This window comes from Misgurnus anguillicaudatus, chromosome 4, assembly GCF_027580225.2.
Source record: "Misgurnus anguillicaudatus chromosome 4, ASM2758022v2, whole genome shotgun sequence".
NCBI lineage: Eukaryota > Metazoa > Chordata > Actinopteri > Cypriniformes > Cobitidae > Misgurnus > Misgurnus anguillicaudatus.
The window spans coordinates 6,533,520-6,641,826 of record NC_073340.2 but is presented as its reverse complement, the minus strand read 5'-3'; the positions used below and the strand labels follow the sequence as shown (position 1 = coordinate 6,641,826).

At 37.2% G+C, this 108,307-nt stretch overlaps 1 protein-coding gene and 1 long non-coding RNA gene across 2 annotated transcripts; both read right to left on the bottom strand.

Annotated features, from left to right (window-relative positions):
* Positions 1-26,618: 26,618 nt before the first annotated feature.
* On the bottom strand, positions 26,619-104,462 carry LOC141363626 (uncharacterized). Its single transcript, XR_012369104.1, has 3 exons — positions 103,892-104,462; positions 103,604-103,805; positions 26,619-27,339 (listed from the first exon to the last, which is right to left on the bottom strand). It is a non-coding gene; the product is annotated as an uncharacterized lncRNA (long non-coding RNA).
* Positions 38,533-42,083, bottom strand: tob1b (transducer of ERBB2, 1b). The gene is made up of 2 exons (XM_055175780.2): positions 41,857-42,083; positions 38,533-40,612 (listed from the first exon to the last, which is right to left on the bottom strand). Exon 2 carries the CDS (start codon positions 40,483-40,485, stop codon positions 39,511-39,513), a length of 975 nt encoding a protein of 324 aa, XP_055031755.1. The 5' UTR covers positions 40,486-40,612; positions 41,857-42,083; the 3' UTR covers positions 38,533-39,510.
* Positions 104,463-108,307: the final 3,845 nt, after the last annotated feature.

Here is a 108,307-nt window from a genome sequence, read left to right as displayed (position 1 = left end):
ATGATGTTTGACATGACATGTATCTCAGATTGCTTGAGAATGAGTAAATCATGCAGTCATTTTGATATTTGGCTGGAGTTTGCATTCAATACTAAAATCTCTGAATCTGGTTGCATTCGTTGGGTTCATGGCAAATCTGACCACATATAGATCTCTTCTGAAAATTTTACTTCTTTAACTCTGGGACCCTGTACCTGGTCCAGAATTATCTTATTTTGACTTAATATAAAATATTCCTTTAATTTTTAATGCTTTCTGCAGATATGCATCACTTTGACATATCTTTTACTGTAAGAGAGTTATTTACACTTAATTTACACTATCACCCCTCCACACAAAACTTTTTATGATTTAATATTCACATATTTCATATTTTTCAAGTATGACAAACATGGGCAAGTCTTATATCAAATGAAAGCTCTCACTCTCTCACTCTATTTTTGTTCTATTGTCATCACATATCCAACAATCGTCGAATGAATAATGAGGTAAAAAAAGCTCTTTTGTAAATTTACGTGAAACTTGAGTGTGAACTGCCTCAGATAGCACAGATAGCCACAAATGATACACCATCTTTTATTTTAGGTCCTACTCTAAAAAATGAGTCCATTCACAGCATTTTCTTTGGTTGTGTGCATAATTAATCCTTTGCTATTTATTATATGTGCAAAACAAAAATTGATATTTATATGAAAAATGTATTTTCACACCCTTTAGTAAAATGAGAATAACTTTTGAATGCGACATGCTAAAGAGATCATTCTTTTTTAGGTGTTTACTGTCTGAAGCTGCTAACAACCAGGGCCGGGTTTCCCAAAAGCATCGTAAGGCTAAGTAGATCGTACAAACGATCGTACGAATCATCTTAGAATTACGGGCTGTTTCCCAAAAGCTTCGTAACTTAAGTTGCACTTGAAAATCATCGTAGATCTACGAGTGGTCTGGAGTAATCGTTCATTCATAAGTGCATCGTAAGACAACAGAGTTACAAGGTCACCTACAGGACAACCAGCAAATTGCACTCCTGCAATAACGATAATGTAATGTTTTAAATGTTTATTTATTTATTGGGTTCTTCTTTGTTTATTTTATATTAAATATATAATATAATATATTTAAAATTCAAATGAGAAATCAAATTTAAATGACTAAACATAAATTAATAAAGAAGGAAAACGTATTTTGTACAAGTTGGTAAAAGTTTTTTGTATTTTGGTAAAAGTTGGTATAGCAAATTGATAAATGGTTCATATACCGATTGCCGCTATAATTCATCTAAACATTGTTTTGAAGGGAAATGGCATCTAATTAAAGAAACCAAAAAATATTTATGGTACAATGCAATAATCCATAATAATAAATAAACATAGATAATAAACAACAACAAATAATAATAATATAAACTATAATAGAAACGCAGAAGGCATTTCGCAGTGGGACGAGTCCTAACTAAATACGGAAAATAATATTTTATAAATTATTAAAACATTTAAAAAGTCATTGAACAATAATGAAAATATGTTATTAAAAATATTAGTGCACATCGGCTGAAAATCATTAGCCTAAACAAGCTTCTGCTACAAATTCGAGTCATTCTATTGGTGACATTTCAGCACTTGACAAATGGATAGCGACTCGTAAGTAGCACTTAAAACCCAGCTGCGAGCGATCGTTTCACGTGCATCTATGGGAAACGCACGTAAATGAACAACGAATGTTCGTTAAGTAGCTCGTAGAAAGCGCTCTTAAGTGCTAAGTTCAATTGTTATCAGGAAACCCAGCCCAGAACTGTCTGCAGTCTGCTAGAGCACCCAGAACCAGAGTTATTCACTTTCAAAGACAGTGTTTATAACATAAAAAAGAAAATTTGGTGTTTCATCATATGAAAAACAACATAAATAACAATATTTGTCACAAACAGCAGCTTTTTGTGTAGCTTCAAAGGGTTTTCTGCAAAATGATATAAAGATATTGCATGTGGTTATGGGAGCACTTTAAATACAATAAGGGTATTATTCCTCCCATGGAGTAAAATAACTTTTGCATTTATTATGATTTATAGCCGGAAATGTGACGCTCCTTACCATGTTTGAAAGATTCGCTCACAATGCAGTGCTTACAGGAGTTAACTTACAGACTGAGTCGAAACGGGAGGAATTATGATAATGTTTGTCTTGTCTACCCCTACTGAAAAATCCAGCTAAGACCAGCATAAGCTGGTGAGCTGGGTTTAGCTGGTCTCCCAGCTTGGTTTTAGCTGGTATTGCTGGTGTAGCAAGCTGGTCTTGCTGTGTTTTGGTCACTTTTTAAGCTGGTCTAGCTGGACTTTGCTGGTCAGGCTGGAAGACCAGCTGACCCACCAGCTTGAGCTTTGCCAGGCTGGGAGGACCAGCTTAGACCAGCTACTGCCACCTTAAACCAGCTAAAACCAGCTACAAGCTTATGCTGGTCTTTGCTGGATTTTTCAGTATCACCAATCCCAGGAAGTAAACTGTTGCCTACAATCTGTGTGTTTGTTTACATGTTTACATTGGAGACGATAACTTGCATCATCGTTTACTTTGGGGTTTGTACCTTTTGCATATCATTAACATGTACTAATACACACTTACACACTGAAGGAAATGTAAAATCGTGAATCAGAGGATAGGTGCTGTTTAAAATCATAAAAATCAATAAATAAAATGGAAGTTTATAAAATAACTTCTTGTTCTTAGGAAACAATTTACTTCTACTTTAGATGTCATTGTTATCAATTGCTCTTTCTATTAATTTTCAAAACCACAGGCATATGTGGGATATCTTTAAAAAAATCAGTAAACAGAATGTTACACAAACACTGAATTACATACTGCCTGTGCCTGAGAAGGCACATTTTTTAGCTTTTGAATTCAGCTTTGTTCAAAACACCATCAGGAGATTCAGGCATATTTTTACGAATGACCCATTTCTGCAACCAACCATTGTAAATTTGCTCATCATGCATATTTGTCAACAGATGCTTTTACTCACCTGGAAGAAAATAACAGAAATGACCAAACATTGTTCATCAGTTAAAGCTCAGCTTTCAACACGCACTGTACTCTCCAAATTTTTGTCAGAAACATTTTTCAAAAATGGCCCCTAGAGCTATTAAGACGGTACCCTTTCGAAAAATACACATTTGCACCCAGAGAGTTCAGATTAGTTCATCAAAGGTACATATTGTTACCAAATGTATCATATCCATGTAACCTACCTTAATATTATTATTATGACTTTTTTTAAAGGATCCTGCCCCATTGACAGCTTTACCATTTCTCAGCTTAACTGCACCTAGACTTCATAACCAACCGAACATTAGTATTAAGGGTGCGTCTCATTTCTCTGCCTTACCCCTTCCCCCTTCACCTCGGTTTTGCGCGTTCATGTGAGGCGAAGTGGTGTCTCAATTCTCAGTTTGATCAAGGGCTAGGGCCAAGGCGTAGGGATACATAGCCCTTGAAACGAAGTGTGATAATGACCACACTTGAAAGAGAGGGGTAAACGTAAATGTAGGAATATCTCAGGAGAGCCGGCATCAAGACGTTTTATTGATGAACGTCGAAATGTCAAGGAGTATCAAAAATGAAAGTAACGTTATTTTCTGCAGTTTAATTGAGATTATATTATGCACACATGTTTTATGATACTTTTAATAAAATGTTCAAGCGGTTTTAATTGTAATGTTTTTGTTTTGAATCGCTAGTTAAGGCGCTAGCTAGCAGCTAAGTTATGCGCTATTTGTTGAGCTACGTTCAGGCAATCGATACCACAACCTGAGACAACCGCATCTTCTTTTTTGTTTGTCAACGCTTGTCTGTTTACGTAGCAGCTGGTTAGCGGCAAGGGAAAGTGACGCAAACGGTAATCGAGTGGTGTCTCATTTTTTAGACGAATGATCTGTCTTAAGCCCCTTTACTCGGTTTCGAGGGGCAAGACGAAGACAAAGGGGAAGGGGTAAGACAGAGAAATGAGATTGGCCTAAGTATTCACTTTTCTTTCTGTATAGATATAAACACATCAGAGCACCTCAAGGGATGCAATCGGAGTGCTTTCTAATATTCTGTCTTTACTATAATTGCATATCTTCCTACAGCTTCGATTATATTATCAAGTTTACACAGGACACCACGGTGGTTAGCTTGATTACCAGAAACAATGAATCAGCCTACAGGAAAGAGACCGAACATTCCCATTTGTTTCCCAAATCCAATCTTCCAGACTAATTACAGTATTTACTTAGTTTTGCAATTGCAACAAACATGTGCAAATCAAATATATAATGTAATGGGTTGGTTTTAACAGATGCTGGGTAAATATTGGACAGACCACAACACTTGTTACCCAATGCTGGGTTGTAATAACCCATCAGTTGGGTTGAAACAACCCAGCATTGGGTCATTTTTAACCCAACAGTGTGTTCTATCCAATATTTACTGTTAAAAACAACCCACTCATTTTCCTGAACATCTAGTATCATTTACTTTACTAAGAGGAAAACATACATTAAAACAACACCTATATCACAGAACACATATGGTATCTCTTTTCTAGGTTTAACGATACATCAGTAAATATTAAAACCTCTTTTTGGTCAAAAAATACCTGCCCAACTGCTGGTGAAAATCCGGACCAAAATATTGTTGACATACTTTGTACGTCCTGTTACTGATAATAATGTCACTGGCTAATCAAAACTGCCCTGGACATTACTGATGTCACCAGACAGACCTTTGACTTTGCTGCATTAAGTCCTCATCAAAGCTTTTTCAGACCAACAACAACCCACTTAGACAGAAAGAGTCTGAAGATCATGTAAATCAGCCAACTATGGGTCGGTTGTGAAATGGACTATTTCACAACAATATAATAAGGTTGTATAAATAAATGAAAAGCACAGCAGTCTCAATGTTGAAGAAAACTTGCATAAAATGTGTACAGTCTTTACCTTCAAAATTTTTATTCATATTTTTGAAATGGACAAAAATATTTTTTTAAACAAAACTCTGTTACAAAGATAATACACAAACTAAATTTATATAGTTTAAAATATATTTAAATATTAAATAAATAATTAAGGTGGAATAAAAAGTAATTATATTTTGCCAGAAAATAAGAAAAATAAGTAAACGATTAAAGATTAGAACCATTGTTTTGCATTAACATTAATGTGATGAAAATTAAGCACAATATCCCCCAACATTACTTTAATGCAAACAATTTTTGTTATACGTCTTATTTTCACTACATGTGCTGATTGGTATTATAGTAAGAATCAGCACATGCAGTGAAAATAAGAGGTATACAGTAATAAAAATTGTATGCATTAGATTCTTATTATTGTAATGTAAATCACTCTCGATTGTAATAAAAATAATGTCATGATGCTTAACTCTTTCCCCGCCATTGACAAGTTATCTCGTCAATTAAGAGAAAATGTTTTCCTGGTGAGGTTTTATGTTCTGTAATACAGCGATTATTCATTTACCCAATTTATAAAAAAACTGAAGCAAAAAAAGTTATTTTCTAACTCTGTGTATGTTTTGATAATCATTCTGAATCTGATCTCTAACAAAATTTCTTCAAAAAAAAAACAACAAAAAAAGCAATTATGTCAGCTTTTTGCTATTTTTTTTTAAAAAGAAAAATACTCATATTTAAGAGTTTATAAACAGTCCCCAGAGAAAAAAATATTGATGGGATGAAACGTCTTTTTTCCGTTTTGTTTGTGTGTCATTTATGTTTGTTTAAAAGCAAAGGGTCTGTTCTTTCATTTGATATATTTGTATGTTTATATATTTATAGAAGAAAAAAATTCCTGAAGGCATTTTGTGAAACTTTTGTGAAAATCACAAAAAAATGCTGGCGGGCAACTTTAAAAAAAAATGGCTGTCGGGGAAAGTTTACTTTAAAAAAAAAAAAAAGTTGTGGTGTTGTGTCAACTAATATTTTTAAGTTGAATTAACTAAAAAATTTAGGGCAACCAGGTAATTTACATTTTTAAATTGAATAATAGTTCTTAGTGGTGGGGTACCATTAATGTTTAATTTTGTAAAATTCATTTTGTATGAATTCATGATTTATTCACTTTGTAAACTTCATGAGATCAGGTTGAACAGTCCTAAAAATGTTTCCTTTTTTTCCGTTCTTGCGCTTACATAATTGTAGAATATACTAGTTTCTGTGATGTAAAGATTATACTTTTTTACTCATCAATGTGAGCTAATGCTAAAATATAACGAATAGATTTACTTACTTTTAAAACATTTGGCTAACAAATGCTACTGTGATTCTTCCAGATCACAAATGGTCCTCAGTTGAGTCTGAGTGAATGGCAAGTCATAAATGGTTAAAGACTCAGTCTGCTATGCACTTATTGGTTTAATCAATAACTCTCTTAGTAATATAAGCCACTGATTAATCTTCACCTATACAGATAGCAGACAGCTCAGCTGATATGAGATATGGTTAGCAACTGCATTTGATGGAGGAGTGCAGTAGATCCCTTATCATGAGGCAATTTATGAGCCATTTATTTAGCCATTTATGAACCATTTATTTCTCAAAGGCCTCTGAGATAATCATCCTTGTGACCGAGTTATCTATTATAGCCTGAACTTATCAATGATCTTAGAAAATGAACATGTAAGGATATACTTTCTATTGCCCTTCCTCGTAACAATTTTGGTTGAAGCAATTTAATACATTTTTATATGAATACGCCATGCTTACCAGACACACTTTCCCTTGCACATTCATATCAATTTTAAAAAAGTCCTGGTCTTTAAACTTGTTATGTGTCAACTAGACAGTAATTCATTTTGTGAGGGCAAAGTTTTACTCAAAATATTTTCAATTTTAACTGGGGAATTACTTATGCCTCATTACTGTCCTTTTGTATTAGCACAGATTACTGTTATTACAAACACAGTGTCTCAATCTTATCTGGGTGAGAGAGCATTATGCTGTTAGGATCATTGTTCTCAAAGTACTCACAACAGTTCATACACTGTAATTGACCTCGAATGAGATCTGAGCCTCTTACACCATCAATCTCAAAGCAGAGGAGGGGGGGGTAAGCACAATTAAATAACAGTAAAGTAATAAACCTAAAAATCACTTTGACATGCCTTCTCCACTCAACACACACACACACACACACACACACACACACACACACACACACACATGCACATGCACACACACACATGCACACACAAGGTAAAACTACTGGTATTACTATCTTTGTGGGTACATTTGGAAACATTCCTCAGAGATTTTGGTCCATATTGACATGATAACATCACGCAGTTGATGCAGATTTGTCGGCTGCACATCCAGGGCACGAAGCTCCCGTTCCACCACATCCCAAGATGGTCCATTGGGTTGAGATCTGGTGACTTTGGAGGCCATTTGAGTACAGTGAACTCAATATCATGTTCAAGAAACCAGTCTGAGATGACTGCTATTCGGTTGCGGCTGGTTTTTTCAATAACTGACTTGTTGCAAGCCGTCTGTTTATTGTGGGGAGTCCAAAACGTGACGCTAGACGAAACAAACTGTGATTGGTTGTTTGACATGTCGGTCAAACAGCTCGTGGGCGGGCTTTGTCCAGAAAAAGCAGCGAAAAACACCAGACCTTTAGTATTGAAGGTCTGGCTACGCGAGACTAAGGTGTACCTAATAAAGTGGCCGGTGAGTGGCCGCATTTTGTACAATGTGCTTTAAATTTATGATTTTTTACATGCATCTTTGTGTAGTCCTAATATCATATAAAAATACTATCATCATGATTTACTGATTTTATTGATTTATTCCTAAATGTCAGTTTCCACTTTCTCTCACGTACCCCTTGCAGTACCCCAAAGTACCCCTAGGGGTACGCGTACCCCCATTTGAGAAACACTGTTCTAGACCAGGGGTTTTCAAACTGGGGGGCCGCGAGATTGTGCCAGGGGGGTCCCAGTTTTATGACATTTTATAAAATACATTAATTTATCATGAATTCTGTGTAATTAAACATAAAAAAATAAGGCTACTAACCAAAAGCACTACTTTTTTGTATAATTTAATAGGTGTTTTAGTAAAATGTTGAGTTTAGAACAGTTTTTTTGTCACAAATTTTCTTTGGGGGCCACGTAGGAATGCACCATACACAAGGGGGGCCGCACGCTGAAAAAGTTTTGGAACCACTGTTCTAGACTAACCACAATCTCAACAGACATATAGAATAACATTTTTCTAATGTTTTTTTTTTTACTTTAAATGCATATTTTGGGTCAGCAAGAAGTTTCAAGTAGACCCACATATTCACATGCACATACACATCCCTCAATATGGGGCATGTCACATGGTTGCATCATTAACACTTGCCCTGTGGGTCTTGGGCAACACAGAGAATGATCGTTACACTAAGTGACCAAAACCTACTGACCTTCATGCACTGTTTGTTTGTCTTTGGCTCTGCATTACTGCAGCTGCGGTGTGATATGTAATCTTTATCCTGTTAGTGGAATATTACCTAACTGTGTATTGGTAGACAGTCTTCTATAGACTTGACCAAGCAGATACAATTTCTCTCCTGTTCTCTGCACTCTCTCTCTCCTTCCATATTATCTCTCAGCCTGTGTTTACACTGAAGAACATGATATGACCTACCAGCATGTGACTTTAGAAAATAGAGCACTATACTCTCTGGTGCCTATAGGAGAAACACAATACTCTTAAAAATAAAGCTTCCCAAAATGTTCTTTGTTGAGTTCATGAAGAACTTTACAATAATGTTGTACTTGCATTATGCATTAGATAACATGATCTAACAATGAACAATACCTCTACAGCATGAATTCATGTTCATTTCAGCATTTACTAATAATTTTTTTAAAATCAAAAGTTGTATCTTATTTGGTAATGCAACATAAACAAACATAAATAACTGTATTGGAATTAACTAACATTAACAAATGAAGAGTTTGGTTCCAAAACGCAATAAATCCATTTTGACAAATTTCGGTAAAAAACGTGTTTTCTATACCAAGAAAGTGACAAGATGAAAACCACTATTTTCTGTTACAAACTTTCACATAGCATCTTTAGGTTATAAAAACATAAGAAATTCAAATCCATAACTTGATTTTCAAAGATTTATTATAAAAACTAATAATTTTTTCCACAAAATGCAATAAATCCATGAGAGTTTTTTATTGTAAAATGCTATAAATCTACTAAATCAATGTATAAATGTGCATTCATCTTTACCATTTTATATTTATTTAGTTGACTAGTGGTATACAATGATTAAAAAATAAACATTAATGACATTAACCAAAACACTTACTTTGTTATATTAAGAACACATTGCTGCGGTTATATTTGACGTTGTCTCTTTACATTTTTCACAGCGATCAGCTATAAAATGTTTTGGTCCCGCTCGATTTTTGTTGACTGAGTAAAATAATGTAAAGTTTTCATAAGATCCCCTGAGGTCAATGTTTTAGCATGAGAAGCTTGATGCTGTCTGTAGAACAAGCAGCCGAGTGCCTCTCGCGGAAATTATTAGATGTTGATGGCTTACGTTTCTTTCCCGTCACAGAAAACCATCACAGGTTTAGCAATGCTATTAAAGTATTATTTTGTTTTGTTTGTTGATCACGAAGTACAAAGTAGATGAGGAAAATTAGGATTCCGTGTACTCAGCGCGTCCGCCATTGTTTGTTTACATTGCGTGACTGGTGGGCTGTAATATCAGGAATGGATTTATTGCGTTCTGTAAAAAAGGAGGAGTGGCGTTTGTCGCATTTTGGGAAAAAAGGGAGAAAAGATGACAGAATATCACGGCGGGTATTGGATTTTGCGTAAAATTAATTATTTACTTTTAACTACTGACCTGATATAATACTGATTTTGGCAGTAACTCATTTTTTTCAAAAATGGCGTTTATTGCGTTTTGGAACTAAACTCTTCAAATATTTATTAATGATGAAAAACTACACACTTTAAAAAATGCTGGATTATTTTGAACCTAGTGTTGTTGGGTCAAAAAGGGATGAGCCCAGCTGTTGGGTTAAATTAACCTAGAAAATGCTTATATTTTTCTCAGACCGGCTCAGTGGTTCATGTGGTTGTCTACAAATCGGAAGGTTGGTGGTTCAATCCCCCGCTCCACCTGACCAAGTGTCGAGGTGTCCTTGATCAAGACACCTAACACCAGGTGCTCCCAACGAGCTGGATGGCGCCTTGCATGGCTGACACCGTCGTTGGTGTATGAATGAGTGAGCGAATGGGTGAGTGTGAGGCTAGTTGTAAAGCACTTTGGATGGCCGTAGGTCTGTTAAAAGCGCTATATATGCAGTCCATTTATATTTGACCCAACAATGGGTTCAAACAACCCACACAGTAAAAAAAATGTCTGTAGTTTTGCCGCTGTTTGTACTGAGCCCCTAAGGTGACACTGGAGTAAAAAAATCTAAAGTTTTGTTTCATGTGCTCACGTGAAACCTTCATGTGCAGATTTTTTTCTAAAGTTTAGTTTCGCGTGTTCACGTGAAACTTTCGTGCGAGCACGTGAAACTATCGCGCGCACACATGAAACTATCGTGTGCGCAAATGAAAGCTTCATGCGAGCACGCAAAACTAAACGCGGTATTTTCACAAAAGTTTCACGTGAGCACGCGAAAGTTTCACGTGAGCATGCGATAGTTTCACGTGCGCATGCAAAACTAAACTTTATTTAATTTTTGCTCCATGTCCCCTAAGGGGCTCCGTATGTTTGCCAGTAAATTACTGTAGATTTAAATTGATGTTATTTACTGGAAAGAGTTTGTTCAAAGTTAGATGAACATTAAACATTAACAAGTCTTTATCTTTATAGAATAAAACTATAAAATAAGCATTCTGGGAACCAGAAATCCAAGAGGCTGTTATTTTATAGTTTTATTCTGTAAAGATAAAGACTCGTTAATGTTTTATGTTTATTTAACAATAAATAACATCAATTTAAATCTACAGTAGTTACTGGCAAACAGCTGCAGTAATACTGTCATTTCTACAGATTTTTTTTACAGTGCAGCATTCTGAGTTAAAACAACCCAGGATGGGTTAAGGGTCCCATTCTTTCTGTGTTTTTGAAGCTTTGATTGTGTTTACAGTGTGCAATATAACATGTTCATGTTTCACATGTAAAAAACCGTGAATTTTTCACACAATTGACTTATCTGTATAGCGCTGTTTTCAGTGTCCTCAAAATGGGCTGATGTCTTCCTTGTTCTATGAAGTGCCTCCTTCAGAAATACATAACGAGTTCTGATTGTGTAGCTTTTTTAGTGTGTTGTGATTCGATAGCAGCTTAGCTTGTCGTTAGCTTAGCTGGCGACTGACGTATTCCTGTGGGCGGAGTTTAGTCAAAAAAACTGTTCTAGTGACATCATTAAAGCAGGAAGTAGAGGACTGTAGTCCAAACTGGCCATTCGCTGTAGGCTTTATCATTTTACAGGTATTATTTATGCTGTTATATACATTGTACACTAACTAGGGTTTAAAAAATGGGATCAGAAAGAACGTGACCTTTAAATTAACCCAACGGGCTGGGCTCGACCCCTTTAGACCCAAGCTGGGTTAAAAATAATCCAGCATTTTACTGATCATTGTTAGTTAATGTTAGCTAATGCAAGAGAAAAGCTGATTTATATCATCATGAATGACGGCAACTGCTACTTATACAAGGCTGACATCATGAGGTTATATAATTTTGTCTTTTCTTTGGGAAGATAAGTGACGGGTCACTCCAGGCTGGGCCTCCTTTATTCCTCACAATAACTCATTTTGTAGATGGGGCAATCCTCTTGCCTGCATAAGCTTACATGCATATGAATTCAGCTCATTCTTTCTGAAACAGGGATTCTACAAAGACCTTAGGCAGTCGGTTTGTTATGAGCTTAGCAGAGCAGAATTAATGGGAGACAAAGGCAAGCACTGTGAATCTTAATTGCATTCCTATTAGATAACACTTTTTTTTTAGATATTCATACATAACAGATGAGATTGAAAATCGAAGAATGTTCTTATTAAAGTATTTTGGATTTTCCTTTAAAACAAATTGCTACTTAGCTTGTGCTCACGCGTTTGCATTTGAATTTATGCATTTGGCAGATAGCCACAGTGATTTACATTACATTCACGTTATACTTTTATTTATCATCATGTGTTTTCTTTGGGAATCAAACTGCTGAGTTTTGAACAGCCAATACAATGCTTTACAAGTTGAGCTTTCAGTACACTTTTAGAAAATAAATGGGATGTATACTTTTTTATAAATACAGCTTTCCACCTACAGAGTTCATATTAGTACCTTAGATATCCATATTGGTAATAAATGTATACATATTTGTACCTAGTAGGGCCTTTTCAAAGGGTACTGCTCCAGTGACAGCTGGAGTATATATTAACCATTTTGGACTATACGGTGTATAATGTAGACCTTTGGATCCAGTTGTATTTTTGCTGTCTCCATCTATGTACAGTACTAACAAACATGACTGGTTGAAATAAATTTATCACTGACTGAACATTTCATAAAAAAATATTGATTTTCTACAAAAATGTGTTGCACTAGTGGTTGTTAATCATTCACCTTTGTGCGTGTTAGTTGTTTGTGTATGTTTGCAGAAGGTGCCGTGATTAATAGTCAGTTTTGCATATAGATTGGATTTGGGCCGATCTCACACCCATGGCAACATTTCATCTGTTACAGTCCATGCCTTCTGTGCTTTATTGCTGGGCATAGACAGATATTACATAAGGCAATCCCAGTAATGCTTCTCGGGGGGTTAGGGGGGGACTTAGTAAGAGTAAGATAAGGGTGGGTGCAGGACATTGGTTACTTAACACACTATAGGCTATGGCCTTTACCTGACCTGCTGACAACATAGATATAAAACAATAGCAAGTATATGAAATGAAGAGCAAAATACCAGATAATTTTTATTTTGATGTGATGCAACTGTTTATATTAGGTAAAATATTATACATCAGAGGCTATTTTATTTTTTTCATAGATATTGTCATAGCACTTTATTTTACAGTGTATTTACCTTGTACATATATGGGAAACATGTTTAAAGTACAGTAGTGTTTCTCGTTATAGTGCATATACCGAATAAGTACCTGTCATTAACAAACACTTGCCTGTAAGTACTAAATACTTATAATGTACATGTATTTGTAAGTACAGTAGTGTTTTTTGTTAGTTACAGTATACATACAAAATAAGTACCTGACATTAACAAACCCTTGCCTGTAAGTACTAAATACTTATAATGTACATGTATTTGTAATTGTAAGTACAGTAGTGTTTTTTGTTAGTTACAGTATAAATACAAAATAAGTACCTGACATTAACAAACACTTGCCTGTAAGTACTAAATACTTATAATGTACATGTATGTGTAATTGTAAGTACAGTAGTGTTTTTTGTTAGTTACAGTATAAATACAAAATAAGTACCTGACATTAACAAACACTTGCCTGTAAGTACTAAATACTTATAATGTACATGTATTTGTAAGTACAGTAGTGTTTTTTGTTAGTTACAGTATAAATACAAAATAAGTACCTGACATTAACAAACACTTGCCTGTAAGTACTAAATACTTATAATGTTCATGTATTTGTAAGTACAGTAGTGTTTCTTGTTAGTTACAGTATACATACAAAATAAGTACCTGACATTAACAAACACTTGCCTGTAAGTACTAAATACTTATAATGTACATGTATTTGTAAGTACAGTAGTGTTTCTTGTTAGTTACAGTATACATACAAAGTAAGTACCTGTCATTAACAAACACTTGCCTGTAAGTACTAAATACTTATAATGTACATGTATTTGTAATTGTAAGTACAGTAGTGTTTCTTGATAGTTACAGTATACCTACAATATAAGTATGTATCTGTTATTACCCAGTACTTATCTGTTACATAATAACTACCAAGTATGCACCACTAGTAAGCACAGCAATGATACCATTTAATTACCATGTAGAGTAAGTACCACACATTTGTCTGTAAGTACAACATATTTACCATATATGTACACTGTAAGTACACATACTGTAAAATAAAGTGCTACCGATATTAAAATATTTATTGAAACCTGCCTCTAATGTTTATTCAGCAAAAATTCATTTTAAAGATAAATATACATTATAAACACTTCATATAAGAAACTACTAAGCAGATTGAATATTAGATACTCAGTTCACTGTAACATGTACTGTATATCTAAAAGTTTGTGAGTGAACATGATGTGTTATTTTAATGTGCATGCTTGTTTCTGTTCATGTTTAGTATTCCCCTGTTTTCACAAGGCACTGATGCTTTGACATAAAATACATTAGATAGACAACAATAGATGCATTCTGATTTACAGGTTCACTACTGACTGAGCAGGGTAAGGATCTGTACAAGTTTACTTTATTGAGCAAAAGATGTTATTTTTAAATGCGCTGAAATGTTGTCTAACACAGGCACTTGATTTATGGAGAATAGTGTTTTTAATTACGACAACAGCTTTCATATCTAAATGCATATTACATTCATCATTTAAATGTAAAAGCGACTAAATTGCTATATAATATGAATAATCATGGCTAAGAGGTGTTGTTAGGCAACTGTGACATAACTTTTATTTTTTAAGTTGAAATGCACAAAAAACACTTTTTGAGTTTGCTTCAACTACTGCGCAATCGCACAGGGGTGTGTTTCCCAAAAGCAACTATGGTCGCAAGTTCTGTCGTTACCAATAGAGTTCAATGGTAACAACGACCATAGTTAGCTAACAATGCTTTTGGGAAATGCACTCCTAGCTGGCAATCACATGACTCTAGAGTTCCACCACCAGAGAATCATCAGTCTTTACTGATTGATGATTGGTTCTTTTAACTAGAAGGCGGGATTTCTGTCACCAGAGCATTGCATTGTTCCCTGTTCATCTTGTTATATCCGGTATATTTGACACTAGTCTCATCTCTTCTCTTTTTCAGCAGTAAATTTACCACTGCTTCAAATTACCACACTCTGTCTGTGTCTCCTGTTGGAAAGTTGTGATGTTTTTTTCCAATTTTGCTTTTGCTGTGTGAAAGTGAGTCAATTAGGGCATTGTACTGCCGAAAATGAATAAAAATAGGGCGTGAATGGATCAGTCTGTAAAATGTAAATACCTTCAAAAAGTTCTCATTGCTTGACACAGCGTTGGATTTTGGGATAAAAGAATTCTGCTCCATATCTATTTGATCCTCACAAATCCTTATTAATCTGGCTTTTATCTTGCATTACTGAAACAAGAAGGTTGCTTTAAAGTCATATGTCATATTTATTTATCCTAATCCAAAGCTCTGCCAAACCCTGCTATCACAAGTATGAATAAACTTTAGTCTAGATTGTGATATCTATAGGAAATAGATATATGACTCCACAATGACACAAATGATCATCCAGGAAGAACTGCTTCCAAAAATAGCATCTGGTGTGTTTTGTGATCTGGTTTTTTTCAATGTTTGGGCCTAAGGTTCAGATTTTTTGCTATAGGTGGAATTTGTTTTTATTTGTTTACATTTTATGCACAGTATGTATATTATTATCACTATTTTTATTGTTGTTGTTTTATCATTTTCCCAAAACAGACTTTCAATGTTTTCACATTGAAAAACTTCCTTCGCTGAACATTTTTTAAAAACTTTATGGACTAATTTAAAGGAAACATGTGAATGTTTTTTAAACCTATATGTATTGATTGTTTAGCTTGGTTTATTTTTGTGCTGCCATTTTGGCCAGGACTCCCTGGAAGAAGAGATTTGGTATCTGAATGGGACTATCCTGGTAAAACAAATAAAAATAAATTTTATCAGCAATTTGTTAATTATTGTGTTTTAAATGTATAAAATCAAAATACACATTTCAATATATAAATTGTCTGAAAATTTGTCTGGTGATGACCATCAATTAAATGCAATTTTATCATAGTTAGTGTACTATACTTGGTTACCAAGAAGACACAAATATTTTGACAATGTGAGGTGTGAAAAATATTGCTATACTGAAAAAAATGATTCATTGAATTTAATCAATTTTTTTAAGGTAAGTGGTTGCAATCAATTTATTTAAGCTACATTTAAACAAAAGTTTTATATTTAATTTTACTTTACTAATCTTTTTTGTTTAAATGTAGCTAAAATAAATTGATTGCAACCACTTACCTTAAAAAATTGATTAAATTCAATGAATCATTTTTTTTCAGTGTATGACACGGTAGTGGAAATGTTCATGACATTTTAGAAGAAGAAAAAAAGATAGAATTACTGTATGTGCTGCACATACTTTTCACTTTTATTGCACTTCACAATAAGGTTGTATTTGTTAACATTAGTTAATGCATTAGCTAACAACAATCAATGAACTACTTCTACAGCATTTATTAATCTTAGATCATGTTAATTTCAGCATTTATTAAACAGTTTTTAAATCAAACGTATCTGTATCTTAATTCACAATGAACTAACATGAACAAATTGTACTAAAATTAACTACGATTAATAAAGATTAATAAATGCTAAAATTGCTCATTGTTACTTTATGTAAGCTAATGCATTACCTAATGTTAACAAATACAACCTTAAGTGTATAAAACATGTTTTAAGAAAGCACCCAGTCCCAAAAATGTTTGTAACGTAAGAATTTTATTTTCTGACATTTTTGTAAAGCAGCTTTACGTAAAGCAATATGCATTGTGAAACGCATTATACAAATAACTGAATTTGATTTTGTGAAACATGTGTTGTATTTACCTAACAGGATGATACCGTCACTACGTCTCTTCGCCGCATCACATAAGATTATACAATGTCTGGGTAACATACTGAACACAAAATCATGCGTTTGAGAACACAAATGGAACTGAAGCAAACCCTACAATTGAGTACACACAGGAGGGTGATATCTATATAGGGCACCATCACTTTGGTATTGTCAAGAATGGGGGTAATGTGGCTTACAGCGAGCAGTGATGATGTTTAATGAGCACCGTTGCTCTCCTCTGTCTCATAGGTAATTTGGGATGGGATGTTAGATGCCAGTTAAGATCTGGTGCTCTGACATTTGTCTGTGACACAAGCGCACTAAAAATAATCAGAGAGGAGATGAACAGACTTGGTGTTTAATGGCTTCTTCATATACCTCATTCCATCTCGACTCAGACGTCTCACGCTTCTTTCAGGGTGAAAGATATACACTTTATTTTTAATAAAGTCTGTATAAGATAAGGCCATTTAGAGGTCATTCGTCCAGTTATGGCAAGTCATAACTGTGTTAAAATGTTAATTAGTTAATTATCTTATTTTAGTTCAATACTGTATCATTGATATCACTATTATTGTTTCCATCATCTTTTGTACTATTACTGTTTATGAATATCATATAAGGCAGTTTGTTTGGGGTGGGTTGGGAAGAAATTGGAAATGTAAAATATAATATCTGTACAAATATTAACATTTGTCTTTGAATAATAAAATATATGTAAAAAAAATTTAATTAGCTCCATTAGTGCTATGTGCAAGCAAACACATTTAGAAAAGCTTTTGGGTAAAGTTAACCAGTCAGTAAACGGCCGTGGGTGGGGCACTGTTTGTGTGATGTCACATTAACAGGAGAATCAAAACAGCATGCTAAAAGAGACGGCAGAGTTTAATTGGGATTTAAAAGAAGACGAGGGTGGATTTCACTGTAAGGTTGTTGTGCCAACACACACATATGTCCAAACTTGGAACGCCTTGGAAAGCTGCATTTTGCATAATATTAAGATAAGGTTGATTTGGAAACAAAAGTAATATGGATTACCATTTTCTTTAGGTAAATCAGCTGAACAAATTCTTAGACTCAAATGGCTATCTGGACAATTATCAATCTGGTTTCCGTCAGCATCACAGCACAGAGACAGTCCTCATAAAGATAATAAATGATATTCGCTTAAACTCTGATTCAGGTAAAATATCAGTGCTGGTGCTACTAGATCTTAGTGCTGCTTTTGACACAGTAGATCACACCATACTCTTACATAGACTGGAAAACTGGGGTGGGCTCTCTGGGATGGTCCTCGAATGGTTTCAATCATACCTAAAAGGGAGAGGTTACCATGTGAACATAGGAAAACATAAATCTAAGTGGACATCCATGACACTTGGAGTCCCACAGGGCTCTATTCTTGCCCCGCTTCTGTTTAATTTGTATATGCTCCCACTTGGTCAAATAATGAAAAAGAACCAAATTGCTTACCACAGCTATGCAGATGACACCCAGATATACTTAGCCCTGTCACCAAATGACTACAACCCCATTGACTCTCTATGTAAATGCATTGATGAAATTAACAGTTGGATGCGTCAAAACTTCCTCCAGTTAAACAAAGACAAAGCTGAAGTCATTTTATTTGAAAATAAATTTAGAAATCTTAGAGTCTGACTTTAATTTCAGTAGGCATCAGCAGTGAAGGGCAGGGTATACCCACTTCTTTATTAGATGGTATGGGGTATACACACTTCTAAATTCTAAATATTCTTTTAATAATGATCCTTTGCTGAGAAGTCAAGCAGCAGAAGGTAAGTGACAATACTAGCCCATTTTAGAGTGAACTAAATATGCAGTCTTACTGTACGTTCACACCGCCACAGACTTGAGTTTCCAAAGTTACCAGAAGTGATTCATTTTTAATGGAAGCTGGCTTCTCTCAGCTGCAAGGAGCGTCAAATCCATCTGTGTCACACTTTGGGCATTTTGAGCAACCAGAGCATCAATCAAAAAATTGAAAGAAGCTCAACTTTATAGCAATGAGCTATGACGCTGTTCAGCGGCAAGCAGCGGCCAAACGCCGGCTACCAATCGGAATATAGCCTAGACGTTCTTCGCTAGCTGATTCCGGAGAAACATACGATGTAAACTTTCATTCCTACCAAAACGTTAGTTCAGAGAAAACAGACTTTAGGGCGGCCAAAGCGTCAACAAGCTTCCCCGTACTTTCCAACAAGCATCTTCTTTGGAAGCTCAAGTCTGCGGCGGTGTGAACGTACAGCTACATGTCACTGTTTGTAACACAGGACGTTCAACTTTAGCTGAATTGGGGCACGTTAAAAAAAATGGGGGCATAAATTAAGAGTATACCCACTTCTCCTGGGACCACCACACTACTGGTAGTCATGTGAAAGCGATAAGCAAATCAACTTACTACCATCTCAGAAATAAAGCCAGAATTAGTTGTTTTGTCTCAAGACAGGGCTTGAAGTGTGCTATACAAATAAACTTGCCTTGGCTTGCCTATATTTCAATGTTCATTCCTTACATTGTTTCAGTAATCTTGGGGGTGAAATGTAAGTTTTACATGTCTTTGACAGATCTTGCTCTGTGACATTCACCCGAGTAACAGGCTATGCAGCTGGTCATGTGATGATGGTCTTTTGAAATCTAACACGTTTCCTTGAATTTATGAATTTCTCAAATACTAAAGCTGTTTTACATTTGAAAATGTTTATTACAACAGTTAAGGTCGATGTAAAAAGCTCATTGTCTATTTTCACCATCTTGTAAAAATAAAAACCTAAGTGTTTACATTTAATTAACCTTCATATTTTCCTCTTTCAGGGTTCCCAGAATCCCAACACAGCTGGTGTCTGGTTTACTGAAGTTACATTAATGGCCTGTTTTTATTCAGCTGTGTGTTGCTCAAAACAGGCCTGCATGCCCACGTCTGTGTTTAACATTCATGCGTGCAGCTCACGCTTGCTGTTTAGTATTCAACACATCACAGATTACGTACTCTCTGAGAAAACCAACAGGAGTTAGTGGAACATATCTTTATTACCCAATCAACCTGGCACAATTACTCACACCCCTGTAAACGTTAGGCCTACTGCTAAAATTAAAGCCAAAGTGCCACACTCTTTACACATCAACACTGGGAGCTGAAAGAGAGAAGAAATCAAGCTGTGTTTAGTTGAATTCTCACATTTATCCGAGAAGTAGAGAGATATTTAAATCTATACCACAGCGCTGTTGAATGCTTTATCCTGGTTGAGAAGTGTTCTATTGGTATGCATTATTTTTCGATAAACCTGTCAAATGTCTTAAAGAGGACATAATGAAAATCTGACTTTTTCCATGTTTAAGTGCTGTAGTTGGGCCCCCAGTGCTTTTATCAACCTAAAAAATGTGAAAAAGATCAACCCAGTAACTTAGTTTTAGTAAACCATTCTCTGCAAACATGTGAAAAAATTTGGCTCCCCCTGTGATGTCAGAAGGGGATAATACTGCCCCTTAATCTGCACTATCCAACCACGACACTGCCATTTAGTGCAGAGATCAACTCCTTTGCATTTTAAAGGACACACCCAAAAACAGTACATGTTTGCTCACGCCTAAAACTCTAAAAACAAACGGTGCTAAATAGCACTAAAAGTGGTTCACTGGCTCGTAATCATAGGGGAACCATTTTTAGTGTCATATAGGCCTCTGTAGTACCTGTGTAGCACCTGTGTAGAACCATATTGTGCTTTATAGAACCATACCTGGTGCTATATCACCCCTTTATGGTTCTTCGTAGGTGCTTTATAGGTGCTATGTAGCACTAAAAATGGTTCCCCTATGATTACGAGCTTTTAGTGCTATTTTTGACTTTATAATTGACTCCGGTCCTTTGAATTATTTGAAAAAATATTCAATACTTGTGCCAGCCTGATCACACAAGAATTCATATTTTACGAGATGGCTAATTCGAATGAAATCGTAAGAAATTAATCATGCAAAAGTGTATGATTATTATTAAAAACAAATAAACAATAACAAAACTCAAACCCCCAACGTCACAGGGGTCAAGGCAAATCATACAAAAATGTACAAATGTGGCCATACAAATTAATACGAATTAGCCACCTCCTAAAAAACGTACGAATTGCCATGAGATAGCATTGATCGTGCCGCATTATTGGGTGTGCATTATTTTCAAATAATTAAACGGCCCGTCGCCAATTATTCCTTGCATAAAGGGGGAAGAGGGTGAGATTTAATTTAAAGGTCCCCTTCTTTCTGTGTTTTTGAAGCTTTGATTGTGTTTACAGTGTCCTTATAACATGTTCATGTGTAAATATAACATAATTTACTTATCTGTATAGCGCTTTAAGTCCCATAGATATGTATAGAGTCTCTAATGTTATCACCTGGCGGCCATCCCACCACAGGCAGCTCGCCCACTCGTAGCGTTGTTTTAGTGCATGTACTTTTAAATGACCATAACTTACTCAATTTTCTACCGCTTTTCAAATCGTTTGGTTTCTTACAAACGTTATTAACGTGGCTATAATTCTGGATGCTTTAACATGTTTCATGAATTTTTTTTTTAGTAGAAGAATGCAGTGTCATAGGTAAGATGGCCACCAAATGTGGACGTTCCACTCAATTGGCCAGCAGCGCGGGCGAGACATCTAGCCTTTATACATATTTATGTGAAGTCCCTCCTTCAGAAATACGTAACGAGTTCTGATTGTGTAGTTTGTTTAATGGGTTTGTTATCGACAGCAGCTTGGTTTAAAAGAGTCATTTGAGCTTAGCTGGTGACGTATTCCTGTGGGAGGAGTTTAGTCAAAAACTCTTTAACTGATGTCATTAAAGCAGGAAGTAGAGGGCTGTAGTCTGAACCGCTCGTTCGCTGTATGCTTTGAAAGGGGAATTATGTTAAAGAAAATATATCGCCTGGCAGTGAATTTGAGCTTTATCATTTTGCAGATATTATTTATGCTCTAACAGCAACATTACACTAACTAAAGTTTGAGAAATGGGATAAGGAAGAACGTGACCTTTAATGCAATCCAATCCTATATTCCTATTCCATCTGTGAATCATGCCTGAAATAATATGAAATACAGAGGGCTAGATGAACACTTTTAATTTTGGCTGCAAATTATATGATGCCCTCACCTACCCTCTTGACTTCCCCCCTGGCATTCATGGTAATTTTCAAGGTTTCACACCACATAGCATATTTTTCACATGAGCGTGGAAAGACATCTATAGGCAAACTAATCAGCTGAATACAGCAGTATTTTCTGAGCAAATCCGTCAAAGCCTCATTCCTTTTACAATCATACTCATAGCCAAAAGAATAGGCAACACAATACACATAGTATTAACTGACAGTCTGAGCGTTGAAGGTCAATTGGCATGCACAAAGATATCCATAGCCTGAGAGATTATGATGATATCAGCATTAACAATCAGTTCTAGAGCTAAGAGACACATTGGGGATTTGCTTCGCTGTCCGGTTCGGGTGCACATTGTACTGTAAACTTAGTATAGGCGAGTGAATGGAACATTCCATCCCATTCTGACTCTCTGGTTACAATCTACTGCCCTGGACCTTTGAAACCAATGCAAGAAACAAGAGCCTAGCAGTTTGTGTGTGCTGAGGTAATAAATTCCAGACTAACCTTTCCAGCTGGTGTACAGATAGTAGGCTGGTGTCAGATTGAGTCCAACACTCGGTTGGTTTCTAATGTTTGCAAAAATGGTTTCTAAGTAAAATACCATGCCATTCCTCCATGTTGCAAATAAACCAATCTCATAGTTTACAAAGAGGCTAATTTGGATGAATTTGTATATGTATGTTGCTGCTTTCATCACTGCTTTCATGCATTTAAAGTTAGGGGTGAGTTTCAATTGTGCTGTTTTTAGATAATCATATGTTAGGTACACTGTCAGAAAAGTGGTCGATAAATGGTCAATAGCTGTCACAGGGGCAGTACCCTTTCAAATAGTTACACCTAAAGAGTTCATACATATTGTAAAAAAGGTACACCTAAAGGATTATTAGGAACACCTGTTCAATTAATTCAAATATCTAATCAACCAATCACATGGCAGTTGCTTAATGCATTTAGGGGTGTGGTCCTGGTCAAGACAATCTCCTGAACTCCAACTGAATATCAGAATGGGAAAGAAAGGTGATTTAAGCAATTTTGTGCGTGGCATGGTTGTTGGTACCAGACGGGCCGGTCTGAGTATTTCACAATCTGCTCAGTTACTAAGATTTTCACGCACAACCATTTCTAGGGTTTACAAAGTATGGGGTATAAAGGGAAAAACATCCAGTATGCGGCAGTCCTGTGAGCGAAAATGTCTTGTTGATGCTAGAGGTCAGAGGTGAATGTGCCGACTGATTCAAGCTGATAGAAGAGCAACTTTGACTGAAATAAACACTCGTTACCACCGAGGTATGCAGCAAAGCATTTGTGAAGCCACAACACACACAACCTTAAGGCGGATGGGCTACAACAGCAGAAGACCCCACTGGGTACCACGCATCTCCACTACAAATAGGAAAAAGAGGCTACAATTTGCAAGCTCACCAAAATTGGACAGTTGAAGACTGTAAAAATGTTGCCTGGTCTGATGAGTCTCGATTTCTGTTGAGACATTCAGATGATAGAGTCAGAATTTGGCGTAAACAGAATGAGAACATGGATCCATCATGCCTTGTTACCACTGTGCAGGCTGGTGATGTAATGGTGTGGGTGATGTTTTCTTGGCACACTTTAGGCCCCTTAGTGCCAATTGTGCATCGTTTAAATACCACAGCCTACCTGAGCATTGTTTCTGACCATGTCCATCCCTTTATGACCACCATGTACTCATCCTCTCATTTCAAATTGGTTTCTTGAACATGACAATGAGTTCACTGTACTAAAATGGCCCCCACAGTCACCAGATCTCAACCCAATAGAGCATCTTTGGGATGTGGTGGAACGGGAGCTTCGTGCCCTGGATGTGCAACCCAACAATCTCCATCAACTGCAAGATGCTATCCTATCAATATGGGCCAACATTTCTAAAGAATGCTTTCAGCACCTTGTTTAATCAATCCCACGTAGAATTAAGGCAGTTCTGAAGGTGAAAGGGGGTCAAACACAGTATTAGTATGGTGTTCCTAATAATCCTTTAGGTGAGTGTGTATGTATCGTTATTAGGACCTTTCTATAGGGCACTGCCCCAGTGACAGCTTGGGACCATTTTCTACCAATTTTTGCAGTGTGTTTTCTGTGAGATCAATAAAAAAAAGATTTTTACAGAGACATTTCATAAAACCCACACTGTTTATTAAAAATACTAAGTCTTATTTGCATGCAAATATGTCCTTGTAAATCGCTTATGTGCTTAGCCTTAATGATGTATAAGCATTATTGTTTCTTGTGTGATTTTCCATCACAACTACAAAGTATATGAATAATACAAAATAACAGAGGGCTGGATGGATCATATGGCCTCTGCATTTAAAAATATAATTTGTGCTGCTGTGTATGTGGATTTAGGAAATTACTTTTACCAATATCCTGACATCCAATCTGAATCAGGAAAGTTCGGATTAGAATATTGTAGATTTAGAGTCCCTTAAGAGCTTTGTTATGTGGTGTCTTTCATCTAGTACTTTAATTCAACAGTGAACAGAGGGAGATGGGATTACAACAAAGCTGTGTTTCTCTAATTGGACACGACAAGCTTTGGTCAGTCAGATAAGGTGAGGACTTCAGGCCACGATTCGGTTCTACAGTGGACAACTGCCACAACGACTAAATACTACAAATGACGAGAATGGAGAGATGATTTGTGCCTTGTTCTTTGACCTTATGATGCAGATGATGCACATTTATATTTTGTAGAGTACTTTATATAACCTATAGCTCGTGTTGCCGGAGGTCACCAATCCTCCATTGAAATCAATGAGATTGCGTCACTCTGCTAGTTGCTGCTAATGTGAATGCAGCTTTAATTACACAAATTGTACAAAGATTAAGTGCACGCATTGAAAAAAAAGTATTCATTTGTCTATGTTGAGGTAAGAACACAGTAACATATTGAAAATGGTGGTGTTTTCCTCAAGGACATTCAACAACAAAAATGAATAGCATTTAGGGTTAACTAAAAATTGATTGGATTATTAAAAGTGTGAAGTGAGTCAGGTGGTTAAAAAGTAAGAAATTTCTCGACGTCCGAATGCAAGACAAGGAGTAACATTTTGTATTGTTTTTTTAATAACATAAAATGAATAAATGATGCCCGAAGGACCCGCTTGTTAAAGAAAGTGAAAATGGTCAGTCTATAATGGTCAAGCTATTATAGCTCAAAGTTTAAGCTTTCTTACAGCCTTTAACTAATAAGACAGATTTTGCAGCAAAATATCCTTATTCAGTTGAGGTTTATACCATAAAAAGTTCAAAGCCCTTGTGAGAATGTGTCAGACATAAAATATTTCAGCCAGCTTTGGCTTTGCTCCAGTTGCAGAGTATGGATGAGGTGATCTTGCATTGTGCTGAGCATCAATCTTTTCTACACTACATTAAAATGGTATCTCATAAAAATCTCTCTCATCCAGAAAGACACACACCAGATAACTTCTTTTGAAATTAAAACTATGATTTAAAAACACCTTTATTTTGTGAATTTAGTTTTTGTTGTCACCTTTTACATTTTCCGTAATTGTTAAAAGATTTTATTATTTTTAAATTATCTAAAAATCTATAATAGTCCTTTTTAGTGTCAGGTACTTAACTCTTAAAGGATTAGTCCATTTTCTTTAAAATAAAATCCAGATAATTTACTCACCACCATGTCATCCAAAATTTTAATGTCTTTCTTTGTTCAGTCGAGAAGAAAATATGTTTTTTTAAGCAAAACATTCCAGAATTTTTCTCATTTTAATGGACTTTAATGGACCCCAACACGAAACAGTTTTAATGCAGTTTGAAAATGCAGTTTCAACAGAGTTTCAAAGGACTCAGAGTTTCAAATGATCCCAAACGAGGCATAATTGTCTTATCTAGTGAAATGATTGTCATTTTTGACAAGAAATATAAAAAATATGCACTTTTAAACAACAACTTCTCGTCTATCTCCGGTAATGTCATCATGTCAAGAGGTCACGGATGACGTATGCAAAACTACGCCCCACTGTTTACAAGCGTGGAGAAAGAGGACTGTTCTGACATTGTTGTATGTTGAATGATAATTAATGCCTTTGTGTCAGTTTATTGTTTAAAATGGTCCGCAAATCTACGTTTCATATATGTAACACGTGACCTTTCCACGGCATTACGCAATTACGTGAGGTCGCGCTGGCGCATCGCAGGACCGAAGATAGACAAAAAAGTTGTGGTTTAAAAGTGCATGTTTTTCTTGTCAAAAATGACAATCGTTTCGCTAGATAAGACCCTTATGCCTCGTTTGGGACTGCTTTGAGTCATTTGAAACTGCAATTTCAAACTACACCAAAACTGTTAAGTGTTGGGGTCCATCAAAGTCCACCAAAATGAGAAAACTCCCGGAATGTTCCCCTCAAAAAACATAATTTCTTCTTGACTGAACAAAGAAAGACTTTAACATTTTGGATGACATGGTGGTGAGTAAATTATCTTTTTTTTTTTAAGAAAATGGACTAATCCTTTAACTCATATGCTGTGACAACATGCCCCACTATTGTCAACTCACAAAAGATCTGTGTGTGTTTAGTGAGCTATATTTTTTACTCCTTTAAAAAATTATGTCAAATCAACATATATTTTTATGTTACTTTATATTAACAAATTAAACAATTTTAGCTTGTTTTTTAAGTCAAAACTTATCAAGTTGTTTTACCTTCATGCTGCATTTTTTTAAGTGTGGCCAACACTCGTTCAGTAACCTTTTTGTAGGGAAGCCTTACATGCCTATAAGAAATTGCTCACCGTGAGACGTAAATATTTCCCCTAAGATTTAGGCCTCTGGTGTGCTAAGTACTAAACAAGCTGTAATTGCAACTATACAAACAAGTGTATTGTTCAATCCCCATTCTCAACACCTTAATACATTTTCCTGTCTCACAGAATGTTAATGCACCTTCCTCTGAGCTCATGGAAAAGAAAGAAATCATAGAGCGGGTGATCATTAATCTTGAGTCAGAGAAGCTTTCTCATGTACAAGAAAGCGACTTTATAAAAGCCTTCCCAGCATGGTTACAAATCTTATGCGCGCTCTTCTAAATAGTCCTTCTGTGACCAGCTATCCTCCTGATCCCCGGACCAAGCTGTGAGTTTAAGTATGTGCTTACTATTCACTGAATCTGTGCTGAAGCTGAGCAGTCATGACCACCAAACAGGGATGAAAGGCGAGTACTGAATAGTGACGCTTAACCGGTAATTCATCCTGCTTGAGTTGGTGCCAGGTATTCGGCTGGAGTTCACACACACACCCAAGGACACCCTGGGAACAAACGGGAAAAACATTTGCAACACAAGGAGACAGTTGGAAACATAAGACAACTAGTAAATATACGTTCTTATGTTGCGGTATTTTCTAATTTAATTGTGAAAATAATAAAGTGATTTTTTTGTGATTCAGTGGCGGCCAGTGACTTCTTTTTTCGAGGGCGCGCGATGCGAAGTTCGTCACAACATGTATGTAGCCCGTCATGTGTGTGGTTTATTTTGTCCAAATATGTGTTCTGCGCATCGAGTGATCATATGTGCATCACGTGTCTTGTCAAAATAAGTGCCTGCTGCAGATGCATCTAAAGGGTTTATGATAAAAGAGACGCTCGCGTTTGCCAGTTACTCGCATAATATCATGTATAAGTTTAAGTTTAAGTATAAGTTTAGTGTTAAGGGAGTGTCTTGCGTGTATTTTGTGAACGTGAGCGCCTCTTTTATTCTAAACAGTTTTGACGGGTGTGCAGCAGTCACTTATTTTGACAAAACACGTGATGCACATGGTTTACATGACACAAACACAGTATTTTGAAAACGCAAGCAACACACACGACACTCCGAACACTTATTTTAAATTAGCGCCCCCGGGATGAGCAGTCACGAGCCGCCACTGATGTTTTACATAAAATTATCCTGCAAAATGTAAAGAACATGTGTGAAATATATCCTTAATATCTTTAATATTGACTGAGAACCATGTCAAATACAAAAAAAAATTATGTTATGTTACGCCGTTTTCCATCTGTCCTGGAAATTGAACGGTAAGTAAAACTAAATTATTTACATAATTTTTTTAATGCTCTGATTTTAAAGGTGCAGTGTGTAAATTTAAGCAGCATCTAGTGGTGAGGTTGCGAATTGCAACCAATGGCTCAGTCCACCTGCTTTTTGAAACACATAGAGAAGCTACGGTAGCCGCCACCAGACAAAAATGTTAACATCGAAGACAACTTAGTAAAAATATTTGTCCGTTAAGGGCTTCTGTAGAAAAATGGCGGCACAAAATGGCGGCTTCCATGTAAGAAGATCCTCGGTGTGTGTAGATAAAAACGTCTCATTCTAAGGTAATAAAAACATAACGGTTCATTATGAAAGGTCTTTATACACCACTGATCATATAGTTTTGTGGATTATTTAGCATTTCTGTCAGTAGATCCTTCTAAAAATTACACACTGCACCTTTAACTTTTATGAACTTTTATAAACTTGTTTTCTGTGGCTGCATATTATGTTTATTTCTAATGTTCACTGATGTAAAATAATAGCTGTGTATTTAAGCACTGGTACAGAGTAATTTTGATACTGTGGATCTATTTTATGAGCCAGTAGTTATTGTTTGCTGTTGTTTCAATGGTGAATAAACACTGAGTATACGAACACATAACACTGCAATGTCTTTGAGGGTTGAAGGAGGTCAAAATCGACTGCACTCTCAGCTCCATAATGTTGCATAAAGCCTCAGTGAGGTTTTAAAATGATGCCATGACTTCATTCTTTTGTTCATAAAAGCACTCATGAATTTGTTGCAAAATGGAAACATTATAGGATATGTTTGGCCCTGAAAAAGGGCCTCATATTTCATGGTCATTATATAAGACACAGACCAATCATTTGACCCCATGACTCCCACATTATGGCAGCCCACACCATTTGTGGATTCCTTACTATGTTGGCAGTGCACACTGTGGGCTGAAGGCCTCCTTTAAGTTTTCTTCAAATGTCAAAAATACACTCGTAAAATGCTGGGTTGTTCAAACTCATGGTTGGGTAAAATATTGACCAACCCAACCCAATTTTGGTTTAAATTAACCCAGAAATTGTACACACTGGACTCAACCATGCACTGTTACATTACAGGTACAGTAACATACACTCTAAAAACAAACGGTGCTATATAGCACCAAAAGTGGTTCTTTGCTCGTAATCATAGAAGAACCGTTTCTAGTGCCATATAGCACCAGCGAAGCACCTGTGTGGAACCATATAGTGCTATGTAGAACCAAATGTGGTGCTATAGTGGTGCTATATGGCACCTATGTGGTTCTGCACAGGTGCTTCGCCGGTGCTGTATGGCACTGGAAACGGTTCTTCTATGGTTGCGATTCAAATCAACAGTTTTGGTGCTATATAGCACCGTTTGGTTTTTTAGACTGTACCCCAAAACGGTACAAAATTGTATTATGGAGCCTTAGGGTACCACCCCAGCGACGGAAAGGGTACAGTTTAAACCCTTTTCTTTTGACAATGTGGGCTGAACCAACCCAGCATTTTTGGGTTAAAATAACCCATCATAGGTTAATTTAAACACAATGGTTAGATTTTCAATATATTATCCAACCAAAGGTTGAAACCTAGCAGTACAGCAGCAAAAGTTTAGGTTGAAAGTGCTTTTTTTGTTCTTGCACCAAATTATGCATCATCGCAGGTTAACCTTGGATACAAATAGATAGGAGCTCATTGTCACATTTTTACCCCAGTGATTACTACTTAGGGTTTGTTTATTTTTGGAAGTTATTTTCTGCATAGGCACATGTCCCAATAGGCACCTTATGGGGTCATGTGCTATTACTATTTATATATAGCCCAGGTTTACAGCAAAATTTAAACTCAAAACAATCCATTAAACACCAATGATAAAAAACAGCATACAAAATTGTTCTGGCCCACTTAAACTGATGTTAAAACTTTTTTAAGCCCATAGCCTTTAGTTTATGTCACAGACATGAAGTATGATTGGCTGCTACTGATAGTCAGAGGCAGATGGCATTAGAGAATGGGGGTGGGGAAATCTTATTCTGGGGAGAATTTTATTGGTCAAAAATTATATACATCATTGTATACAAGATGAGTCACCAACATTTTGTCAACCTTTAGGAGTTTAGGCTACTCAATAAACATGAAAAAAATCAGAATATTGTATAATACATTGCTGATAAACTCATTTAAAGGGGACATATCATGAAAATCTAACTTAAGTGCTATAATTGGGTCCCCAGTGCTTCTTTCAACATAAAAAATGTGAAAAAGATCAACCCAGTAACTTAGTTTTGGTAAACTATTCTCTGCAAGCATTTGAACAATAGGCCATTGAAATCTGGCTCCCCTTGTGATGTCAAAAGGGGAAATACCGCCCCTTAATCTGCACTATCCAACCACGGCACAGCCATTATAGTGCAGAGCGAGAAAATAATTGACAGCACAAATGTGTTTCAATTTCAACAAACCACCATTATGGCGATCAGTGTTTGCATTTAAAGGGACACACCCTTAAACCGCACATTTTTGCTCACACCTATAGTGGCAATTTCAACATGTTGTAATAAATGATCTATGTATTTTGAGCTAAAATCTCACATATGTACTCTGGGGACACAAAAAAATTTATTTGACATCTTAAAAAAGTCTTGTGAAATGCCCCCTTTAAAGTAGAGGAAGAATTCACAAGTAAAATTATACGAGAACGTATTCAGACTAACTATTTTAGTCGCGTTCTCCTTTTCAAACACAGGTTGGTTTATTTAAAGCTGTACAACTCATGATACTTAACATTAAGTGATACGCTTTCAGTTAAAGTCATGGATCTTATCATATAGCACATTAATGACCCCTTTACATTTTTTGATGCTGAATAATTTAGACCAGGAGTGCTGCACTGATTTACTTACCTCACTGATTTCTTATATGACATTAGACTACATTAAGATGAGATGTGTGAAACAGAGGCAAAATAATAACCATCAGGTTAACAGAAGTTTAAAAAGGCAAATATTTACAGTTACCATACTTACAAGGTAATCACGTCACAGTTATCACGTGACAACAGATTATAAACACTGAGGTCATGTCCCATAGCAGTAGATGGTTTCCTATACACCACAAGTCACCTGACTAGAATTCCTTTGCTTTGAATCAGACAGGAATTCCTAAGTCCTGACGTATGGGGTGTTCCCAAATAAAAACATTCAGTGGGTGTGAACGCGTGCGGACATTATATCTCAGTGGGTCCCTTACCTAGGCCCCTGAGCTCACACCAATATAACAGCACCAAAAGAAAGGCCTACAGTGTCATGAGAGTGGGCTTAAAGTCAGGGAATCCAAATGATGGCCTGCGTCAGCTGGGAAGACAGTGGCTTTTTCATAGGGGTGGCCCATATGTTGCCTATTTAAGAAAGGAATGAAGTATAACACATTTATTAATAATGCGCTTTTCATACACCCTGCATGTTTTGCAATTTTTCATTAATTACATAGCTAACATACAACATTGTTTATAAATAGTAACAACAATATTTGCTGAACGTAAACTAGCTGTGTAGATACACTGTGTCCGAAATCGTGTACTGCTTTATTGAAAATGATAGTATGTTCTGTGTAATTATAAATACATTTTGGATGTACTGTATCCACCATGTTTTCATGTCATGTGATCCATGAGTTCTTTGTCTTTTATCTTTTATTTTTGATAAAAAGCAAGTTAAAATAAAGGAACAATAATTTTATTTACAAATGTAAAATAAAATGGATTTTATATTATTATAAAATAGTTTATACATTTTCTTCTTGTATGGCACTCAACATGTTGAAGCTCCAACAAGCACATCCATCCATCATTAATTTAAATGACTCCAGTGAGTTAAGAGTTAATATTTTATTCACTTAATATTTTGAGCTTATTCAGCAATCCATGGTAACATACAAATCAGCATGGTAGGTTCAAATATGGTTGCACATTGATAATGTTGAATCTCATTGGTTCTTGCGTGTCTCATGACTAGTTGTCATATGCATGTTTTATCACGAGAACCAATAAGATTTAACGTTATCGAAGTTGACCTCATAACCTATCTTATATCTGCGCTTTATAACATGACGGCATTTTATTATAAAATTGTTTATTTGTGTTCAGCTAAAGAAAGGATACAGCGGGAAAAATAAGTATTTAACACATCAGCATTTTTATCAGTAAGGGGGATAAAAAATGTATTTATTATGACTCAACTTGTATACTTAAATGTTCTAATTTCTTTGTATGAATTCAATATTTGGCTTGATGGCTACATCTGGTGGAAATTTTGTGTCAATAGCCCACTTAGAAATCCCCTTATGCCAAGTTCAGACTGCACGGTTTTAGCCCTGATTTTGACTCGAGAAATTGCAGACAAATGCCCGAAATCACAGGCAAATAGATGCTCGTGCACGCGAGTGACAATCACACAGTGTGAATGATAAAAAAACCACTCTGAGAGAACCGCCGACAAGTCGCCGACACCCGTGAGATATTTGGCATGCAAGATGTCTGAACCTGTCAGCGATTCAAAATCATGCCATGTGAAATGTGTTTTGACTGAAAATAACATTGGTGATGACCTACAGCCAATGAGAGAGCAACATACAGGACAGCTGGAAGTTCGGGGAGGAGTATCTCCAACTATTTCCTCCTTCATAATCTTTATTTATTTTTCTTCCTTCTGCTGCAAATGAGCACATGATGCAATTTGTATGGTAAGCTTCTTGCGGGCTATCAATAGTCTCACTTGAGAACTCCGGTCTTGCACGCGTTACCTCACCTTCTCGCGTGCGTTTGGTTGTGAGACGTAGTTTTTGGACCTGGACAAAGTTGTCGCCGATTCTTCCTACGGTAAAGTCATGCAGTATGAAAACCCATGTCGCCAATCCATCATGCAGTCTGAAACAGCAGCGACTGAACGCTACCACAGATAATCACGCAGTGTGAAACCACAGGTGACCCGACTAGTTTAAAAATCATGCAGTCTGAACTCGGCATTACTCATAAAAATGCTGATGTGTCAAATACTTATTTTCCCCGCTGTACATCTGGATGGCATGAGGGTGGGTAAATTATTGGAGAATTTTCTTATTTTAGTGAACTATTTCTTTAAAGCAGCCTTCTGTGGGTTTTATGTCAGCCCTCTGAAAGATGGCCAATCAAAATGAGCAAAACAGAATCACACCAGGAGTGGCCAATCAAATTTTAGGCCACACCCCATTTGTTCCCACCTTTGTTGGAAGTGATAACAAAATGTCATTTTATTATCCCATCTGTGCTATCATAATGAAATCTAATATCCAACAGTACACAATCAGTACAATTGTAATATACTAACATGCATTAGCCATATGCATAACAATTAACAGACATACAACCGTTTCTCAAATAGCCAAAACAAACAGCTGCCTTATCTCTCCTGAGTCAAAGTGGGTATATTAAAAAAAGACATTGTGTTGCTGCTTCCTACTGTAAGTGCAAATATCTATGGGTAAGAAGAACTGTGGGGAGCCATCCAAGATGAAATTACACAGGCCGGGAACACTGAATACCTCTGGGACCAGCGAAAGAGAAATGGCCTCCGCTGCCACAGATACACTCATGGAGAAAGGCAGTATGACTGCATCCACAATCCATCACACTGCACCAGTCGGTGTCCAAGTGCTGCTTGTCATTCATTGTGTAAGATGGTTTGTTGCAACTGTTGTTGTGAGCTCTTAAGGTCTGCTGTTGTGCCCTGTTACTGTACGGACTGATGGTTTTACATTTGTAAAAATGATGCTTCGCTTATGCATAATTTATAGCAGGGATGCACTTGGACTAATAAGCAGGTTGTTTATGTTATGTTAAATGTTTAGGTGATTAAGGGGAATATGTAATGCAAGGCAATTACAGAGAGTCCTGTCCAACTTATGCATTTTTAACATCTTTAATAAACTAGATATGCATTTGATTGCATTCATTTTGTGATTTTAACTCAATTAAATCAGTTTGTGGAAAGGATTTATTAAGACTTAAATGTGTGGTCTGATCATATCTGAATTAGTTTTCCTTTAAAAAATTATTTTTCATCTAAATTTGGTTTTGATTGGCACAAACTTATTCAAGCTGGTTATGCTGGAGCATTAATTTTTTGAAAGATGTTTTTATCTGTTTACTGTGATTGTCCTATAGATAATGTATTTATAGGAACCCTTGTTTTTAAGTACATTTAGATACGTATAAATAGCACCAAGTGTAAAATCGTGCAATTCCACTTTGGCGTGCATATGATACGTCAGTCCTTCCCATTCACTTAAACGGCTCTTTTTTGTCATTTTATTTATTGGTTTCTCTATTTTTTTGTTTTTTAAACAATTTTCGTTTGGATTTGAAGTTAGATTTGAGATTTGCTTAAGGAGGTTATTTAATATACAGGTTTCTCCATGTTTTTGTCTATATTCATGCTGAAAAATCAAAAACCATTACAGAAAATTCTAATGGTTTCCATTAAAATACCAATAGGAACCATTAGCTTTTACAATTACACTGTAGTGTGTTTTCCGCCATATTCTATTAGAACCAATAAAATTCCCAATAAAACCAATAGAATTTCTGTGATGGTGTCTATTGTTGTTTTTTAGCAGGGATTTAAGCCATGGTCACTTGGAGTTGGGGTTAAAATTGGGGTTTGGGTTAGGATGTCATTTTTATATGACAAAAAGCTGTTCTGACCCTAAACCCAAGTGAAAATTGTAAAAAAAAATTGAGAAACCAATAAATAAAACGACAAAAAAGATGCGCCGTTTAAGTGAATGGGAAGGACTGGCATTTCATATACACGCCAAAGTGGAATTTGGCGTAGGCTATGTATTGCACGATTTTTACACTTCGTGATATTTACGCAACTCCGTGAGACTGGGTTAATCTTATAATCTACACTCTAAAAAATTTTGGGATTTTTAATTAAGTTATATAGTTACGTTACTTTTTGATTCTTTTTCCGTGATATTATTGTGTATTTCCGCGGTTTTTCGTGATCGTATAACGAATTCCTGTTTTCGTGTGATTATCACGTATTGGTTACTTAACTGTTTTGTCCTATTTTCTTACCATTGTCTCTTCGGTTTAGGGTTAGATTACATAAAATGACATCCCTACCCAAACCCAACTATAACCCTAACGCCGGGCGACATATAAAAAAAATAAATCAGAAAAAAATTGTATAAAGTGACATACTAATTCAAGCACCAAATCTAACCCTAAACCGAAGGGACAATGGTTTAAAGATAGAAAAGCAGTTGAGTAACCAATACGTGATAATAACACAAAAACAGGAATTCGTCATACAATCATGAAAAAATGCAGAAATTCGTGATAATATTACGAAAAAATAATAAAAAATTTACGTGACTATATCACGAAACCCTGTGAGACTGGGTAGCTCAAAAAGGACGAATCAAACCCTTTGGGTTGTAATTTAACCTATGCTGGGTTGCTTAAACCCAAATAGAGTGCCACAGGGATGGCATATTTTTGTAGGCTAACCCGGAAGTTAGCGGTGTCAATGGTTTGCTTGCCCATTTATTTTTCCCATAGACTTTTGAATTATTGCAAAAAATAAGCTCTGTGTTTAACAAATTGTATGACACTTACACGTTTTGTCCAACAACAACAACTTTTATGAATTTTAAAGTCAACATTTGTCTTTTTTTTAATCACATTTACTCAAAATTCATAAAATTGGTATACATCTGTGAAGATTAACTTGTTGGACAAAACATATCAGTGTCTTTAAGTTTTATTAAACACAGAGCTTATTTTCTCTATAGGGGAAAATAAATGGGATTTTTTGCGAGGGAACAAGTGTCCCACTAACTTCCAGGTTAGCAAAAACGTCATTCCTGCGGCAATCTATTGCTGGGTTGTTATAATTCATTGTTGGGTCAAATATCGTCTAGGTTAATTTAACCCACTGGGCAGGGTCCGTCCCTTTTTGACCCAATACTGGGTTATTTTTAAGAGTTTATAAGGATAAATGGGGTTTGAATAGATTTAGTAACTTAAATTAAAAAAAATGAAACACCTATTTTGATATACAATCGTGTATTATGTCATTAGCTGTAATGAACGTAAACAAATAATTGTAAGAAATATGTTTCATTTTTCTTAGAGTCTTACTATTCTTTCTTTACAAAAAAAAAAACTCGAATCAACCAGATGTTCCTGACTTTCAAGCTCCTTTTAACACAGATGCCATGCATTTCAACCAAGGGTGTTGAACATCACCCAGCTATGACATGGATACACCTATGTCATTAGTTTTTAAAGCACTTTTGACATTTACAATACACAAAATGTTTATTTTAAATATTTACAGTCCACATTATAAAATCATATGCTCTGCTGATAATAAATAAGCACATTTATTATGTATGGTCATTCATTGTCTTTGCTGTGCCCATAATTTCACCTGCAGGTGACCTTGGCAGTGTCCCTTTACTGTGTCCCTAAAACAAGTTGGGAAAGATACTGTACTGTACATTGACTTTGGTACGATGACTTGACACTGACCAAAGCTTGATATTTGCGGGCAGCGGAACAGATTTTTACAATGCTCAGAGTTTACTATAGTCTATTTACCTTTAAAGGGCATTAGCACTCTAGTATATTGGTTTATGTGCTTTACTCCATGTAGGAGACTGTATCTGGGATGAATCTTGATACTGAGGAAATGGTTTCAATATCATCGGGAATGCCATGTTGGATTTTCATTGCCACTACACTTATTTTCTTCTGCCCATGTTCCTAACATATCTTTCCCAACAAAAGTCCTGGCTTACAAATATCTCAAATAATAACAAATGCTCATTAGGGCTAAACAAAATGGATGTGTGCAGCCTAACACATGGTCACAAACACATAACCTGGCTGCGACAAACATGTGATGTGCTTAAGTTGCAACCATAATAACTCACCGTGCCAAAACATACCACACCGTCGACCACAGATAAGCAGATGGTGCTATATCTGTGTCCACGCTGGCATCAGCAAAGTCTCAAACTGCAGTATTAAAAATAAACAAGCACACATTGTGAATGCCACGAGCACTCTAATCTCAGCTTTCCATGGAGTCTTTGCAATTCAACTGCAAAAGCAAGCGTACATTCGAGGCTTAATCATTGAGCTGTGCTAGTATGTCCACAAGAGCAACAAGCCTCTCACAGCACAGTGTGAGATGCAATAAGAAGGAACACAAGTCATTTGTTTCAGCCTTGCCACATATGGGATTGTTAGGGCCGACACAAGCATACAAGTACTCACATGGCCGGATAACAGTTTACAGTAGATGAATTTACCACCATGTATAAGAAATTACATCTGATCATTCATTTTAGTTATAATGCAGGGATAATGAATCAGAGTAGGCTTGTATTCATTTTTTTAAAGGTCACCTACACCGCACCTTGCTGAAACCAGACACACATGTTATCTGCACAGGAATGTTTGGAATGTGGTAAAGGCCCAAATTCTTGGTGCAAAATGAAAAGTGACATCAAGTCATAATTGTGGCAAGGATTTCTGGGTAGATCCAGGTCTTATTGTGGCGAAGATATGATCATTGTTAATGATAGCATTTTTATGTACACTATTTGTCCTCTATGAGGTTCCCACTCAAAGTCAAATATCAAATTCCCTGACTTTGACTACAAAGCTGAATCACCATGACTTATGTCCGGGATGCCACGAGTCTGGATAATGTAGCGTACATCATGAGTTTATAATAATGTAGCTCAAATGCATGAAATGAATGAACCATGCCAATAAACAGCTGTTTAGATTATAGTCAGCGGAGGCTTGGACCCGGAAATCGCATTTCTTACGTCACAAGTTAATAAGCGGATAACATTTTGATAAATTAAAAATTTAAAGTAACAAACAAAAATCCTTGATATTCAATGACTTGGACAAAAACAAATATTAAATTCCCTGATTTTCAATGTCCAGAAAAGACCTTTTAAAATCCCATGATATTCCACAAATTCCGTGACCCATAGGAACCCTGCCTTCAGTCCACAGTATTTGGTGAACAAACATTAAATTAAAAATAAAGTGTTCATTTTAAACAATCAGAAAGCTGTAAGGGTGCTTTTGAGCAGCTCAAATGATTTTATAGTTTCATGTTTCTTTTAGATTTGGTCAACTTGAATCATCTCTTCAACAAATCTTTTAGACAATGTATACCGCTCAGAGATATGAAACCATGGCAACAACAGACCAAATCAGGTAAGATCCCAGAATATTAAACATTATAATCGTAGCTGCCATTGAAAGTGTAAAAACAACACAAGACCTTGAAAGCGACAGTAAAGAGTCTTAAATAATTGACCTTCCATTAAAGGAATTAAAGAACACAAAGAGTTTTCTTGCCTAAATTTTCTTTTATTGAAAAAGGCCAGGGTGCAAATGTCAAATAAAAAAAAATAAAAGACAAGCATATATTTCAAGCATTTTAATACAAACTGAATATAAACCATTTCAGTCCCTCTTGACATGTAAGACATTGACTCAAAATACTTTGTTATACCATATTTTATCAAGTATTGCACAATGTAGGTACAAAATTAATATATACGATTACATTGTCTATAATATAGCAAAAATCTGTTGAACTCTTAACAGAAAATACAACTCTTTTTGTTTCAAAAAAGCAAATATTCCTACACTGAAATTCCAACACTAAGGAATATTCTGTACACAATCTTTATAGTTTTTGATCTATTTTAAAGATGAATTTCTTTAACAATTTAAAAAAAGGAAAACAAAAAACAAAATATATTATAACATAAAGCTTCTGCAGCCATCACAGATCACTGGAGTAGTAAAAAGATATAAATGCAATACCATGTTGTAGAAACAATATATATACTCTGATATTTTACAAACTCTGTACTCAATTAAATTATACAATTAGAAAAAAGACCACGTAACCCCAGATATATGCATTAGTGCCAATTTCGTAAAAATCAGCCAAGTCTTACCAACTTTAAAATACTGTAAGAGGCCAGAACTTGAAGCTTCTGTTTTTTTCTAATGTTTTATATCGTTTTTTCCAAAAGGTAGTAAAAAAAATATTTATTTTTTGCTTCATTGGCAAAAAAGGAAAAGACGCGTTTCGACTGAATGTAACCAAGCTTGGACATATCTGTAACAAGCTTTTAGTACAAACTCAAGGGGGCAGAGAAAGAGACTAAGGAAAACAAATCACCCTTGGGCACATGCGCTTATCACTGACTATTTAAGAGATTTTTCGTTTCCACATCCCAAAAAAAGTCTTTAAAGTAATGTGCGTCTTGCCTTTCTTTTTTCCTTTTGCCAACAATCAATCGATCTTAAACATTAGTTAGCCATAACTGGCTGGAATTGCTGGTTCGAATACTGCATGTTGCTGAGACTGAAGCTTAAGCCATCCATGAGGGACTTGTCGTTGATGCTTCCGTAGGCCGTGAACACATCGAAGGCATTGTTATACTGCAGAGGACTGAGGCTTAAGGGGTTCTCGTTTCCAAACATTGCGCTGGAGCTCCCCTGGCCTTGAAGGTTGGGAAACACAAACTCCTTGGCGTTGGGAGAAAGGGCCGAGGCCTTCTGCTGTTGACTTCCAAGGCCAAAGCTGTAGAGAGAGTGCATGGAGTTGGAGATGGGTTTCTGCTTAATTAAGCTGTTCACATTCAGGCCCAGGTTGGTGGGAGAAGCGCGTGCAACTTTGCCACCGTTGCGGCCGCTGCTCTTCATCTTGGTGGAGCCGAACTTGGTGGCGGCGAATGAGGCTGTGGTGAAGGTCAAAGGCTGATTGGAGCGTGGCATGAAGGAGGGGCTGACCGCGGCGGACTGGCCGAACGGCGGGGATGGAGAACTGGACTCCGAGGAGACGCCCACAGGGTCGTTGATTGGCATGAAGACCTGAGCCTCTGGGTTAAAACTGTTTCTGATCTCCTTGTCCAGCTCGGACCCGTTCTCATTGTTATCGTCCACGTATAGCACCTTTACGGGTCCCTTTTCCCCAATCTGGTAAGACACCTCAAAGGGGTCAATCCAAACGCTGAGGTCCTGAGGCAAGTTATTGCGCACATCTTCGATGTCCAGCCCGCTCTCTTTGGCTGCTTCCTCCACTACTGGATCCACCTTCTCCCCCACGTGTATACACCTGAACCCAGATCCTTTGTATGGCTTGTCGGGGTACCAGTGTCCTTCATATTTCTTCTTCAACTGTCTCTCCAACTCCTCGCCAAAGATGTTGACTCGTCGCCGTGGAAGTTTGTTATACAAGTAGGAAATGATGAAATTCAGAGCTACTTGGATTTCAAGCTGCATAGCTATGTGCCGTCAAGAGTTGCTTTAGGTGAGCGTTGCAAAAACCTCCAAGGCAGTAGTGATCAGTGGGGACCAACAGAAGTGCTGGTGGATGAGAAAAATGTTTGTCGATCCACAGGAAAATCGCCTTGAAGAAGGAAAAAGAGGTTTTCAGCTTTGTTTGACTGCAGACTTATAAACCATATGATCTGGCCCTTGTGGGCATGCATATGTAAACACTAAACAACTGCTACACACTTGATATCAGAAACGACAACACGAGGAAAAGACCAGGAAAACAAAACCTCTCAACATTCATTTAAACACAATGAAGCATGAAGAAAGTAAAAAAAAACTCATTATATTTTCAGGTAAACCCGTTTAAATGTGCCTCATCTCCCTGAGGGCGAGTCGTTTTACATATAGTCTACAGCAATTACATAATACGAATTCCCTTCCCTAATTTATTCCATCAACTGTTGCGCAAAATCGCGAAAATAGGGCATTTAAACACAATGCGACACATTGAGACAACATTGCGCAACAGATCTGATGTAGGATTTCCCAAACATCGCGACCAATAGTGTGACGTTGTATTTGGGGTGTGTAGCCTTAGCTATGGTGCCTCTACTAAATTACTAGTGTACGATTTTTGCGCAAACAGACGCGATGCGTTTTTCTATACAATGTAGCAACATGAGCTTTGAACAACGATCGCCTCGACACATATGTAAAAACAAATAACAGGGTAAAAACAATCGGGGTTGCTTTAAATGTTTGTGAGCATCAAGTCTATAATGCCTTAAAAGCATGTAACGTTAGTCAGCTCGCAGTTTTAATATCGAGACATTATTACGTATGGCTCCCTCATGAATATATGATGGGAACATTCTGGTCGCCCAGGCTTGAGGAGATAAACGCATAGTGTTTAAATAACTACACACAAACGGATTAAAAATGATGAAAATACGCCTAAGTGTCTAGCAAAATAAATGCGACAACAATCAAGTGTGGTTTCCCACGACCGTGCACGATTTTACACTGAACTTTGACACTACGAGATTGTGATCATACGTGCGTGTCGTATGGGCAGTAGACCTGAAAACCTAATCAGTCTTATCCGTAAAACAAACAGACGACAAATTTAGCGCATTGGAGAGGGGATCTTATAAGACTGCAAGATATAAACTAATGGTACGTGGTTGTTTTGCTAATATAAAAGGTAAACAATGCTACTTTAGACGAAAAGTGATCGTGTATGGCTCGTGTACTCTCTCATCGTATCAATAAAATCCAGTTTGAGACATTGAGACGCAACAAGAAACATTTATTTACACAATAACAAACGCGATCGGTATGAAAGGTTAGAAACGTCCAATGCCAGATACTTACATTAAATGACTTCGCCGTGTTTTTCTTTCTGGTTGGCTTGACAACAACCTTCCGCGACGATTCCTAGCTAACGATTATCGAATTTGTTAGTCCACTTAGGTTGCGTGAATATGTTTAATTGCTTGTTTGTTCTTCGTGTTGTTATGATGTATATTTTGTTGGAGTCAATCGTCAGGCAATCCGACTCCCCACTGCCTGGGAGTTTTTACAACTCTGCCCTTTAAACTCCTGACTGAATCTCCTTTATAGCTTTCCTCCGCCACGGACATGATGGGGGCGGTGATGCGGTTTTTCAGAGGTCAAAACCTCAGCGCGTCTTGTGATTGGACCAACGCCCTTTCGTCATATATTTGCCTCTTAAACCTCCCGCCTGATTGGCTCTGCTCTAATGTCAATAATAAAAGAGACCCGCCCCAGGCGGTGGTTTGGCCAATGAGCAAGTACATTTATGGCTTATGCGTTAAGTGTCTGCCTCCCACACACAGACGATCTAAACATAATAAGATACAGCTTTTGTATTATGTTAACTTGATTTATCGAGACACCTAGCAACATTGTAATGTTTGAATAGCATCATTGAATCTGTCATTGGTGGTGCATCTTAAAATAATTAATGTTAATAAACTGCGGTTGTGTGAAGGTCGAATTCAATGTTCTGTATAATGAACATCTAATTTCAGAGGTAAATGATCAACATAAATACGTAAAGGAGAAAGTGCAAGGACAGTGCTGCGGAGTGACTCGGGTCATTTGCCACAGAGTCGTAATCTGCCCTTGTTTGTTTTGCGTGGAAAAATACTCCAAGGCTATTGGCTGCCAAAGCTTTCGTCACCATCATCGTACGTCATAAATACACTACTATGCTCTCGTTTCTATGAATTCAACCCTGTTGTAAAACTTTACGATTATGATTTATATCATTCCATATAATAATAAAAGTATATAATGTAACCAAGGTAAATAATAACCAAATATTGCAGATTATTTATCATTACAATAAAAGTAAAATTTGTAACCTAATGCCTATCCCCAGTCACCTTATTATCACTATGTTATGTGATGTGTACTGTAAGATGATATAGCCATGTTATGTTGCTTTTTCTATAGTATCAGGAATAGAATGCTGACCCCTAACTCATCTCATATTTCATTTGCTGGGTAAGCTAATCTCCCATATGCAAGAGGTTTAAGTTTCCCGGCGTCATTAATTGTCATAAGCTCAACCAAATATGGCCTTTGTTTGTACAATAAGCCCTGTACCATATGGGTGAGGTCTGGACATGGTGTGAATAAAAAGAGGCACGTTTTAAAGGAACTTTGCACATAATCAGATAATTAGAGATGACTGGTTGGCACTCATAGCTATGCATAGCATATTAATAAGAACAATCATTTAAAAGTTGTTCTTCTCTATGGTTAGGCAGCACCAATGCCAATTTGATTCCAAGTTGTGTATTTTACTTTCTCTGATTCATGTTTGCCTGTGCAATATTATCTTTCTGGCCTAATAACACGAAGAGCAGGAACATGTATGATAGCACATTTCTAAACCGAGAAGGCAGGATAAGCTAATTTGCTTAGCAGGGATATTGTGAATGTTCAAAGTTCAGAGAAATTGGCACAGTGGGAGGAGGGAATAGAGACTTAACCGATGCCTGTTTGGTTATCATTGCCCTCTTTGGTCACGGCTGATAAGGTGGAACTGAAATGTGACCTGACTGTTTCTCTGGGTTTGATAAAAAAAACTAATAACACAATGTTTGTATGCTGCCTATGAATCCAAACAATTTGTATTTCACGGTTTAAGGCCCCATTTTAATATTCAAATAAGTATTATCAATATCAATAGTTAGTGTTTTTGCTCAAGATTAATGGATATTAAGAGAAATTAGCCTATGGCTCGTGCTTGATCTTAACCAAACCTGTCATCATATGACACTTTTGAAAATTTAAACTATTCGTTTACATTTAAAAATACAAAAAAAAAACCTCAAAAGGAGTTTATTATGACGTCACTTTCATAGATGTTTACGTAAATACATAGACGTAAAAATGTTGTAGAAGCAGTAGCATAGCAACAATACTTACATTCACAACAAACTTGGCTTGTCCCTGATTATGACAAGCATGTCCACACTGGGTCACACCCTTATCTTTCTTAAAATTACTCAATGACGTATTTCAGGAACTTCTGCGTCTAGAAAGAGCACCCTTTCTACATTCCACATTCAATAATTCCATGACTGTTTAAGCTTGGTAACAATACACACATACATATACACATACCTACAAACTGTGTCTGTTTAAAAATGTGTCTCACATTAGATATGATCTAAACAAAAGACAAAACAAACAAAGTCCACATTAGCTGCACAGGTACAGAAGGGTAGTAGATCCCAGATTGCTCCTCTGCAGGGGTGTGCATAAGCATGCAGAAGATACTACATAAGCATTTCCAGCATTGCACTGACTCACATTGTGGAGTCCTGCCAGTGTAGGTGGAACAAGGAGTTTGTGTGATATGATATTGAGTATTACGGCAAAGCACATCAATGCCACAAAAAGACACATAAGCACACAGTGTCCTTTAATCTTTTTATTAAAAAAGGCAAAATCGAATTAATTCAAATTTTAAAAAATTGTGGCTTGTATATGTAAGTCATTTATACTACGGGTCCATTGAATGCTTGAATCTGATTGGCTGAAGAACGTTCTCAGGTGTGCAATTATTTTCTGGGAAACGCATTCCGAATGTAGTTCCAGGCAGCTCTCTTTATCGCATTACAGTTCATATCACTTTGCATAGTTAACTGTAATAACGGACTAACAAAAACAACATGACAGACGATTTTCCGCTTCGCGTTGTGGCCTGTCATCAATTGTTCCTTACATAGATGCTTTCAGTGGCAACAACATAAACAAACGACTTTCGTGGACCTTTCGGTAGACTTCCGCATTGAATCAATAACAACAGCGCCCTTCTAGAGTAGATTATTTTTAATAACAAGCAAAATAAATAACCAGTAAATTATGTAATCAAATCACAGCTAACTTAGCTAACGTTACTGTGTAAAATGAATGTATGCAATGTTTGCTACAAATTACTACTTAAAGGAACAGTATGTAAAAAAATGTATATCAATTAATCATAAAATGGCCCTGATATGTCACTAGACATTAAGAAATCATTTTCATTTCAAATACTTATATCACTGACAACAGTGGTATGGCCAGGATATTGTCATTTAAAAAGTGGAGTTGCAGCCCTCAACTGATGTTTATGTTATCATTTTTTGTATTGGCCACCGGTTGTGTGATTGCAGTACCAGTTTTAGCCACAAGTTTTGTGATTGCAATACCAGTTTTGGCCACAATCCTGCATACTGTTTCTTTAAAGCTACTTAAATTCTTGCCTGGCTGCCAAATCCACAGCAGTGATCCATGCTCATGTCTCCCCTCGTGTTTAGGAAACCAAAATATTTTTATTTTCCTCAGGGTACTTGTTCCAGCTTTAAATTTAGTTGCTAGCCAGACCATTAAACACACACAGGCCTGATGTTAAAGGGACACTGCACTTTAAAAAAAATTATGCTATTTTCCAGCTTCCCTAGAGTTAAACATTTGATTTGTCCAATCAACTGATCTTCGGGTCTGGCGGTAACACTTTTAGCATAGCTTAGCATAATCCATTGAATATGATTAGACCATTACCATCGCACTCAAAAATAACCAAATAGTTTCAATATATTTTTCCTATTTAAAACTTGACTCTTCTGTAGTTACATTGTGTATTAAGACTGATGGAAAATTAAAAGTAGCAATTTTCTAGGCAGATATGGCTAGGAACTATACTCTCAGATCTTGCGTAATAATCAAGGACTTTGCTGCCATACCATGGGGCTGAAGCAGGTGCAATGATATTACGCAGCTCCCCAAAATATTGAAAGTTATTGCACCTGCTGCAGCCATGGTCAACTCTTTGTTTTTTTTAGCACGATGCTAATGGTCTAATCATTATGCTAAGCTATGCTAAAAGTGGTACCACCAGAAGCGGAGATCAGCTGATTGGATTCCAAAATGGTAAAAATCAAATGTTTAACTCTAGGAGAGCTGGAAAATTAGCCTATTTTCAAAAAAAGTGGAGTGTCCCTTTAACTTCTGCCCAAACGCGTAACTGGCAATGAGCGTGCGTTTTATGAAACCGTCTATACACATAAAGAATTTATGTAATTTTTATTATCCATCTCTTTCTCCTTTCTTTTTAGGAGAATGAAATGGAGCAAAAAATTGATGACTCATCTTGCACTCCCACTTTTGTCCAATTAAAAGCTCTCTAGAATGAGCATGTCCCCTTCCCTAGTAGCACTACCAAGTAGCAAATTATGGTTCACAGGTTATCAAAGGCTACTGGTGTAAAGATATAAAGATGAAGAAGTCTGATATGTCCCAATATTTCATGTCCCAAAATAAATATTGAACTAATTAAGAAGATAAATTACATCACCTTAGCACGTCTGACTGTTCAGAAAATGGTCCCTAGTAGTCAATGGGGTGGTACCCTTTCAAAACCTAAAGGGTTAAGTACCAAATGTATACATATCTGTTCCTGTCTGTAAATGGTGTGTATTGGGACATTTTTAAACAATACTACCTCTGTGACAGCTAGGGACCATTTTTGACATTTTTTTTCTGACAGTATGTGTGACAAACATCTCAGCTATTTTTATTATCATTATTATTAATATATCTAAACAGTTCAGTTTAAAACGGAGTGCAGACAGCTTCAGTAGTTGTTGTTTACTAATGAACAGTCTAACAGAGGGCTTTAGCTAAGTCACAAGCCCTTGCCAAGAGCCTGGAATGCCACCCGTACAAATAATACAGGCACTCTCAATAATATTTACCATCTGTGTTGCAAGCCCTTTAGATAAACTAGACTGCTCTTAGTTACAGTTTACTAATGGTTTTGCACTTAGGAAAATGATTATGACACGAGCAGATGTATTATAGCTGGCATTGATCTGAGATGAGGGAACTTAGTGGTCGAACTGAATGTACGGTAGTACCATAACGTAACTCGATTGCACATGGAAGGACACAACCTTTATATTTCGATATGGAAGGGCGGACATTATCATCATCTTATATCGTTTCTCTTCATGTGAATCATTCTCTTTATAAACCGCAAGTAACGATGTAGCAAGGTGTAACAAGGAGGCAGAGCTGAATTTTCGCTGACAGACAGGAGAGAGAGAGAGATGGTAGGGAAATGCGCTAAGTGGGTCGAACGCACAAACAGCTCTGACGGGAGAGGAGTTGTCACATATTCAGTATCTGCAGCTTATTATTCTTTTTATAGGGAATGAATATAGTGATGATAACCATCATAAACCATATCAGAATATCAAAAACATCCTGGAGCCATTAGGATGTACTGACATACATAGTAGTTCAAATATACTGGGATATTTACTTATCATTTGATTAGCCATAAGGATAAGTCACTGTATGCTCTACTTTTGCCTCATCACTTATGAATTGTCCAGCAGGGTCGTTTCAGGACAACCGAAAATTTGTTCATACATTACAATTTCCATCAAACTGTCCGAGACAGAATTAAACTGCTAATCTCAGTAGCTACTGCACTACGGATGGACGGTTTAATCATCTCTGAAATATGTTCAGTGTCAAAACATGTCGTGTTTAACCAGATTTTAATTTGTTGGGTAGCAGCCATTTTAGATGTACTAATGTTTAAGGGAACACATACTGTAATGAATGATACGGTCAGTGTGGTCTGACCTGCGTGCCAAGTTAGTCTTGTTTCTCTGGGTGAGCCCACAAACCGTCATCGTATCAGGAGGGCATGTCCACCTCAACCACTTTGTTAGTGATTATTAGGTAAATGTCCTCCAAGAGAATGACCTAATTTTTTAACAAACACCAAGTCGAACACAAAACAAACAGTACCGCATGAAGTAAGTACACAATTGTCATTCATGATCAGATAAGTGGCGTTATACTCTTAAAAAAGGTACAAGAAGGTTCAAAAGTTGTCACTGGGGCGGTATCTTTTCAAAAGGTACACTTTTATACCTAAAAGGTAAATATTGGTACCTCAGATGTACACATTGGCACCTACATACTGGTACCTCAAAGGTACATATCTGTACCAATATGATACATATTAGGACCTTTTCCATCCAAATGATAACTTTTGAACCTTTTTTTCTAGACCCTAAATTAAGCAATATATATATATATTGATCTTCAGTTCTCTCCATAGATTTTCTATTGGATTTAGGTCAGATGATTGACTGGGCCATTCAAGCAACTTGATTTTCTTTCTTTGAAACCACTTAACGGTGCTTCCCATTCACTTTTAATAAGTGACATCATGCCTTGCCAAACTGAATTGTGGATTTGTCGGCACCGCGTCAGTGCCGTTGCTAACGGCAGAAGTTGAACATTTTTCAACTTTTCAAGAGGCAATGCGTGCGTGAGCCAATCAGATTGCCTTATGCATATAATCTAGGCAGAGCCTGCCAATTACGTTTATGTTAGACCGGAGCATAGGTTGCGGCCACTGTGATTGGCTGTTGGCCACTCTTCAGACAAGCCTTCCGTCAAGCGTTAACACTTTTGCCCCGTGTGGATGAAAGTCTTGCGTGGTGAGCGTGCATGGATGCCATGGCGGTTCAGTGCATGCTTATAGTTTTCTTTGAAACAACAGTACCTGCTGATGCAAGGTCTTCCTGAAGTTCTGCCCATTTCCAGATAATGGCCCCCACGGTGCTCACAGGAACATTCAGCATTCTGGAAATGAGCCTATAACCATTACCCCATTCAACGATAAGATCACGAAGATCTTGAGAGTTCTTTGCTTTTACCCATCATGAAGTCTTATGATGGGTATGTGCCTCCTGGGTAAAGAGAAGCCTTTATAAGCCATCAATTAGGACTAAAGCAGCTGATATCAATTAGTACTGATGGGGGGCAGGGTTTCTCTCTCAATACTGACAGGTTTCAGGTGATCTCCTGGCTTTCTATGCCATTTTGCACCTTTTTCTCTTCATGTGTTCAATATTTATTCCCTGTGTCATTTCACTTTCTTTATTATGACTCAAGTTGTATACTTAAATGTTCTGATTTCTTTGTATGAATTCGATATTTGGCGTGATGGCTTGGAAAACCCCCTTACTGATGAAAATGCTGATGTGTCAAATACTTATTTTCCCCGCTGTATATATAAAGTACTATATAAAAACCACAAATGAATACTTTTTTGAGGCTATAAAATAAGACTATTTGAACTTAGTTTTTTTTTTTTGGAAAATCATATGTGACCCTGACTGTGAAATTCAGGCTAAAGTCTCATAATCGAATTATGAGATTGGAAGCATCAAAGTTTGATTTCAAAAATTGATTTTACATTGATTTCAATCTTTGCCATGACCTTACTCACTAAGTATCAAAGCTATCAAGGTTATAGTTCACTGGATGTTCTTTACAATATGTAGGATGATTTTGTGTAAGTAAAGTGTGTAGCTGCGTTTTAACAGATTGCATGGGTCACACATATGCACTGCTGCTTTACCCATAAAGATTATACTTAAAACCAATATGCTGATCGTAGGGCTGGACACTACCTTAAAACCAGACCCAAATTGTTTCTGTTATAAAATTGTGAATTTTAAAAACAAAGATTGAAAACAGGTGTTTCACACTATTATGCCAAATGAGAACATTATAGGTCCTATGACGCTATAAGATACTCATTTGAACTTCACGGTTCTTTGCAAAATCATTTATGCACTGGTGCTTTACCCAGAATGATGATACTTAGAACCAATATGCTGATCTAAAGGACTTTGTAAATCTCTAACAAAGCGTATAATCAGCTGAAAAACCAATAGAGTGAAAATTCATGTCGGATAAAAAGAGGGTTCGCCAATGAACTCAAGCACTTTTTCTTTTATAAGCATTTTTTGCTCAGCTGGAGTATCAACTATATAAGCTTTGCTGACACTTTGTTGGTTGTTTCCTGCATTGAAGCATTTCCTTTAATTCCTTAAATTGAGACCATGCTGATGATGATAATGTGCATATATGTGTGAAGTGGGCAGTTTAATTACAGCCAATTCACTGCAGAAAATGTCAGTGAGATTTAGGAAATGTAAAAGGCTTCTTGCGGTGCATGTTGTCTACGACTTTTCCCCAAATTAAATTACGCTTCTGTTGTCCGAGCCTTTCTTTAATAAGTTATTTATTCAGCTCACTAAAGGGAGTGCAATGGTTTCCTGCAACAACCTCTAAACTGACCCTTTACATCAGAATGAGATTTTATTCTCCTCAGTTTAGATCACTTGCCACTTTATATATTTTGCTTAAACAGAGATAGAATGATCCAGCAATGTTATAGCACCTTAAATTCTAAAAGAAAAAAATATGGGCCATTACAGTTTAACTAAATTTATACCACAGGTCTGTTGAATGCTGCATTCTGATTGGCTGAGAAATGTTCCATGGGTGTTGATTATTTTCCAGTAAACCGCACACCTAACTTGTCAAATGTCTTAACAATAGGCACCAGAGCAATGTTTGGTCCTTTGAATTATCCGCTTCGCGTCGTGCCGCATTACCACCTTGGTGTGCATTATTTTCTTATAATTCAATGGCCCGTCATCAATTATTCCTTACATACATTATAATAAATGTGTCATACACGGTCAAAAGAAATGCTCCATTTTAAAGTACCCTTGAACCCTTTAGGCACAGAGATACAGTATACATTTGGTACCAGTATGTACCTCTAATGGTACACAAAAAAATACTTTGCTGCCTTAAATTTTTTTGTTGAATCAACTCGGATTTATAAGTCATTTCAACTTACTATTATTTATAATGACTAGAGATGAGTTGTTATAACTTCAGGCAAGTTGTTATAACTTATAAAATTAAGTTGACTTTTCTCAACTATATTTTATAAGTTGTGACAACTCATCTCTGTTGATATGACTTAAAGCAACACTATGTAGTTTCCATGTAAAAGTGACTTACAGCTCCCCCATGTGGTTCAAAAGCGCAACAGTGCCTGGTATCAGACGCTCTTCTGCAGGCAGGGGGAGGGGCGGGGCTGTGTGCTCTACCCTCCACCGCCACTTTCAGAGTGTGATTGTAGCAGCTAGGAGGCTGCTCAGGTTGCAGCAACAGTACAATTTGTCCAGTTAAAAGTTGTTCTATCACTGAAATAATTTTAGAGACATTATTTAAAGGTAAAAAACTACATAGTGTTGCTTTAAATCTGAGTTGATTTAACAACATTTTTTAAGGCAGCAAAGTATTTTTTACAGTGTCCTATTTAAAGTTTTTTTTACTAGTATTAGGGTTGCAAAATTCTGGGAATTTTTAAGGCTGGAAACTTTCCATGGGAATTAATGGGAATTAACAGGAATTAATGGGAATAAACTGGAAATTTAAAAAAAATTGCAGAGTTGCCTTTAACAGGGAACTTAAATATAGTTTTTAAAAAATTGTCAGCATAATTTAGTTTCAAACCGTGTCACGTGACACGATGCGAGAGAAAGCAGCTTAGTGGCGAGCTCTGGTTTTATTTTGCAACTATGATTATCCTATTAATAATTGTGAACTGGTGGCAACTGCAATTGTTCTCAAAAAATATTGGAAGTAAATAATGTCTAAAAATGTAAAAAACTTTGGCCTGTGGGGATGTTAACTCATTCCCCACCAGCGTTTTAAAAAAAAGTTGCCAGCCAGTGCCAGCATTTTTCATGATTTTCACAAAAGTATAATGCCTTCTAGAAAATGTTCTTCTTTAAATATATAAACAAACAATATATCAGATGAAAGAACAGACCTTCTGCTTTCAAACAAAAAAAAACGTTTCATCCTACCTTTATTACTTCTCTTGTAATCACCTCTCAAACATGTGTAGGTTTCTTCAAAATCACCCTATTTTGAGCAAAAAGCTGAGATAATTCTAATTTTTGCGAAGGACTTTTGATAGAGATCAGATGCAGAGCGATCTTTAAAACATACACAGAGTTCTTTCTCTTTCACGTGAGGCGCTACTTCCGGGTGGATAATAGCGGTATTGCAGAAAGACGGAAAATCTCGTCAATGGCGGTGAAAGAGTTAAAAGACATTTACATTGGCAAATGTCCGACGCTACCCAGGATCAAGATGTCCGGGACCTGAGTAAACGGAGAGAAATCAAGCCATTGCAAATATCTGGTGATATGGAGAGAATTGCGGAGATACGGAAAACGTCTGTAGAGACGCTGCAACACTCTAAAAATGGCCGGGTTATTTTTGACAAATAATGGGTAAATATTGGACAGAACACATGCTGGGTTACAAATGACCCTGTGCTGGGTTAAAAATTACCCAACATTGGGTTGATGTTATGCAACCATGGGGTATAATAACCCGGCAGTTGAGTTAAAACAACCCAGCATTGGGTCACATTGCTTGGGTCACAGCATTGGGTCACATTGTTCTGTCCAATATTTACCCATTTTTGGTCAAAAAACAGCCACTTTAAGAGTGAACATGATCTCACGGAAAGTTGTGTTATAGTCATGAAAATTTGAATAATTTATTTGTGGCCATGGCACGAAATTCAGCTTTTTTCGTGCTTTCAGCACGAATGCCTTTGTCGTGTCACTCGCACGGATTTCTGTAAATAGTTGTATGTGTCTGTGACACGACTTTCTTTATCATGTCATTTTATATATTGTTTTCTCTTTTTTTCTATTTTTAAATCATTGTCGCTTGGGGTTGCGGTTAGAATTGGGGTTTGGGTTAGGATGTAGGCCTACTTGTATGTATTGGTTTCTACATGTTTTTCTTCCATTTTTAAAACTATTCTCACCTGGGGTTGGGGTTTGGGTTAGGATGTCTACAAATGTAACAGAAATTGATTTTAACCCAAACCCCAAGCGACAATGGTAAGAAAATAACATGAAACGAAAAAGAAAGTCGCGCAACGGACACGAACAACTTTTTATAAAAATTTGTGCGAGTGACACGACAAAGACATTCGTGCTCAAGGCACGAAAAAAGCTGAATTTCGTGCCATTGACACAAATAAATGAATAAAAAATTTTTTATTTGTATTACCTTGCATGCATGCATGCATGCTTGCTTATGACCAAACAAAATGTTTATTTATGTTTGCATATAATATATTTTAAATAAATTTAGCTAAAAATTCCTGTTAAGTTTCCAATTTGGAATATTCCCCAGATTAAGTTCCAATGGAAAGTCTCTTGAAATTTACCAGAACCCCCCCTGCCCCTTTGCAACCCTATACTTGACATAACTTATAAAGTTGTACAGTTCACTAATATGAACTCTTTAGGTGCAAAGGTGATCTCTTTAAGATAGTGAATATTTTTTGATGCATGATTCTATCTATAGTAGTACGAGATATGATCCTTTAAGATCACGAGGTTATCCAACATCATGACATTCCTTTGAATCTTTCATTCTTTTGGATTTTCATAAAAATTCTGAAACATACCAAAATTCCCAATAAACTTCAACCTCAGGCTTTTAAAGTCTTGCGAGTTGCACGGCCATGACTTTCCAATAAAATTTCAATCTGCGGTGGATATGTCTGTTGTGTGTAGAGATGAGCTAATGTAAGAATGTCGCAAAGCTGTGCTGTCTGCTGCTGAGCCAGTGTGAAAAGCCATTCATCACGATTCCACAGATTGAACCCGTGAACCAAGCACGCACTTTAAGCCTTTCCTTCAGTGCCGTTCTTCATGCTGTTCTCCTGTGTTTAGGTTTAGCCCAAAGTAAACATGGCTTATGCAAACATATAGCTCAACTGTGGCTTTACAGGAGGACTTTTCTTCCTCCCATGAACCTTCTAAGCATCACTAACCGTAAATATTTTTGAGGCATGCAAAGCAGTTATATCACCGTGTCCAAAAAGACTTTGTTTCGCCCGTAAAAATAGAAATAATTAGCAGAAACTATTTGCGAATGTGTGTGCGAAACTGAAAGAGGCGAATGAGGGAAAGCATTGCCAGTGTTTCAGGGAAACACATGTCAGTTGTCTATATAGACCCATCTGTTTTGAAAACAGCTCTTATGGCGAGCAGCGTAGGAGAGAATATGAATATTTCATCTCTTCCAAAAGAAGAGCAAAAAGTATAAAGACAATCATTAAAATTGCACGTGTGCAATAACCCCTTGGTTACTGGCAATATAGGTCATAAACCCCACCCTATCCATACCAATGGGATGTAAACCAAAACTAAAAATCCCCAAATATGGTTTCTGTTATTTTAGTTATTAGTTATAAGATGCTATAAAAGGGGTTGATGACATGATTTGTGTGTCTGTGATTGAAATGGGTGGGACTTTGATATCAAGGCTCCGCCTCAAGATCGCTACTGGCTACAAATTATGTCCTTGGCGCAAGAAATACATTTTTGGGAAATTCTGGCTTCCACAATAGAAGTTTATGGAGACACGTTGTCCATCTTTTTTACAGTTTATGGTCATGACCTTGGCAAAGTTTTGCTGTAAATTTCTGCAAGACATGGGAACATTACTTGGTGTGACATTATAGAAAGCAACATCCATTATAAAGTTTTAAAAATGTACTCTTATCAAAATCTGCTATTCTACAAAGCAATGTTCTTCTTGCATTTGTCTAGAAATGTAAAGGTAAGTAAATTAAGTAAATGATGTAAATAATAAATAATTTGATATTTTAAAGTAATTGCATTGTTGTATTTTTTATTTTCCATGAGCCAACCATTGACATACTCAGGTTGCCAGATCTTTTGAAAGCTGTTCATAGTCGTATAAAATAAAATTTTCATGAAATGAAAATGTGTAAAGAAACCTGAATTGTCATATTCTTGGGATTTTCAAAAAATAATCATAAAAATAGTCAATGCAACTTGCTCACTACATTTGTTCAGAAGCCCAGCAGTGTTTGTGAAATAAACAGTGCACATTTCAGTTGATTTGTTCTGGTTAACTACAACATAAATAAAAACATATTTCTTGGCGTATACTATCCCTTTTAAAAGCAGCAATACAGAAAGAGACGATTGTTGCAGTTTTTGCATTGTATGCATGTGTGCGTATTTTCCCCTTTGGGAGGACGTGCTTCTCTTATTTCCAGTCTCTTTTGGTTTCGGCCTTATCCAGAGTCCACTAATTAATCATGCATTATTGAGAGCCAGTGCTGGATGAGCTTTTTAACCTTGCTGTAGTCCCAACACACACATGAACTGTATTGCTTTTAAAAACTGCCTTCCCGTAACCGCAGGTAAAAGAACTAAGCTGGACCAAAAGGACATTCAGGGTCACACAGTTTATTTGATACACATACTCTTAACCGGCACAGTTTATGCCTCTGCTGACAAATCTCATCATGTTGTTCACCTAAATGAGATGCTGGTTGCAATCTAGTTATGGCTGTCCTCCATAGGTCAGCGCTGGCATGGATGCAAATAACCTCTCTCCAAATTTAGATGCGACAGTAGAGTGCCTATCTCTTAGAAATATGAGCAGTGATTCGTTACTGTATGTTCTTCAGTGGGAGTAATAGTACATGATACAGTGTGTACTACTAGTTTCTACTCTCTTATGCATTCCTGGTTGTGATCCAGATCTAATCCATGTTCTCCACAGGCCCAGATGACCATCATTGTGGAGGAAATGCAAGCCACCCGCTCAGAGCAGCTTGGCATCACGGGGCGTCACCTGCACTTCCTCTGCCGACACTGGGCTCTCCGCTAACTCACCGTCTGCTTTTGCACTGTTCACCAGACATGCTGGCTTCCCTGCCAAGTCCCTGCAATTCTCATTGTCCGCTAGAGTAACGTGGGTCGGACACACGTGCAGGTAGCACTACATAATTCCTTATTATTGTTATAAAATGTGTACATGTAGGGTTGTTTGCCACCAGCTATTCTTTGACAGCAAATAACATGCTGGGTTGTTTCGGGTCAAATTTGGACAAAGCCGACCACTGATTCAAATTAGCCTGAAAAATCTTCTCGGCTCATTTAAACCGATGGTTGGGTTTGTCCATACTTAAACAAACTATGGGTAGAAACAACCTAGCAGACTGTGCTTGTAGTGCCAACTTTCACTGTGTTACTAAATGTATGTTTCTAAAAGCATCAAGTAAGCTAGAAAAAAGCTACAAGGTTTTGAAAAAAGACATGAAAGATCAGAATTTTGTGTGTAATTATTTTTAGACACATTGGGGCGGTTTCCTGGACAGGGATTAGACTAGTTCTAGACTAAAATAAATGTAAGACTGTCCAAACTGAAAATAACTTTCACTGACATATCTTAAAATACATCAGTGCCCTTTGTTTTGCCTCAAAATGCACACAGGTAATGTTTTAGTAAGACATGTTTGTCTAGTTATATTTCCTAATTAAACTGAGGCCTAGTCCTGGTTTAAGCTAATCCCTGTCCGGGAAACCACCTCTATGGGGCGGTTTCCCGGACAGGGATTAGACTAGTCCTAGACTAAAACATTTTTAAGAGCTGTCCAAACTAAAAACAACTTGCACTTACATATCTTAAAATACATTAGTGCCGTTTGTTTTGCCTCAAAATGCACACAGGTAATGTTTTTAGTAAGGCATGTTTGTTAAAACTAGTTATATTTCATAATTAAGCTAAGGCCTAGTCCTGGATTAAGCTAATCCCTGTCCGGGAAACTGCCCCTTTATGTTTGTCAAATAGTCTTGTTTTAGATGAAGATCAAACCACATTTTATGACAAATTTATTCAGAAAACTATGAAATTCCAAAAGGTTCACATAATTTTTCCAGTGATGTGCAAGTCAATGTATGAACAACCCGCATCCGACCGACGTTTTCAACTAAGCCACCTGCAACTCGGAGCCCAAAAAATATATATTTATTTTATAATTTTTTTTAAAGTAGTAATTGTTTAAAATAGTTAATTGGTATCTTTACTTCAAGTGACCCGACCAACCGCGACCCGAATATCATAAAAAATATTTTTGGATGACTCGTAACCACAGGAACCCGCTCATTTTGGAGCAACCCGTGCATCACTGGTAGGGACAGATTAAATGCAATGTACACATGAATAAAATATAGCTACTATGTGCAGCTTTGCATTTATATCAACTGCTTGCCTGTTTTAATTAATTGTCACTTAATGTGTCACTTAGAAAGTGTAATCATTATAACAATTAACAATTATAAATTATTAAAGATTGATGATAAGAATGCAACACGTAAAATAATATTTCTGTTGAGTTAGCGTGAAATTCGCTAATCGTTAGAGACATGAAAAGAAGGATTTCGCTTTTGCCTTTCTTAAACAATAAAATGCATAACAAAATCTATTTAGCGCATTTGCTGTGCGTCTACATTTAAAATTTTGAATTTGAGCGTGCTAAAGGACATATGAAGGACCCGTTATTTAATACAGATGCAAAATAAAATTGCATTGAAACATCCATCATTTTAGTGTATGAATCATTTTAGTCGAGAAATGGCTGCCCACCCAAAAATCCTGACTGCCCCCCCCAGTCCAGCAAGCCTAGTACCAGGCCTGATTTTAGTGCATTTTTTGGCACCTTTAAATGTACATTTAATATACTTAGCCTACAAATAAGCAATAAGCAAATGTTTAAGGTGTGTTGAGTGTTTGTACCATAGACTGTACATCAGCCAGCTGGTAAAACAGAAAAGGAGAAAGATTGTGCGCCTACCTACAGTATGAGTGATCCCTGAGGTAAACCTCTCGATATTTTATGCAGAGCAGGAACCTTGGATGTTACCAGACATACAGAGTACTTTTTAAAAGGCTGTATATTACTGTAAATTATGTTGAGATGAGCCACACTGATGAATATGGAAACAAGAGCCAGAGAGCCATGAAAAACAGTTCATAGCTAACAAGTCGTTTTTTCTGAAGGTGCTATATTTTTGGACATTTTCTCTCAAAATGTTAAAATAAATGAGCAATTAGATTCTGGCACATGCTAGTTTGGAACAACTATAGAGTTGGGTCATTTTCTTTGTATTATTCAGTCATTTTTTAAGACCCTATGCAATAAAATGTTAAAGATTTGTGTCCGTCTTTGGGGCTGTTTACATCTGGTATTAGGATGTGTTTTCATCGATCGGATTGCAAGTGGACAATGCTAAAGACAGATTTAAACAAGGTGTAAAATGTTTTGAGCTGGTCCACTTTCGACCACATTCAGAGGTAGTTGAAAAGACATTATGTGCATGTGGTCGAATATGTTCAAGCAGCCAGAAGAGACTGCCTACTCTCCGCCCATGTATCTAATGTGATGTACTGAGCACAATGTTTTACGTCTTTTCTGACTTCTGGCATGAATACGCAGTGTACAGCGCTATCTTTAGACTTTAATTGATAAAACTAAAGCGGCTGATCTCCGCGTCTTTCATTTTGTGAGCTCCGCCAATTGCGCAATCAGAGAAAGCTCTTACATATACATGTACAAAACACTGTGCAGCATGTTTACTTACAACACAATCAGCGGACTCCGACATAATATTACTTTAGTTTGCATCAATTTAAACCCGTCATTACTCCCGCTCGCGTTTAAACGAAAGCAGAGGGACTCGCCCACAGTCTCCACAGACCACCCCTCAAAGTAATCAGGACAGAAGTGTGTGGACAAAGGAGACAGATTTAAATACCAGGTGTAACTTGTGATCCAATCGACGGAAACACATCTTAATACCAGGTGTTAACAGCCTCTTAATGGGGTCACACACCGGACGAGAAGCGCAGCGCCACGTCATGTCTAGGACAATTCGGAGGTATTGTACACCAGAAATGCACATTAAATAGTGCGATCTTAGTCAAATAGCGTCTACTTCAAAATGCAAATTATAAAACGGCCTGTTCTGGTTCTTCATTCTGATTGGTTGAAACTCGCTCTAAGCCGTGATAAAATACACCGGTAACCCCACGGTTTAGACCGCATCACAAGTATCACTGCGCCACTGTTGCTGCGTACTGATTTATGAAAATAAACACCACAGTCTTCAATCATATTTTAGATTTTTTATCAGTTGCACAATTAATGGTGATATCCAGATAAATGTCAATAAATATTGTTAAGTCATCTCCTCAATAAAAAGAAAACATTCTCTTGAGGAGTTTCTATCTCAAATCCAAATTTCCGCTATTATCCACTGGGTGGCGATCTTACCCAACTTAAACACTGACACATTCACTCAACACTCAAAACACAGTGTAAGTTTTGATCAGGCTCTGAATCTGATCTCCTACAAAAGTTCTTCACAAAAATAGAATTATCTCGGCTTTTAGCTGAAATTTGAGAGGTGATAAGAGAACAAATGAAGGTAGGATGAAACGTTTTGTTTGTTTGTTTGTTTGAAAGTGGATGGTCTGTTCTTTCATTTGATATATTTTTTGTTTATTTAAAGAAGATACATTTCCTGTAAGTCATTAAACTAAAACTGGGTGGCAACTTAAAAAAAAACGCTGATGGGGGAAGAGTTAAGCATGCTTCCAAGCATATTTGATCATCACTTCAACAGTTGCACGATATAAATGTTAATGTATAAATTTGATGAATACTGATTTATGAAAATAAACAGTCTTTCAATGCGTCTTTGCTGCGTCTGTGTTGGTTTGGATCTGTGCTCTATTGCAGCCACACTTGATTCTGAGGAACTACTTTATTTGGCGGAAGAGTAATAATTGTACTAATATAATTACAACTTATTTGTGTTTTATTTTATGAAATCCTGCTATGCATATTGAAGCAACCATTTTATAAAAGCAATAAGCCCCGCGATGCAGTGGTGTTACAGTGCTTCGCGTCATGCCCCTTAGCTGTTATAAAATGCACTGGTAACCCACTGCTTCTTGGGGCTTATTGCTTTAATATACATTAGCAGCCAATGTTAATAGCTAACGATTTGGGAGAAATATGATGTTATTTAATGTTAAACTATGTGAGTGGTGCGACAGGGATTTGAGCAGTGTTTAGAGTCATAGCGGACAGTTGCCGCCAGGCGCTGCCGGTGTGCATACATTCATAGAAAATAATGTGTTCTGTTTTTAGATTCATGGCACGACGCAGCGTGACCCTTCTCGTCCGGTGTGTGACCCCCTTTAGTGTGTTAGCTTGAAGGTCATCTGTTGTATTCCTATATGTTTACAAAATTAACTTGCAGATATATTCATTAAAATTTAAAGACACCAAAAAAGAAATGGAGGTGCAATCAAATGCTTTCTAGAATGAGAATGCCCCTCCCCCTAAAATCACCTGCAACCAGCTAGTTAGCAGCTAATCATTCTCTGCGTCCAAAAACGCATACTTCCATACTATATAGTAGGCGAAATAGTGCTTTTCACCTACTATGTAGCAAGAGAGTAGGCAGTTTCGGACGCAGGGATAGTGCATACACTAGTGACATAACTAAAGTTGGGTATTTATTCAATGGAACAAATGCTTGCCCAGGTTTCACTAGGAACTACAAAACAGAATGAAAAACTGAATTTACAAATTCATTGGGTCTGTAACATTAAATGTCAGATTTGTTTTTGCATCGGTCCAGCAAACATGATTTCCGAATGTCATTGGTCAGTCATATGAGAACTGATACGATCGCCCATGCTCACCAAAACAGGAAGCAGCGTGTCCCTAAGGAGGCGTGTGTGTGTGCTCGGGATGACAGACACGGGGGAAAATAGCACCGCTCACATGACCAGCCAAGACACAAGACCCAATAAACACTCTGGACACGACCTCAACATTTGATCCATTTTACGCCAGAGCCAAGGTTGTTTACTGCTTAATTCATGGCGTGGTTGGGTGTTTGCATGGACCGTAAGCTCCGGTCTGGGAAGGATAACAGATGAAGCGGCTCTGTGTATTTTCATGGTGGGGGCTGGTGAGCTTTACCCAACGGCAAAAACAAGCTCCTTTTTATAGCCGAACAACCAGCTGAAGACTTAGGATCAGCAGTATGCAATTTACCGTCTCTTAAGTTACATCACAAGACCTGCTGAAGATGTGGCCAACATACATATAAATCCATTAACAGTCTTTAGTTGCTGATTCTCATGGGTGCAACACTTGACAGTTTGGCCCGAAGGAAAATAAAAGCACACTGTTTCATGTTTGCCCTAAAAATAAAATCAGAATAAACATGTGTATTGTTATTTGCATGAGCCTTCTAACATTCAGACGAATGCTTTTGGGTTGTTTTGTGCACTGATCCAGTTTGTTTTAGTGATTCAGAGGCGAGCAGAAAGTCTTGCCTGTTCGGTGTTTGAATTTCAAATTAGGGCACTGTATATCTGAATGCTGATGGAAAATATCCTAGGGCTAAACTGTTAAATATTTTGGACTAACAATTAGAATGTTATTTATTGCATGCGAGATAATTGAAATTGATTTATCATACTGGATCAAAACCTTGCCTGTCCACTCGCAGGAGTTATTGTTTTTGAAAGCAATATAATCTCTGGGAGAGTAACATTATAAACAATATCAATATGGCTTAGAGGAATAGGAACAGGCAAAAATCAATTCAGATGAAGTAATGGCTGAATGCAGAAGGACTGACCCTGAGACCTTTAGAGCTGAATTCATTTGTGAATGTGTCAGTCCCTTTCGTTTCATCGCGGTCATGGCAGTCAGATAACTGTCTTTCATCTGCTGTATTTGTGTGCAAATGCACTTAAATGGAGAAATGATTTATTGAGCTTCAGTGAATCACATCTGATATCTCTTTAATATGTCAGTTGTGTCTTCTTTAATCTCTCCAACAATGTTTTGGTTTGAGAAAACTGAGACTTGTTTTTACATCTTGAGACTCTTCTTAGGCTCCGTTTAGTAATTTTCAGCCACACCAAAAGATTTTTCAAAGCTTATCAAATTGTCTAAATGTGAGAGACCACAAATATAATGAAAAAAATTGACGTTCCTATAGTGTGTGGAGTGCCGCTATGTGCACACAACGCACCATCAACTTCACAAACAACTCGAGTCTCCACTGAGACACAGGAAATCTTGCAGAGATCTTGCGATATTTCTCGCGGCCAAACGTGACTTCACAGTAAACAAAAATGGCGAACAACAGGAATAAAGAAATGGCATTGATACAATTGACTGTTTTTTTACATCTCTGATGTGCCTGCTGCGCCATGTTATGGTTTCATCTTTTATCAGCTTGCTTTCTGATTGGGTATCGTACAGTGTGTGCGTTTGTCCTTGGGGTTTACTGCACACAACAAGATTTCTGATCGTAAATATTCAACATGTTAGATATTTACGATTTGCGATCGGAGCGGCCCCGGCGTGTTTCCGAGCAGATTCAGATGCTCTTAAAGCCCGGAATACACTGCAGGATTTTTGTCCTCTTATAAGATCATTATCTTATCACACTGTGCGACATGTATCGTTTAAACTCGGGTACGAGAGGCATGTAGACTGTATGATGATGACATGGAAGCTTCGGTGGCAGCGTCACACGTTGCGCAACGTCACCAGCATGCGCTCGTGGTAAACAAATACCGGCGCACAGGTCGTAGCAGCAAACACACTGTGCGGAAATTATGCCGAATTTCTGACACTGTCAGAAAACTACCGTAGGCTATCTTTGTAAGCAAAACCGGGAAAACGGACGTCTTTGAACCTCTCTAATTGTACGACATAGGACCACCGATGAAGAGCCACGATCATAGAAATTGCGACGATAGTTTCACAATAGCAATCTTTCGCCTGGGACAGCCAATAATCATGCAGTGTATCCCGGGCTTTACGCACCACAGGAAAATCTGATAAGATAATCGGTTCTACCCACGAAGACGATCGGGACTTTACCTAGGATTGTTATAAGGGGAAAAATCGGCCCAAATTCACCCCGATTAACTTGTGGTGTGTACCCGCCTTAAACACCAAGGGGTGGTTTCCAGGACAGGGATTAGCTTAAACCAGGACTAGACCTTAGTTTAATTAGGAAATACAGTATAACTATAGTTTTAACACACATGCCTTACTAAAAACATTACTTGTCTCCCTTTTGAGGCAAAACAAAGGGTCCTGATGTATTTTAAGATATGTCAGTGCAAGTTGTTTTTAGTTTGGACAGCTCTTACATTTATTTTAGCCTAGGACTAGTCTAATAATCCCTGTCCGGGAATACACCCCCAGTGTCAGCGCCACGAGCGGGCCCTAGGGGGCATGGCCCGGGCACTTGAGTCACTGTGCCCCCTTACTTCTCAAAATAACAATGAACTTAATAATAAAAAATGTGCTACAAATCAATTTGGTTATACAATGAATACTGATTAAAATTAGGAGTATAATTCATTAAAAAAAATTAAAATACTAACCCACAATGCAATGCTAAAATTACATACACGCAGCCACTACATTTGAACAACATTGTTGAACAACAATGTACATTTGAAAGTCTTGGCATTTAAGCAAGAAAAAGACATTTCGCAATGTCAGTGACATTGTTTTCTTTTGCTGTTATTTGGTTATGTACTGGTCTTTATGATTTGCGTGAGTTATCCAGTCTTGCACTTTACCATCATAATAAGTTATGGTTTACTTTAGTGAGGGATTTATTTGCGACAACAACTTGGCTGCCTGTAACAATCCCCCTAATTTCACGGCTAGTTGCTAAACGAGTAAATATATAGACATAACATTTTGATTTGATGTCTTTTATTAGCTTATTTCTTAATAAATACAAAGGGAACACGGTTCCTAAAACGAACATTCGGTTTAATCATTGTAAATACAATCTCATATACGTTATTTATTATGCATATTTATTCTGTATTAATTCGTAGGTATTGAACTGTCCCTGTTAACGTGACTCGCTCGCTGTATCCAGGTGAGGCTGGGTTTCAGGCGGTTGTTCAAGGAATAAAATACCTTTGAATGTTGCGACTGGCCAATTAGTACCAAGCATTTTACAGTGCCATGTAGTAGTAATAATAATAATAATAATAATAATATACTACTAATAATAAAATAATAAGATGAACGAGGTGCCCCCCCAGTGAAACAGGAGGCCCCCTTATTCTGTATTCTCTGGCGCCAACCCTGAAGAGAACCAAAGCTTTTGTTACAAAAACAACCATTATAATGAATAACATCAAAACTGTGGGTCGTCTTCCTCTGTTTACAGTTTTTCAGCTTACAAACTCCGCCATGTAAGCAGGGAATCCACCATAGTGCAAAAAGGGGGTAGGAGATATGTCCAAAACACACCCATTATTAATTACGAGAAGAGGAACAACCCTTTAAGACTGTGCGCCAGGCAGTTAAACTAGCAAAAGTAGATTCGGACACGCCCTAAGTGCACCATGCGCTCTTAAAGAGGCCAAGGAGTATGAATATACACAAATAAACTTTAATTGTAAACAAAACAACAAACAGGATGACAGGCAATAATCCCATCAAACATTGACAATAACAAACCCAGTGGGGAAAACATACAGAGTATATATGGGGTAGAGTTGATGAGGATGATGACTGGCAGGTGCAGATGATTATTAACACAGTACCGGTGAGGGAGTGAGGTGGATGATTGGAAATGTATTTCAGAAAGAGAGGAATTGGGAAAACGGGCAGGAGAACAGATGAGGATCATGAATGGAAGGGAGAAAGTCAATGGAACCAAGGAGGAGATGACACCCTGGGGACCAGCGATGGTGAAGGAGACTCTGAAGGAGGAGACCTGGGAGGAACCGAACTAACGGGGAGCCTGGGGAAGCCTAGGTTCCAGAGGGCCAGGGCGGGGCTGATGACCCAGGCGACTGAAGTGGAAGCAAGGATTTGGAAGCCTGTGGTGGAGTCAGAGCGACTGAGAACTGAGGTGATGTCGGAGGGAAGGAGGAGCCCAACAGAGCCGGAGTGACAAGGTGAAGCTGAAGGAGTGGAATCCAGAGGAGAAAGGGGGATGACGACTGACCAAGGCTGAGCTGGAGGGACGAGGGAGCCTGGCGGAGCGAGTGTAGACCTGACTCGTGGCTAACAAACTGGGTGATGATGACAGAGGAGGCGGAAGTGGGAGGCTGGGAGGGACTTTTGTGAATGTTTGCGCAAGAAAAACAGCAAAGACACAGGGGTATATACACAGGCTAATCAAAGGCAACAAGAAACACTTATATAGAATTTGGGCGGGCCGGATAGAATGAAGACTACAATGACCATGACACAACAACTACAAAATGACAAAACAACTTCAAAATAAAACACATGAACATAAAACAACAAAATATAGGCCCTGTCCCAAATGGCACACTGAACACTCTGGTCTTACTACAAGTCCACACTTTTTAAAGTAACACAGTTGGGTGATTCTCGTGAAATTAGACTTATGAGGTGTCATGAAACATTTTGATAAAAAAAGTAAGAGTATCAAAATAAGAAGCATACAGTTACAAACATCTCTTCATTTACTATTTTGCACATGATTTCAAATGACATCATACAAACCAATTTTGTTGTTTTTTTCCACATTTAAGAGGAAAATTTTCATTACCGCAATGTGTCCGTGACTGGATTTGGGTTCTTTGACATGGAAATATAAAAAATCTAAAAAATAAAAAGCTTCAGTGTATGTTATACTATAAACTTATACAGTAAAGAAACATGTGGTATTTGGTGATCATTGGTAAATGTAGAGACAATAATAAGGAATATAAATGTGTTCAAGAAAAATGTTCTCATCCTCCGCAACAATTTTATATCATTGTTTAAGCCCTCAAGGAACTAATTTTTTTTTTTAATGTTGGAAGGGACATAATTGACTGTGACACTCAAGATGGCTGCCAGGTAAGCAGTTCTTATTTTTTCTCTCCTAATAAAAGTTGAAATTTTGTTTGTCATAGTACCTAGACAACTTTTTAGTTCTCATTACCGTGACATGAGTTTGTAAATGCATATATATAATGTAATATCATGTTGAGGCAATTATAATTTTTGATAATAATAATCTAAAAAATTTAAATAATTCTATAGGAAATATTTTTTAAATCCTCTAACAATAATGGTTATAGTAAGTTCAAACCTTAATCTTACATGTGCAAAAAAATGGCTTCAAGGGCTTTAAAAAAAATCTGATGCTGGACACCTTCTAAATCTGGATTTCATGAGAATCACCCAGCTTTGAATGTATTTGATCAATTTGAAAGGTAATAATTATAATCATTAAAATTAATCCAAACATTTGAAGATATTTGAGGCAAACATGTTTTTAGTACAAATGGAATATGTGATACTTTACAGGATCTTTGCGGGTGCCTTCTGCAATACTCTTTACTTTATGTCAACAACTGTCACATTCATTTTTATATTTTGAGAAACACCTAAGACAAATTTGATGTTTGCATGAAACATAACTAAAAACAGCACCAGGTCTCCTGAACTATGACAGAAACCTGTGACTGATCATTTGTTTGTTTCTTTGAGAATAGCAAAAAAGTGTATTTAGCCATTAACCCCATTAAATACTATATCTTGCAACATGTTACTATGGTATGCATACTTTATGTCAACATACAGTATATCACAGCTGGTCCAAACACATCTGTCTCAACTGGCTGGCTGTTGAGAAAGTGTTGCTTACAGCTCAACAACAACTATACATGTAGGCATGTGTGATTATTATTATTTTTTAATAGAGTTTGAGCATTGGCTGGGTCAGGAGGCCTTTCTGTGTATAGTCTGCATGTTCTCCCTTTGTCGTCTTTGGTTACTCTGCTTTCCTCCTACAGTTCAAAGACATGTAGGTTAGGATGAATTGGAGATGGCAACTTGTCCTTCCCCAATTTCTGTGTAAATCAGTCATTATTCTCAACTTCTTCATGAATATAGCAATAAATGCTGGAATGGCATAATAACACCTAATGATTTGTTATATACGGTTTGTTATTGTCAGGTACCTTATATGTTCTGGCCTTTACTGGCTTTTTATTTATAAATCTCAGCCCAACACAGTGCCGAAACATGGAAAATACAAATGGGGCAACATGATTTAAACTTAAAATAAGTTTGAAAATATGCAGCTTATTTTAGCATGCCACAGTTGACACATGACTGGATGTGAAAGAGATATAAAAAAAAAAAATACACACACTAAGCCACATTACAGTTTTGCCATAATGTTGTACAAGAATGAGTCTTAATATAAGTTATGCATGTATGTGTACACATCAGTGGCGGCCAGTGACTTCTTTTTTCGAGGGTGCACGATGCGAAGTTTGTCACAACATGTATGTGGCCCATCATGTGTGTGGTTTGTAATTTCAAAATATGTGTTCTGCACGTCGAATTATCATATGTGCATCACGTGTCTTGTCAAAATAAGTGCCTGCTGCAGACGCGTCTAAAGGGTTTATGATAAAAGAGACGCTCGCGTTTGCCAGATACTCGCTGTTAAGGGAGTGTCTTGTGTGTATTTTGTGAACGCGAGTGTCTCTTTTATCATAAACGGTTTTGACGCGTGTGCAGCAGGCACTTATTTTGACAAAACACGTGATGGACATGGTTTACATGACACAACAAACACATATTTTGAAAACACAAGCAACACACACAACATGCCGAACACTTATTTTGAATTTGGTAATTTTTGGTCTAGAAGCTGAAGGTGAAAGTATTAAACATAAAAATAGTTACAGCAGTTTAAATGTATTAAAAAAATCTAAATAATAGCAATAAAAAAACATAAAGTTAAAATCGCAAAAAATTGGTTTCTATCACACTTTTAGTGGTTTTACCAATAAAGGCCACTAGGTGTCAATGGTTTGCTGCATACTCTTGTCCCATATTAATAAATTACTGTCACTGCATTATTAGTACTGCTAAAAAATTAGAAATATGAAAACTACATTATCAGAGCTTTACAAAGATATGTGTGTCAACATTGACAATAAAGATTTATAATAGGATGCAGCACGAAGTTAAAACAACTTGGTTTTGCCAATTCAATTAAATCCTACAATTTTACATTTTGGCTTAAAAAAGTTGACATAACTTATAAAATCAAGTTGAAATTGTTTAACTTAATTTTTTATTACAAATATGTATTGATTTGACAAAAATGCTGCGAAATTCATATAAGAGGCTGGGTTATGTAACAAAAAACTCTCACTACACCATTATTTTTTTCAAAATGATGATAAAATATGAAAATGCACTCTTGGAGCTTTCCAACGATATATCGTTTGTCATAATTAGATAAGAATTCACATGCAAAACACTGCCACTTGCGGGCCAGTGAGATTTAGCAGTATTATCATTGTTTTAAGGCACACGCTTTTCATAAATGAATCGCTTTCCCTACATTAGTTATTTTAGAAAAAAACTGTTAAAATATTTATTCTCGAGGCTTAGACCTTTCCAACAATACATAGTTTATCATGATTTGATTAAAATTTACATCAAAATTATTGAAGTAACGCAGGTGTCCCATAAATGGGACAGTGACAGATGGTGACATTTAAACGGTTTAACTTCAATAACTTTTAAACAAAACGATATTTATATATATTAATTACTCTAATTTAGCAATATTCTTCTAAGTCTCTTTTTTTGTTTATTAATTTTTTATTCATAATGTTTATAAAAGTTTATGAATTACAGCTATTAAAGTTTGTATAGTGCATTTTCATAAAAAGGGGGGTGACAGGTGTGCCGTTTATAAGATTATGAGACTGGATTTCACAGGGTAGGTTCACAAATATTTATATTGTAATATAGTTATAGGAACTGCCATAGACTCCTGTGGCAAAATAAAACAATAAAACAAAGAATATTAAAAGGGGCTATGCACTTTAAGTCACTGACCCCTGATTATACAATAGGATGTGTACACCTTACATTACACAGTTTTAAACCTTTTGCTAAAAATGACAAACAAATGTACAGTTTAATTATCAGTGAAATATTGTTCTGATAAATAATATATTAGGGACATCTAGTAAATAATGTCACAATTTAAATTTTGATTTGTTCCACATTATTTTATCATTAATAAATATTTCAGATGTGTTCCCAACAAATGCATTACAAAATAAATAAATGAATAGCAAGAGGTAAAGAAAGGAAATCACAAAGCTTTGGAGCTTGGTCTCCATCTGTCACTGTTTTCATCATCTGTAATAGCAGAAGAACCAAATGCTTTTGGAGTTAATGCCATCTAAATTTGGCACCTATAAACCTCCTTAACTTCTGGCGCAATTATTTTGCCCCAGGAGAAATCCATTTTTAAAGAGAAGAAGGTGTGTGTACATGTGCGTGGGAATGAGAGAAGAAATTATGCAACCATCTCTTTTGGACCTGAGGGGAGGATTCTGGGTAACATTGCATTTACAAAACTGTATGTGAATAGCGACATGGATTTTATTGTTCAAGGCAACTGCACATTGGTGTGGTACCTTTCATGAATGTAACCTCTGCAAAGGTGAAGGTTAAGGTGAACACAAAACAATTTGCCTGAAACGGCTCTCTGAGAGAGGTTTAAGACATTAATGTGATGGATAGAAGTGTGATCTGTGGATGGCTGAGCACAGATGTACATTACTAGACCTGCATGAGGTCACAGGAACATTGATTTGTCACAAACCACATGTTTAGCATGATGCATGTCCTCCTGCTATAGCTCATCCTGCTGAACTAAATACTTTCACAGTATTTTCACAGACCCTCATTCATTTATTCTTGGTTGCAACATTCAACATTGAGTGCGCAGATTGAAGCTTTTTGATAGAAATTCGTTTGAATTTGCTGTGAACTGAAACCTGATGCAAGTCACTGCAAGAATGATGCAAAGAAAACATTATTATGCATTATTAATGTTTTTTAAATACTACTGAAAGCCTAAATAAGATTTTTAATTTTCGCTCTGCCTTGGAATTGAACCCACAACTTTGCATTTTAAACAACATGATCTATCGAAACGCATATTACAGTATGTGTGGCTACAAAGTTTTGAAATGACAATACAATTGCTGTACATGTAGACAGACCAGTTAAACTTACAGTATATGCTGTAAACTGACCAACGTAGAGCCGAAGTGACGCTATTTAAAAATTTTGATCTAGACGTGTTTATATTCACATGCAACGCCTCAATCGCTAAATACGCTTTTAATGCGAATCATTTTCTCTCACAAATGCTTTACAAATGTACTGTTTTGAATGAACAGTGTCCTAAAGTAACAGTGCTCCGAAATGCAAGATGAAGGTGAAAGGGCCCAGTAAAAAACGTAGTCAGTGTCAGAGGGGACCAGTCTATCTTGTTCACACCCATCTATGTTGTTGTCCCTCAAGGACATTTCATGCATGTTCACATGGGACCAATTTCAAGAAACAAGAGAGGTAATGGTAGATTTAAGGTGTTGTTGAACGGACACAATAGCCACCAGGTGAGTCTCAAAATATCTGACAGCAGTGTTCCATTTGTTTACACCTTTCTGGCCGGCGACTGAAGGGAACGAGGTTGTACCTTCAGACGACCTAAAGAGTAAAGGCAAAAGCTCTCTACACTACAGTGCTCAGTACAAGCGACCTACACTAGCATTTAGTACATGACATTATTTCTTTTAGTTTCCAACCTGTAATTATTTATAACCTACAGGTCAAATTAATATTTCAGGTATATTCAATTTTTAGCCGTGTTTTTGACTGCTGTGCCTTTAAGAACCCCCCTCCCATTCTAATGTTGGCGTCTTTTATACCAGGTGTGCCGAAACTCAGTACTGGAGGGCCGGTGTCCTGCAGAGTTTACCTCCAACTTTAGTTTTTAGTGTGCCTAGTAAGACCTTAATTAGCTGCTTCAGGTGTGTTTGATTAGGTTTGGAACTAAACCCTCCAGGACCGAGCTTGGGCACCCCTGGCTATACTAACACACTAAATGGTGCCCACTAAACACAGGACATCGGATAGACGTGCAGATCATGTCTATATTGGGTCCGTCGGTCCGTGACCAATTCTGGACATCTATTTGACGTCCAAACTAGGTCCAATATTTGGACGTCCAACCATGACCCTACTTGGACGTCATATTTAGGGGCAACATTTGACGTTTGAACTGGGTAATTTTTTTGGATGTCAGTTGGACGTCATATTTATGGCAACATGTGACGTTTGAACTGGGTAATTTTTTTGGACGTCATTTGGACGTCTATGACAGGCCTATGTCTATATTACATGATTAGGCCTATAAAAATGTGTTTATTTACAAATATCAGGATTGTTGTACCAACATGATTAATACTTACGAATAGTCTATATTATTTATACAGTACTGTTTTTTCTGCTTTCTTGAATTATATACAAATTCATCTAAATGTACAATTAAAAATCGGTAATTAAATGTGTAGTTTGTTATATTAAAAGTATATGATCATACTAACAATTTAACATTTTAACAATGTCACATATTCTCATAATGTTGAGTTCATGGTATGAATGCAATAAGTGTGCCTTATATACAATGTGAAGTTATGGCTGAAGTGTGGCTGAGTGGTTAGCGAGACTTGTTTGTAACCTGCACGAAATGACTAAAGTGTTTCGGTGTTGCAATGGATGGGTGAACTGCAGAGACAATAATTTCTTTCGTTTTTTTCATGTCTATTTTCCTTAGACGGGGGTCCTACGGATGTCAACCTTTAGACTGCAGAAGACTTCAAAGAAAAGACGTCGCCTGGCGTCAACCCCTTTTATGGACCGGATTTGGACGTCCAAAAATTAAATGAAAAATCCGTCATTCCAACGTCACTTTGCGCAGTGGGTGTGTTCGTTTAAAACGCTCTTCATCCACACTAACGTTTTCAAAAAGTTTTCCCTAATGTTTTCATCCACAAGCGCTTTCAAAACATATGAATTTTTAACATCGCTAACAAACTGGACAACTTTGATAAACTTTTTTCCAGCTTCTTGTTTTTGGCTGAATACATCACATGGCTGCATCACATGACTAAAAACGTGCCAATAGGCTTGTCAAAGTTCCGCAAGAGCGATTTGCGAAATCATACGGAGGAGTCTGCTTTTAAATTGCTCTTGCGGAATTTGATGTCATCCGGCTGTTGATTCTTGCTGCGCTGCATGAAGTCGAACAAGCCTATTGTTTTCAATAAGCCTCACCCTTTAGCCCAATTTCCATACTATCTGTCCTAAATAGTATTCAATTTTATAACAAGCATGTCCCAAATCGTATTATGTTGAAGTACATTCTAAAGATGAATTCTGAAAATTTGAATTGTAGATCCATGCACACGAACGACCCATTCAGACCGCCAGCGACTAGCAATAGCAGAGCGACGCCATCTTAATAGATGCTTGCCGACTTCCGGCAATACATGCGAAAGTGACTGTTGGCAACTGATAGGTATGTCCGGCGCCGTGAAAAATGTAAGAAAAGTTCAAATTTATGCAAACGATAAGCAATTTTCGGGAGCGACTACCAATGGAAGCAAAGCAGTAGAGTTCACATCATTATTCTCTTGTCAGTTACTGGAGTGGACGATACTCATTTGTTTATGACAACCAGATTTCGAAACGGCTCATTGAAAGAGACGAGCGACACACACCGAGAAAGTCTCTGGTGGTCTGAATGAGGCTTAAAGCTACATGCACATTGTCAGCTATTAGAAACGGCGGAGCGACGCAATGTCATTCATTCAATGGAAGCCTGGTGATTTCTGGCGACGTGAGCAACGTTGTCGACAGGAAGTGGCCGTAGCTCAACAATTTAGGGATTTCACAATTCTCAATATAACATTGAACCGTTTGGTACGACCTCCACGGTCCAAAACACGCATATGAATAGAGTTTTTTTCTGTTTATGCGTCCAAATACATCCTTTATATTATTTTTATATTATTTGTGCGTCTGCAAATCCATGCACCTCCCTGCAAATAAATATCAAGTCACTATTAGCTACAGGTGGCTAACTATGCTTGCGATGCTGGTGTCAGATTTCACAAACACACTGTACCATGGCGAGCGAAAAAGAGAAACACCAATGCAAGGGTGCTCCGCAGTCTTTCAAATCTGTTGTGTGGGTTAATTATTTGCACGAATAGATGCATACTAAGTCAATGCAAATATGCAAATAGACGTAAATTGGCGTGAGGCAAAAGTGCATTATTTGACTAAAACGTGTCATCCACGCACGTTGACAAATTTCAACTCAAGCAAAACAATTTTTTTTTAAATAGGGTACTTTTCCAGCTCCCCTAGAGTTAAGCATTTGAGTCTTACCATTTTGGAATCCATTCAGCTGATCTCCAGGTCTGGCGGCACCACTTAGCATAGCTTAGCATAATCCATTGATTCTGATTAGACCATTAGCATGAACTTCTGCCTTGTACCACACGCTCTTTGCGGTGCCTCTTTAGCAACAATTGAAGCCAAGACATGTTTTTGTGCTAAATAATAGCGCAAATACCAGTCATAACACACGAGCAAACATTAGTAAATCGCGTTGCGTGTAGGGTGACCATACGTGCCATTCTTCCCGGACGCATCCCGTCCAGGATTTCGGCGCGTCTTCCGGAAGTCGTATTTGTTGACCGTATACGCCATTCACTTAAAAACATAAGATATACAATCGTAGTTTCATTCTTACCTTAAAATGTAACGGTTGCTTTTCTGTAATAATAATAATAATCCTCTATGACGTATGCGGTCGACAAATACGACTTCCGGGAGACGAACACAAAATCCTGGAGGGGATGCGTCCGGGAAGAATGGCACGTATGGTCACCCTAGTTGCGTGAATCATTTAAATAATCTCCTCCCGTAAATGTTGCGTCTGAAAGGGAAACTCCTAGAAATGCATATGCAAAAATAAGTAGACCACACCTTTTCAGCGCTAATTATCCACTGCACATCTTAAGTAAATCCCGTCAGTCGTTATTTAACGACAAAATGATGGTTTGTGCTGGCGTAAGCTGTTAGTAAATCTGGCCCTAGGTTTAATAAATGCTCTTTTTAGACTGCTTTTTGAACTCACAAAAGTTGCAGTATGTTTTGGTAAAACATTGAGTTCTTTTATCTCTAAAGATCAAGGAAATTGGATTCGCAAAGATGTGACCCTTTTAGCAAGTTAGGAATTCGGTGCGTACTCTTCAGAAACTGATCAAAGCGGATCTTTGGAAAGACTGCCTGTTACAAATAATAGCCGAACCTACAGTACACTACAGCCAATGAACAGACGAAAGTGATTTTGAACAGGTGGCGAGCTCAACCCATTTGAATTCAGTCCACGATCACAAAAAAAACCTCTACATCTATCATCTTATCATCTTTTATTCCTTTCACCCTCACTGTCCTCATTTCTTTCCTTTATTTACCATTCTCTCTATCATACGAGTAAAGGGACAACCTTTCAGGCACTGTTTTGTTAAATGTTAAGTCACTATGCTATGCATATAGATGTGCATCACTCTGTGTATGTACAAGTGCTCTGGCAAATACTCAACCGCTTATTTGAGACGTCCTACGTAAACAATTGCCCACTCGTGAGACAAAACATCGCTCGGTTGATCAAAGGTAGGATTTGCACATCAATATGCATAAACAGGACATGAATTAATTGAGAATGGGGTTCCATCTGCCTCTTGTATACATGGGCTCTCTGTATCGCAGAGATAAAAAGGCTGGACTTGGGTTGCTATTCTTGTTGCATTAGCGTGTGTGGAGAGAGATCTGACAAAGATATGTGCGTCATTAGAAACTTAATTTGTGCGCATGACTGCAAAAAGCACCCATAGACATTGTGAAGGGGAAAACATGCCCTTTGAGAAGGCCACTTATGGCACCTGCCATGTTTGCTTTATTAAGCTTCTTGTAAACTCATGTCCCTTAAGAGTGGATCAACGTATTATCAGTAAATATCTAAATCGCTGCAGAGTGCAAATAAAAAATGTCTTTCTCTTCAAGTGCCAATCAGATCCAGTATCGAAAATTACCTTCATTGCAGTGTGTCATCAACTGCCCATCAATGTTAACAAAGTTTTTAACCCCAAAAGTGCACAATAAATAAAGTTATTGGCTTTTAAAGTAGGGAGTTGACGAGTTAACTAGTAATATTATTTTAAAATCTGTTGTCTATCTACGTATGAAGGCAATACTTTATCTCCGTCTACAGTTTTGCCTATATGAGAAACGAAAACCCTGACCTGCCACAGGACACCTCCGCTAGTTAGTGTGTTAAAGCCCCCCTAACCTAAAAAATGCACTTTTACAAATCCATCTCTTCTTCTTTGTGTAATCTCATTTAAACCGCAACAGTCACAAAAACAGGCTGTTGGGATCCCCTATCAATGTGATGTCACAGTGATTACGCCCCACCCAGACTCTGCCTTATGAGCACGTAGTTCAATCTTCTGCTAGGGACCCATGTTTTGATGTAGTCTAAAGCACATGTCTAAGCGCTCTACCACCTACTTTGCATACGGGGAGTGGAGCAGAAGCTTTCTTTGCATTAAAAGAGACACACACTAAAACAGCGTGTATTTTGAGCTGAAACTTTACAGACACATTCTGGAGAGACCAGAGACTATTTTAATATTGCTGAAAAACACCTACACTGTAAAAAAACTGTAAAATTCAAAATTTTCCATAATACAAAAACTACAGTTTCTTTCTGTAATTTTACATAAAAAAATGACATTAAAAAACTGCAAAATTCCGGCAGCTGGGGTGCCGGAAAAATGCCGTAAAATAACGGACACAATAAATTACAGAAATTTTTCTTAATACAAAAATACAGTTTCTTTCTGTAATTTTACATTTAAAAATTCTGTTAAAAAACTGTAAAATTCCATCAGCTGGGGTGCCGGAAAATACCGTAAAATAATGGACACAATAAATTACAGAAATTTTTTCATAATACAAAAATACAGTTTCTTTCTGTAAATTCACATTAAAAATTCTGTTAAAAAACTGTAAAATTCTTGCAGCTGGGGTGCCGGAAAAATACTGTAAAATTATGGATACAATAAATTACAGATTTTTTTCATAATACAAAAATACAGTTTCTTTCTGTAAATTTACATTAAAAATTCTGTTAAAAAACTTTAAAATTCCGGCAACTGGGGTGCCGGAAAAATACCATAAAATAACGGGCACAATAAATTACAGAAATTTTTCTTTCTTTTTACAAAAACGTTTCTTTCTGTAATTTTACATTTCGTTAGGGGCCCTTTAACATCATATCAAGAACACACTGTGTTTTGAGCTGTAAAGGCAGGTTTGTGTTGTTTTCACTCCCAAAGGATGAAGATCAGAATCTTTATCAGAATGAAGATAAAGAATCAGTGGTTAAAAACAAGTTTTTCACGATACCACAGCAATAACGTTACAATTAAACCCTTTTGTTGTGTTCACGTTGTGTGTGACAATTGCTTCTCCAATCTTAGCCAGTTTAGGACAGGATTTGCTAAACATTTGGCCATGAAAAATGGTTCAGTACCCACTTTATTTGGACAAACATGCGTCTCCTAGTCACAAACTGTAAGTATGATTATTACGTTATGTTTTTATTTTGTCTAGTTCAGTGGTTCTCAAACTTTTTTAGCGTGCGGCCCCCCTTGTGTATGGCGCATTCCTTCGCGGCCCCCACAAAGAAAATTTATGACAAGAAAAAAGTTTTAAAACTCAACTTTTAATTAAACAACACATATTAAATGATATGAAGTAGTGTTGTTGGTTAGTAGTCTTATTTTTTTAGGTTTAATTGCAAAGAATTCATGATAAATTAATTTATTTATAAAATGTCATAAAACTGGGGCCTCCCTGGCACCATCTCGCGGGCCCCAGTTTGAGAACCACTGGTCTAGTTTACTGTAATGTCTGAAGCAAGTCGCACTAGCACTCGACTAAAGCATGTTGCAGTTGCACTATTGTTAAATACAGTATTTTGCTTGCATACTTACTTACATGAGTGTAAAAATGTTAGAGTCTGTCGTCGTCCTTATTTCATGAAATAATGATAAATGATGTGTAATGATGTTGGTTTTCAACTCTAATGTCTTGTCAGTAAGTCACATTAGCACTCGGTCAACGCATGGTGCGTTATTGTTTACTGTGCGGAAAAAACAATCACAACTGTGTCAGTTGTCCAATCAGAGCAGACTCAGAGTATGCTACTGAAAGGTAAGGTTTAGGCAGACTGAATCTTCGAACGGCTTTGCACGAATCTTTTGAGGATCTCTGAGAAATTAGGTAATATTAAATTAGGGATGCACCGATACCACTTTTTTGGAATACGAGTACGAGTACAAGTACTTGCATTTCAGTACTTGCCGCTACCGATACCGAGTACTTAATAAAAAAACATGACTTAAATTTACAGGTAACAGCTTTAGTCATATAATTTAACAAAAAAAACAAGGGACTAGTTTTCCAGTTTGTTGTAAACTCTGCCTCTTTGGACAACACAAGAGGCATTAACCCCTTACACGCATTTAAACCTGTTGTTGGAGACTTCTGAACAATATTAGGAAAGCTTAGAAATTGGATCTGACTGGCACTTTGAGCATCAGTGAGATTAGAAGGAGAGCACATTCTGTTGAAGTTGCCCGATTTTCAGATTTTTCTTCTGGAAAAACAGACCCCAGTGTGTCTCCCCTGGAGTTTCAGAAAGAGGTCTCACACTGTTTCTAAAACACAATAGTGATTATTTTACCCCAGCATGTGGTATAGGGCTACAAAAACATACATTGTCATTCTTTTCTCCTTTTCAGCCATTTAATAAAAGAGAAAAGCTGTGGTTGAACCATAGAGCCAACATGCCAAAATCCTTTGTCACTAAACCATCTGCTTCAGTCACATGACCCAAGCCCTCTCTTACAACGGACCTTCAGTATCCAGTTAATGTTTTCAAAAGGTTGTTTGTCCTGTAATAAGCTGTTTGACCTTTACAGACATAAACGTCTCTAATGGTTATTCAAGTGAAAAGCTACCAACTGCAATAATCATTTATAAACAAATGAATTCAACCGTAACACTAGCTTGGTATTACGGGAGAGTCAGGGTAACAGGTAACATGAGATCTCAGACCAGCTTTTCATACATATCATCTACATATGTAGCAAGGTCAACCCAGCTGCCAGCTGATCATAAAGCCAAAAACTGGAATACAATATGTGCCTAGTGTCAGTATTCACATTTGATCCGACCCTGCGTGACCTCACCACAGAGAAGCAGTTTTCCAGTTTGGAGCGTTGGCACCTGCCTCTTGTGTTCTGTTCTGGCTGAATGCTTGAAGCTCTGTCTAGTGCAAGCCTGCAGCGTCAGCTGTCCCCAGCAGCTGAGCCATCAGCAAGTGCTGGTGTCTGTCAGATACCAGATACCAGAATGACAGGACACATTCAGACCGGTCTCCCTATTGAAGACAGATCATTTTCAAGCTATTCTCTCATTTGTCCTATACGCAATTAGCTATGCCGTAAGACCACTTTGTTTACTTGCTATTTCACTTGCTACTTGCTATTGCAGCAGTGTACGACCGGTGCAAAGTGTTCGTGTTAAGTTCGTGTTAATGCCTTCAGTTAAAATATGTTAATTTCGCGTTATGCAGATTTGTACTTCATAAATTGCTGTGAGAAATGGTAAACAGAGCTCCAAATGAGTAGCCCAAAGCCAATTTGTCGATTTGTTCATCCCACTGCGTCGTGCCAAGTCACACATTTACAAACCCACTGTTAATTTGTTGAATAACAAACTATCTGCTTGTTGAGAGAGCCCGAAACAAAACATTTACATTTGTGCATTTGGCAGATGCTTTAATCGAAAGTGCATTCGATCTGTGCGTTTCTTTTATCGGTCCTTACGAAAATTAACTATGGTTTTGCTAGAGTAAAAATAATGCTTACACTGCAATAAATAACTTTCTTAGTTAGTATTTTTGTCTTGTTTTCAGTAAAAATATATATAAATTCTTAAATTAAGATGTATTCTCTTGATGTGCAAAATTATCTAGGAAAACAAGTCTATTTTTAGACAAAAAATATACAATTTAAGCGAATTTTTGCTTAACACAAGCAAAAATTAAAAGCCAATGGAATAAGAAAAATGTTCTTGAATTAAGTGTTTATGAAAAGTGTAAATTTTTCTTATTCCATTGGCAGATTTTTTGCTTATTTTAAACACAAATTTACTTAAAGTTGATATTTTCTGTCTAAAAACTAGACTCATTTTGCTCATCAAGAAAATACGGAGCCCCTAAGGGGACATGGAGCAAAAATTAAATAAAATTTAGTTTCACGTGCGCACGTGAAACTATCGCGTGCTTACGTGAAACTTCCGCTTGCGCACATAAAACTATCACGTGCACACCTGAAACTACCACGTTTAGTTTCGCGTGCTCACATGAAACTTTTGCGTGCGCACGTGAAACTATTGCATGCGCATGTGAAATTCTGCACATAAAGGTTTCGCGTTAGAACATGAAAGTTTAACGTGAGAACATGAAAGTTTCATGAGAGCACATGAAACTAAACTTTCGATAGTTTTACTCCAATGTCACCTTAGGGGCTCGGTAGGAAAATACTTAATTTAAATTTTTTTAGGTATTTTTACTAAAGACTAAGAAAGTCATTTTTGCAGTGTAAACATGCACTGTAAAAAATGTGTTGCATATAATAGCTTTCTAGAACTTTACATTAATTAGAAAAATTAGATTCTGTTGCATGTAACTTAAAATTTGTTTTATTTTTATCTAACTTCTGTGTTTTATTTTCAAAAAAGTTTGATTATTTTACAGGTTTGTACTTAGATTCATTTAATTAATGGAACTAAAAAGTGTAATATTAATACAATTGTACAAAAACATTAAAAAAATTCATGTTTCGATTTCGATTTTTGCCCTAGTGCATCCAGAATTTTTGGTATCAGTTTTGGCCCAGAATTTTTATTTTGATACATCACTAATGTTAACTCTTTCGTCTTAATTGCCAATGACAAGTTTTTCCAGTAAACCATGTTTCCTCTATTATCCACCAGGTGGCGCTCTTACCCAACTTATAAAACCCAGAAGTATTTCCTTAGGGCTAACAGTTCAAACTCTGTGTGTTTTGAGGATCGCTCTGAATCTGATCTCTATCAAAAGTCCTTTTTTTGCTCAAAATTTGCTATTTATGAAGAAACCTACCCATATTTGATAGGTGATAACAGAGAACAAATGAAGATAGGATGAAACTTTTTTGTTTGAAAGCAGAGGGTCTGTTCTTTCATTTGATATATTGTATGTTTATATATTAAAGAAGAACATTTTCTGTGAAAATCATAAAAAAAATGCTGACGCTGGCAACTTTTAAAAAAAATTGCTGGTGGGGAAAGAGTTAACTTGTCAAATTAGGTATATCAACTTGTATTTATAAGTTAGAGGAACTCATAAAAACAAGTTGAAATTGCTTAACTTTATCTAATAAGTTGAAGTATAAGCAAAATTAAAAATGTTAAAACTCTTAAAAAATGTTTCACTGTGCATAGTTACTATAGTTTAACCATGATTACTACAAATTAACCAATGTTTTACTACACTCCCCGAATAAAAGATACAGGGAGTGCAGAATTATTAGGCAAGGTGTATTTTTGAGGACTACTTTTGTTATTGTACAACTACAGTGCTCTTGGTCAATTCAAAATGTTAACAAACCCTCAAACCTGAACATTTAAGTAGTAAAAGTGAAATGTTGGCTTTCGTAAGAAAATATTTCTATGTACACCATTATTAGGCAACTATTAGTGTGCAGAATTATTAGGCAACTAAATGAAAAACAAAGGTTTTGCCATCTCACTTGTTTTTTTTCACCTGTTGGAGTGAGAATAATAAACAAACTCTACGTTTACAAAAAAAATAATAAAACAATAAAAAATTAAAATATATATAAACTCGGTGACCAATGTGGCCGCCCTTCTTTTCGATGGCAGTCACGGGCCTTCCATTCACGGATTCAGTCAGTTTCTTGATCTGGTCTGAACCAACATTTTGTGCAGCCACAACCACAGCCTCCCAGACACTGTTCAGAGAGGTGTACGGTTTACCTTCACTGTAAATGTCCTGCTTAAGAAGGGATCAAAAGTTCTCAATAGGGTTTAAGTCAGGTGAAGAGGGGGGCCATGTCATCCGTTTTTCATCTCTAAGGCCTTTACTGGCCAGTCATGCAGTGGACATTGGTAAAAGGTACCTTCCCAGTGACAAAATGGTACAAATTTTCTACCTTTTTCTGAGAGTGTTCAAAAAGATTGCAAAGAATATGCCAAAAAACATGGTTATTAGACTTTAATATAATTAAACCATGGTTCATTTTTTGTAAGGGGTACGTGTACCCTGAGAATAAAACTCATGACGTTTGCATTTCTAATGCAATGCTCTGCTGTTTGAGCTACAAGAACAAAACGCACGCAAGCCTGCCTGATGGGAACCAAACATGTGTGTTTACTAGACATCTGGTGGACTGGATTGGCAACTGTCGCTGACAGGTTTAAGCTTTAGGGGATTGAAATGAAAGAACTTATTCTTTTCTTGTTTTTTTTTCATTCAGAGAGACGTCCTCAAGGCAGAGGATTGGCCTTCTGCCATACACTTTTACAAAGCAATCGGTAGTAGGATTTTCTTAAGACAATTGGTGGATTAAACCTCAGGAGGCTGTGATCTGCTTGTTTAATGATAAAGAAAGTGATAAGGAAAAATAAAGTGCTGACAAAGCTTTCTTAATATCGTGTTAAGCTAAGTTATGAGCTCTGTTCCAAAACCAGACATCTTAATACAAAGATTAAAATTAATGTGAAATCAATTCTTGAAATTAAACTTTGATGCTCCTAATCTCATAATTTGATTATGAGACTACTCACAAATATGTATTTGAAACGGACATTTGTCTGACCTCATATCACCATTATTTTTCCACAATCCTAATGCTTTCTGGGATTGCCTTTTCCAAAACAAATACATGTGATACATCAAACAAGCTTTGCTTTTACAAGTACAAGCCCTCATACGGTAAGCAGCTCACAGTCAGCATGGGAATGGCATGCATGCTCTCAGAAATGATTGATATTGAGTTTCAGTACATCAGATCAGTTTAAGCTGTGTACGGGTGGGACACATCATGATTATTTATTATTTCTCAGCCAGCATCCAAAGCTGTGGCCCCAAGGTTATGAGCAAGCAAGCACCAAAGTCGAGACCTTACTTCCTTTCTTGGTGAAATGTTCATGATACGTCTTACGTAAGAAAGCAGTACGCTGAGAAGTTGAACAACAGCAGGTGCAAAATGAAAATATATAAACTGATACAAAGGTCAGCCAAACTATCAGCCGAAGAGGATTTATTCTCAAAGTGCAACATTCATGTGCCTTATGGGAATAAACAAGTTAGGTTTAAAACAAACCCTAACCGGAATCTTTAAGGGATATCAACAAGGACTGATTGTTTTTTAATGAATAAAACTGTTTATTCAGCCCATGCCCTGAACTGTTTCATTTGCTAAAGATGTGTGAGATGTACTGCTCCTGGAGTTTTACAGCAGTGGGTATCAGCGCTGGCAACCTTGAGATGCCCAGAGAGCAAGTAATCAGTCAAGCTCTCGTACACATCGTCCGCCCGGCCCGCTTTGACACCTCAGCAGAACTGCGCACGAGCATTACGTCCAATCAGAGTTCTGCTGTGAGTTACAAACTACAACCCCAACACCCTCCTTCCCCAAGCTTCATCGCTTAGCCTCTTACACAAGAGCGGAGCTGACGGATTAGTTGATGTCACTGGGGCCACCGGCGTCACGTACATGCATGCCGAAGAAAAGAGAGGGAGTGGAAGGGGAACGCAGGCCGGGTTTCCTAAAGTATCCAGGTTTGGCAAGGCTTTGCAAGTCAGGTGGGTCCTTTAAGAAGGTCAGAGGTGATGGTGCCATGGAAAGAAGCTCCCAACTGTGTGACACAGCAGCTGTGTGCTATAAACAAAAAGACCGGCTCACCTGACGCTACAAGCTCTACAGCACATCTCAATAAGACCATGTGATAGGGCAGTTTAAAATATAACTGTATGGCACTTGTGTCATATCCTGTTTATACTTGGAAATAAATGAAGCATGCTGGGAGCGTTTTAAGTCTGTCGGACCCCTCCAAATAGAAAATGGGATTTGTTACTTTTTTAGTTATTGAGAAAAAACATAAACGATGTTTAAAACTGTGTCCTTACCCTATCACAAATGATATTCTTGAAGGTAAAGTATAGGGCTGGGCAAAAAAATCGATTTTTCGATTAATCATATTTTTACGTGGTTGATTCAAAATCGATTCTCAAAGGCCACAAAACGATTTTTTTTTTTATATTTATTTACGCAAATATTGAACGCAAGATTAACGTTAATCTAATTACTAGTCTTCTCCACTAGATGTCACTCTCTTCTTTGCCTTGTGCGATGTTACCAAGGAGCGAGAGGTGAGCCTGTCATTCATTCATTCAGTGCTTAAAATGGCGGTTTCAGGTGCTTCGTCGACGTTGATGATACCTTCATATAAAAAGTCAGAGGTATGTAAGCATTTTACATTTCGCAAGCAAGACGATGACGATAGTGTTGTGGCTCTTAATTTCTTTTTTATAAATATAGTATTTGTATTAAATCTATATTCATTGAGTTGAATCGAGAATCGAGTGTAAAATTGACCTGAGAATCGAAATTGAAAATCGAATCGAGAATCGAATTGATAGCTTGTGAATCGAAATCTGAATCGATACCCAGCCCTAGTGACGTATCATTTTGTTTGTTAAAATACTGTGGCTTCAACGATACCTTATGGCAGTTCACATGTATGTTACGAGGTAGCTTTCATATTAATTCGTTCAACCACATTTTTACATTTTTATATGATTTGCTTTTGCCCCAGTGGTGTTGGGTTTAGGAGTGGGGTTTTGTTGTTTTTTATGATAATCCTATGGTTTTGTATGATTAACTTTGTGCGAATTCATAAGAATTAGCTGTAAAATACGTACAAATTCTTGTGAGGTCTGGCTGGTGGCTTTTAAAACTACAGAAATGTTATCTGTTTGAAAATCTCGATCAGCACAACATTGCTTCAACGGTTAAATTAATGGTGTGAGTTTGGGGTGGGGCTATTGATTTGTCTAACCAAGACTAAAGAATGTCGGCCAAGAAGCACCGGGTCACATGTAGGACAATTTGCAGGTAACGCACACCAGACGCGCACATTCAATAGTGCGAAGCAGCGCTTCTGGTCCATTGTGCAAATTCCTTAGGGCCATTTGCACAACAACGTTCAACCAAAACAGGTAACTTTTATGCATTTTGGCCGTTCATTTACTGTGGGTTCGGTTTGAGGCATCAAATTTGCTACTACCGCGCGTAGTTGGACATTTGAACATTTTGAGTGTACTCGCTTATTTGTGCGTGAAAGCCGTGCGTGAAATTCTAATCATCGAGACATTCTCGCGTCATGGGAGGGGCTTCTGCGACTTCGCTTGCTTCCTGTAATCATGTCACTACAAGAGCAAGCTCCTGATTGGTTAACGCAGCGCGTTTTTTCAGCCAAAGTTCAAATTTTTCAACTAGATGCGCGAATCGCCTCATTCGCGCCACGAGACCTCCAGCACTACATTGACTTAACATTGAAATCACTCGTGCACATGTATTCCATGTTTGATCTACAGGCATGCGTGAGTACTTGACAACCATATAAATGACAGGTGTTTCAACCACGTCTTCTTTACTTTGTGCCAAAAAAGCAGAAATAAATCTGTATATTTTTCAGTTCTAAAGTTGGGCACATGAAAAAACACAGAATGGGCTTCATTGTTTGAGATGGTGTTTTATAATGAGAGTCTTTTCCAGCCGACCCCTGTGTGTCAGTTTCAATCTGACAGTGTGTCACTGTATATTCTGAAATCCCACATATGGGATTGTACTCTCTGGGGCACGTTAATTTGAATCCCACATATGGTCTAGTACGCGTCAAATGGTTAACACTTTTCCAACAAAGTTTACCAAATTTTGCCGCTTTATAGTCCAGGGTCAATTGTGCTCTGTGGAGAATGCGTATGTGCGCAGGTGAGTAGCATCGCCATCTACTAACCTGGCATGCATAATACAGTTTTTTAGTCATTTTTGCGGATCCATGTAAATGCTAATGTTTGTGATAACGTTGTCGTGTGTAAGTGAAATTGTCTGTATATTTACTACATTGTTGTCATGTAAACGTAGTCTCACGGCCCATTCACACGGGGCGTAAGCGTTAACGCTTCCCATTCGCTTTTAATGGGTAATGTCATGCGTTGCCGAACTGAATTGTGGATCCGTCGGCGCCCTGTCAGTGCCGTTGCTCGTGGCAGAAGTTTTTTCAACTTTTCGAGCGGCAACGGGTGCGTCAGATTGCCTTATGCAAATAACCTAGGCAGAGCCAGCCAATTACGTTTATGGAAGACCGGAGCATGTGCTGCGGCCACTGTGATTGGCTGTTGGTCACGGTCAGACAAGCCTTCGGTCAAGCGTTAACGCTTATGCCCCATGTGAATGTACCATAATGCTGGATTCGGTCCAGCCGCGGTAGAGGTATCAAGCGTGAGTGATTTCAATGTTAAATCAATGTAAAGATGCGTTTACGCACGTCTGAGGGTCTTGCGGCGTGGTGACGTGTTTGGCGTGGTGCGGTAGACACAAATCAGCCTCATTCGCACGTCTAGTGCGCGGGTAAGACGCAAATTGAGCGTTGCCGTGGGAAATGCGCGAGTTGAAGGATCTGAAGTTTGGCGGGGGGGCGCGCCGCGTTGATCAGTCGGGTGCTTGCTCTGGTGGTGGCGTGGTTGCGGGGGGCGAGCGGCGTCGCAGAGGCCCCCCTCCCATGACGTGGATTTCCGCATGAATGTTTCGAATGACTAGAAACTCAAAGTGTTCAGGCGTCCAACTGCGTGCGAGTAGCGCGTTTTTGCCGCCTCTGGCACGTCTGGTGTGAACGCACGGTAAGGAAGCAGTGTTAATATCCTAAATAACAAACATTCTCTAAGAAATCTCGTGTTTGGTGATGCTGGCTGCTCACAAATGACACGCTTCACCTTTAAAAAGCTATAATTGTATATCTGATGAATTTGACTCAGCATACATTCATTTGCATGCTGGACGGTACTGCAGCAGTGAGTCAGTAACATTTTGTTATTGTCCTGTCTCTGTAGTTTAGTTTATTAGTATTTGGCCTGCAGGAGGGAGAGATAAAACTTCATTTTACAATTCCTAGAGATGACACTGACTGAGGCATTTTGCACTGGAGACATGAACATTCTCACTGCATATATTAAACATGAGTGGACTTACATTTATTGTTATGCATTAGGCAGATGCTTTTATCCAAAGAGCTTTAAAATGCATTCAAGGTGTACATTTTATGTGCGTTTCCCTGGAATCGGCGTTATTACATGGGAAAGACTAGATTTCAATGCCTAAATATGCTATTTAGGGGCAGTTTCTCAGACAGTTTTAGATTAATCCAGGACTAGGCCTTAGTTATATTATGGACATTTAAGTAGTTTTTACGAACATACAAAACAATACAACTGGTGTGTATCATGACACAAAACAATGGCACTGATAAATTATAAGATATGTCAAGATGTTTTAAATGAAGGCACCTCAAACATGCATTTTAGTCTGGGAATAGGATAAGCCCTGTCCGAGATACCAGCCCATGGAGTTTAAAAAAGTGAATAGTATCATGTAAAAAATCTCTTATATTTTTCCCTGTAAGGTGATATGTATGGCATTTTGTAATAAAGTCTTAACAAACAGATGAAACAAGTCTTTCTTCCTCAATGTGTGACTAGTCCTGTTGGTGTGATGTCAATAGTGCTGTAAGTACAAATGTGCTGGGACGGTCAGTTACACAAGAGGAAGACAGATTCTTATGCATATTGCTATTGAACTTCGGAGGTAAATGATGATGACTTCAAATCAGCAAATTGTTACAGTTTAGATTGGACTTTTCAGGCTGTTTTTTTTTTAGGTTCAGTGATTTCACTTGTATAGCAATGAAAGGGTTATTAGTCAGTAACTGAAACACCTTATTTTCATAATGTCACTTTAGTCATTTTATTGGTCTTTCACTCCAAAACCCTCTGAATGCATGCAAGCTTTTTTGGCAAAAATCTCTACATCTAAAAAAATCCACTTCTTTGGACAAGCCATACAGCAGTAGTTGCAAAATCACTAAAGATGCAACTAGAGACATTGAAAATGATGAAAGTCAAACTGTAAAAAGGAAGAAACTGAACCACACATTAGGGGGCGCTGTGATGCATGTCACTGTCACATTCGGGTTGTATATTTAGGTCCAAGTACTCACAAGGGACACAAGTTCGAACGTGATCCACGGTCGTTTTGCAAGGTGTCATTTATCAAATTAATCGTCTGTGTACTTAGAGGACTTTGTTAAAAAATGTATGCCATTTAATGGATTCTGCCAACAAACCAGTATTTCTGAATGACCAAAGGCGGGATTTAGCAGATTTGAAATGAAAGTATTAGATGGACATAATACATGTTGAGAGCATTTGGTTAATATCATTATCTCATTTTTCGGCTTTTGCATTTCAGCTCTTCAGTTTTTTGGTCATGCAGTGAAGAGTGCTGAACAAAATGACACAGTTACAAAAATACACAAGAGAGCTGTGAGCAAATATTCTTCTAGAAGTCTCTAAATCTAGGACAGATGTCCATCTTAAGATATGGGTTATAATAATAAACATGTGCTTTGATTTTTGACACGCTGTTTGCTAGTCCAGTCCACAAGCTAAGGTCTGGTCTGAGAACATCTCGGTACTTTGGCTCCTGTTCATACTGCCTTTTCCCAATTAGTTTATTTAACAAAGGTTTTCTTGTTTTCTGGAATAGACTTCAGTCAGTAAAATAGCAAAGCTTTTATGTGCCATGTTAAATTGCAAAAACATGAACATACAGACAGAGAAATATGTCTTTTAGTTATTTGTAGTTATTAAGAAGATTGCAAACTTTTTTCTGTTGTAAACAAGGAGTTTGAATATCTCATCTTTAGATTCAATGCTTGGTTTTGAAGCAGGTGAAAGTTGTTGATAAGTCTTGCACACTAAGTGAGAAGCTACCCCAATGTTTTGACATCAGATGGGAGCCACCAGCCTCCTCTTGCTTCAGGACAGATGGAAGATATTGAACAATGATAACTGATAGCACTGCAAAGCGTCACAGTGGAAGTCAATTAGCATGTCTGGTGTGGATCTCAATGTGCACCATCTGGATAAACAAGTTGACCTGTGAGATTTTGTCTGCAGGCAATTAATAAACTTCACTCAGGCAGCTGGAGTCATAAACAGATACAAACGTAATGTATGTGACTTTACAACCAGTGAAAAAAAGCTGTTTATCATTGCGAATATTTTAGCACCTTCTCAGATGCAGTTAACCTACTACTCTCACATGTGTGATATTAGACAATAAATACTGCAAAAAATTAGATCTTAGTTTATTGATTTATCTATTGTGCTGTATTATTTTTTATTGGGTCGAAAAGGGACAAAACCAACCGTTGGGTTAAATGAACACAGAAAATGTTTGTGTTTGATCCATGTGTTAAAACAACCCAGGCAAGGTTTAATTACAACCCATTGGGGTTGGGTTCTTCCCTTTTTGGTCCAACGCTGGTTTAAAAAATTACCAGGCATTTTTTGTGTGTAGTCTGTCATTCAAGGGTGTATATTCGGTTTGAACATTGAGGGGGTGAAGTGTAAACTGTTCAAAACCATGTTTGGCTATACGGTTTCATAAAGAACCTTTAACATCCGAAGAACCTTTCTGTTTCAGAAAAGGGTCTTTGTAGTGGAAACAGGTTCTTTATATAAAGGTAAGACATGTTTTTTTAGAACATGAAGGTTCTTTGAGGAACCAAAAAGGGTTCTTCTATGGTGGGCATTCCTGGTCCTGGAGGACCACTGTCCTGCACAGTTTGGCTCCAACCCTAATCAAACAAACCTGAAAAATCTAATCAAAGGCTGCAGGATTGCTTGTAAATGACAATCAGGTGTGTTTGATTGGGGTTGGAGCTAAACTTTGCTGGACACTAGTGCTGTGTCTGAAACCGCTCCCTCGTTCACTCATTCACTATTCCCTTTATAGACGGTTTCATCAGACGCACATGCGGTGACGCGATACGCGTCTAGACCGAAATTTACTTCCAGTTTCAGTTTTTTAATGGTCTGACTAGTTGCTAAACTGAACTCTTGAACAAATAATCGTCAAAAAAAACCAAATGTTTTGGTTTCCTAGGTACGTGTCGGTTATTTTTCTTGTTATATAAATAAACTACGTTTAAAGTACTTTGTTGTTATTTATTCTTAGCGGAGTTTACCGGAAGTTATGTGAGGACCACGAAAGCCGCTTGTTTATGTTGTTATTGCTGAAACCGTCTATTGGGAATGACAATTGAGTCCACTATATGGGGAAGAAGCAAATGAAAACGAGCAAGCGATTTCGGACACTGACGTAAATATGGCTGCGTTCACACGGTACCATAATACGGTTTTTAAACCCGTATTTGAGTCCTTAAGACGATTCCGTTCACACGCAGTTCAGTTATTTATGGGTTTGACAACCGCATCCTATAACCGACCTCACACCCGTAACTTTTCGGGTTTCACAACCGTATTTACAGAGAAGCTGTGCCGTGTGAACGGAATCGCACTGGACAACCAGTTGTCTGTCACGTCATTCGTTGCTCTTTGTGTTAAGATAAAGTTACAGTGCATGAAAATGACTGCAAACTACGCAGCAGAAAGTGCGCTTTTTACACTCCCGCTCTCTAGGTGGCGCTAAGAGGCTGGTTTTGCCTGTGGTTGGAACCACGCGGGAGCGTAAAAGCACTTCCTATTTGGCTGCGTTAATGCTTTAAATAAAGTTCAATTTCTTGCAAAAACGGATCGATTTGCTTCACAAGTCATTATGATTACTTTTGTATTGTATATATCTGCTTTGGTAAAACGTGCAGTTGCTGAAACTGATTTTATGTTCATTCATTTTGGAAATTAAAACTTTAATAAGGAACCACCCTTGTTTATTTTTCTCTGCATAATGGTAAGCATTATCCCAGCCAGCTGTTTTTGTTAATTACATAAATAAAGTTTTGCCCATTGCATAAATAATACTTTTTAAAATATTTTCGTCCGTCACTATGGTTACAAGCGCTGCGTGTAACTAGAATACGGGTTTGAGGTCGGTCGCTCGTTCATACAGGCAGTGTCTATTTGTGTCTTTAATTTGCTGTCTGAACAGGACACTTCCAGACTCACACCTGTAAGTAAATACAGTTGTCACTCCCGAAATTCTGTCGTGTGAAAGCACCCGTATTATATTTTAAATAAAAGATATCGCAATTATTCTTAATTTGTTTATTTTTAAAAAGTAGAAAATATCTGACAACAAGAACTAACAAAAGTAAATTTATAAATGTAAATTTTTGGTGGTGTTTACTGTCAGTATCCTTCAGCTGATTCCAGTCACGCGTTTGTTTCCCGTTGTATCATGGGAAATAGTGTGAGTGTACCCTCAAAATCAGAGAGCATTGTGGGTAAAAAGTAGTGAACGAATATAGGGAATGAAGTGGTTCACTCAGGTTTCGGTCACCACTACAAAATGACCGGAGCAAAAGAAACGCGGGACGAAAGTAACAAAGCGATTTTCTCAGAGCCCTGATAACATTTGCATCCCAGACTATGACAACATCTTTGATTTGATTTATTTGATTTATTGGACGAAAAGTGAAATAACACATTTGTCAAGGATAACACAAAGTTAAAAATAACTTATTTCCATCTTAGGCACACAAACCCTCGACAAACCTGACAAATATTTATAGATTTATAGATTTTTTATAGATTTTTCATTTAAATTTTTTCTTATAACATGTTGTGCTTTTCGTTTCATGATTTACAGTATTGATTAATATACAAGTTATTTAGTGCTCTAACACATCCTGAAGTTTGACTTCTCAGAGATTTTCAAAATAAAAGTAAATGGGGTTTAAATGTGAGGAGATCCTGTCGGGTCGAAAGAAACATTTGTAACTTTTGTACCGCTGCTAAAACTGTTGTATATGTTGAAAATTGATATTATTCTAATTTGATCTAATTTAATTTTCAGTGTTCAAACTGTTAAAAAATATTTTATTCTCAACAATTTAAGTTTGTACTGTTGGTTGCTTTTGAAACATTTGATAAAACTTAAATTTAAACTGAAAATTTCATTATTTTTTATTTTTAAGATAAATTATAAAATATGTCTGCAGTTACATATTAAAGAGGTCATAGTCATGTATATTTAATAAAAACACGTGTAACACAAAAATCTATCTTGTTTCGTTGTGTTACTTTTGATCCACCTGTGTGTTACTTTCACCCCAGCTGACAGGGTCAAAAGTAACAATTGACTACTTATGTTTAAAGTGAAATTATACTGAAGTTTATACTGAAGCATTTTGACAAATATTATCTTTTAAAATTAAGTTTTTCTGAAAAATTGTACTTTTGCCCCCCTCTCCCCTATGTAGTGAATAGGGAGCGGTTTCGGACACAGCTTTGGACAATGCCCACCCCTGTTCTATGACATCACTGTGAGGAACCTTTTGTAGCATCTTTATTTTAAAGAATGTACCAACCAGAACAACATTAGTTACTAGTAATATCTATATCAATTATGTTAGTATCATGTGTTGTTACCAATATTAGCCAATGATAGACTAGGGTAGTGTGTCGGAAAGTGGTTTGAAACATTTTGCATTTCTATTTGACGATTGTCACAGAAATGACACCTACTGCAAAAGCTAATGTGTAATTTACTGGCAGTTTTCAGGGATGTTTTAGACACTCCCTTTAATCAGTCATCCGTTCAGACATCAGATCACACCCACAGACCGTTGGCTGAACATCTGATGCATACTGAACATTTATCTGCAAACACTTCAGGAGATTTAAGGTCGTCCTCTGATTGGTTAAATTACGCAGGATTTCCGGGAAATGTGTGTGTCGCGAATCGCGATCTTTAACAGTTATAAACTTTAGAGACATTTGTAAATGATGGTCGCACACCAGTCTGTTATTGTGTCGAAATGTCCACGCCCCTAAACATGACGAGGCACAAAGCGAAATGTGATTGGTTGCTTTACGTGTCAGTCTTAAGGCCTCTTGGCCGGTCCTTGGCTATTGAAAGCGGTCATGATTCCCATTCTGGGTGGCCCAGTCAAACAAGTCCATCAGGTGTCGCTAATGACACGGAAACTACACAGTTGACCTTTAAGACAAGGTTAGTCTCAAATCCAGCACTGGAAAATTATCCATATGATCTCCCCCATTTATTAATCTGAGGCTCACTTCCAAATTGTTCCTCCTTCTCATGAAAGTTTAATAGGAACGGCAGCTGTACTCTGCATGCCTGAGGTGGCACGAGTCCTTGGAGGGGTGTCAGGTCCACAGGACACTATTGTTCTTCTCTAAATGACCAGAAAGAAGCCAAGGAGAGGAAAAGAATGGCAGTATCTCTCTGTTGTCTCCATTTATAGGATCTGTTACTTTATCAGACACAAGCGTCTGATAAGACACAAGATCACCCAAAAATACAATTTTTACCTTTATGTCTTTCCAAACCTGTATAACTTTTTGTCTTCTAAAGAACACAGAAGATATTTTGAGGACACCAAAACACAGAGACATTTCTCAAAATTGTGATCCTGTTTGTAAAATCAACTTCTCATAACCTAATGATGAGATTTGGTGCATCAAAGTTTGATTTTAAGTTTGAATTATCAGACCTTCTATATATATAAAGCATGCAATCATATTGGAAGGACATGTAAATGAATGGAGGACGTGCACACAAACACTGTCCACCTGTCTAATTATTCTGCCATATGTCCTTTAATGTTGTCATGGTGACCATCTCCAAGCAATCATTCAGCTGGCCAGCTACTGTCATGGATCTGACACGCGTGATTGGAAGAACATTTTAAAAGGGTGTGTCGCTGGGGTCAAGAGGTCACAGCAGGGACACCTCAGACGCACACGACAATAGCTGATGCTTTAAAAAGGCCTTTAAGACAATTTGGGACATCGTCCTTGATGCAGCAGAAAAATTGAAAAACCGACACCATCTGTTTAACTCATCTGGCACGCAGGACTGTTTCATGTATATTTCAAAGGGTAGATATCGTGGACGAACAGCTGTGCATTTGGTTGCATTTTACCTGACACATAAGGCAAAAAATATATATTTTAAAATATAATTATAAATATATGTTAAATATATAAAAAATATGTTTTTGAAATATGTGTACAAAAATGTATTTTCACCAATATTTTCTTTTGCTATTTTTAAATAAATAAATATATATATATATATATATATATATATAGTGAGGAAAATACGTATTTGAACACCCTGCTATTTTGCAAGTTCTCCCACTTAGAAGTCATGGAGGGGTCTGAAACTATGACTAAAAAGTTCTATTTTGGTCTCATCTGACCACATGACTTTCTCCATTGACTTCTCTGGATCATCCAAATGGTCTTTGGCAAACTTAAGACGGGCCTGGACATGTGCTGGTTTAAGCAGGGGAACCTTCCGTGCCATGCATGATTTCAAACCAAGACGTCTTAGTGTATTACCAACAGTAACCTTGGAAACGGTGGTCCTAGCTCTTTTCAGGTCATTGACCAGCTCCTCCCGTGTAGTTCTGGGCTGATTTCTCACCTTTCTTAGGATCATTGAGACCCCACGAGATGAAATCTTGCATGGAGCCCCAGTCTGAGGGAGATTGACATTGTCATGTTTAGCTTCTTCCATTTTCTAATGATTGCTTCAACAGTGGACCTTTTTTCACCAAGCTGCTTGGCAATTTCCCTGTAGCCCTTTCCAGCCTTGTGGAGGTGTACAATTTTGTCTCTAGTGTCTTTGGACAGCTCTTTGGTCTTGGCCATGTTAGTAGTTGGATTCTTACTGATTGTATGTGGTGGACAGGTGTCTTTATGCAGCTAATGACCTCAAACAGGTGCATCTAATAAAAAAGAAAAATAAATACAGTGAAGGTGAACATTTAAAAGGCAGTCTAACAGGTCTTAGAGGGTCAGAATTCTAGCTGATAGACATGTGTTTAAATACTTATTTAAGTATTTAAACACACTATCCGCTAGGATTCTGACCCTCTAAGACCTGTTAGACTGCCTTTTAAATGTTCACCTTCACTGTGTTTATTTTTCTTTTTTATTAGATGATATATATATATATATTAGGGCTGTCAATAGATTAAAAAAATTAATCTAGATTAATCGCATGATTTCATGAGTTAACTGCGATTAATCGCAAATTAATCGCACATTTTTATCCATTCTAAATTTACCCTAATTTAACACTTTTCAGGTTTTTAATATTCTAATCATATATACATATATAGATGCTTTATGCAAATGTATGTTAACAACAGCCTGTTTACATTTTAACAGAATCACCACCCATTGTTTTGTATATGAATTTTCCTTTCAGAAGATTTTTCTTTCTCCATTTTTGTTTGCTGCTGCATCATTTGTGACCTGTGCTGGCAAGTTGAGTCGGAATTAGCAAATTTAAAAAAAATAGTTGTTCATATTTTGAAAATATCTATTAAAACATAGAACAATGCATGAAATGTTGAAATATAACAAAATATGACAGAACTATACGTGTTTGAAGTTGAAATAGTCAAATTACCACAAACATTTCCACATCCATACATTATATTACCACATCAATACCTTAAAATCACTGGTAAAACTAATAGATTTAGCACACACAAAGCAAAAACAGCATCAATGTATGTTCAACTTTTTTTCCTTTTGTTTGATTGACATTGAGACAGACTGCTTAAAATCTATAGTGATCTAATATAATGTTACACATCAGATATTTTTACCCAACAGTTAACCAAACATTTACTTAAAACATAACAGATTATAGAGCCTACCTGCGTGAATTCTTATCAAAACAGATATTTGTAAAACTGTAATTTTGTGTAGATGTCTATATATCCGGGTCTCGCACTCGCGCGTCTGTGTGCACGCGCTTCAGATGTCAGTCAGTCAGCGTGAGGGGATCGCTTTTGAGTCTTGTCGCTCTTAATAACTCTTTAACATTAATCAGGTACCGAACTTTATCTCTCTTAATGACTCTTTTAACATCAAGCAAGTCCTGCAGTCTATTTTATAAGTCATGCATAAAAGCGAAACCAAAATGAATTGAGACGCATCTTTGTATTAGATTAAGCATTAGGAGGACGGTAACGTTACACCTCTCAGACGTAAAAATAAAGATCATATCAGATGTCCAACGAGCATTTAGAGCATTGGATTTGGTAGACGATTTGCTTAAAGGAATAGTCTACTCATTTTCAATATTAAACTATGTTATTACCTTAACTAAGAATTGTTGATGCATCCCTCTATCATCTGTGTGTGTGCACGTAAGCGCTGAAGCGCGCTGTGACGCTACGATAGCATTTAGCTTAGCCCCATTCATTCAATGGTACCATTTAGAGATAAAGTTAGAAGTGACCAAACACATCAACGTTTTTCCTATTTAAGACGAGTAGATATACGAGCAAGTTTGGTGGTACAAAATAAAACGTAGCGCTTTTCTAAGCGGATTTAAAAGAGGAACTATATTTTATGGCGTAATAGCACTTTTGGGAGTACTTTGACTCGGCGCAGTAACACCCTCCCTCTCCCATTATGAGAGTGAGAAGGGGAGCAGACTTTTCAGGCGAGTCGAAGTACTCCCAAAAGTGCTATTACGCCATAAAATATAGTTCCTCTTTTAAATCCGCTTAGAAAAGCGCTATGTTTTATTTTGTACCACCAAACTTGCTCGTATAACTACTCGTCTTAAATAGGAAAAACGTTGATGTGTTTGGTCACTTCTAACTTTATCTCTAAATGGTACCATTGAATGAATGGGGCTAAGCTAAATGCTATCGTAGCGTCGCAGCGCGCTCCAGCGCTTACGTGCACACACACAGATGACAGAGGGATGATTCAACAGTTCTTAGTTAAGGTAATAACATATTTTAATATTGAAAATGAGTAGACTATTCCTTTAATGTTCTTATTTCTATGAAAACCTTTTACTCATTTAGAGAGAGTCACATTTGTCTGCGTCTCTGTTCATTCAACTATGGGCTGGACCAAGGGTCAAACAGAAATTGCGCGTTGCGTTAATCTCCGTTAATAAAATTAGTGGCGTTAAAATGAATTTGCGTTAACGCGTTATTAACGCGTTAATTTTGACAGCCCTAATATATATATATTTGTTTTTTTTTAAAGCATTTATATTCATGTCACATTGAAAGAAAAACTTTCAGGTTTGAACAGGTTAAAAGTAAATATCAACTGCAAAAATATACTTATAATTTTATATTTTATACATGCTTATACGTTTTATACTTTATAAATGTTATACAAACTTTTATACTTTGGCCATTAAAACATTTTTTTTTTTTGCCTTATGGGTTGTAAAATTAGAAATGTACTGTATTTGTTGCCCCTGAAATAAATTTTAAAGTATATGTTATTATATAAAGCTTAAAACTACATAGTCTGAGCTGATTTGTGTAGTGAACAGTGCTCCAACATATGGTGCAGACGCATATCCGGTGACCCGAGTTCAAATCCCAGCTCATCTCTTAATTACTGTCTATCAAATGAAGGCAAAATGGCCCAAAAAAAGATGCTTTAAAAAAAACTTTTTGCCAAAAGTATTTAGCATATATTTAAAATATTAATATTTAAAATAGTAACTTTTTGCTGTATGGGGATGTTCAGAATCATTCATTTTAATATATTTATGACCAGTGTATGAATTATGTCAAAGATTTGGGGTCCCTTAGCTAAGCCCCCCACCCGTCATTATATGGTCGCAGTGATTTCATAAATAGTTTGAGGATATTTTTTTTTAAAGCCCACAATCCTAAATGTAAATCTAACAATCTGTCAATTCTTTCAGAAAACAGCGTGAGGCGCACTTGAAAGTTTACATGTATTTAATTTCAGACAGAAATCTTTTGGATTAGTTTATTGCAAAATTAGGACAGATAATTGACAGTATCGATTTGTGGCAGCGAAGCATAAGAATTTTTAATTCAGGTAGTATTTTAATTTTAATGAAAACCAGCCCCCCCCCCCCTAATTTATATTTTATATATAATCATTTAATATATATTTTATTAAATTGTGCTTTATAGTGGGTCTCTCAATGCTTATAGGAGATACAAGACCACCCCAGACTGGATATGACAAATGTTTGGCATCCAACAAAAATTTCTCTAGTTTTATTACCAAATAATCTGTTATGGTGTCCTGCAGAGATATGGAAAAATCTATTTAGTGGTGACAGAATTAGGTCAGTGTGAACCTGAGCGAGGAAGATCTCATTACCTCACTAGGAACATTGCTACTGCGCTCAGCAGATTCAAACGTCAAGCACACTTGAGCAAGACAAACAATTTATTTCGGGCCTGGTACCATGCCAGCCAATCAAAAGTCATGCTGCGTGAGGCAAACGTTCGGAGAAACTCTCCCGAGATGGCAACCGGTGAGTAATTTTCTCATTCAAGTTGTCAGCATGCAAATTAATGAGTCTGTACTGCCTTTAAAGCCTCGCTTTCAGAATACTGTATAATAAACTACAAATAAATTAGCTTAAAACTGTACTATGCCACAGCAGAGTGGCAACACAGTGATCGCTACAGTATGGCTAATTGGAAGTGTTTTAATTTTGTTGCATGAAGCATGACTAAGCACTTTCAGTTCCACCTCACGGAAACGATGTGAATGCCCGTAAGATATCAATATTGCTTGCGTTCTCACAGAAATTGTATGTGTGGTGTGTGGTTAACACCGCATGAAGCACCAGAGACCTTGAAATAAGCAGATATGACCAAAGAAATCAGATACCGACATTAGATGTTAGTACAAGCTCAAATTTAGCACCGTTTTGAGTGGAAGGGGTCCATTTTCACAAATTTGTGTGCTTATCAAGAAGCTATTGTATTTCATCCACCAAGCAGGAGCGAATTGCTGGTGAACAAAAAAAACGAAAATCAAAAGGCATCCATTTTCATTGAAATGGAGAAGATCCTGCCATCAGGAAAAGGTCAGCAATAGTGTAGCCTACAAACCGTGCAAGCACGGGTACACAAACACACACACACACACACACACACACACAGTTATTTTTACAGATAATTACTCCTGCACTGTTTTCCACACTGTCAGCTTTAAAGTTCCCATTGAATGAGTTTAATGTTTTGCGCTCTGTACTGTGTCGAGGTTGTGAGATGATTTTGTGACATTGTCTTTATTCTAAACCCCTTAATGTATATAGTCTACATGTGTCAAGAACAGGTCTATGATGGCTGAAAATGCCACCTACCTACAGCTGACCAATTTTGGACCAGAAAACCATTTGTATGTCTGCTGTGAACTATAACACACCCATGCGATTATATGAATGCCAAAATGAGCCCAAATTATGAAAGATGAGACATGTGTGCTTTAATAAAAGAACTGAAAACTGTATTAGTCTGCCTTGTTAAAGACTGCAAATCAATATATTACCAGCCTTGCCTGGACATTGAATCAATACCCGCTCTGCAGCTGAACGCATGTGAAAAAGTAACAGTATGTTTTCAAGGTTCTGTTGTCCCTCACATATCCAAGCCACTCCAGCCGGTCTCACCCTTGGAGAAGAAAACCGGTCCAACTCCACCATCAAGCCGTTAATTGAGCAAAGCTGCAGGCCGGAGCCTCCATGTGCCTTCGTTTGTTTACTGACAACACTTCAGTGCTCCCTAGGCCATAGCTAAAGCAGATCTGATATATATACACACACACACACACACACACACGCACACACTAAAGGATTATTAGGAACACTATACTAATACTGTGTTTGACCCCCTTTCGCCTTCAGAACTGCCTTATTTCTACATGGCATTGATTCAACAAGGTGCTGAATGCATTCTTTAGAAATGTTGTCCCATATTGATAGGATAGCATCTTGTAGTTGATGGAGATTTGTGGGATGCACATCCAGGTCACGAAGCTCCCGTTTCACCACATCCCAAAGATGCTCTATTGGGTTGAGATCTGGTGACTGTGGGGGCCATTTTAGTACAGTGAACTCATTGTCATGTTCAAGAAACCAATTTGAAATGATTCGAGCTTTGTGACATGATGCATTATTCTGCTGGAAGTAGCCATCAGAGGATGAGTACATGGTGGTCATAAAGGGATGGACATGGTCAGAAACAATGCTCAAGTAGGCCGTGGCATTTAAATGATGCCCAATTGGCACTAAGGGGCCTAAAGTATGGCAAGAAAACATCCCCCACACCATTACATCACCACCACCAGCCTGCACAGTGGTAACAAGGCATGATGGATCCATGTTCTCATTCTGCTTACGCCAAATTCTGACTCTACCATCTGAATGTCTCAACAGAAATCGAGACTCATCAGACCAGCAACATTTTTTCAGTCTTCAACTGTCCATTTTTTGGTGAGCTTGTGCAAATTGTAGCCTCTTTTTCCTATTTGTAGTGGAGATGAGTGGTACCCAATGGAGTCTTCTGCTGTTGTAGCCCATCCGCCTCAAGGTTGTGCGTGTTGTGGCTTCACAAATGCTTTGCTGCATACCTCGGTTGTAACGAGTGGTTATTTCAGTCAAAGTTGCTCTTCTATCAGCTTGAATCAGTCGGCTCATTGTCCTCTGACCTCTAGCATCAACAAGACATTTTCGCTCACAGGACTGCCGCATACTGGATGTTTTTCCCTTTTCACACCATTCTTTGTAAACCCTAGAAATGGCTGTGCATGAAAATCCCAGTAACTGAGCAGATTGTGAAATACTCAGACCGGCCTGTCTGGCACAAGCAACCATGCCCCGCTCAAAAATGCTTAAATCACCTTTCTTTCCCATTCTGACATTCAGTTTGGAGTTCAGGAGATTGTCTTGACCAGGACCACACCCCTAAATGCACTGAAGTAACTGCCATGTAATTGGTTGAATAGATTATTGCATTAATGAGAAATTAAACAGCTGTTCCTAATAATCCTTTAGGTGAGTATATATACACACACATATAAACCATATCATCACTGTTCCCTGACCTATAATGAGGGAAACAACTGTCTTGGTACCTGTGTATTTACACATGGACTACAATTCTCCATTTTCCCCTCTGCTTTCATGACAAACTTTGTTTCAGAGAAATGCCCTTATTATTTCTTAATAGTTGATGTTTACGTCAAGTCTAAGTGATTATTTGAGGATTAATATCCTGAAACTGCTACATCGAAGCATTAAGCACATCAGATAAAATAAAGACTATTCCAGATAGTTGGACACAGACTGATGGAATGTCCTGTGTGATGATGTCTCCTATTAATAAAAGAAAAAAGTGTTCCATCGAAATCCATCAAAGACACAGGATGAGATAATGGCAATAGCAGCCTGACTTCTGCTACTGATCCCAATGATAGCTCATATGACTGGATGGCAAAAACAATGAAGTCGGAATGTGTGTTTTCCAGCTTTAGCTAAATCTTCCGACGGCTATTTTACAATGCCAAAATTTTCCTCCTGCACAAAAACTTTGAGATCTAGTAACTGGACACCTGGGATGTCTTAATACCTGGAGAAACATAGGCCTATCCCCATCATTACATTTTTTAGGCAGTAAACGTCAAGTGACTACTTAAATTGGAGCCACAGGAAACTGACAATCTGATTGGCTGATGGCATTATAAACAAAAGCCCAGCAGGGTAATTGGATCATGCTAACCAGCCATATATTCACCCCTCGGACCTGTCCATGCCTTAATGTGTCACCTCCAGCTATTTGTAACTGGAGGTGACACTAACATTTCCTTCTTGCACACAGGGTCTTAACCCTGAGGGTACGGATAAACGAAACTGGTCCAGGGAGCAGACGTGACACAGCTAGGTCTCTGTGAATCATATCGCTTGTTTATGTGTGTGCTTCGGAAAGCGTGTGAATAAATCCTGTGGTCTGTTATCCTACAGGCTATTGAGTCATTTCATACTGAACTCCAGTGAGGCCATCTCGCTCCGGTCAAGGCCGTGACTCCAGCTGTAAAAATATAACTCAAACTTTGGCCAAGAGCACGGACAAAACTCCAGAAATTCTCAAGCCAGTAGGGAAAAAGAGTTTAACTCTGCTTGCTTCTTCAACTTTCTTGATCTCAGGCGTAAAGGCCCAGATTTAGGTAGGCACATCCAGGTCAGCCTAAAGTGCCCCTCCTGTTGCTGGACAACTTCATGATGAGAGAATAAATGATAAATAATTCACCTAAAAAACATTTTGTGATCATTTCAAAACATCAAAGGAGATGCTTAGGAGAATGTCAATGAATGCGGATGGTGACCAGACAATAAAGCGCCCATAAAAGTAATCCATGTATCCGCAAAGTAATCCACAAAGTAATCCGCATTTCATAATCTGCTTTCACTCCAGCGGCATTGGATTTAGGGGTGGGGCTTCATTATTGCTTTTTTCTAATAATCGTACGTTTTTGTATGATTCACATCGTACGAATCCATACGAATTAGCCACCTCGTAAAATACTTACGAATTCCAAAACACAGGTCATTGTTTACTGGAAATTAGCTTGACAAACCAGCACTCGGTTAAACATTTCAGTTTGTGTCCCACAGAGACTATGCAGGTCATGGACAACTGTAGATGCGAGTGCTTTAGATAGATGGATGGATGCCTGGATCAGTTCTGAAGTGTCTTGATAACTTTGGCCAGTGATGTGAGCACAAGATCATTGCTTGTGTGTGACAGACCATTTCAAGCACTTCCAGGCAAGGAGAGGGGGGCAGATCTGTTCACCGGTCACAGAGTGATGGACAGCCACAGGGGGCGGTTGATGTAGGAGGAAGGGTGACAGCATACAGCGGGTGTTATATCCAGTTTCCAGATATAACACTACCTCATTAAGCTCCCCTATCATGCTCGCTGGAGCACTAATGTCTGTGGCACGGAGCCAAAATGGTGGCGGATACAAATCCAGACATTTCGGCTTAACAAATGAAGCACTGAAATGAAACATTATACTGTACCCATTAACACTTTACGGGAGATTAAGTGGACTATTTAAAGGAGACATTTCACAAGACTTTTTTAAGGTGTAAAATAAGTCTTTGGTATCCCCAGAGTGCGTATGTGAAGTTTTAGCTCAAAATACTCTATAGATCATTTATTATAAGATGATAAAATTACCATTTTGTAGGTGTGAGCAAAAATGTGCCGTTTTTGGTTGTGTCCTTTTAAATGCAAATAAGCTGATCTCCATACTAACTGGCAGTGCTGTGGTTGGATAGTGCAGATTAAGGGACGGTATTATCCCCTTCTGACATCACAAGGGGAGTTAAATTTCAATGAGCTATTTTTTCACATGCTTGCAAAGAATGGTTTACCAAACTAAGTTGCTGGGTTGATCTTTATCACATTTTCTGGGTTGATAGAAGCACTGGGGATCCAATTATAGCACTTAAATGTGGAAAAAGATATGTCCCCTTTAAAAAGACTAAATGAGATCATCTGTCACAGGGTAAAATACACGTTGCAAGCACTTTGCATGCGAGGAGGTAATGCCTCACATATCCATATGGACTTTTTTAATCCTTAAGATTTTAGGTTATGATGTGACAAATTGTGACCCTGTCTGTGAAATCCAGGCTATACTTTTATGATCTCACAAAAGTTCGATTTCACTCATTGATTTCAATCTTTAAAACCTTCCCATAGGGTAAAAATATATATAATTTAAAATATATTTTTAAATATATTTCAAAATATAAAAAATAGCCAAAATACATTTGCTGAAATATATATTGTGAAATATGTTTACAAAAATATATACATTTTTTTTACCTTTTATTGTATATTGTATAAATATATTTAAGTAAATACATTTTAAAACATTAAAAAAGCAAATATATTTAGCCCTCTATATATTTGAATCCAAGGAATATATTCACGTGGCATTGGAAGAAAAACTTTATGTTACGAACCTGTAAACATAACAGTTTTAAAAAGGTTCAAATTAAATATATTTTCAATTTCAAAAATATACTTTATATTACTTTTATATATTTAAAATATGTTAAGGAAAAAATAAATTTTTGCCATATGGGATGAAAATTAAAAATGTATTTGCTTGCACTTGAAATACATTTTGAAATATATGAAGGTTAAAACTAAATATATTTCCAAATTAATAAATATATTCAATTGAGCATTACATTCTACAAAATGTATTTAGCATATATTTAAAATATATTTTTGGCCAGAGAAATGTATTTTTTTTGCCGTATGGGTTACTCAGTCAATATTAAAGATATGAAGAAAACTCATATCTTTATCTTTTTGATAGCTCGGGCTATCAAAGCAGTTTTCTGACTTCTAGCAGATAAAAGTTTAAACAAATAGGCAGCCCAGAAACCCCAAAAAAGCATCTTGTGTCTGAAAGTAAATGGTAAATGGCCTGCATTTATATAGCGCTTTTCATGGCCATTCAAAGTGCTTTACAATTTGCCTCACATTTACCCATTCATACACCGAAAGTACCATCAACGCATGCAATATTTCCTCACGGTCTCATGCGTGTTCTCCTGGGGCCATGGCTAATCTGGGCTCCTTTATTTGAGCATGCAAGAGAAGTCTGAAGAGTCCATCCTCCTCTCTCATTTGATCCAAGCATGCAGATACAGAGAAGTCACATACAGGAGCGGAGAGCCGGTCTGCCTTATCTTGCCTAAAAGTCCTCAATCTGCCTTAAAAGAAAAAGAGCTCATCAAATATGGACAACAACTGAAACACAACAGTCATAAATCACTCACTGATAAAGGATCCTACCTCAGAAAGCTCAGATATTAGCCGTAGCATTGTCTCGCACACAAAATCAATCTCTGAACAATGTCTGTTATCCAAAAAAAGAATCTCTGATGTCTGCAATATCCTGTGATAAGAGATTTGATAAGCATAAATATTTATAAAGAACCAAAGGAAATGAAAATTAATTCTGCTTTGTTACAATATGATGCTTTAAAGGTGCAGTGTGTAATTTTTAGAAGGATCTTTTGACAGAAATGCAAAATAATATACAAAACTAAAACTATATTATCAGGGGTGTATTAAGACTTTTCATAATGAACCGTTATGTGTTTATAACCTTAGAACGAGACCTTTTTATCTACATACCCAGAGGGTTACATGGAAGTCGCCATTTTGTGCTGCCATTTTTCTACAGAAGCCCTTAAAGGACATTTTTTTTACTAAGTTGTCTCCGACCATGACATGTTTTTCCGATGACAGCTACCGTAGTTTCTCTATGTGTTTCAAAAGCGAGAGGTGAGCAATGGACTGAGCCGTTGGTTGCAATTCGCAACCTCACCACTAGATGCCGCTAAAATTTACACACTGCACCTTTAAAGAGATAGTTCCCCCAAAAATGAAAATTCTATCATCATTTACTCACCCTCACGTTGTTGAACATGTATACATTTATTTTTTCTAATAAATACGAAGGAAGATATTTTGAGGAACCAAACCGATCATGAGCCCCATTCACTTTCATCTGATAATAGAAGTGAATGGGCCTCATGGTCGGTTTGGTTCCTCAAAATATCTGCCTTCGTGTTTATCAGAATAAATAACAACATGGGAGTGGAGTAAATGATGACAAAATTTTCAGGTGAACTAGCTCTTTTTACAAAAAACACATGGTGAAAATAGAGGTTCTTCAGATTATAAAAAGATCTCTTTTTTGCTTTGTGTAATACTATCATTTTCATTATGCAAATAAACAGTTTCATTCTCTGGCATACACACTTTCATCCAAATTATGCAAACTGACTTTATTGTCAATCTCTTCAGTAACAAACACAGTAAAATCCTACATGACCTGATTTGGTTAATGCTGTTAGGTGGTTTGAAATGACTAAACTATAAAGTCGATAAGGTGAAAAACTATTTGGTTTCTTCAGACTTTATCTAAACAACACAAATATCGAAATACTTTAAACATCATGTGGCTTTGAAGCCCCTGCAGACCCGAGCACCCGGTGTCCTCGGATGCTTTGGGAAATTACACTCCCTAAGCCCTGGGAAACCTCCCTGGATGCACCAGCTGGCGGAGTTACGTAAGAGCCGCTGGCATAACAGAGTTCTGTTAAAGGGAGGTGGAGGAGACAGAGACAGATAAAGGATGGAGGGGGTGATGCAGTATTGGGTGGATGGTGGTTTTGAATGTTAGATGAGCTCCACGTCTCACCTGATAATCCCTTTGTGTGGGCATATTGAGTCTCGCTGGAAGTGATATTTACTTCCACTATTGGGAGATAGAGGATTGTATACTTTATGTTTAGTTGTAAATCATATAATAAGTACAGCATAAGTAAAGACAAAAAGACACATATTACAAAACATTACCTGTCTAAAAACTGAGACTTTTAACTTTAGGTTATTAGTATATTAGGTTTAGTATAGTTTTCAGACTTTCAGAAAGAACTCATCAACTTAAAGAATAAAGCACTTATCAATTACATTTATTTTAATCTCAAAAACTCAAGTTTTCGTCTAGTATTTATTATTGCACCTGAAATACAAGTACCTGAGACATGCTCGCACTCCTTAGCCAAAACACTAAAACTTTTAGTGCTTTTGTATTGAATACAATATTCAACAATATTTGACAAATTACTCCATACAAGACAATCAAACCATACACATTCAATGAACACAACACACAAAGTCCAACTTCATCACACGCTTTGATGCACTCATTTCTCTGTCTCTGTTGTTCTCAGTTATCAGTTGTCGGCTATGTAAACAGTGTTTTTAATTTTTTTATTTTTATAAAGTGTATTAAACTCACACTACTCTTTACCCAGAATAACACGTACTTCTTCCGTGGTGACAAAGCGAGGTACATGATTTCTTCAATTTCTTCAATTTTAAGTAAACTTTTTATTGTAAAATAGTCAAATAAAATAGTAAGACTAAAGACATAGGTTAACTGATGATCCTTACATATGAAATACCCGCACAAAATCATCTAGGTATATTCTTAAAGCGACGTTGGTTTTATTACACCATAATATAAGAATAATAAATCAGTATATACTATAAAGATTCACTTTGCTATCATTTCCAACTAATGTTGATTTATTGTGTTGTACTCAAAACATCTGAACTTCAGTCAGCTTTTTGGGGGGCTGAGCATTAATTTACTTTTTAAAGATTCCAACATCTAGTTGATTTTTAACCCTTACCTATACATGTTGCTTGGCTCACTGTAAACCCGGCATGCTTACCGTTATGTTTACCTTTAAATGACAGAGAATATAATAGCACTTACCCCATAAAAACAAAAATGTCATCACAGAAAACAGTAACAAACCATCTGGTAAATCGAGTGTTGTAGAACAACGAGTGAAATCTACGTGTTAGTGCAGATTAAAAATACCTCGCTTTATTATATACAGCTCCACAAGGCAAAACAAAGATCTCACGTAGTCCATCATGTTACACCGGCAGTTTGATTATTGTGACCATCGTGTCCTTTAGTGCACTAGGGGCATTATGGGTAATGTAGTCATCTTCACAAGGCGAATCGAACGCTGTGTATGTTAAAGGTGCATTGTGCTACTTTTAAAAAAGACAAAAATGCTAAATAATATACATAACTATATTATCAGTGGTGTATAAGGACCTAACATAATGAACTGAATTGTTTCTATTACCTAAGATTGACCCATTTTCATCTCCATACACCGCGGGTCCCCTTATACGGAAGTCACCGTCATATCTCTACAGTAGCCCTAAACATACAAACTGGTCTAAAGAGCACGTTTCTTCCCTACGTTGTCTCAGACGATGACATGTTTGTTGTGCGACAGCTACCATATGAGTTTTAAAATTGAAGAGTGAGTTGTCTGTAGCAATTCACAATCTCACCACTAGATACCGCTAAATTCTACACACACCACCTTTAACTGGCTACTGTTTCCAAGATGCATTACGATCTAAGCCATCGCACTGGGAGAGAGAGTACATAGTGAAACATATTATTTACCATTTTATTTGTTGTTGTTGACACAATTTAATGTAAAGTGTAAGATCTTATTCATTTATAAAAAAATAACAGCTTAAAGATAACTATTAGGACTGAAACTAAAACCCCTCATATTAGCTGTGTACATTATGAAACTGATTTTATTTCACCTGTTTTACAAGTTAAGAAAAATTTAAGCGCTCCACATAAGAAGCAAGAATTCCTTTTCCTACGGGTGCATAGAGCGGAGAGGATGATATAGAAAATACCGGGAAAGACCTTTCCCACTGACACTTTAATATTCTATAGCTTTATAACTCACACCGATGACTATGTGATGAGGGGCGTGTGAATTGCAGTGTTTAGAGGGGACGGGTCAGGATTTTTAGGTTACAAATCAGAGCCTGAAACTCGGAGCTCTCACACCTCAGATACGACGCTCTGGCATGTTCATTTAGCGGCAAATTTGAAGGCTACTTTCAGGAATTCTCCATTAAATTGTTTAAAGCAAAGTTTTTAACACGGCATAGCTCAACTGTGCAGGATTCAAGGAGTTGCAGACGCTATTTTTGAGGACGGTGCAAGCACGACCGGAAGCTTAACAAAATCAGGGAGAGACTTGTGGACATACATCGTGTAAAGTTGTCTACTACGCTGCAGATTCTTGAAAGGAGAGAACAAATGTCACTTGAGCGTGATCACAAACGCAAGATGCCGTACGTGTGCGGTCCTCCAGTTTTTAAAGAAATGCTTTCAGAACACTGCAGGAGTGAGCTTGTTAATATTTTTTATGCAGTAATATCTGCAAATGCTGATGTGTGCTTGCCGCAAAATTACCGCGAAACTGATGCCGTGCGCGTAACCAACCTCAAGAAAAAAACAGATGTCGTGAAAAGTCTGGACAAATCTTTTGATAAGATGGTTCAAGTGTCTGTTAACGCAGATGAACCGATCAATGTGTTCATCAAAAAAGCCCTAGATGCTATGTATGAATGTGATGATGAGGAGGAGTTTGACATTGCTAACATCCTCCTCATGTCTGCATATGTAATAGATGTATGTGTTGCCGTAGCGACAAAGAAGGACCAGATCAATGTGCGTGAAATTGTTGAAATTGCTGCTGACTTTCTGATCGACAAGAGTCTTGGCACGTGCCTACACTTTCTATTGTATCTAGACAACATCATAACCTTTGGTGATGATTGAAAACAATGCGA

What these genes read in the sequence shown, in the direction of transcription:
- tob1b (XM_055175780.2), bottom strand. Translation starts at nt 40,485, where the DNA reads ATGCAGCTTGAAATCCAAGTAGCTCTGAATTTCATCATTTCCTACTTG.